The sequence below is a fragment of the Molothrus aeneus genome, chromosome 1, assembly GCF_037042795.1.
Source record: "Molothrus aeneus isolate 106 chromosome 1, BPBGC_Maene_1.0, whole genome shotgun sequence".
NCBI lineage: Eukaryota > Metazoa > Chordata > Aves > Passeriformes > Icteridae > Molothrus > Molothrus aeneus.
Genome location: NC_089646.1, coordinates 113,019,624 through 113,163,802, shown reverse-complemented (window position 1 = coordinate 113,163,802; position 144,179 = coordinate 113,019,624). Strand labels below are relative to the sequence as shown.

General features: G+C 36.7%; 2 protein-coding genes across 3 annotated transcripts; one reads left to right on the top strand and one right to left on the bottom strand.

Annotated features, from left to right (window-relative positions):
* Positions 1 to 425: 425 nt before the first annotated feature.
* Positions 426 to 2,963, bottom strand: NPBWR1 (neuropeptides B and W receptor 1). Its single transcript, XM_066546670.1, is given in 3 exon segments — positions 426 to 1,197; positions 1,199 to 1,871; positions 2,605 to 2,963. Coding segments are annotated over 2 exon segments (972 nt in total). The 5' UTR covers positions 1,828 to 1,871; positions 2,605 to 2,963; the 3' UTR covers positions 426 to 854.
* A 64,260-nt stretch (positions 2,964 to 67,223) lies between these two features.
* Positions 67,224 to 132,128, top strand: RB1CC1 (RB1 inducible coiled-coil 1). 2 transcript variants are annotated; one of them, XM_066563107.1, is made up of 24 exons: positions 67,224 to 67,241; positions 80,017 to 80,125; positions 82,127 to 82,254; positions 84,657 to 84,783; positions 85,049 to 85,219; positions 94,936 to 95,138; positions 96,203 to 96,638; positions 100,516 to 100,686; positions 102,486 to 102,670; positions 103,641 to 103,827; positions 103,909 to 103,990; positions 104,835 to 104,896; positions 105,907 to 106,010; positions 108,441 to 108,567; positions 113,626 to 115,541; positions 119,408 to 119,567; positions 121,827 to 121,935; positions 122,055 to 122,295; positions 123,877 to 123,928; positions 124,995 to 125,042; positions 128,041 to 128,099; positions 129,856 to 129,983; positions 131,528 to 131,598; positions 131,941 to 132,128. In XM_066563107.1, exons 3-24 carry the CDS (start codon positions 82,184 to 82,186, stop codon positions 132,016 to 132,018), a joined length of 4,788 nt encoding a protein of 1,595 aa, XP_066419204.1. In that variant the 5' UTR covers positions 67,224 to 67,241; positions 80,017 to 80,125; positions 82,127 to 82,183; the 3' UTR covers positions 132,019 to 132,128. The 2 variants fall into 2 exon arrangements, with proteins under 2 accessions (XP_066419204.1, XP_066419196.1); XM_066563099.1 differs by having other exon boundaries at positions 129,856 to 129,992.
* Positions 132,129 to 144,179: the final 12,051 nt, after the last annotated feature.

Sequence of the window (144,179 nt, the reverse complement as noted above, 5' to 3'; positions counted from 1 at the left end):
AAAAAGTTACTGGTTCTGAAGATAGCCTCTGATTCTGTTTTCTAGGACCACAAAATAAATATCTCTAAGTGCAACAGCCTATAAACACATGTCAAATTATAAAGTAATCACCACTTCTGATATAAACAAAAGCTGCATTTTTTGCAAACTACAATGACCAAGTGCACTGTTAAGCTATTTTCTGCAGCAAGTGGCTCCAAACCCATATCTGTGTCTTTTATTCACTAGGGAGGGGTTGCTCTTTTTTCTTTGAAGTTCAGACTGATATCTCTCTTACATGTTATCATGGATTTTGACTGCCTTATATTACTCTCCTTTAAAATGAAATGAGTTCAATTCCTTTGTTTATTCCTTATCCTTTGGAGTTGTTGCTAAGTTTGCAAGACTTTGGTAAGCAGGTCCCGTAGGTAGGAAAGAGGCTGTGGTATTATTAAGCAAGACACTTGATAACACACTTTTATTGAGCTTTACAAATCACTGATAGTTTAGACAGTCATGTGGCTTGAGTTCACAAAGCAATGCCTTTTAAAAGGGAAAAGGGAGCTGTGACAGCTCTGTGAGCTCCAAACCCAGGTCAGAAAGAGCATTAGAGAGAAGGAATGAAAAAAAACCAAAACAACCAAAACCCAAAAAACAAATAAACTAACAAAAAAACCAGGGCAGTGCTAAGGAAATGAGTGCAGGACAGGTGAGAGAGATCCACCCGGCCCCAGTTCATGTCTTGGGTAGTGCAACAACCTGAAGCCCAGTGGGCCATCACAAGGAGACTGGAGAGAAAGCACTCTCTGGGCTGGAATCACCCAGGAAAAGCAGGTGACTGAGAGAGGAACACAGGAGAGAGGGCTGGCCTGGCTTTATGAGGTGGCTCTGCAATCGATCAGTCTTCGAAAGCTCCTCCGGAAGCTTTCATCCAGAAAGGCGTACAGGAAAGGGTTGAAGCAGCTGTTGGCATAGCTTAGGCTGGTGATGAAATAGGAAATCCCAATGACCAGGGGAGTTTGTGGGATGTCCATGATTAGGGCCACCACTGTGCTAAGGTGAAAGGGCATCCAGCAGAGGAGGCACACACCCAGGATAGCAACCACCATCAGCGTCACCTTTTTTTTGGCTTTGTCCAGAGCTTTTGCATTGCAGTGGAGCTGCACGTGTCTCAGTCTGCACAGCATGGTGGTGTACAGGGTGCAGATGGTGGACACTGCCTAAAATAAGGGTGTAGATCCGACTGCCTTTCCACCACACGCTCTCGGGATGCGGGAACACGAAGACGCAGTGGGAACGCCCCTGCTCCTCGTGTATCTTGGCAAAGACAGCGAAGGGCAGGATGATGATGGTGACAAAGGACCAGACACAGAGGCTGACAATCTTGGCTGCTCGGTATGTACGGTAGGACACCTTCCTGGACTTGGTGGTGGCTGCCACAACGAGGTAGCGGTCGATGCTCATGACAGTGAGGAAGTAGATGCTGGAGAAAATGTTGTACTGGTCTATGGAGATGATGAGCTTGCACATGAACTCTCCAAAGGGCCACTGCAGGAGTAAGTAGTCAGCAATGTTGATGGGCAGCACCAAGGTAAAGAGCTCATCAGCAATGGCCAGGTTGAGGATGAAGATGTTGGTTACTGTTTTCATCTTTGGTGCTTTGAGAATGACATAGATGACAGCAGTGTTGCCTGTCAGCCCCACGGCACAGATGACAGAGTAGATGACAGGCACTGTGATGTAGTTCCTGGGGCTTACTGGAGTAGTGGACATATTCAGACTCCCATGTCCTCTTCCAGTGCAGTCTGCACATGAGGAATTGATTTCAGGGAGGGAGGAGTTCTCCATGGCTATAGGAGAGGATGGCTAGGCTCACTGGTGGTAAGGATGACCTGGAAGTGGGGAGAAATAAGTGAGACCTCTGCTCTTCAATTGGCTGTCACCTCTGGCACATCCAACCGCCAAAATCTCACATATGCTTCCACTGGCATCCTGATGGCAGCAAAGGAAGATCACCAAGGGCTTCGCCAGCAGCCAAGTGTCCCAGCGGCTGCCCCTTCCCTCCTCCCACATCGTGGGAGTGCTGCGCAGGGACAGTGCCCAGCCTGGTGCTCCCCCCAAAGCCATCCCAGGGGGACAGCTCTCACCCTCGGGCTCCCCCAAAGTGCCCAGCCATCCCAGGGGGACAGCGCTCAGCCTGGGGCTCCCCCAAAGTGCCCAGCCATCCCAGGGGGACAGCTCTCACCCTCGGGCTCCCCCAAAGTGCCCAGCCATCCCAGGGGGACAGCGCTCAGCCTGGGGCTCCCCCAAAGTGCCCAGCCATCCCAGGGTGACAGCGCTCAGCCTGGGGCTCCCCCAAAGTGCCCAGCCATCCCAGGGGGACAGCGCTCAGCCTGGGGCTCCCCCGAAGTGCCCAGCCATCCCAGGGGGACAGCGCTCTCCTGGGAGCCCAGAGGCGCTGCCTGGTCCCTTCCCCGCCGGCGCCTCTGGGTCGGCGCTGCGCGGACTGCGGGGCTCCTGCTCTCGAGGGGAGCCGGTACCCTCGGTGTGCTCCCCCAAAAGCAAAACGCACCCCCTTTCCCGACTGGAGAGAGCGCTGTGAAGGGGGAGCAAGGCTGCACTGACCTCTTCCAGCCCCGCCGCGGCGGTGCGGTTCCCGGAGCGGCGGGATGCGCTGCTGGCAGGAGGGATGTGCCGGCACCGCTCCTTTGCTGGATTCTGAGAGTTACAGCCGTGTCCGACTGATCTGGGCAGCAAGAAACAGGTGACGCGAACAGCAGAGAGGATGGTTTAAGAGTCGGAAGCTGGAGCATTGCAAAGGGGTTTGTGCGGTTACCTGGACTCACATCTCCTCCCGCGGTCCGGCAGCGCAGCAATGGGGACAGAGATCCCAGCTGGAGCATCTGGAGCATCTGCTGCTCCTGCTGGGGCTGAGAGCTCAGTACTCAGCGCCTGCCGGGCCCCGGGCGCGGGGCGGGGGCAGCGCGATGTTGTACATCAGGCTCCGAGCAACAGGATCCAGGGGAAGGTGCCCCTGCTTATTGCGGAGGGGTTGGACTAGGCGGCCTTTCAGTTCCCTTCCAGCCCAGACTAATTTATGATTCTGGGAGCTTGCCAGGGAAACCCGTTTTTCATGGGATGTGGGATTCAGAAGCAGGATGGATGCACAGTAGTTCTGGTTCTGCCTGATACTTTGATTCCTTCACACTGTGCTAGCAATAAATTGGAATATGATCCTGGGAAGGCAATCTTCAGAGCTCCTGATTATTGGTGTTTTTTTTCCAAAAGTACATGGTATAAAATCTATCTAACTTTAGTTTCATTTTTGTTGCCTTTTCAATGGGAGAATTTTATGGGCTTGTAATACATTTGACAAAACTTCTGCATGTCTAAAATTGGAAGTGTAAAGAACTTCTTTTTTTTTTTTTAATGCTGCAGTCAGGACTGACTGCATACATGTTCAATAATTATTAATAAATTGCTAATAGCATAATAAATTAATCTTTTGGCAAACTGACATTATTGTTTATTATCTGTAAGCTAGTACCATGGAGAGAGATAAACACAGCCTGGCTCTGACTCTCCCATATTATGATGTATAATTACCTAGATCAGCAGGATATCACAAACCTTAAAATCCAAGGAAATAAATTATTAAGTAAATACCTGAAAAAGGACCAGCAAAGTACCTTTGCTTCATTATGGCTATGATTTTGTAGCATTCTGTCTTACATTATTTCATATTTCTAGTTACATTATATAGCAAAGGATACTTCACCATACGGAGTATGGTGCTCCGTGATTCTTAACTTCCTTTACAGAAATATCTGAGATAAAAATGTGCTCACACACTTGTGTACTCCCATGAGAATAACATAAATACTATGCTGCAGGCTCATCATGGAGCTCTGCTTCCCTTTTTTTGCCTATAGTTTCACAATCCAAGTAATGAAAATACCCCATTTGCTATGGAGTTTATTAGAAGCTAGCATTTGAGCCAGGTTTTGTGACCTAGTTTTAAGTTTTAAGCACAATTGTCTTAAAGTGAATGTAGCTTTGGAAACTCAATGTGCTTATTCCCCATACTGTAGCAGCAGTATGACAGAGGTGCCCCCCTTCTGAGGTTCTTGGGGAGTTCTTCCACACTGGTGCTTTGTAGGCACTTAATTGCTTACATGCAAGTTCTGGGGGTGACAGAACCTAAATGTGTACAAAAATTTTATCACAATGCTTTTGCCATGGTGTTTGTACCTGCTCTCTTCCTTTCAGTTCATCATTGGTTCAATAGGGAACCTTCTTGTTCCCTTCTTGTTCCCAGAAAAAGATCCCCTAACTTTAGCAATAACTTCATTCTGTGGAGTGAATGTCTTGGGGTCTTTTGACTCTGTAGGGTTAAAATTTCAATTCTAATAGAATGCTGACCAGGAAGAATCTGCATTTTTCCTCTCTCCTGGTAGCTGAAGAGATAGATTTGTGGCCTATTAAATCTCTGATGTGTTTATGTGAACTGCTGTCATTACTGAGGCAATTGTAGCTGTCTGTACAGCACGTCTATAAACAACTTGCCTCTATTATCAGGTGTTCATTGCTGATACTGGTGTAGTGTTTGAAGGCATCAAAAGACATCAGGTCTCATATACTGTTGCAGTGTGATGCCATTTCCTGTTTCACCTATCCCAACCCCCCAGGTGTGCCAACCTCTCCTTTCCCCTCCCCCTGTCCCCGGGCTTAAAAGGAGACGGGACCATGCGGTCTGCATTCTGTTGGGAGTTGTTACAAGATTCAGAGGTCTGTCATCCTGGAATAAAACTCTGGATTAAAACTCTACGGCAGAATCCTCTCCTTTTTCTCTTCACCATCACCTGAACCTTTTCCACCAGAGGTAAATTGAGTTCCTACTATGCCTGGATTTGTTCCAAGTGCCTAGCTGCAGCAGCCAGCCAGCCAAAGGTATCTCTGAGGTGATAAACCACAGCTGCTGCCTTTGGTCCAGCAGCAAGGGCCAGACGAGCCCAGGCACGTCCCACCCGGAAATATTGGGATTAATATTCCATAATATACAGCAGTTAAAGTAATTATTTTCCCCTTTTTAAACATCAGTTTCCCAGAAAGGCAGTCAAAGGGCTTTATAAGTTTATAGCTGACTTCTGTAAACTTAGAAATTTTCTTTTTGTGTGGATAGTTCCCGGCCCCAGCATGTGTCTCAATGTCTCAGCAGGTGCAAAGACCATCTTCCTTTCAGCTGAAAGGAAACAGAAATAAGAAGTGTTAGGAATAACTTCTGCAAGGTGAGGCTGTCAGGATTGGCAAGTTTAGACCGACAAGCACAGCAGATTCTGTGGGAGCCATTAAAATCTGTAGGGCAAATCCAGCTCTTGGCCAGTGAAGTGTGATCCCATTACCTCTGGTGGAGCTGTGCCTGCTGACAAACAGTTGTACTGGATGGTCATTAGGCATGTTCACAGCTTTTGAGAAGATATTGATTTGTAATCATTCTCTTGCATACAGAATATCTCTGACTGTGTTTCCTTCTGGATCCTTTAAGCAGTTCGTGCTACCCAGGTTAGAAGAAGTCATACATCATTTTCTTTGAGCAGTTTAAGTCATAATTGGCTTTTTGCTATATTTCAGTATCATTATCTGGTGATCTAGATGAGCAACAAAGGAGAAAATTACTTCATGAATTGCCACTAACAGCTGAGATTTCACCATAATGAGCCTACAAGTCTTGTACCTTCTTTATGCAATTGATCCATGTCTGAATTTCAGAATATATCCTTTATTCCTGTGGGCTAAATCCATTTGAGAGAGATCCATTTTAGTGGAGGACTGGGTCAGTTTTGAAGAACTTCCATCATCTCAGGTGGGGAAAAAAGCACCACATATTCTGTTTGAAGGACTGCATCATCAATCAGTACAGAAAATAGCTCAGCAGTGGAGCATGGCTGCAGCTTCTGTGATGCACTAATTCTCTACCTTTGGCACTGACTTATTTACCAACATAATGTGCAAATGTGGAGGAATTAAAAAATATTCAGTTGAGAGGCTCCTTCTGTGATGTTGGGTTAATAGATCTATTTATTAGGTGGAAAGAAATAAAATTGCCAGGTGACATCCAGATCAGGCTTCTCTATTCTTCACGAATTCTGTCAATCTTTTCAGTCTTGCATGAGTTCTTTCAAAAAACATCCAGTGATGGCAGAACCACACCCTCTACAGACTATTTGCTCAATAAAATCTGCTCTTCAAACCCTGACCTTTTGTCACAATCAAAAACCCTTTGGTTATTTTCCTGCCCCAAATGTAACACAACATTTTCTGTCCTCTGTGGTGATCTTTTCCATGTGTGAACACTTCAATGCCTTTTCTCTAGAGCTGAAAACCACAGTTATTACTATTTCCTTTTGCCATATCTGTTTGAGATCAGAGGAGAAGTTATTTCCATTCAGTCCTTTTTTTTTGTGTGTTTTGGTTTTTTTTTTTGGTTTTTCGTGGTGTCTTCTATCAGGCTTTTTAGTATTTATTATCTGTCCTTTGTTTGTGATAGTATCAAAGCAGGGTTTCACATCAGTGAACAAGGCCTGTGGCAAAGCTTCAGATTGTTTTGATTTAGCCAGAGCTGGCAAGCTTCTGCAAACTCAGTATTTGGAGAAATAAAGAGTCCTGTGAGGTAGGATGGGAGCACTGGGAAGTTGTTATGAAAGAACATGTGCACAGTATCTTCTGCTCTGCATTACTCAGCAAGAAAACAACCTGTGTTTATCACATCTTACTGGTTTCAATTCAAAATCACCCCAGTAAAATGAGCTTGTGTCCCACAGAGCAAACTATCTCTCTGCCCTGTGTTCCCTGGGAGCAGCTGAGTTCTGGCACTGCATCAGTGTGAATAAGTGCTAGACCTCAGCGTGCTGGAAGGACAGCAGATCATGCAGGCCTTGGAAATCAATTCTAAGCCTTTTAAAAACATGATTGGTACCAGGAGCTTTTTTAAAACAAAAGATAAGACAGCTTGTTCTAAACCCAAGTTTAAATATATATGTGTGTGAAGTTAATTAGTGCATTATGAGTGAAGGGTAATTGAGAGCAAGGGTAATTGAGAAGCAAAAGCAGTAGCTGAATAATAAAAAATAAATAAACAAATCCAACAACAAGCCCTATGTGCATGTTTTTGCTGTCTTTGGGGTTTGGGGTTTTTGGTAATAGAAAATTCACTGAACTTTAATGGATTCATCACATTTCTTGGTCTATTTTTATTCCCATTTGTGAAAAAGACTGTCCAGCCTCATCAGTCTGATGAATGTAGAAATTAAGTCCATTAACTTCAGTAGGTACTTACAAATATTTTGGGCTTGTATTAGACTCTGTGCTTGCTGTGTTGGGAATTAGTTCCATAATTTCTTCATTTACCTTGCTATTCTAACATGAGAATTGGAAGGACATTTAAATTTTTAAGGAAAAGGAATCCATTTTCAAGACAAAAAAATTAGCAACAGAACAGAAGTAACTGCAATACAAAATGCAGCTGTCCAAACTTGATCAAAACTTCTGAAAGACTTGAGTGCTCTTCAGCTTACAAATGCTGAAATAGGAATATCTGCTTTTTATCTTCCCTGTTAAGATCTCTAACTTATGGAATTCTTTTTCTCTAAGGCAGATCTTTAATAAAAACACAACAAAACAGTAAGATAGTTAAGGTCTTCCTGGCAAGCTTCAAAAATTGGTGCAAATTTTTAGCTTTGCCATGGCAAGACATCATAGCAAACCTTAACTCTAAACTTTTTTCAACACACAGTGAAGGCTTCCTGGGCAAGCTCTCTGACATTTAAAGAACATTGTAAGGCATGGTGAGGTTTCTTCTTATACCCCTAGCCTAACATGGTGCATCACTCCTCCTCCTACCTGATGGAAATAGAGTCAAGTTATTTTGCTTTTCCCTCTGTCAGATTTGACATTGTAAGCAAGCTCACACCCTTAAATGGTTTCTCATCTGCTGCTGGTTTTCTTAGCTCACTATTAAAGCTCTAAGATTATAGGACTGAATTAGTGTGTAGCTGACACTTAAACTTTGCAATTCTCCTAAGAAAAATTTTGTGACTGAAATGTGGAAGCCATCTGGTAACACTACACCAAAAAGGTGATAAAATTGTTAAAAAGATTCATCAGCAATTGCTGAAGTGCAGTCCAATAATTGATTGCCTGCCAGATCTTGGGGGCTGAAGGCAAATAAAAGTTTCCTGCTGCACAAAACCTTGCTGAAATAAAAATCAGGGAGCTGAGCAGGGTAGCAAATACTGATTATTTGGCATAATGATGAAACTACATGCTGTGTTTTCTTTTCTTTACAATATTTATCAGGCCAAAGTTATCAGTCTCAGAGTCAGCCTTCATACCTTTTCCATCCCACTATTCTCCCTTTAGTTAAGTGTTCAAATAAAATGCTTCCAAGCTTTTTTTAGTCTGTGAACCACCAACACCTGGCACCTTGTTACTTGTTTTGTTCCCTTTCCAGAGGCAGTCATCTGTGCTGGGGCAAAGCCAGTTCTGGTCTTGAGGCTGCTGCTTAGCTTTCATCTCCCCTAACCATGATGTGTTTATCACCACATTCAGGCTACAAAAAGCTTCCCCAGAATGAGGAACATTGTCAGAAAGCCCATGCTATTCAAATCATCACAAAGCATGAAGAACAAATTTGTGTACTTCTAAGGCACAAATTCTGTCCCTGGCAATATGGTGTAGGGACAGAAGACAAAAAGCTCCTGTAGTCCTTTATCTAGAAAACCAGCCTGAGAGATGCTTAAAAGCAATCCCGAGATTTCTTTTGTGGACCACCCCCCAAAGTAAAATAAAATTAAAAAAAAAACCACCAAAAAATGCCCCCCAAAAAAACCAAACAATAAACCTCCCACAAAACCCCAATTCATAGGCAGAGAGGACTGGAAAAAAAAGAAGAAAAGAGGTCTATGAAAATAAGTTATCGCATACAGTCTTGATTTCTGTGGGTTGGGAAAGACAGAAAGTAGACTTTGTAAAAGACACCTACTAAGAAATCATTTAAAGAGTGAAATAAATGAAGAAGCAGCACCTACATCTTCCACAAATGTAAAATAGGAAAATAAACAATGAAGGAAGCCATGTTGCTTTTATACATATATAGGGGGATTTATATACAGATATAGTCCCCATTTCCTCCCTAGTTTATTGCTTAGATGCTGGCTAATGAATGTTTTCTGTATGTGAGCTGAAATACAAGGACTTAGCACTTCACTCAGAAAACTAAAATAATTTCTTCTAAACTCTTCATGTTACCTTTAAAATTGTGCCACACAAATAGCAAGCACAGTGCTTGTTGTTTCATGCTTTGCTTGTGCATGAGCTATTGATTACCTATGTTTCCAAGACACTGAAGTTTTGGAATACTATTACCTATTTTGTGATGAGTGCCCTTGACAGAAAATTTTTCATTGCTTCTTGACTACAATTGCTTCTGTTTTCTGTCTGTGGCTTCAGCAGGCAGCCATAAGTTTGATTGCTATGGTAAGTGATTTGTATTTGTGGCCTGAGGCCACTTTGCAGCAAGGCCTACAATACTTTTCACCTCTTTGACCAGCTCTAGATCTAAGCCAAGCCTAAACACTGAGTGTTCTTCTTCAGTTTGCTGTATATTCACAGGAGCATTGGCATTCTCAGCTGCTGGGGGCTAGGCCAGTGCAGCCTTGTGTGCATGACAATGATTTTGGGCAAACTGTGGTTTATATGGGATGCATTATTCCACCTTGCTGTTGTTCCCACCATGTGTAAACACAGAGCAATACACCTGCTGATGGACTGATATACCTAAATTTCCAAGTGGACTGCCCTGGCCTAGGAATCTTTCTGTCGCCTCTGTCCTGGGACATTATCTGTCCTGTCGTTTTCATGGAAGTCATCCCTGCCCATGACAAGGAGGCTGGAACTAGGTTATCTTTAAGGACCATTCCAATTTGAAGCATTCTAAAATTCTGTGTTTAATTTTAAGTTGTGTTTCTTCTTGTGTCATTTGTTTTAATGTTTAAATAAAACATAATCATTTCCGAGGTGGAGTGGAGAGGCTTGAAGCTGGCTGCAAAAGCTAAAATAATGTAGAGAGCCAGAGGAGTAGATCTGGACCATCAGCATTTCTCACAGACAGCTTGAAGAGGAGGACCTGCTCCAGTGCCCCAGTCAATCTCTTGATACAGAAAGAGGAGTATGTTCAACCTTTCTGCTGATAACTCTTTTTATAGGATGAGGAATGAGACAGTTCAAGCACTTCCATCTCTAATCATGGTAGCACTAACACAGATGGAGTTTCCCAAAATAGTTTGTTTCTTTCCTTCTCTCTTAGTAAAAGAAAAGAGAAATTCATGACATCCTCAACTCAATCTGGATAGCAGCAGGCAGCCAGCAACTCTCCTGTAAAGAATATAGCAGGCTAGCAAGCAAAGAATAGATTTAAATCTTTCCCTAGGACCCATAATGTTGCCAGTAAGTATAAAGAGGCAAAAAAGTCAGGCTTGTGGCCAAGACTGTGAAAAATGGGTACATCATTAACTATTCTGACTTGCAGTAAAACCCAGCATCCAGCCATTTTTGCCTCGTATTGAATACTCAGGTATTAAATACTCAATTTTTCCCCTACGTGCTAAAATATAGAACCTTAAATTGAAAAATGTTGTAATTGTCATGCAAGCAAAACTAATTTAAGATGTGCAGTGTGCAATTTCTTGTCTGCACAGGGACAATGAATTGTTATCTGGAGTTATTTATTACTTTTCAGATACTGAGGCCAGTAGGAAAAACCAGTACTAAAGTGCTAAATCTTATCTTAGGATCCCGTCCTTACTTCTAAATCTCCAAATCACTGGCTTGAGGGGCACTGCTCACTAAGAATGATCCTTAGCCTCTCCTGAGCAGTGCCAGGGAATTGCTTTGGAAAATTGGCTGGCCCAAGAGGACAACACATCAGGGAAAGTTCGGATTGAAAAAAAAAAGTTATTGGTGGAACTATTTAACCTTCTAAAAGGAGTAATTAATTTTGATGAGATTACTGCTCTCCTGGGTGCTGTTTATCCCACATGTGTGGGGAGCCATAGGCCTGGAGTCAATGTCTGTCAGCAATGAGAAATCTGCCAGTTCTGTCTCTTGGCCAGCAGAACTTTTTCCTTGCAAATACTGACTTGTCATTTATTTCAGCCACAGGAAGTAGGATCCTTGTATGCCTGAAGTATGTCCGTGTCATTTTTGAGCATTTTAAAGTAGGTAACAACTTTTCTTTCCTTTTCCTATAATGAACAGCATACTAATTATATTACTCTAGAGGCTATCAATGGTGCATTTTTTAGTCAACTGTAATAGCAGAAGTTTTTTTGAGGTTACTTGAGAATGCTTGTGTGAACAGCTTAAAAACAGCTTGAAAATTGTATAAGGAGTAGCTAATGGGAGCAGCTTGAACTCTGAAGACCCAGGCTGGTCACAGCGTGGGAAGTAGTTGGGATTGTGGAAGAGGTGGTCCGGAAAATTTCTCATGGCAAAAGCATCTGTTCTCAACTTTTTTTTTTTCTTGTTGCAAATGAAGCAATTTGGAGGCAGAAGAGGAGCCAGTGTCTCAGTGTGGGAGGTGGGGATACAGGCCAGGGAGGAATATGACTGAGCAGGAAGGAGTATTTTTTCCAGGTCCTTCTCTCCAACATGTCTGTGGCTGTTCTTGGTCTCACCTTCTTAACCTGCTGTATGAAACTTAGATCAAAAGTCAGTGGGAAGAGTAAGCTGAGTTTCTCTGTGAGTCTTAGAAATGTTCCCTTCACTCTGACAGGAAATCTGGAAATTGGAAATGTTCCCTTCACTCTGACAGGAAATCTCCACTCCTTCCTGAATCTTATTTTAGCACTTCCTTTTTTGTTTTTTTTTTCCCTCTATGTGTTTTCATCTATTCTGCGTTATTGAGTCTCAAGTTTTCACATAATTTCTAAAACTTGGCTTCAGCCCCCTCCAAGTGATCCTAAGGAGGCTATTCCCTACTCATGCCTTCAACATTGCCCTAAGAAACTGCCCATTTTCTCTGGCAGCTAATTTTGACCAGTAAGATATACTTACAGTCTTCTGAGGTTTGCAGACTTCTGAGATTTGTCTCAGCACAAGTGAAAGGATATAGTGTATCTTCATAAATATTTAAAAAATCACTACTTTCTTTCTGCCACTTTTCAGCCACATTTCCAATCAGCCAGAGTTTCACAGGCATGCTCAGCTTTCAGTTCTGATGGAATTTGATGTGAAAATTCATAAAGAAGCCCTTTGCTGCCGTGTAGCTTTGGAGCCATGGAAACAGTACCCTGCCCAGAAGGGAACTTGGGTTAAGGCGTGGAGGGAAAATTGGGGATGTGTTCCATTTTGCTGAAGCTGGGGATTTGTTTTCAGAATAAATTAGGTCTTAGAAGGCAGAAATTAGGCTAGGGTGGTAAATGCCAAGAGTTTTCTTCATTCCAAGATTATGTCTTTTTATCATGGTCAGGATGCCAGTTCTCAAGGAATCTTCAAAAAGTATCGTTACTTAACATGTCCACTGGGGCATCAAATGTATCACACAGAAGTAGATGAAAAATTCAGCATTTTTTAAAAATTTCAATATGAAAAGACATCTGTCCCATTAGTACCATTATCAGCCACTACACATTTCATATGTTCACGTTTGCCAGCCGCAGAATGAGAATACCAGTGAATAATCATTTTTGTTGCCTGAGTGTGTCCATTGCGTCTTAAATTTTAGCTCCTTTGGAGTGTGTGAGGGTAGGGAGAAAAAAAATTATGCTTTAATTTAGCCTAACAAAAAAAATCACTAAGGTCTGTGACTTCAGTTAGGGACAGATGAGCAGGTAAAAGTACTTTCTCTGAGCTTCAGCAACTGGGAAAATTCATTATTTGTTTAATTTATCAACCAAACCAGGGCTTCCAGCATAGGCTGGTAGTGACTTTAGGGCTAACATAGACTGTTCCAGAGGACTTCTTGATAATAAATTGTCAATAATGATAACAATGACAACCATAGCAACAACAATAACAATAACAAAAATATATCTGGTAAGAATAAAGCCTTAAACAGCTGAAAAAATATTAATGAGCACTGGCCAGTATGCCTTCACATAAAATGATTAATAATATGCCTTTTGAAGCTTAGTCCTAATAAACTGCTGTAGTTCAAAGCTGTTTAAAAAGCTTACCCTAAATCTATTCTTACCTTTCTCAAGAACCCATCCTTAAGTTGCCAATCTTTAGGAATAAATACTAGAATAGACTTATACAATCCTCAGGCAAGGGAAAAAAGGATGTACCTTTTAATACTTGTGGGATTATTGACTAGTGGTTAAACCTTGACATTGCGGTCTTATGATTTTGATTAAATAACGCTATGAAATGCAGCAAGACAGTGACTGAGAAATAAATCCACACAAATATATAATTCTTTGTTTATCATATAATGTCCTTTGAGATGGAACTATTAAAGCTGTGGAGGGTTCTACAGGTAGAAATATTAAACTGTGGGTCTATAATTGACTGTCAGTTTCAGATATCACATTAATTTCAGATAACAGTTAATTTTTCTTCTTCAGACAAAATGATTACAAACTGCTTATCCCAAGTCAGTTTTGTTGGCGTGCCAATTTCTGCATTCTGCGAGTCATAAATTTCAGTGCTTAGGGGGGGAAAAAAATTGAGGCAATAATGAATAAGATTCATGCAGTGAACCCCCACTTTCATCAGTACCATTTCATGCTTGGGGACAGGGGAATGAACTGCAGTGCTGAAAAGCCCCCAGATGCAGTTCTTGTTTCCTTTAAACAATTCCAGTTCCTAAGGTTAATGAAAATATTATTAATATCAATAACAATAATAATGATAAAATAACCCTAACTGCACTAGGTGGTGATCACATTTAATTTGGATTAGGAAATCCATGAAATTTCAGGAAATATGGGAACCTGTGCAGTTGAGCAAATATTTCTGCATCAGGAAACTAACATGCACCATACCACACTGGCTCCTTCAGTAAAATTGCGAAGGAAGACTTCAGAGCCCTTTAGCTTCATTAGCAAAACTACACCTTTTCTGAAGCTAGCCTTTCTGTTGACTAATTAGACATTTCTTACTACTTGTGAAGGTATTGATTTTCATTTCTTAACCAAATCAAACAAAAAAACCTCAACATCTTCAAAGGAGAAATGATTTTAAAAATACCCTGTGCAGTGACTGTGAGCACTCATTGTCCATCCTTATCACCTTGCATGTGGACTGATGGAGTGTTTCCACAGTTGCCTCCCAGTACACTATTAATCCAGGATGAGAACAGTCAGATGCAATGTCTCTCATGTCAAGTGATTGATAGTGACATTTGTTTACCACATTACCAAGCACTTTTTAATATTCTGCAATTTGATTTTCTGTGGGTTTTTTATTGTCCTTCACTCTGATTTATTAATTTGTATTTTTATTTATGCTCCTTGATGTCCATTTTCCACAGAGGGAAATAAACAATGATGGAGAGACTTCAAGGGTTTCTGTGAGTCTTGGAGAGGGTTAGCCTTAGATAGAGAGTATCAGAGTGCCATTTTTTTGGTGGATTTCAGACTTTGTCCTATTTATGTCTCATTCACCTTGCACAGAAGCTGCCCAAGTACAGTGTCTTTTCTACACCAGATGTGACGGAAATGAAGTTTGCCTGCCTTGGACTGCACTGTGATGTATACAGCTGGTAAAGCAGATAAGGTGGCCTGTGTAAATCTGTTTGAATGCCACAGTTATCCATGCCATGTGTGCTGGGATTCATATTTCCAGGATTGGAAACAGTAAAGACCTGGAATTAGCTAAGTCACTGTGTGTGAAAGCACATTGCAAAACTTGTCCTTGGCCCAAGGCAGCCTGAGACCAACATTTAAAAATTCACTTTACAGTGTATTTTACCTCCTCTTGTCTTTCATACATCTATTTTTCCATTTTATTAATAAAATAAGGAGGGAATCATGGCATTAATCATGCCCAAATACAGTGCTGTTTGCTCATCAATAACACATTCTACTTTTCCAGTTGGATAATTTATACTAGAAATAAATAATTCTCTTGTCCTGAAAAGATTGCAAAGGGAACTGTCAGGTGCTAAACCCAACATTATTCTTTAGCAAGAAACAAAGTAGTCCTTAACTACTTACTGTTGGATGGTATATGACCAGGTTTGCTTTTCTTCTTTTGGAGTTCATTTTTTACTGCTGAAAAATTTGCTATCTCTCATGTCCAACTATTTTAACATAAAATCACCTTTTTAAATATAAAATATTATAATCTAGAAAAATCCAGAGCTCTTCACAGGAAGTGTTTCTGTTTCTAGAACATCTATTTTGACTTTACCCAAAAGAAGCAACACTTAGCATGGTAATTGGATAGAGCCAGCAATGACTACAGGGATGAAAAAATGGATTCACAAATTTTAAAGTTAGCTTTTGATATGTATAGAATAATCTTTACAGAGGGATCAGCTTGTGAATGTATAGAGTGGCTACTAAAAAAGCAGTCAAATGTAACACTAACAGATTTACTAGAGGTAAAATTCTTTCTGAGAGTTATCTTCTTGGACTCAGGGAATGATATTCTGGTAGTCTAGATTATTAGGTTAAGACCGTCTAAAACAAAAACAAGCAAAAAAACCCAAACAAACAACAACAAAAACCACAACCAAAACCAAACCCAAACCAACCCAACAGAAAAACTACTCCAACACTGAACAACCCCCCGCCCCCAAATTAAACCAAAAGAAAAACCAACAAAAACAGGAAAAAAAAAAAGAAATTGCAGTTGGCATTAACAGAGACCAAAGATTCCTGTTCCCATGAGCGCCAAGACCTCATAAGTCAGGTTGTTCAGATGCCAGAAAAAGAGAAACATTAATTGAACAGAGTCAAAGGTTCTGCTGGCAGCAATGTTTCAGAATTGCTTTCTCACTTTAGGTCCGGCGGCTTCAAATACAGAGCCACTTTGTCATCTGGAACAGAGAGGTATCACTGGAGTGCAACCAGATCCCCTGTTAATGCCCCAGGCTTTTACTAGGGAGTCACCTGGGTTATGCTGAGATTTTGCAAATCACACTGCAAGAATGTGTATTTTTAGTAAACACCTGCAAACTAATAGCAATGATAATTTTGGCTAATGGAAATTTTTAATCTCAAAAAAAAGTCAAATGATTGAAAAACCTTGAATTTCTAGCCACTTACCCCAGGCATTTGAGAGTTTTGCCACTCACCATGTTGTGAAAAATAATTTATTCTTGTTTTTTTGAGGCTTAGGGAGATGTAAAAATTTTGGATTTTTTTCTTCCAAAGAACAGTATCTAATCAGATAATTTACACTTTTTCCTCAAAGTAAGTATCATAAAAATACCTGTATTATGAAAGGAGCAGGTATCCATGGTGATCAGCAATTTATCATCTTTTGTTCTCAGTTTTCACTTCAAAGAAAGTAAAATAGTGACTCACTATTTGGTCTAATGGCTAATTTTTTCATAAGATAATATAAACTGTAAAATGTCGGAACAGGATTATAAATTACTTGCTATATTAGAGAAACTCATTCTGTCAAGCCTACATCTTCAATAGAATCATGCTATCAATAATATATTTTCATTCTAAATGAAAACAAGATATTGCAAGACATTATACAAGGAGAGGTATACCAACATGTTTATTTGGGGTTTTTTTGGTTTGTTTTAAATTAAGAAATTAAAAATTGAAAATTAAGAGATCTGCCAAGACTGAATCTCACAATCTGCACAGAATTAAGGAATGAATATCTGTAGTTTCCTCCTGTTAGCTGCAGAGTGGTTGCAAATTCTGAAGATGACCGAGTTGAATCTTTCTTTCAAGTCCACATTAATGTTGTTGCTCTACTGGAATGATATTACTGAAAATATTACTTTAACATCTTTTTTTTCTTGTGTGAGAACCACAAGACCTCATTTTCTTACTATAACTTTTATTTATCATCTTAACTCTCACACACAGTATTAAAAGACAGAGAAGATGTTGAGCAGCTGAAACCTTGATGGCTTTCCTCCATGTCGTACTAGAACGTACAGAAAATTCTTTAGGCTTGATTAGTGAAATAAAGGGGGAAATAGGGAAAACCCTTTTTGCCGTAATGAATTGTGTGGGGCTGAAAGAACTTGCCACTTGGCACAAACACTGAAGCCTACTGAGTTAGATGGTTAGATTGAAGTAGATTGAGAAGGGACTCTGTGTCCTGAATGGTGAGGAGAGGATAACGTCAACAGGATGTGCTGAGTGGACTTGTGGGAGTTGTTCACTTGTCTGCCTCTCCTGCTAAAGAGGTTAGTCCTCTAATTTCTAGCTAGGAACTACAGCTAGACCTCATGGCTGACACAGGCTACTAGGTTGAAAAGGTCTCTGGCCACACCCAAACCCAGCCATTCCTACCTTGTTCTTAAATATTCAGATATGCATATGAATGGAAATGAGGTATGCTTCAGGATTATATAACCCTATTAATGTTCTATTCATTCATCATAAATTGATGCCTAACTATGGGTCTGTAGCATGAAGATCTAAAAAAGATGATGGTGGTTCTGAAGTTTATGTATTTTCAAGGAAAGCAAAACTTCTATCTTTTACATTTTCTCACTCTTTATTATGCAACCAGAAATAAGATAGAGATTAGATAGAAAATAAGATAGAGATTAGAATTTGAATAGAAGAAAGTATTTAATGCTGAAACTTTGAAGAATTCTAAAAAGGGGAATTTAGAAGAGGTATTATTATTAGCATTATTATTATTACTATTATTATTATTATTACTAAAAAGAGATCAGTATTGATACCATTTAATGAGAAATTGTCAGTTTTACATCAGTGGATGTAAAGAGAATAAAGACATGGTTATACTTTTTTGCTACTTTAGTCTTCCAAAGCTACAGAAGATGTTGCAAGTGAAATAGAGCAGATTTCAATAGCAATTAAAATGTCCTTTTATTTGATTTATTAATCCAGAATTTAAAGAAAATTTTCTGTAAACTAAAAATGAAAGTGTGAGGAACAAATACTGCTCTCCTTGATGAAGCCTAGACATAGGACTGTGGTTTTGAGTCCTATTAGTCTTGCAGACTAACCACTCCAAATTAGTCAGCCTCCTAAGTACAAAGGTAGATTGCTGGCAAGAAAAGGCTATTAAGTCCGTACTGTCTGGCTTGCAACTCTGAATTCAATATCTTCTTTTAGATAAATGGGGCTATGGAGCTTGACAAATGTGTTACTACCCAGAGACATATGTTTCTAGCAAAACCTATTGGCAAATAAAGGCCATTTAAATTGCTTCTCAAATCGAATGAATGCTTTTCTATCTCTAAAATAAAGATAAAAAGGGAAAGATTGGTAAAAGTCCAGACACCAGCCTTTTAGTGTACAATCTCTCTGTCTGCACTTAGATTACATTTTTTTCCAGCCTTTTTTTGTAGGACATTCTAGTGTGGTTTTGATTAAAAGTAATTTGCTTCCTAGCTCATTCTATCTGTGCAGCAAATAAATGGTCCTCTGAATCTTTTCATATGCTCTACAGCACAGTATTTTGCAGATGTTCTCGGATTCTTACAATAGCTCTCAAACAGCTTTTCATGGAGAAGTTGTGATGCTGGAGATGCCCAGATAGGCAGCTGAGGAACAACAGTTCTTCAGACTTTTTACTTTTTTCTCTCAAAGTGATATTCTCCAGTATCACTAGAAACTATTTTCCAAAATATCATTTGTCACAGTTGTGATTCCTGGCATTACTTACAGTTGGACTTCACTCAGAGCATGTGAAAAGCAAGGAAAGCAAAGCTTTGCTTGAATGTTCTTTATAGTGCCCATAGGGGTTCCACAGTTGTCAACACCACTGTGCAGCCACATGGGAAACCAAACCTCTCTCACCCATAAGCCACAGAGAACAATCGTCCAGCAATAAAATGTGGGTAGTAAATATTTAAAATGTAAACATGGTAAGTAAAAAGGAGTCTGCTCTATGGTTAAAAATGAAGGCTGCATTTTCCTTTCAGGCTGTTATGCTGTGATACAACTTAAGCCAAGAGCACTTTATACAAGGTGTCATCATTTCAGTTTTGCTTGCTCTTTTCCAGACATGCAAAATGTCCTGAATCCAACAGCAGCACCCTGAGTGGGGTTGTTGGAGGAAGTTTTTCTTCCATACCCTTACCTGCACACTGATGCAATGTCTAGGCATTCAAGTGATGCTGAGGCCCACTCTAGACTGCTTGCCCAGCACTTTAAACAGTGTGCTCATCCTTCCTCTCCCACTTCATGGCCTCAGAGGGAAATTAAAAAAAAAGGGTGATAATAAAATCACTAAAAGTACATTGACAAAGAAAATAAGACTTTTGTCTGGTTTGGTACTTCAGGGAAGAGTGTTAGGATGTTTATTGTGAATGAATGGCATATTTTTGTCCTCAGGCCTCAGAACCAAAATAACAAAACAGTTACTAATTTTTAGAACAACAGCTTGTCAGATCTAGCCTTCCTATTGTTGAAACAAAGTACTGTGTTGTTATAGGATTAAAAATTAAGAAAAGAGAATTAGTTTATCATACTAAATGACAGGTTGAGGAATTGTTTTGAGCCCTGTGAGGTGACTAGTGGCAGGTGTTTGCTAGCAGGAAGATGCTGAATTTTTCCTTCAGCTTTATCAGATTAGTTACCTGAGTGTTTTTTTCCTGGGCAGCTTCATATCTGTGATAGCTAGGTGAAACTAGTACCCAGGTACACATATGGGAGTAGAAGAGCCTGTCAGGTCAGTCTGGATTTTCTACAAGAAGTTATCTTTACTTGGGGGGTCTCCAGGCAGAGTTAGTAAGTCTGGCTGCCTTGGTATCCTCATACATGGAACCAGTCAATCAACCAGTGCTGCTCTTTTTAAGCTGGGAGAGTTCATTGACATCTTCCTGGATGTCCTGAATTCTCAGCCAGTATCCATCTCCAAAGCAGGAGTTCCTCTGAATGTTAACACAACTTTTCTCAAGGGATCACCTGAGCTTTTTGGGATAAAATACCTGCAGTATATTTGTGGCAAGAATATAACAACATAATTTACTGAGATACATATTGTTGTATTAGTGCATTTATCTATCTATTCTATTTATTGTTCAGCTATAAATCTTTGTGTTTACACTTTTTACTTGTATCAAAAATTAAATTTATAGGGACTTCCTGTGAAACAGAACACTTCACTGTAGCTGGGCCTTTCACAGACATTCTGCCCTTGCTGTGGAACTATTCCTATAAACAGATTTTTCAATACAACTTGCAGGAAAAGGTTGGACTATGTTGTTTGAGGAAAACATAAATTCTGTAATTAGAAACCAAAGTAGTTCATGGGATGAATTTAAAGGTTCTGGTGAAAACACCACTGGGTGCTGTGCTGAAATCTATTGCACCCCCCTCAGCTAACCTGGAAGTTATTGTGAAGTGCTCATCTCAGCACTCAGAGCTCAGGCACCAAACCATCATTTGGTTTTATTTCACCAGAGCCCCCATCCATCACAGCCCACTGTAAGGATGCACAGCACAGCCCCACCATTTATATGGGTCTATAAAGTTACTGCCTACAGGCAGTGATGTACCATGTTGTTATCCTTCAGTAATTCAAATGATTCGGTCATGTTTTCAAAGGCAAACAGATTTCTTGCCAGAGTTTGATATTGTTTTCTAAACCCTGTGCCCCTACAAAGTATAATCTCAGCTCAGCTTTAAATATTTATGCTTCAAACCTTTCTCCCTTCTGGGACTGGAGTGTCACTGGGGAGAGATTTGCACAGTTTTGAAATGGCAGTATGATATAAATTGCCATAAATTGAGCTGGTGAATTGAAGGAAGCGTTTGTGAATAATGTAGCATATTTTTCTCAGTATTTTGAAAGTTCTGGAATGTTTCTTATTCTGAAACAAGAAATAGAAGTAGATAAATAATTTTCATGAGCCTCAACTGATTTGGGAGCATTGTTGTGGATGTAGTGGCATTGGATAAACACATTGAGAAATAACTTCTGTTCATTATATGCCAATATTAAAATCAAAGAATAAGAATTACAAGGTACCTAATGGGACAAATGTTGGAAAAACTTACTCATTATTTCTATTTAATATTTTTTTCCAATTTAGTAAAAATTAAAATACAATAAATCTGTACAACCCACGCTAATATAATTTTCATTTTTTTTACAGTATTTTGTCTATCTTTGTATCTAATATAGTGATACATAACACAATAAATACTTTGAGACTGTATATTTCTGGTGATCTTTTGATATAGGCTGTAGATACAGTATCGCTTTATTGTCCATTCCCTTAAAATCAGAAATTTTGAATGTGTTAATTTGCATGTTTGCTAGGCATATATCCCAAATTTCTTGGGACTTGATTTCTATGGCTGGACATCAGGAGCCAAGGACTAATTCTCACTGACTTATGCTGCATCATTGGTTGTACACTAGTCTATGAAATTAGTGTCACAGCAAAAAGCTCTTTTGCTACGTGTCAAAGAATTACTTCTCCATGTTAAAACTTAGGGATGATAGAGGGGTATCTTGGGACCTTTGTCCACTTCTGGGCTCCACAATCTGCTGGAGTTGACAAAATGCCATGGTAAATAGATAACATAATCTCCCTGGAGTCAAACAGTGAACAATTGAAAAGCCTATTTCAACTCACATCTCTCTTGTTGGTAGCTACCCAATTGTGTTTGCATGATCCCACCAGGGAGCAGAAGAGGAAACATGCATTTATCATCTGTGCCCTCTAACCAGTTCTCTGGCTCTTTTCTCCCAATTTTTGTTAAAACCTTTCTCAGCTCTTATGAAAGGTTTGGCAGCAGTAGAGCAGAGTGCCATGAAGGATTTTTGAAGCTGGGATACCAGGAATTTCAGTCACCATTTTCAGCAATGAAAATTTCCGATGTGTGCAAGAAAAATATTTTGGCAATGAGAGAGGTAAATCACTGGAGCAGGTAATCAGAGAGATTGTATAACCTTCATCCATTGGGATGCTCAAAATTGGTTGGACATGGCCCTGAGCAACTTGATACAATTTGGAGGTTTGATTTTGTAATCCCTGTTTCGAATGGGGAGTTCTAATGAAATCCTCATTTTCCTTTAAAGAGGTGATCAACTTCTGCATTCAAACTCTCACAGTTCTGCAGCAAGTTTAGAAGAATAAATTATTGAGAAGCTTTGTAGAAAATGACATGGTCCTTTTAGGTGTCTTTTTATTTCTATGGTACGTTTAGAAACATTTTAAGATTTTGGTGCATCCCAGTTTTCATAGTTCCCACGTAGATGAGTAAACATGATAAATTGTCCTGTTATTCTCTTCAAAAAAACACAATATAAGGTCCAGCTTTTTCATGAGTGCAGTGTCTGGAAAATTCTGGGGGTCCACAAGTACAAAGTTAATTCCTGTATCTAATAACTGGGTCAGAGTTCTGTGGCACATCAGATAATTATGTCTGCCTGCTCTGAATTTCATGAAGTCTGGTTCACTTTCTGCTTTCCTCTGGGCTGATTTAATCACAGTGAAAATTCACTTACATATGTGGCAGCACAAGACCAAAACCAGAATTTAAAAAACTAACCTTGAATACTGATTCTTACTCCCACAACCCTATTCAAGCATATAACTCACCCTTCTTTTAGTAACACTTGAGAATCTTCACTATATTGGCAGCACTTGGTTTATAGAAAAATTATAGCATGAAGATAGAATCAGAAACATAACTGAAAATGGAAAATTTGCATAAATCATATATATATATATATATATATATATATATATATATATAGTATAGTATACTCTATGCATGGACAAAGTATACTATAAAAGATAAGGTTCTCACAAGTTCTCACAAGGTTTTTTTTTGGTTGGTTTTGTGGTTTTTTTCTGGGTCTTTTTTAAAATAATAAATATAATACTTGATAAATACAAGGCATTAATCTGGAGACTGTGAGAACTGCAGACACACTCAGACAAAATGATAATGGCAAATAGACTTGGCCATCCCTTGTGGCTCAAGTTGGAATATGTAAAGACCTAACCGATAATAAGAAGTTGCTAATAACTTTTCTTTAGTTTTGACTGTAACTTTGAAGCAAAGTACATCCCTAGAGTCTTTACAAGGTTCTTTAGCTTCCAAAAAGGCCAGTGGAGAGCACACAGGAAGAATTTTGTATCTACACTGTAATAAGCATTGATGAAGGCCTTGAATTGAGAACACTGACAGCAAAAATAGCATAATTGCCTTTGAATAACCTTTTTTGATAGAGGGTAATAACTTTGGTTTTTATCCAGTTTCCTTACAGATTGAAATTCCATAAACCAGAGAGAGCTCCATGGTAAAAATAAGCAGGACTGTAGCTCTCACCTACTATTTGAGGAACCACTGTAGAATGGAAAAAATAATTTGTTTCAATGCTTTGGCCCAGGGATAATAAGTATAAACAAAATTTTTTAAATGAAAAATATAGGAATGTATTGAGAAAAAAAGTACAGATCCTGTGACCTGTCATGTTTTTAAATATCTGGCCTTATAATTCAGCATCTTAAGCTGCAGGTGCCAGAGCAACAATGCCAGTGTACCAATAGCATTGAATTCATAGAGGCAGAATAATGAGGCCAAGCTTTATTATGCTGATTAAAAAAATGGTTTCTGAGTTCTGTTCCTGGTCCTGGGAGAGCAATTGTCTCCATCTGAATAAATTGCAAAACTATTCATTATTGATTTTGCCCCTCTCTTTTTTTCTTCCCCTACATAGGAGGAGGTACACAGTGCAGAATAAAATGTGAGCTTTTCATTTTCGTAAGCCAGCTGTTCAGGCAATCAGTCATGGGTCTGAGCCTCAGAGTAGGACCATCTCCAGGGAGAAGGATTATTTCCAGGAGAAGAAGGGATAATGGTACTTTTGAAGGCTAATCAAACACATTTGAAGGAACAGAGTTTGGAAGAAGGAGAAATGGAAAGAAAAATCTGGAATGCACAGAATACTGTCTAATCTTTATGAAGTGGGGTTTTGAGAGCTTCTCCTAAGAGTGTGAGAAGAAGAATTGGTTAAAAAAGAGACTCAGAGTAAAAGAAGCCATTAAATTTTGTGACTGCCACCCCACCACTCTGCCAATAAATAAAAAATTCCCCCAGAAAAATCCAGTTTTGCTTTGATTGTGGTTCTATTTTCTTTTCCAGCTTAATCCTGCTCAGTGGTGGCCTGAACTGTAACTGGAAGTTTTTCCTCAGAAGTGTTTCTGAAGTTTTTCTGGGAGTATGTATTAGAAATAGTACCTTCAATATATTAGCTCCTCACTCTACATTTGGCAGTTTTTATTTCTCATTATTTGGCCACAAAAATTATGAGAGTTTTTGTGGCTTTTAATAGCTGTCATTGTATTTTAAAATTTCAATTAATTCAATAATTTGAATTTATGTGATCTCATTGTATATAGCAATTTGAATGCACATGACATGTTGAACTTCATGAGTCTCTGACTCTTTGGAAGCAACAGGGAATAACTTCTGTGTTTTTTCACAGGCTGATCATAATACTGACTTTTGGTTGGAAATTGCCTGCCATATCCAGGTCATTCTCAGTTACCTCAGATTTGTGGGCATTTATAGCAGTGACAAAAAGACAAAAAAACCCAACAAAATCAACAGATGAAAATAGTCAGATCCATTTCCCAATTCCCACCCTTCAGGAATTCTGGTAGGGAAGTCTCTATGGGCAAATATTTTTCTTTCCATTGTTCTTCTTCATTATTGATTATCATCACCTTTAGTTACCTGCCATTACCAATCCATACTTTTGCTGGTTTCCGACAAATTTTACATTTCTGCCACATTTTATTATCTTTCTGTTTCTTTAGGAAATCCATCTTTCATTTAAAATATGTATTCTCCTCCAGAAAACAAATAAAACAAACATTTTCTATTGGAAAGGAGGACACGATTTTCTGTGACCGTGTTCACAGGGGTCCAAGGATGAGGGAAGAGACAAGGATCTGACTCCATGTTTCAGAAGGCTTGATTTATTATTTTATGATATATATTATATTAAAACTATACTAAAATAATAGAAGAAAAGATTTCATCAGAAAGCTAGCTAAGAATAGAAATAGAATGAATAACAAAGGCTTGTGTCTCGGACAGAGTCCAAGCCAGCTGACTGTGATTTGCCATTAATTAGAAACAACCACATGAGACCAATCACGGATCCACCTGTTGCATTCCACAGCAGCAGATAACCATTGTTTACATTTTGTTCCTGAGGCCTCTCAGCTTCTCAGGAGAAAAAATCCTAAAGAAAAGATTTTTCAGAAAATATCATAGCTACAGTTTTCCAGTGAGCTCTTGTTATTACTATTAAGTCACTAGACCTTTTGGGAACTCTGAAAATCCTAATAACCCTTTGAAATAAGCTTAAATGAGAGAAGTCTTGCATTCATTTTTACTCCAAAGGTAAATATTACTCTTTCATTTTTTTAGCGTATGTTTATTTTGATTAGTAAACTATGTCAAGGATTTTGAGCTAGTAAACATTCTGTCTCTGTTCCCACAAAAGTTAAGATCTTGAGTAAATACTGAAAAGCTTGAATGGTGTCACAGGTAAATATTGACAGAATAAAATAAATTACTTGTGAAAAGTGGCATAACACTGTAATCTGAAAAGTGAGAGGTGGCTAAGAGTCCTGCTTGATGGAAAACAAATGTTCAGAAATTCTAGTGGGAAGACTCAGCTGCTCATAGATGAACCTCCTTCTCAATAGCTGAATACAACATTTAATATCTTAAGGACAACATTTATTTTATACTTTGAAGCACAGAATCAAGTTTAAAGGTTTGAATTTAAGCAATGTGGTGAGTAGCCATCTTCATCTTGAAGGAAATAATTTTCAGATACAGCTGTGTGGGAGATATGGATGTCTACAGGACAGATGGCGAGGTATTGCAGTTTGTCATTCTTAGATGAAGGAATGTGTTCAAATATTTTATTCTAATTGTATTTTTATACTTGCTACAGTAGATCACTTATAAAGACACTATCTTTAATTTTTCAGTCTAGCACAGCTTGCTTTTACTGAGAAGAGTAGAGAAGGCATGAAGAAAGCTGTGATATCCTTTAATATTTGCTGAATAAAGTGCCAGAAGGAAGATTAACATTTTTCTATATGTCTGTTTAAAAAAGCAAAATCATTTTTCTAGGCATTGATTTCCAGAGGAATTAAGAAGCTTGATTAAAGAATAGGAAGTTATTTACTGAAAGTAAAATGAGATGTGAAAGTAAGAATGTAATAGGATAAAAATATATGTGATTTGAAGTTTTGACTGGAATGTCTGTGCCAAGCTGTCTCTGACTATGTGATAATAAAATTCTGGTTTATAGGCTAAAACTAGATCTGTTTTTTTACTTCAATCTCCTCTTTTCTGACCATTGGACTCTCAGCTGCCTATCTAATTTTTTTTTTTTTCTTCTAAGACTGTTGTGAAGTTGTCAAACGCCTATTGCAGCCATGGCACACTGGAGTGATTCCATATTGATTGCAAACTTTGAAAGGTGGATCAAGCTTTTGGATACACTTGGTTCCAAATATTGATCACTTGGCTTTCTTTGTTTTTTAAGAGGTGGTGAGATGACATCCATTACAACTGCCGTTAATGTGAGAACTGAATTTCAAGACTGGGTTTTGAAGGAAATTTAGAGAAATCTTTTTCTTTTATTTGCAGTATTTCTGTTAAACTTCATCTAGAACAGAATTGTCTTAGCAAGTTGTAAGACCTTCAGCTTCTCTGGTTTTTAAAAGTAAGTAAGCAATTCTTAAGCTTCCCTCCCTAAAATCTACAAGATGGATGGATTTCTTTATCAGAGGAGTGTATTTCAAGTGTAAAACTGTGTCATGTGCACATATTTCAGGTCATACTCATCAGATTTCTCACTTCCTTAAATAATGAGTACGCATTATTGGGACCCCCTGCTTGATAATTACCTCCATTTTGCTCTACTGCCTTGGTAGCATGGCTGCTCCTTAAATGCTGACCTGCTAGAAATGGTTTGCCTGGAAATCCATTTTGATTTTGGCTACAGGTCAGAAAAAAAATTCAGCACTCAATAAAGTTACTAATGGTAAAGTTTTGATTTTATAAATTTCTCAATACTGTCTTATTAGACAGATGTGCCATTTTTCTGGTGTAAAATAATTAATATAAACTTGTAGGTGATTTCAGCCTATAGGCTCACTGCTTTCTAGATAGATGAGATTTCTTACCCTGTGAGGCTTTTCTCTTCCCTCTGAGGAAACAGACAAAAAATAATTTATTGAGTTACCTTTTAGTGATGTTTTTTAAATGTGTTGGTAAATTTCTGCTTTCTCTTTGTATATGGCAAATCCTAGTACAATTTTTTCATAATTCTATCTGTAGGGTATAAAGGGTGCCTTTTTAAAAAATTATTTTTGTCTTTTTTTTCTTTTAAGTGATTTAACATTCTGTGATATTTGAAGGATTTCCTTTATCATTCTTAATGTGAATATTTCAACAAATAAAATGGTTATTGTTGTCTTTTATAACACTTCATACTGCAGTTTTTCGCTTCAGTTAGGGACATCAACTCAAAAGAACAAAGTTTTCATGAGTTTTAAGTAGCACCTGATATAAAAAATATCCATTAAATTCAGAATATAATTACAGATATGCACAATGCAAGTCTGAGGCCTGATTAAACTGATGTTGAATCTTCAATTGTTTAGATTTTAAGCATTTGGAATGTCAATTAAATTACAGTGATTACATTGCTTAAAATACTTTTTCCCCAGCTATTGAGAGTGTTAAAGTCATAAAACCTAACTGTTGGATAGCAACCAGATCAGGCTAATAGAGTATCAGTACCAGCATTTGACACAAAGCTTAAATCTGCTTCAGGACTCCAAGGTGGAAAACTGCTGTGTGCAGAAGCAGTTCATCAGGGACTCCAAACCTCATGCTGTTTACTGAGAAGCTGATAAATGTGTCACTTAAGCTCCCTCTTCTGCATGGTGTCCACCTTATTCTCCTCATCTCCCCTGCTTGGTTCAACTTCATTCAACTACAAGATAAAACTCCTACAGACTTGATCCCAAAATGAGCCACTCTGAATTAATTCCCATGATTTAAATGCAGTTCCTGAACATTTTGGTATTAAGAGTGAATGTCATGATGGAAGATTTGGTTCAATAATTACAGCCTGTTGAAGTCACTGGGATTTCTGATGGAGCAAAATCTTACTGAGCATTATGCAAATGACCCCAAATCATTATACAGTTATTAAATGACTGCGTGCACCAGGAAGGAAGAAAAAGAGTTGGTGGCCATAAATGCTTATAATTAAAACTGATGGAAAGTAATGGAGCAAAGGGAAATCTAGGCTGAATGCTAGAAAAAACACTTCATGTTAAGGTCTATCAAACTGTATAAAAGTTCACTGACTAATGGAAGGAATTTCCAGTTATTACACTGAACTGGACAAAGAACTGCAATGTATTCTAGAAATGTTTTCTGACATAGTGAGCTCAATAGTGACTCTTCAGAATATGTGAATAATTATTTTCTCTAAAAATCTTGTTAGCCAGGCTGTAGGTTTGATCAGAAGCTTCCTTTTCTGCTTAAAGGTTTTATATTCTGAGTTGCAGGTGTAGGGAAACATGTAATTTTCAAAATACAGTTCTGGTTGTGTAACAGGTAGAAATTTCCCATTTGCCTTTAGAAAACAAAAACAAGGGATGTTGAGGACTTTGAGGAGAAACATTTTGTGCAGAATTGAGAAATGGGAGAATGACCACAGGCTAGACAAAATTGTATTTAATTCTTTAATGGTTCCCACAATCATGGAATGGTTGAGGTTAGAAGGGACGTCTAGAAAGCATCTGGTTTAACCTTTGGCTCAAGCCACTCTAGGGTGACCTAGAACTAGAACTGTGTCCAATCAGCTCTTGATTCTCTCCAGGGATAGACTCTCCAAAACCTTCCCGATCAACTCTCCTTGGTCATCCTCACAGTCAAAAATTGTTTTTTGGGGCTCAGAAGGAATCTCCCAAGTTTCAGTTTGTGTCCATTGCCTGTAGACCCACCACTAGGAAAGCAAATTACCTGGTTACTAGCCAAGGTAACTTTTTGGCTTTTGGATACTGTTTACTAAAATGGCCAAAACCGACCCGCACCATTTTTTCCCCTTTATTAAAGTCCAATTCCATTTTCCAGCAGAGAACTCTACTTAAAAAGAGAAGTAACTCTGTAGCTGTGCTTTCAAACTGTAATTAATAATCTGATTTGTAAGAAGTGAGAAAATGTAAATTGTGCATGGATTTCATATCATCACTGTGAGGTGATGCAGTGAAGCTTGAGAAGGATTCTGAAAAAACTGAATTTGTAGACCTGGAGTCTGAATTGTTCAACCATGTGTTGTTCAGACCTTAAGAAACTGCAAAATGCAATTCACCCCGCCTTAAAAAATAGACTGGTAATACCTGTACCTTCTGCTTTTATGGTTAATACTTAAATTGGAAGCATCCAACATTCTTTTGGATGGTGATAAAAAGAACTAGAGGTTGGGATAAGAAATCTGCCACTACCCTAAGAAAATGCATCTTAGAAGAAGGTTTCACATGACCCTTTTATTAGTATAGACCTGGCAACAGCTTGTCTTAAGTTTTTACATCTACATAGACATGTTTGTGTGCAAGAGGCCTTACATACATACTTTATCTTTACCATAGTTTTCAAGAGAAAAATTAATCACCACAGAAATACCCTGAGAAATTCAGTGAGCAATAATTTCATAGCAAGCATTTTATACATATAGATTCACACTTATTGGTGAATAAATATGCAGAAACAATTCCATAGAAGCTGATTTATTATTCGTAACAAATAAAAGGACTTGGCAGTAATTCAAACACAGATCAATACGGAATAACTTTTTTTTCAATATCAGTGACAGATAATTTTTATCTTTAGGTGATATTGGAACATAACTTTGGTACCTGGCATATAACTGCTAAGATTTAATGTTGCTGAACAGCTTGCTTGGATGCCTTTCCAATGATTTGTAAACTTCTGATGATTTCACAGTGATTAACTCTACCATATGCTTTTTTTTCAAAGGCCAATTTTGCCAGGCCATAAGTTTATATGCAGATTAAACTGGCAAGTGTGATCAAACTTTTAGAATAAAGTAAAGTAAATGTTAATTGCTTGTAACTACTTTTAGTTTTCTTATTACAATTGGAAAGTTACAAAATAAAGAAGATAGGTAATAATGAAATTCCCATTTGAGATGACAGCTGGAGTAGCAGAAAATTCTCCTGTAGTCACGGGCTATAGCAACTAGTTACTTTACATATAAATCTTTTCACTCATCTGTGGTTGACAGGATTTCATGGCACCACCAATATTTACAGTGGCTGATTCCCTTAAAGAAGGCTGAGAAATATTTTCCTTCCTCACTGCTTATGAATTACTTCTATTTGGTACCAGAAAGAAGGTAGATTTCTAAGTAGACAATAGAGGTTTTGGGCCCTGGAAATGGACAGAAATCGGCAGGTATGAATAAATACACCATGAGATTAACTCAGTTGGTTAGAGCACAGAAATAACACTAGGATCATGGGTTTCATCCCTCTATGGGCCTATCACTTAAGAATAGGACATGATGATCCTTGCAGATCCCTTCCATCTCAAATATTCTGTGATTTAACCAGCAAGGAATGTAGTTAGAGAAACCCTCCTTCTGCAGCATCCCATTGTCCAATGAGAGGATAATAAGTGTTGCTTCTCTGGCCATAGACAATAAAGTGAAACTTCTTACAAACTGGTTTCTAAGAAAATGTGAAGTGTCTGCCATAGTAGGCTTAAAACTGGGGTCAGGAATTCAGTAATTAAAAAATGCACTTCATTACTATTGTCTATAGCTCAACTAAAAGTACACACATAATCTCATATATATATGTATATATGCATGTAACACAGATTTCCAATTTACAAATAGGTTGGTGGATAATCTTTTGTCTTGAGACCTCAATCTCTTTCTGCCAGGAGGGAAAGAACATTTTGCTCTCAGAAAACTGATTAACTGCTTATATATGGCTTCACTTAAACAATAATGTTTTCTAATTTATAAATATGTGAGGAAGTTTTCCCAAGGAAAAAGCTAAATTCAAAGTCTTGACTGATTTCTGCTCTCAGAAATATTGATGCCATGAAAAGTGACAAGTCTGAAAAAAAATGCAAGGAGAGATTAAGGTTTAGATTTCACCTGTGTCCTTGGATTGCAGAACCCTTCTAGTGTGTCAGTCCTAAGGTTTATGTAAGGGCAGACACACAGCTGAGCTTGTGGTTAGATGACAAGGGAGATAACTGCTAGGTGACAAGAAAGGAGAGATCTGACACTGATACTGATGAAAGCCTACAGCTTGTTTTACTTCTGTGAAATTCTAGACGTGGAAATGAATTACTAATATTTACTTATCCTATGTTCTTTGCAAACACTAAAGCATTTAGATAAATACTTAACAAAATTTCTACGGATCTTAAGGGAGAACAGGGGCATGTTCTTGTTTAGAGGAGCTAAAACATCCTGTATTTGTAACACAGCTTCTCTGTGGTGGGAATACTTCCATGGGAAAAGACTCCACAGTAACTCCCTGCTGTTGGGAGAAGCCACCAGAAATTCAAGGGTTTACAGTATGTTTGTAGATAGCTTCCTGCTCCTTTAGACTGGAGACACCTAGAAGAGATACTGAAAGCAATCCTGGTTTACATTAGTAGATCCTGGCACTAACTTTTCTGTTCTAGCAAAAGGTTTCTATGCTGAACAGGTAACACACATTCAAAATTAGGGGAAGAATAATTTTATTCCCCTCAACCAAATTAGTAGCTACCATGGTGAAAAAAGTTAGCAGGCACAACAGGTATTCAGAAGGTGAACTTTTTTCTGCAGAGGAGAGATGGGAAGTTCAAAGACTAAAATAGATATAGCTTAGAGGGGTCAAAAATTTAAATTAGGGGAGCAAATGAACACAGAATAAGAAAGAGGAAATGAAGACCACAATTTAATGGATTGCAAGGAAATGGAAATATTAGCTATAATTAAACACTTTTCAGGGGGAGACAGAAAATTAAGAAAGGATGAAGGATATAAATGATTTACTAATCAAATCATCTAGGAGAAATCAATAAATGCATCAAGGTGGTACATCCTAGAAAGAAGAAATTGCACCACCATGAATATAAATGACTCAGTAAGAAAGAAGACTGTGCATAAATATTGAGAGTCTAAATAAACAGGAGGTAAATTATACCTCATTAAAGGGCAGGTGTAGGAGTACATGGAAATATTGCCCATATTGATCATTTGAGACAATATACACTTCCCATGATACTGGTAAAAAAAATCCATTATGGAATGAAATTGGACATAAGGATGAATATTTCTCAAATTTCAAACTAGGTTAAATAATAAAATTAGAATAAGTTAAATGTCAGGCCACATTTAGAGGTACATATCTTAAAGAGGCAATTAATTTAGTTAAAAGCTGTAAACTTTGTTTTGTCTTAAGAAAATATGCTGTATATTGTAAGAATTTGCAATTCTCAACAACTTTTAGAGGACTGCCTTTTTTATTTTTAAAGGTTTTTTTTTTCTTTGAGACCAATTCTAGGAAAAAAAATAGGTTTAGTAGACTAAAATAGATTATGAGTAAATAATAAGAATAGAATTAAATGAATAAAATATGTCAGCAATTCTTTCTTTGTTGGACCACAGAAGCTTTCTTGAGGTGACCAGAGGGTAGCGGAGGAAGGTCACTAACTCTGAAGAAACCTTTATTGTATGAAGGAATTGACCAACAGAGAAGGAAAGTTTCCCAAAGCTCTTTTGTGGAGACAATCTAGAAGAAAATATGAGGGATGTGGGAAACTGAATTGCTGACCTCAAGATTTCCATTTTACTTGTGATATCTGTCAAGAAAAATGGAAAAGTTTGAAATCCTTTGGAAAGCTTTTCCTTCCCACTATGCGTACACAGGTACACAAAGAGAAGACATGACACTTGGAAATACAGCAGCAAGGAGTAAAGGAGGAAATAGAAACAAAATGGCAATAAAGAAGAAAAAATATATATAACAAAATGCCAAGGCTCATGGAGATAGTAAGGAAATAGTTGAATTGTATTTCATCAGTATCATAATGCTAGCCCTTGTGTTAGAAAAATATGTTTTAACAAAAATACCAAAATACTGCCTTTTATTTTTGGTTGTCATCTTCAGAATAAGGGTTAGAAAACCCTCTTTGTTCCCCCTCTCTCTCTCTGCCCTGCACAGGAGAGGCAACCCAAAAGCACAAGTTAATGCTTACTGTGTCCTTGTGGAGGGATACACAGGAGAAAATCTTCCATTCACACTGACATCCACTTTGGTGGAAAATGAGTCGTGAATATAGAGCCTAGTATAGCCCACACTAAATTTATCATCTGCATGGTGTTGCAAATTAATCTTAAACTAATCAGTCAGCATCTTGAAAAAGTGGATGTGTCTGAAACAAAATTCATTAAATACCTTGATTGTAGACTAAATAACAGGAAGTCATTTAGAGAGCCAAACACAAATGGTTAGATTAAAGGTACCTATTTTCATGCTAACCCTTTGAAGACAAGACAGGTGAGATTGCTACAAAAAAGAAGAAAAACTTTGATTCACTTTAACTTTGACCCTAAAAAGTTTGGTGATCTGGAGATATATTTAGGAACAAGCCTCCTTATGATTTCTGATACCGTGGCATGGCAGGTGGGTCTTGATGTAGAAGTTAAAACCATATCTTCCTATGGCAAAAGGAAGATATGGAGATAAGACATGGAGATAATCTTCAAACCAGAAGCATGAATCTTGGTCTTCTCTATTTTGCAAGCCCAAAATGGCTGAGGGTGGAAAGCAGTTCTGGAAACAACAGAACTGCCCCCAGCTGAAAGCCAAGCCAGCCAGGGTAGGATGCTCAGTGCTACAGGTGGATCTCTAAATCCAGAGGTTATAAAGAATGTTCAATTTCTTTCTTCAAAGCTTCAGAGCTGGAGAAAGAGTAGTGATGTGTTTTTAGGGAAACAACATATCATGTAACCACTTTGTTTATGTGAGTGCTGGGAATCCAGGAGGTGTACCAGTAATCAAGCAGAGGAGGCAAGTGGACATTTTTTGGATTAGTGCTCCAACAAATCTGTTACAGCTTGAGGCAGGCTATTCTAGACAGAACCCTTCTGGGAGAGAAAAGATCCCTTTGTGTCTCTCCAGCTTGTTTAAATATGCTAGTTACTTGTTCAGCAATGTTATTTGTGGGTAATTCTGCACATATAGCAGAGATGTATTTGCTGAAATTAGGAGGCAGACCCCCTCCCCCACTTCCATCCTGGGGAATCAACAATTCCATAAAAAGCTTGTTTTTATGGAATTGTTGATTCCCCAGGATGAGAGAGCAGCTGGATGGAGGTTTCTGGGGTTATTTTGGATTCAAGGGGAAAGTTAAGTCACTCCCTCTCACTTTCAGTGCATTTTTAATTTGAGCTGGTTGCTGAAACACAGTTAGGTAGATGGCAATATAATAATCTGTAAAGTTGTTTTTTTCTGCCCTTTATAAGGACATTGGCAATAGCAGATAAACTGAATTCATAAGTAATTAGAATGAGCTGTTAATTGCCCCAGTGCAGCTTGCCACTCCAGCTGATTGATTTGCTCAGAGACAATCTTCTGACATTTTCTAAGGGCCCTGGGGAATGTGTAGCTGAGCACCCAGCTGACCTCCCTGCTGCCCTGGGTAAACTGCACGTTTCCTGAGTGATTTGTGATTCCACATCTCACTGCACCTTTTAAATACCTGCTCAGTTAGATTGGCCACTGGTGAAGGTGAATTAAATGAAGCTGCTGAGCCATCATGAGGGAAGTAAGGCAGAAACATATGTTCCCATTTCTGGTCTCACTAGAAGAGCATTTCCTCAGGGGTGGGACAGAGTATTGTCATTTCTGAGTTGCTGAAGGATATGTTGAATCACATATAGGTGTGCAGAATAAGAACAAGTATCAACTAGTAAAAAATTTATCTGTCTCTCTTAGAAGTAAAGGGACTGAAGTAATGAAGAAAGGAATGGAGTCTTCCTGTTAGTGTATCAGGTCTGAAACAGAAAGATTCAGAAGTGTGAGTCCTTTCCTGCTGTTTTTGAGACAGGGTTGGGAGCCTTTGTTAGGCAAGAGGATGTGATGGCCTGCAGACTCCAGCAGACCAAAGTGATAGGTGACAATCACACTGAGGTCAAAGTAAGTGAAGGATAGGGTTAGGTTTGTTCAAATCCCTGGGTTCAAACCCCAGGGTGACTGTGGTAGCTCAGTAACAGTGCCTTTTGTTATGCACCATCCTATCAGGCAAATGGGCTGGAGGTGAGGTAAGATAAGATTGATCCAATTGTCCTAAAATCTCAGTGTGTGTGGGAGGAAATACATAAAATATTCCTCTTGTCAAGTATTCCTCTTTACTCAAAGTAAAGGCTAGGTAATATAAATGGAATAGATATCTTTTTCTACTTTGCTGCTGTTATAAGATGAAAAGAATGGAAACTCTAGAGCAACAGTCAAATAGAAAGTTTGGAAATAGGAAACAGCACAAGGATGGAATGGTTTTAACTGCAAAGAGGAGAGATTTAGATTAGATGTAAGGAAGACATTCTTTACTGTGAGGGTGGTGAAACAGTGGCACAGGTTGCTCAGGGAAGTTTTGGATGCCCCAGCCCTGGAAGTGTTCAAGGCCAGTTTGGATGGGCTTTAAGCAACCTGGTCTTGTGGCATCACTGCCCATAGCAGGGGAGGTGGATCTGGATGATACTTCAAGTCCCTTCCAACCCAAACCACTCATTACCACAATTTTATGAAACATCTTGATTCAGGCTGAAAAGAAGTTTCAACACAATTTGGGGGGAGGGGGGAAGGAAAAGAAAATCATTGATTTTGGATACATTTTGGTTTGGTTTACATATATTTGATAGAATCTGCTGTCCTTTTAAATTGATAATTTGAAATTGAATTTTGAAAAGATTTTTCAATTCGGAAAACAACTTCCAAACCCACTTTCAAATAGCCTTTTCAGAAAAGCAGAGTTCTGGTTTAATGAGAAAGTGATGTTCCAACTCTTGGTTTTCTTCCACAAGAAGAAGAGTAAAATCAAGAATAAACTTTATTCAAAAGCAGCCAAAAGACTTTTATTTAGACACAGGTTAAGATCCCTAGCCTCTCTTGCTCTCAAATACTGCATTTTGAACCAGAGAAAACATCTTTCACTGTTATTATTTAAATGATAGACTTCCATTAAAAGTCTTTTTAGAAATTTGATTTTTTCAATTACTCATACATCCATCAAATGAGTGCCACTGTAATATAGCATAAGTTTTAGTGGAAAATCCTGATTATACCAGATATTTATGGAAACTAAATTTCCTGTTTAATTGGTCTATTTCTTACACACATACATAACATATTTCAGAGCACAGTGGGACTGCATAAAATAAAAGGGATGGGTACTGGTTAATATGAAAGGCTATCATTATTGAAAATTAAATTTATTGTATTATGCCTCATGTGCTATTGGTTTTTAATGAAAATACTAGAACAAAACAGCAGGATTTCTTGAGAAGGGAAAATTCTGTAAACAAAGCATCAAATACCTCACCAGGAAGCATTACATATCTGAAAACTAGAAAGAAATCAACCATAATTTTTAACCTATTGGGGAAGTTAGAACCACAGTCTCTAAAATACTGTCTGTACTTTTAATTCACAGCAATGACTTTGCTTAATCTTTTTAGCCTATTGCTGGTAAATTCAGGTAGTGTTCAGAGTAACTTGTTTCATGCCACAAGAAGATTCTTCAAGCTATGCTCAATTGAATAGGACTGGATCATATTTAAAGATAATTTCCATATTTGTCATTTACTTCATTCTGCTTCAGAAATTCTTGGAATAAACTTTTAAAATTTTCCTTCTTGTCTCTGCGTGTGTAATTTTGTATTGATTACAGATATATTGAATTGATCCATGGACTGTTAGCAAGGTAATTGCTGTGATATCTAGAATGTCCATTAAATAAACAGAGGTTAGTAAAGCTTGCTGTTATCCACCAAAATATCCACGGACTTTGAATCATAGCCCAGTTGGGTTTTTCAGTGTAAGGGCATGGATTTTTTGGATTAAACTTGTACCGTGCCAAAATGGAGCTATTAAAAGTCTTTTTAATCATCACAAGACCTGTTCTAATCTGGAGCCTGAAAGCTGCATAAATCATAAATCTCACCTGAGTATTTAAAAAAACTCACCAGAAGGAAAATTACCCCATCTGAACACTTTTCCAAATAGAAGAGAGCCTGAAATATCTAATAAAATTCATAATTTTTTTGGTAAAACCTGGAATCCAATATTGATACATAATATTCACTAAAATGTGAAAGTGTAAATACCTAGGCTGTATACAATGAGATGTTTAAATCAAATGAATTTAAATCAAAGAAAATTATGGTACTGCATTACTGCAGTAATCTGTAACTGTTGTTTGCTTGCTTAGATAATTTTCTTTTTCTTTACAGGTGAAAATCTATGTAAACCATAAATGTTATTGTAGTAATTTTTTCTCAGCTATTTAATTTGGTGCTTCACTAAATTACCTCCTCAGCTACAAATTGCACTGCAGATCAGTATGACACAAAACAATATATTTACTGGAATAAGAAGATGGCCAAGGGTTGTTCAAGTGGAAAAACAAGAAATCAGTTGGAGCAGAAACAGAGAAGGATTCTGAGGAGTGGCAGTGATGCAGACAGAAAGCAGGAATCTGTAAGGCAAAGCTTTTGACTTGCATCTGTGGAGTGAACTTGGAGGAAGAGCCCTATCCAAGACACACTGCCTACCATGATGAAAAGTAGAACACCTGGCCAAGGGCTTAGTTTCATGTGGGGACTGATATTTCAAAGAAAGAAAAATAAAAAAGAAAAAAGAGCCTTTTATAGAAACAGCCAAATCACTGACAAAATGTAGTTAGAAAGCTTTAAATCCTACAGAATTTAGTGAAATAGTTTGATTTCTTTCTTTCTTTCTTTCTTTCTTTCTTTCTTTCTTTCTTTCTTTCTTTCTTTCTTTCTTTCTTTCTTTCTTTCTTTCTTTCTTTCTTTCTTTCTTTCTTTCTTTCTTTCTTTCTTTCTTTCTTTCTTTCTTTCTTTCTTTCTTTCTTTTCTTTCTTTCTTTTCTTTCTTTTCTTTCTTTTCTTTCTTTTCTTTCTTTCTTTCTCCTCCAAGTGATTCAACTGGATTGAGAAAAACAAAACTTCCAAAAGTAAAACGAAAAATTTTTCTTTACTGGAATCGATGATCACCAAAAGAGGTGTAACATAAAATACTTTTAAAAGTTTTTGAAGATTATTAGGTCTCTGGTGTTTGTGCGAATGCTTTTAAAACTGTTTTGAGGCTGATCTATCAGTGACTAACAGACTAACACAGAAAAGTGGAGATGGGATGCTGTGCCTCATGGTTTTCAGAGATATCACAGCTAAAAAAGGAAAAAAGTACAAAACCTTGACAAAGTCTCTGGTGTTGAGATGACCCCAAGGTGTTAGAAAGTCTCTTTTTTTCAGCTCTGAGACTGAAGAAGAAGGCAGAATTCTTTGGCTCTCATTCTCAAGGTTGTTTATTTGCTTTTATCTATAACATTCTTTCTCTGACCTGCTGAGCTCTGTCTAGCACGTTGGCTCATGCACACTGACTGCTTTGGGGCGGTATTATCTTTTTATACTAAAAACTATGTGTACATTATTTAGAATAATTTTCTTATACCTATCACTTATGTTAGACAGTTTGTCTCTACTCTAAACTAATCTAAAAGTGCTACTATCACAGCAGGAAGATGGAGGACAAGGAGAAAGACAGAACACACTCAGATTCTTCTATCTTGCCTCCTGAACCTCCATTCTAAAAACCCCAAAATTATACATTTTCACTTGGTGATAAATTCACTAACATTCTACTCAAACTCTTGTGGCTTGTAACTCCTTGCACAAAGCTGGTAATTGTTTCTAGGGGCTAAAATCAAAGGCACAGGTCTTTTTGACTCTGTGCCAAGGTCTCTGAGCCTCCTGTCAGGGACTTGAGTCCTCCAGGGCAGTCAGAGGAATTTCTTGGGTTCTGACAAACCTGACAAATCTTATATCTGTTTTTTATGGATCTTTCTAGGGAAAAAATATTCAAACTAAATAATTAAATTCCTGCACTATCTGTTTCCTTCTGTTTTCCTTAGATTTTGTTGCTCAGGATCAAGAGACTTGTTTTTTGCTTTCAGGACACTGTTAATAAAAACTTAAGAGGTAATTTGAGATATGTAGGTTTAAATCAGGCTTAAAAAGTTGCATTTATGCATTTACTATATTTCCTATAGTGTGCATCATACGGTAACAAACCTTTAAAAAATGTGGTAGGCAGTGCTATGCACAGATTAGCAGGATTGGTTTAAACAACATCCAAAGCATCAGACTTACCTGAAGATAAGTCAGAACTTCTGACTTTTTCTTTGACTTCAGTAGGTGCTAAAGAAGGGTTAGTTAAGAGGCTCCTCATATAATGACCCTTAATTTTAAAATTAAAGCAATGCTGTAATGTCTTAGGTCTATAAATGTGTATTTAAGAGGTGGCTGTGACATTCTCACTGGCAGGGAACACACAAAGTGTTGTGCCTAAATGCTTTTTGTAAATTACCAGCCAACCTGCCTAAAGGTGGCATCTGATTGAAGCAGATCAGTAATAAATATCCTTTTTAAGGATTAAAACTGGTCTGTGAGAAGGGAATGCTGGGGCATTTTCAACATTTTCATAGGAACAGTAGGATAGAAGAACACTACTTCAGTAATATCAATTCAGACCCCGTGGGACCATTCCTTGTGGCAGATGGTAGGACACTCCTGTGCACAGAAGCATGGACCCCTCAGACGTCTTTGGTATTTTTCACTCCATTTCTTACCATTGTAACTCTGATATTTTTTCAGTATCTCTTAGCCTATTTTGAATTTCTTTAAGCTTTTGTCTTCACTACCATTTGTGACAGTTAATGACAGCATCCAGGACATTTCCTTACTCTGTGAAAATTTCTGTTTCTGCTGTGAAATGTAGATTTGGTGCTTCTGGTTTCATGCACTGGCTAGGGACTCTCACCTTGGCATTTCAGGCTTATCTAGCTTTCTTTAGGTGTTTTCAAAAACTCTGTGTATATGGTTTTATAACTATCCCACGTACAGGCACAGTTTGTGTATCTATACTGCCTTTGACAACTAATTCGATGCGCATCCCTAATTTGCTCCCTCTAGAGGGATTTAGTTTACAAAGCCTTTGCAAGAAAGAGATAAGATTCAGTCCTGAAACACTGCATGTGCTTAGGTGCACTGGATCCATGCCTAAATCAAACTATAAAAAGCAGTGGCATTGTCTTGGAAAATGCTAATGGAAAAGGCAACAGTCACACAGAGGTGATTGTCACAGTACTCTTCCATTGCATTTTCATGCCTACAGAAAGGTAATTTTACAAAAAAATTCAGTTACATTGAAGCATAATTTCATTTTGAAGTTGCATCTTCATTTGATTTTAATTCATGAAAATACAAATGCATTTACATTCAGTTTCCTTTATTAATTTTTTGTAGATCAGAAAAGCTGACTTACCATTCCTTGTTTTTGAGGCTGACTCTCTCCTCATGCTCATGGTGATAGCACTACACTTTTTCACAGTTATAATAGTACTTAACCAGATGGATGAAAACAGATGGGCTGGTTTTATATCTTCTTTTTTTCCCACCCTTTTAGTCTCTAAATAAGGCTAAATTTCCTGCACCTAGTAAATTGCTCCTACTTTTGTATGGGAAAAAATAATTGGATCTTTAATAAATTAATTATTTAGCCATAATTAGCAATTCATGCGTGAAAATTTTAAAAAATTCAGAAATATGTTCATAAAAATTATGCAAAATCCACAAATCAATACAATTCCTCCACTGAACTGTAAGAAACTATTCAAATGCAAATTCTTTTATTATTAACCTTTTATTTAAAGTTATGGCTTATAGTATCACGGATGCATTTAAGAAATTCAATTGAGTACTTAATTTTATTAATTCCTCTTAACAATACTGTTAAAATGTATCTTTACATACCTTTTAAAAAGGTATGTTTAAAAGTACAAAACTGTGTGAAGCCTAGGACTTTTGTTGCCTTTAAATGAGGTTTGTGCCTATGAAATTCTTCCTTGGTCCACATTTTATTCTTCAGAGAGAAAACAAAATCACTAACTCCTTCATCAAAGAAATTTTATGCACTAGTGAAGAGCTGACCAGGTATGTATAATTTCAGAGATTTTTGCTGTCTGCTTCAAGGAAGCAGCATCTTCTAAAGAGAAATTTGATAAATTGTCTGCTCCAGCCAGCCCAGATGTGATGTGTTTGGCGCAGGGAAGATGTGGGCAGAGCTGCAGGGAAAGCAGTCACTGCCACAGGCTGCCTCTGCCATGGTCTCTCTGTGTGGAAATACAGTTCAGCTTCTTGTGGAACAAGACAGCTGAGCCTGAAAGAGCTGTGACCTCGGAGAAGATCTGCCTAAGGAAACTACACATGCAAAAAGAAGCTTTTAGTAAGGAGGCTGAAGGTAAACACAAATTGGTTTCTCTTGGTTTTGATTTGTTTCTGTTTCAGCAGCAGCATGTTTGCAACAAGCAGTAAAGTCTTGCAAAAGAATATGTAGAAAGTGTTTGTAGGTACAGAAAAATTCCACCCCCCACCCGACAGCAAGTAATAAAACACAAAGCCTTTTGGAAGATTTACAGAATCATAGAATCATAGAATGGTCTGGGATGGAAAGGACCTTTAGATATAATCTAGTCCAACCCCCCTGCAATGACTGAGGACATCAACTGGATCAGGCTGCTCAAAGCCTGTCCAACCTGACCTTGAAGTCTACATTTGTTATTTCTAATGTGCTCTCTTTGGGAGAAGCACAGGGAAAAAGGCTTGGACCTGGCAGGCTTTTGTCACAGTCCTTCACTGAGGCAGCTGGACACATCTGGACAGTCTCCACCTCCATCCTCTAGACTGAGGATCTTGTCCCTTTTTGGATGTCAGAAGGTACTGAGAGGAAGCAAAGGGTGCACATTTGCTGTGGTATGTAGTGTTCCTCTCCAGGGAGGTTTCAGATCATCTGAAGCTCTGACTGGAAGGTCATTTCTCCTGAAAAGCATTTTACAAAGGCTTGAAATGAAATTGAGCCTACTCATTTTTTGCTGGACAAGGTTTTTACATTTTAATGATAATAAAAATCCCCTCTACAACAAATCCTTTGCTAACATTTTATTATCTTTTTCCTTTTGGACAAAATCACAAGGCATCAAACGTGTCTTAATGATGGGACTTGGAGGATGACACTATGACTCAAATACATTTAAGAGTGTCCTGATTTCAGCCACGACAGAATTAATTTTTGCAGCAGCAAGGAGAGGACATGTCTGGGACAAAAATTTTATTCTGTACCACTTCATGTTATTTTCCAGGATGAGGGAAGGGCTCCCTTCTGGGTTGTGCAGTGTGGTGGAAGGGGTGGTTGGGTATTATGGAGGTTTCTGTGAGAATCATTTCCCTGTTTCTTGTACCCCGAGTCATTAGTATTGCTGTTACTGTTCTGTTTTCTTATCTCATTGTTGGTTTCAGTAAACTGTTCTTATCTCAACCCCTGAGCTTTGTGCCTCCAATTGCCCTCTCCAGCCCATTTCAGGGAGAGACGGAGGGGGAGTGGGGTGCAAGGGAGTGGCACATGGTTTGGAGAGTCTCAGTAGAAGCACTAAACTGGGGAGTACCAATCCTAAACCACAACAGCTTTATTTGAAAATTAACTCTGTCTTGGTTGGAACCAGGACAATGAGTATTCCAACCACCCTACATAAAACTCCTGCTTTCTGCAAATGCAGTTGTGATAGTGCCAACTCTATTGAACCTGTTGTTCAGTAGAGTTGGACTTTAGTGTTTTTAAAATACTAAAAAAATGCCATATTCTTAACCTTCCTGGGCATAATTTTAATGTATTCCTCTTTGTAACCATCAACTTTATTTGCATTTCATTGTTATAAATTTGAATTTCTTACCTCTATTTCCTGTGTGCTAGGTATTGGAGATTTATTTTCTCACAGTTTTCTTTCCAACTCAACAAGTATTGAGTTTTAATTAAAAGCACTTTCCTTCTCTGGAACATGCTGAAATATTTTAAAATAATTCCCCTTTTTTTTAGTAACATATATAAAATTTTCTTTTTCTCCTCTTCAGTCTTGTATATATACATTCCATGGAAAATTAAAAAAAAAAGTATTTACCTTGATTTGTGTCTTATCTTTCTAAATTAAAAATTAACCATCTTTTCACTTTTTACTGACCATATTAGAAATGAGTTTTCAGCTTCCAGACCCAGCAGCAGCATGTCAGCATTTGGGTATTGGACTAATAGCAAGTCGTCATAATTTTGTCATGAAAATATTCAGGACAATGTAAATAATTTTTTAGAAATGCAAAATATAAATCAGAGGGAAAACGAAAGGATTAACCCACCTGTCTACAACTGTTAATAAAATTGCTAATCTGCTGCTTGCTCAAAAAATGAAAATCATCAGCATTTTGATCCCCACAATTTTCAGTGACAGACAAAAAATTACAGGGAAGCAAAGCTTACAACAATTCTAACTTGGTTTAGTGCATATATTTATCTCTCTAGCCACACTCAATTAAACAGTGTGGTATGCGGCTCATCTAATTTCCTTGTTCCAGCACAAAGACGCCCACCACTGAAGTTAGTGGGGTTTATACTATTTTACAGAGGTATTCTAACTAAGTTGAATTAACAGGAAAATTTTACTCAGTGTTGCAGTGGAGAGTCTCTTGCCAATCTCAGGGGCATTACAGCTTGGTTCACACAGAGGGTGTGCCTGGTAAAACACTTCCAAACACTGATATGTGCTCAACTCATCTCATGAACACAGACAAACTGGCTGAATTGTATCACATGATCAGAGCTCCAAGAAGCTTGAGTTAATGTCAACATTACCTTTCTTGCTATTTTCAATCTGTAGAATGAAATCACAGGTGGAGTATTTGGAAAAACATGTCTATTATTATTAATCTTTTGAAACTAATGGATTGACCACTGGTAAGGCTAAGGTTGAAATCACGACAGTTTCTTCAGGATCTAGAAAACAACCCTTATAAGCAACAGCTCAGGGAACTGGGGTTCTTTAGTCTGGAGAAGCAATGGCTCAGGAGTGACCTCATTTCTCTCTACAATCACCTGCAAGGAGATTGCAGTGAGGTGGGGTCAGTCTACTCTGCCATGTCTCAAATGAAAGGATGACAGGAAATGGCATCAAATTGTCCCAGGGGAGGTTCAGATTACATATTAGAAAAAAAAAAATATCACTGAAAGAGTCATCAGGCATTGGAATAAATTGCCCAGGACAGTGGTGGAGTCAACATCACTGCAGGCATTTGTGTGTGGGAATATGGTCTTGGGGTGATTATGGTGATGCTGGGTTGACAGCTGGATTAGATGATCTTAAAGGTCTCTTTCAGCCTTGATGATTCTGTGATTCTGGGGTTCTTGCCTTGCTGTACTTTCTCCAGCATGGAGATGTAGTTTAATTCTCAATTGTACATTGTGAAACATTTGGTGTTTATTTTTTTTTGTAATTTTTAGGAATGGTACCTCAATAAAACATCTAATTTTAATGTTCACTTGTTCAGTAGGAGCATTCCTGTGAGACCTCTTGTATTTTCCTCTATCACCGCCCACCAAAGATGAAGTAGAAAAGATACAACAGCATCTTTTCCTGAAAATAAAATTGACTTAAGCGAGTCTTAAGTTATTAACAAATAGCACTATATAACTAACAGAAGGCAAGTCTATTTTGTCTTCTGAAAAGAATAGAATTACTATTTCCTATGTATTCCTAGTCTTTTTCAAAAATTGCATCAAAAATCACAGGAAATGTGATTGCATTAAATGTGTTCAAGGAGTATATTTTCACACTAGCCACATAGAAAAAAAAGTTCTTTATTTTCACACATAATACCCAAGATACCATCCCAAGAAGACAGAGACTGGTTCTTCATAATGGAGGAGGAGGAGTATGAGAGAGCACAAGTACAACATGAAAAAAGAGAGAGGCTGCCTGGATATGCAGAAGAACTTTTCCCCATGAAGACATTATCCATCACTTACTTGGATCTGGTAAAGCACATCCCATTCAGCTGCACCACGTGAAGTAACGAAGCCTTGCATATGGTTTATAGACATAAAATCAGGATAAGTAAAAATTCAACTCTCCTTTGGAGGGTTTCAGTTAGTCCTGAAGAATTCTGAAAGATTTATAAGAAAAGTATTTCAAACTCAAAAACACCTTAGTGATGCTTTAGATAGCTAAAGCAGATGGAAGAGCCTGTGAACATTTTACTTAGGCATTTGGAAAGGCATCAAAACCTCCCAAATTTATTGCTCTAAACTGATCATCTAAAAAGAAGAGAGACAATTCCACTTTTCTGTAAGATCTCAGGTAATTTCTTTACTTAATACTCTCTCCTCTTTATTAATAATAGCAATAGGGTTTCATAGGGAAAAAATCACGGGGAAGTATTTCAGTGTCATTTCTCTTAAGAAATGACACAAGTGTTGCATTGTACTGACCCAAAATGTAGTCTGAATTTTGTATTTTATCAATATTAATCAATATATCTAGATCACTTGCTGTTGTATTTCATGAAAATTATTGTTCATTCACACTTTCAGTCTCCAAGAGATCAACTTATCTTGCCAAGTATTTAATACAGCTCCTCAGTGTACCATAACCTTTTCCTTCTGGGTGAGCTAGGGGAGGATTTGATGTGGAATAAAAGTAAAAGTAATTAATTTTGGAATTTTCTGTAGGATAGGATTTCTGTTTTTCAGTTTCTTTTAAACCCAGTAATTGTGTGCTCCATAATTCTCCCTGATCATGTTCTGAGAGGGTAAATAATGTGATCAAGTTGCACAGGCAGATCTCAAAGGATGAAAAACACTAGTGGAGAAAATTAGCAACCTGAAAACATTGTAACCAAGTTCCCAAGCAGAAGAACTGAAGCTGTGTTTCAAACAGGAATTTCCATGTCTTGTACATTCCAGATGCCAAATTGTGCCAAACCTCGAAGTAGAGTTACCAGCATATGAAGCAATTTCTTACAATAAAAGAATGGGCTGCTTCCAGCCCCGAACCCTGCTTCTGTCCCACTGTCTTATTAATATACTGTGATCAACTGGAAGGGGAAATTCATGGCTGAAAATTAATCCAGTGGTGAAAACAGGCTATTTTTACCTTGTTCCGCTCCTTGCCTATCAAAAAGCTTCACAAACATAGTGATGGAAATGAAGCAATGAACTGGAGCAATAGCTGACATGACTGTTCAAAGAAATATAAATATAAATTCATGATTTTCCTTCATCATGATGAGCTGGGTATAAGTGCTTGTGAGTCTTCTTTCCCCTTATAAAATTATCCTTTGAGAGCTGTGAACTGTGAACTAATTTTAATGAAATACCAACTCTGAAATTTAAAGATGTTAAGGTTACTGCTGCACATTGCTTTGTCACAGCTCATCCTAGCAGAAGGAGCCAGTTAATGGGATCCTCTCCTGATTCTGCATTTCCATTTCAAATATTTGGAACTCAAATGTACATAAAACGTTCAACAAAATTACCAAGAAATTCTTAGTTTCCTGTTCCCTCACTCAATTTCTTTCCAGACTTTATGGATGCATCTGTTACTGACCAACTGGAACTATGACTTTCCTATGACACATACATGGTGAAATGGATATTAATATTGATTCATGCTGTCTTCTTCCCTGAGCATATTTTCGTAAAAAGATTAATATTGAGTAGATATTGTGCCATCTTTTCTTTTCAGAACTACTTAACTCCTAACAGCATTCTTCTCTCTTGCTTAAAGTTATTCTTTGATTTAGGCTCAGCTTTTCTGCACGTTTCATTTTTCCTGCTGTTTGATGTGATTATTGAATTGTCTTGAAGACCGAGTATCTCAAAATAGCAGCAATCTCCTGGCACCAAGCAAAAGACAGACAAACAATCTAAGATAGTTTCTTTGTGCTCACATTAACATGCAGCTCTAAGGTCCTCTCAAGCCAGTAATGAAACATTCACTGAACATATTCATCAGACACTGAGAAAGCATGTGAATAACTCTCTAAAATCATGTAGCATATCTTTCTGTTACAAAGACATATTTCTTATTAAATAATGTAAATGCTATTGCCTAAAGGAATCCTTAAGTACTTTCACTGTAAAAATTAGTTCTACTTGTAAATGGATAAAATAAATTATTCTTTGCAGTAGTCTTTTGTAAGTCAAATAGTCATTCAACTGACTTTTTCTTGTAAAATTTAAATTTAGGTAAATGGTCAGGTTTTTAACTCTTTTAGATCAAATGCACGCAGAAGTAGGACCACAGATTTTGAATTGATTTTGATTGACTAATTAGTTTAGAGGGAAAGAGGCCTGCTTTGCTCATACAAAATGAATGTGACCATAAATCTGCATTTGGTGATGACTTGTGAAAGTAGTGCATGCTCAGTTTATATTTCAGCCACAGCTGTACAAGAGTAGTGCTGTTTCTTCCACATTTGTCATTCCTGTTTTTGCTCCTTTCTGCAAACTCTATGTTGCTACAGTAGATTCCCCTTATTTCTCAAAAATTAACTTCAATTTAAGTGTTTGTTTTTAAAGAATGGATTCAAAAGTACTGTTTCAGAGCATTTCTTTAAGCCTGGAATTTCACTGAGTATAATTACAGTTTTCAGTCATTTATCTTTAAATAACTAGTGATATTTAAAGAAATATCTGTAAGTATATCTTCTAATAAATCCCTTAAGAAATTTGGAAGAAGAAGCTGTGCAAATAATTTTATATATTAGTTAGAATCATCAAATAAAGTTTTTTTAAAAATTAATTTTCCCCTTCCAATTTTTTGGTATGTATCCCGTCTGATTCACAGTATGTATGTGGGAAGACAGAATTTTTTAGACAACTATTTCTCAGATATCCCTTATTTTGACATCTCTAAATCAACTTGAGCATGACTTTCCAAACTAAGAAGTTATCTTTCCGAGTTGAACTTCATTCACCTTTACTAGCAGCAGGGTGAATTTCTGGAGGGGAGGAAAAACATGTTTTTAAATAGATTTTATACTCAGGGATGGAAAAATGAAGATAACAAGTTGTCACAGTTACAGTACAAATTTTTCATTCCTCATGATGTGGCTGCTTTTGAACCTGCAGATTAGCTTTAGGTGCTTCCATGCAGGCATCAATTTGGAAAGAATTAGCTATGGGCATGAGTGAATTTATTGGCCTGATACCACTAGGAAGAATTTCTAGTGAATTTGCTCTAGCACCAAAACTGTTGCTGTTCCTTGTCAAAATTTTAGGTGTTTCAGTAACTCAAGCAAATTTTTCAAATTTCACACATTTTGTTAAGTCAATACTATGGATTTAATCAGTGGAAGTGTCTTTCCTTTATATATGCACATTACATTACTTGGTTTTCCATTACCCCAGTCTCTCTCCTGCAGAAAAGCAGCTTTTTCTCACTGACACAGTTCCAAGGTGCTGCTGTTTGAAGGAAGATTATTCAGGTTCCCAAACACTTGTTGCTATACCAACCCAACTGATGGCACAGCCTTGTTGCTGAGCAGCTGGCTTGATACAAATTGAGGTTTTACAAGCTAAACCACAAACACATGGCTTTGTTCCAATAAATGTTTTACGAGACAATCTACAGCCCCTGAAATCTACCTTAACACATTTGCTGAACTAAAACTCGAAGTTTTCATTTAAATAATTCCATTTCTATTCTCAGGAAAAATAAGATGTATTTATGAAATTTAGTTAACAAAATATAACTGTTCTGTAACAAAACTTCCTACTGTCATTGATTTTCATGATCTGTCAAGACACTGAAATAAAAATTAGAGAATTTTCATATCTATAATCTGGAGAAAAATCTTATTTGCTCTTGCAAAATTCTCTGCTCTTTTATCACCCAGGAAATTATTTGATAAAGTCTCAGTACAAGAATGAGGTAGTATTTCAGAATCTCAATTAGAGCTAACTTACTTAAACAAATATAAGGGTTTTTTTATTATCTTATTTCTTACTTAACTAGTGTGCTTTATTACCTCTATGTTATAAAGGATGTGCAGTCCCAAATAAGTCAGGGTCAGGAGTAGAGGTTTGGTTCTGGCTGACTGAGGATTAGCCCTGCAGAAAATGGCCTGGGATGATGGAAGACTTTAGGTGATGGAAGAATTTAGGTGAGATTGCAGTGTTCCCCTGTAGTGGTGGTGTGGCTGCATTAGCAAGAATGCATCAAGAAGTTAAGGGAAGTGATTATTCCTTTCTCATTACTATTTGCAGGGGTCCTCCTCCTCCCCATCACAAAAGACAGTCTGAGGTACCAGAAAAAGTCCAGCAGAAAGGTTCTAACATGGCTGGGGTGATGTAGTTTAACATGAGACACTAAAGAGGGTGGCTTGTTTCAGGCTGGAGAAGACTAAACATGTAACTGGTCTTCAGCTACATAAATGCAGGCTATAGAAGATTCTGACTCGAGCTCCTCTACAGTGCATAGAATGACAGACAGTACCCTCAAGTAGTAGCATGGGAAATTCTGACAGGTACAAGGAAAAACAAAAATAAAAATGAGAGAGGTTAAGCACTGTAACATGCTAACCAAAGATGTGAATTCTCTATCCTTGCAGATATCTAAAAGATGACTGGACAAGGCAAGAAATCCCTCCTGGACAAAAATATTTTGTGATTCTAAGGTCAAGTTAAGCAGAGAGGATATCTGCTCTTTCCCAGGAAAGTAATAAATGGCTACATTTAATCACTCTGATAAGGTCAGCGAAAGCAATAAATGCCTCCCTATAACTGCTGAAAATGAATTAAACACTGCCTTCAGCTAACCCAACATTAGAGCCATCACAATCTGTCTACTCTTTCCAACTCATTGTCCAGTGACACATTTTGGCAGTGATGATTTCAGATAAATGTATCAATTGCAGAGGTGAAACTTCGTTTAGTGAAACTTCCCTGGACATCTCTATCATCTCATTGGCTCTCCATGTACTATGCTTAGAAATAGTCTGCCTCAGAGATGAAGGGGTTTGTGTATCTTCTATCTCTTTAAAACCATGACACAGGCACTACTGTACGGCATTACACTGATATTTATGAATATAGGTCTTCATAACAATGTAATCTTGACCTTATTGAAACGAGTGGTTAATCCCCACTAATTGCAGTAAGGAATGCACACCTCTCCATGGAAATGGTGTATGGGGAAGAGTCTGAAGAGAAACACCCACAATGATTTCCAACACTTGAAATAAGGAATGAGTAATGCTTTTCCCAGTCATTTATTCAACAGTAGTAGCTGCAGCAGTTTTATAAATCAGATTCAGAATGTATCTCTGAGAATATAGGTCATAAAAAATGCCACAGGAGACTGTGCTATTAACCCAAAATGTATAGAAATGAAAAGTTGTATGTCCATGTCATAATAAGTTTCCTGTTCTTTCAAAATATACTTTATGCTTTAAAAAGGTTGCATAAAAATTCTTGAGTTTAGCATTATTTTATGCATTATCTATGAACCATTTATTTTTCTGTGTCTAGCTTGCTTCTACACTTACGACAGCATTATGTCAGGAATGCCTTCAATTTGAATCTTTTCCAAATGATGACACAAACCAGATGGACTGTATTTTCATTTCCCAGGAATACTTCCTGACTCTGTTTAACAGTTTTATCTTTTTTAAGTCTGTGAAATAAAACTTGAGCAAAAGGTTAAAAAAAAATTATTCCCAGGCAAAAATCCCTGACACATATTATTTGCTATCCAGACAGTGACTATGGCTGTCTGTAGCACTGGAGCAACACCATTTCACCATTTTCAGGACACCTCTGAACACTGAAAGACTTTTGACATTCCTGAAGAGGACTTCTGTAAGGACCCCTCACTGACTTGCAAAATAGTATGTGGCTTGGAAAGATATCTCTGGGTTTAGTTTCACTTACTTTTCAGAGAGAAGAATATGGGGCAACACTGGTTTAGCATATTTCATTCTGCCTTAAAGTTTCTTTGACTGAAAATAACCAGTCCTCTCTTCAGTTTTTTACCTGCCTTTTTAAATCAGCATTTTTATCAGCATTTACCATTAACCTTACATGAGTGTGACAGTAATGAAACAATTCACCCATCACTTTTGGATTATTTGTTGTGCTACAGTAAGAACTGCTTGTTGGATATGAGGAGCTCTTTGTACTATCAAGACAAGACATACTGCTCTATTGTACTCAATATACTACTCCGCTATCCTGAAACCAATTAAATCATGTGGTATGTTAAAAAAAATATATACTTTCATTCACTTGTTGATTTAGACTCACTGAAGAAATCTAAGGTAATTCTGTTTGTCATTTGCTCTAGACCATGTTTCATAAAAACCTCAGTATTCTTGAGATACATCTTGGGTGTAAATTTGTCACTTTTTAATAAGACTGGAAATAGTATTTTCTAGTTTCCCCTCTACAGTCTAGATCTGCTCTCCAAAGGCAGTCTGGATCTCATATCAAAACATTCCAAACTCTTCTGAGACCTGGAAAAGGGGTTGTGATCCAACCTCTGGAGAAGGCTTCCTTATTCAGTGACAACTATATGTTTGAAACAAAGATTGTTAACTAGTATTTTCAATTTAACTTTCCAAAATATACTGTCTCCATTTACCAAAAGGCATTAGGATTTTTAAAATTAAGTTCTGGTAGTCTATCTCATCCATCTAAAATGCAGTGTCCTATTCTCATAGTTTTATATATCTTTTCCATTTTTATTGCAAACAGCATATTTCTTTTATGTCTGCCCTATTATTTTTCTTGTTTTCATTTGAAACAGAAATATGTTGCCAGTTTCTTGGCTCTGCTACATGTTTAACTATTCTGACTGGCTTTATTTCACTCCTTCCAAAGATGCTTATTAAAAATATGCTTTTATTCATCTATTATTACTCTGGATTTGTTATTGATAACAGGAATAGCTCAAGGCAAGAAAATTTGGATGAATGCTTTTTCAGACTGCAGAGTTTTGTTGCATTTAAATTCATAGATAAAGTAGCTGTTTTAATCTAGTTTTCCAAGTCCTTAATGATAAGACTGCCAGTGATGCAAAATTTTGTTTTCTTTCCTTTCATACACAATGGAACATTTTTTCTTTTGACCGAATAAAGAATTCAGAAGCAGACCTTTTACCAAAGTATACTTTACATTTATCTGGTTCTTTTAACTCTGGCTGTGAGCTGGATGCAGGAAAAAGAAAATTGGAAATGATGGAATTGTACCTTAACAACAGTTGATGTATACACTCAGCATCTAAGATTTCGGATACTGGATTAATTTCAGAGGTGGACATTGAGTTTTAAAATGACTGTGAGCCAAAGCACAAGCTTACTTCACCCAGAAGCTGTGATTTTCAGAAATAGTCATGGAGTAGAAGGAAAAAAATCTTTGGCCTTATCAACATATGGTAATTAGAAATAAAAAGAATGTTTCTTTATTGTCCATGCGATTACTTTTATTTTTTTCTTCTGTTATCAACCTCTTCTTTCAAGTCTAATATGAAATGAAAGTGCAGTATGGGTCCTGTCATTCTGTTGTACTAATTCAGCTCTTAGCTGTGTCACAGAACCAGTAATCCCATTTACCTTTGAATTAAACATGCCACAACTTTCTAAGAAAAGGAATAAAATTAGGTCATTAACATTCAAGATACTGAAATAAAAACATATTTAAGCAAAATTGACGACATTGATAATATTCCTTTTTATATGCAAAATATCTAACACCATAAATATGATCAGCGATCATAGTGGATAACCTTACAGGATGTGTTCCCAGTTATCAGTTATCAAAATCTTATTTGCATTTACTATCTTTCACTGTCATCTAGTGTACAAAAATACTTTTTGCAAGTGCTTGGTGAAGAAGAAGAATGCAAGAATGCACAGAAGAATGAAACACTAATTTTTCCCAACTTAATTTAAAAGCTTTTAATCACAAAGTAATTCCTAAGGTTTACTTCTGTCCATCTAGTTACTCAGTCTTGAAAAGTTTATATTGCTGAACATGCATGGCCAGCAAGGAAATATGGAGAGGATATACAGAGCTTTAAAGACCAATACCATTACATAACATAGTGGAGCAGAGATTTCAGTCTCAGTTGTATCAGGGCTTTAAGGGCTACAGGAAAGTACAGTCAAAATTTGTCTGTCAATTTGAACAGAAGAAATAAGTACCTAGTGAAGAAAACCATTTAGAATATATTGCTAAATAAAAACCCAAGCTCCCCCCCCCAACAACTAAAAATTTAATTGCCCAAACAAGAACATGCATTAAATATATTTCATATTTTCCCATGAATGGTTCATTTTTTCTACATAAATTAGCAAGGAAGCAAACATGGCAGGTTTGAGTCAAGCTCTCTTAGGGCATTTGTGAGGTATTTCAGTGAGGAGTGTCTCAGTTTCCACAGTGAAGAACAGAGCCATACTCATAGCTTATATGTTTGAGCCTTAACCCATCACAAACACCCATGTTTATAATTTTAATTAGCAATATTGCACTGAAAGTATCTGATCACCTTTTCAAGGAAATATATACAAATTTTCAAAATGAAAGATCATATGAAACTATTGCTTCTACATACATGCTCTTGCCACAGCCACATGATCAAATTCAGTTTTCACTTCACAACATTCAAAGACTGCACAAGTTATTCTGAGTAAAGGGAGGACTATATTCACACACCCAAAAGGAAACAGGATTAAAAAATAAATGGGAGTAACTTGAGATGATATTAATCTATTTAGTCCTGGTAAAATTGGCCTCAAGGAACCATGGCACCAGATACTTAAAATAACAAACTTAATGCAGAGCATTAATATCTGTTCTTAAGTGTAAGTTTGGTGCCAAATCTTCATTACCTGTTCACTTCATAAATGTTACTCAAAGGGCAAAAGGCAGTATAGTGAAGCTAAGTAACCCAAAATTACATAAGGGCAATTTATTAACATGAAAAACATTAATAAAAGGTTGTTTTTTAAAAATAATATCTAAAGAAATTGCCTTTGCAACAAAAATCTCGACCCAAATCCCACAAAACAATAAAATTCCACCAATTATTCTCTGAGTAATAATAATGATAATTGTAGAACAGATAAAAGTTGCACTGATTTACAGTTGTACAAAGAATGGATTCATATTCATCTTCTCATCCTAGCAAAGTGGCAGAAATATTATTGCAGGTTCAGCTGAATGAATCTGGATTGGTGTCCATACAATTTAAGATAAAAAAAAAAAAGTCCTCACAAAATTTAATTTTACAATAATAATTTTACAGTTAGTGGAAGAGAAATGTAAACCGAACATTCTTTATTAAGGTAGATATTGAACTTAAAACTTTAAGGAAGATAAAGTTTTCAGCCTACTTAATATTACTTTTCTTAATTAATTTTTTCCTGTGTTTACTATATTTAGAAATAACCAATGACATTGACCAGTTTTCAGTGAGCAAGAAAACACTGTTCCTATTTCTCCACTCTATAACTAAAAAAATTTCATTAGCTCAAGGTTCTGAAAGTATTTGAACTCATTTTCTGTAAAGAAAACAATTTCTTCTACAAATTTGTAGTAAAATTTCCTTGCATTTTTTTGTTGTGGTTATCTTTGAATTATGAACATGGCAATTTTCAATTGGAACATAACTTGAAATCCATTAAGCAGTTCAATCAACTTCAATCCTTTGTGAAATTAAGTACATATATCAAGTAAAATATCTCTGTATCAGTACTTGAACATTTGATGGCACACTGCATTGAACCTTCTGTTTGCTGTTTTTTAATGCATTAGAAATATTCAGGGATATAACTTTTGTAAATAATTAAAAGAAAAAAATCAGACAACTTTGCAATCATTTGACCATAAAAGAAATATAATAAAGTTAAAATAACTTTCTGAAAACTCTCCTAGGCTCACAAAGGAGTCTAAATATGATATTCTGCATTGGAATTCAGTAGATATTCCTAATATTGTCTTATTATGAAAAATATCAAAAACCAAATCCATCCTTGCTAAATGAGAGTTTAGAAAAATACTTAAGAACAAATTAGAGAGAAACAAATAAACTGCACAAGACTGGCATGCAGGTTGCTAAGACCATTATGCTTTTTAATGTATATATTTTCTTGTCTCTTCTGGGATGGCTGTCTTGCTCCTAAAAATCCTTAAAAAAATAAAAATACAGGAACTCTTTTAAAAATATTTCTCAAAAAATCCAAAAGGAAGTGTGAAAACTTATGAAACTATACATCAAGAATGGATATTGATACCAGACGTACTCCGCATTCATGCTTGTTTAGAGAATTTTAAAAAGCAATTCCTGTCACCAAACTGAGAGTTCCCAACACTTGCTTTCAGACAGATTAAAAATGTAAAGACTAGCAATGACCTCTAGTGTTGTGGTTTCAGTACTGCAAAATACTCTTGCTAGCAATAAACTACAGCATCCATGGAGCATCCAGGGAATTTTAGACTGTATTATTCAGTTACTAGTGCAGCACACAAGAAGCTTCTTTAAAAAAGAGAAAATGTTTTGTCTATTAGCTAAAGCTAACAGCAGCAGAAATACTTTGCTATTTCTCCAGTTTAAAAAAAAGTAGTTTACTGTTTGAGTTGAAAGTGTCTGCATCTGATGATACAGTGGGTAACTTTCTGTACTCTTCTTTGCACCAGTTTCAAGAACAAGGATTATGTACCAGGTGAAATGCCACTCTGGCTGGGCATTACAAGCCCAGGGCAAGTAGGACAAGGGGAGCAGGAGATAGTGAATGAAATTTCAAGAGGAAGAGTAAATAAGAAGGCATTATATTTCATACTCTTGTTGGACACACATATTTTGGACCATTTGCAGAGAAGGGACAAAGCAGTGTTGCTTTCTAAGATGACCTTCATGCCATTACTGTCCCCTCCACAAGCAAATGTCCATGCTGTTGTGTATTGGTTTTGTTAGCTGTGAGAGTAAACAGAAAAAGCTTCAATACACAAATGTTGTGATAAAATGACAAAATGACAGTACTGGGACCTAAACCAATTGCCCATTGAGGCTTGAGAGGAAATGCATTACTTGTCTTTGGTAATACCACAGAATTATTTGCCTTACTCCTACAGCTCAGACCTTGCTTTTGGATTTTTTTTTTGCACTTATTTAAGAAGCAGGATCTTTTTTTTTATCTACTACTTTTTTTATGTTGAACAAAAAATCTCTACAGCTTCAGTGAAATATGAAAATGGTCTTTAGGGACACATTGCCACAGCAGAATGGTTAAAAAGATCACATGAAATTTGCTGAGAAATCCTTGTGTGGGTCACCTGATGATTGAGGGGTACAGCTGAACTGAAAATACAAAGTGATCTTCTGAGGTTTTCCAGGGCTTCCTCTCATCACCAAGCACTGAAGAGAGTAATGTTTCTGTGTTTAATTCCACTTTTGGATCTTGCTTACTCTCACTTGTGCCTCATTTTTGTCCTTAATATTTCTTTCTTTTTTTCTCTCTAACAACAACATTAAACACACTGCTGAGTTGTTCCTTACAGTAAGAGTTTTTATGTGCTCTTTATCACTTTGGTTTTGTCTAAATGCCTCCATTTTACTGCTAATTTCTATATCAATGTGGATATGTTGTTTTTTTCAGAGTACACCTGTTCAGTACTCTAGCCAGTCTTTATCTGCGATTTGAGATTATTTTTATCACAGACTTTCAGAAATGTAATCCTGTAGTTAGACACCATAAAACCTCCTGCCACAGGTTTGACTCTGCTAGCTGTAAATTGATAGCAGAACTGTGGTGCCATAGCTGCAAGAACACGGAGCTCAGGCTGGGCTGGCCCTTTGTGGATTTCCCCTTGGCTGGCTCTGCAGCCTTGCCTGAGCCACACCATGTTTCCTACACTTGTGTGAAGCAAGTTCCCCTCTGCTTTGATGGTTTGAAATCCCATATAGAGCATTAGCAGTGTGTGCTCATCCTTGGACTAGCTGCCTGCAGTAAAATCACAAAACACCCCCCCTTCGTGTTAGAATATACATCACAAAAATGTTAATAAGCACAATGACCTTAAGGCTGTGTGGGGAAAAAAAAGGCTTTTTGAGATGGTAGTCTGGAGAATTTCTGAATTACAGATAATTGCATGAAATCCTTGAATTTCTATATGGCATTGGAGAGCACAATGCAAACCCAAATTTAGGCAGGCTCAGATTATAAGAAGTATTTGGGACAGACCAAGGTTTCTCCTCTTCTGCATCCTAAGCAAACTCATAAATTGAGTTAGCATGTAAAGAAATAATAAAAAAATTTTATGACAGTTTCTCCAGCACTGTCTTTAAAAAATAGCTTCATGACTAAGCTGGAAAAAAAACCCACCAACAATTTCTTCTTTAGATAAATCCAGATTAACTGAGTCTTTGTGACTGTTGAGCGACTACCAACAGTTTTTATGTTATATTCAAAACAGATATATTTTGTTAAGATTAAAGGACACATGTAAACTTAGCAATTACTTTTGACTAAGTTTCCAGAGATCAAAGTACTGAGAAAAATTAATTGAAAACACACATACAAATTAAAACATAGACAAAAACTGAGTATCTTAAAAGGGATTTAATAAGCAGATAAAACCCCCAAATTTTGCAATCTAGAGAGGGCTACTGCTAAAAGCTTTCTTTTCCAGATTCACCACTTATATGAAAATACAGTTTGAAATTAAACAACAGCAGTAACAAATCTAATCAGTATTATGTAACAAAATATAGAGGAAAACAGAGGAAAAGAGAAACTGATAGGAGTAATGTGAACTCAAAGCTATGAAACACAGTCCATAGCCAGCCAAGGCAGGGGTTGGTTGCTCTTTTTTTCCCCAGAGTCCTAGAACTAAACATTGAGCCTACAACAAATGGCTGAAACCATTAATAACATGAAAATTATCTGCTGCTAATTAAGAAAGTGACTGGAAAGAGATGAAATTTAAGGAAGTTGAGCTAATTTGGGGTTTTATGCTGTGGTCCACTAAAGTTAGTACTAATAAAAATGTGAAAATCAGGGAAACTTCAGAAAACTGCAAGTATTAATATTAGGGAAATGTTCAAGAAAGGCATATAGATAAAACCAATTAATTTATAGTCTGATGTCTACTTTTCTTTATGATGCCAATGGTGCAATTCAGTTACTACAGATAGAAGGATTAAGAACAGGAAGTGTTGCTCAGAAAGGTTTTGTGAAAATGGACTCCAACCAGTAAATTTTAATTGACTGTAATTATGTATTTGAATGGAACACATACTGCTCACTGAAGTTCATTTCTTCCTTTTTAAATAAGAAACAATTCTAAGCTTTATGTACAAATCCAATTTTGTACCTAGAGTGCTTAAAAAAAAAAAGAAAACCAAAACTCCAAAGCAGTCTTCAAGGAAGTAAGCAGGAGCAGGGATTTTGGGCATCTCCAGCTGAAACCTCAAGCCACAAGCCAGCCAATATTGCAGCAGTCAGCCTGGAAATCTACATCACCAGGCCCTCCAGTCAGCCAGACTTGGCTCTACAGTTTTGACACAATTCTTTCTTTCTTTCTTTTCTTTCTTTCTTTCTTTCTTTTCTTTCTTTCTTTCTTTCTTTCTTTCTTTCTTTCTTTCTTTCTTTCTTTCTTTCTTTCTTTCTTTCTTTCTTTCTTTCTTTCTTTCTTTCTTTCTTTCTTTCTTTCTTTCTTTCTTTCTTTCTTTCTTTCTTTCTTTCTTTCTTTCTTTCTTTCTTTCTTTCTTTCTTTCTTTCTTTCTTTCTTTCTTTCTTTCTTTCTTTCTTTCTTTCTTTCTTTCTTTCTTTCTTTTCTTTCTTTTCTTTCTTTTCTTTCTTTTCTTTCTTTTCTTTCTTTCCTGTGCTCAAATAATTAGGCAAGTATTGATCTCTATTACCTCTAACTTGCTTATTTCAGTAGAAGAGAGTAACTTGTAATTACTAGAGATTTGCATGTGTCAGTTTCTATTTGGTTGTCCTTCATACACTACCATAAAAATGTACTAAATGAGATAATTTTAGAAATTTATTTTAGAAAGACATTAATTTAAGAGCCTTGGTATTTCTAACTGCAAAAGAGCCTACCACAATCTCCATTTATCTAAAGAATTCCCTGTCTACACAGATTTGAACAATTTATACATGCTTTTAAAATGCATAGGAAACATAAATGATGCAATCAAAGCAGAAACCATCTGAGCTGCTGTGTTGGAAAGCTCAAGTGAAGAGCAGATTCCAAGGCTGCAAAGCTCTGAAAGAGGACTCCACCAGCACCCACGCCTGAGCTCATCAATGAATATAAAAAAGCTCCTAAGAATGAGTAATGAATGCAAGTGCACTCGGAATAGTCAGATTTCTTTTTTCTTTTTTTTTTTTTTGAAAATGATTTAAAACCTAGTTTAAATTAGTCTACTCCTACAGTATCTTTTAAAATAATGTAGCTAGGTATTTAGGAATATTTGAAAGGTATAGTCTCTTCTGGAAATGCAAAGAATCACCATTTCAGTATACTTAGTTCATCATTTCAGTTTACTCTGTAAATTGAGGTCAGTGACTAATTCTTTGAATTGAGACCCTGGGAGCTGCAAAAAAAGCAAGATGGTTTTGTTTCTATTCCATTCAGAAATAAAAGTGAAAGAAAAAGGACTGAATAGTACAAGTCAGCAGAACAAAGGACAAATATTATTCAATATGTTAACAGATTCTATTTTCAGTTAGCAATTCATCTTTATGTAAGTACAAAGTGGGTTTTATTTATTTGGTTTAAGGCTCTTTGTAGTTTATTTAAATATGCTAATAAAACATATTAAACAAAGAGTTTTGGTATCATAAATTTCTAGTTTGCATTACTAGAAAGGTTGGGAAGGAGAGGGGAATTTAGATGCTTATTTAAAAAAGGCAATTAGTACTTATTAACAAAATGTAAAAAACCCCAAATGTCTAAATTAGTGACTCAGATTAAATATAACCATACTTTTCTAACCTCTAAAAATAGACTGCACATTAAAAGCTAAATATAGAAGTAGTGGACATAGTCTAGAAGCATATGAGTTTGACTCTCTGGAGTGCTTGGTGAGGTACATTTCCAGGCCAGCTGCTGTGATGCTGGCTGGCTTGTGGCCTGTGGTTTCAGCTGGAGATGCCTAAAACCCCTGGTCCTGGCACAGCACTGCCATTTGGATCTGGATTCCCATACTGTTCCATGGGTTATAGTGAGAGACAGGTCCACTGGCATGCAGGGCTAAGGGAGAAGCTGAAGCTTCTATCCCTTGTTTACAGATTCTGTCTTTATGGTTACCAAACTAGGATAGTGAGTGATGTGAATGATGAAAGGATCAGAGTATTTCATTTGTGAACAGAAAGATCATTAAAATGCTATTTTGTAAATGGAGACAGTATATTTTTTTTCATGACTGTAAAAAGAAAAATACATCAAGTTTCTAGCAGTACAGGCCAAACAAATTCCTGATATATCTTCTTCAACTGAAATATCTGCATACGTAATAATTTTTTGTTAGCAGGAATTAAACTTAAATTTTAAAACCATGATTTTATATATAAACAAGGAGACCTGCAGAGATTAACAAGGAGCTCCTGGACAAAAGCAGAAAGGGGAAGCCAACAGAGGGTGGAAGTGAGGAACCTGAGAGGAATGCTGGCAAATTGTCCCAGCAACCGAGGATAAGGTTAGGACAACTAAAGGCCTGAAAGAATTGAGCCTAGGGGTCTCAAGGACAACAGTAAAAGCTTCTATAAGTACAAAAGTAGTAAAAGGAAGACTAAGGAAAATGTGTGTCCTCTCCAGAAGGGAATGGGGAAGCTGGTTACCCAGGAAATAGAGAAGGTTGAGGTACTCAGCCTTTTTTTTTTGCCTCAGTCTTCACTGGCAAGTGCTCCAGCCACACCACCTGAATTGCAGAAGGTAAAGGCAGGGACTGGAAAAATGAAGAACTACCAGCCGTAGCAGAGCAACAGGTTTGAGAACCATCTAAGGAACCTGAAGATACAAAAGTCCATGGGACCTGATAAGTTGCATGCATGAGTCTTGAGAGAACTCACAGAAAGTGGCTGAGGTACTTTCCATCATATTTGAGAAGTCTTGGCACTCCAGTGAAGTTCCCACTGACTGGGAAAGAGGGACCAAATCCCTTTAAAAGAGGAAAAATGGAATACCTATGACTAATAGCAATATGCCTATGACTAATAGCAATTTGCTCGCTAGTGTCTCCTCAACTCCAGTCCTTATTAAAACTCTAAGATATAAGAAAGAATTTTTTACAACAAAGGTTTTAAAATGATAGAATAGCCTTCCTGAGAGGTGGTGGATGCCCCATTTCTGGAAACATTCAAGGCCAGGTTGAATGGAGCTCTGAGCAACCTGGTCAGGTTGAAGGTGTCCCTACCCACAACAGGAGGGTTGGAAGTAGATGATCTTTAAGGTCCCTTCCAATCCAAACCATTCTAAGATTCTATGAACATGACTTCAGTGCTTTAATATAAAAAAACAAAGCTGACAGACAGTAAAGAATGGGAATTCTATTCTCAGTAACACTAAATATTCAGTAATGCTTACACATCTATAATTTTCTATAAATATTACTAACAATATTACTGTTCTACATAGTGTACACTGTAATGCTTGTTTGACCTTGTTGTACTCATCTGAGTGTTGAGAAGTGGTGGTATTGGAAGGTCCCTTATACAATGGAGCCTCTTAAATGAAAATGCACACCAAGGGATTTTCACAGGATGATTCAGGCTGCATGTTTCCCCTTGAGAGCTTTTGTCCTTAACCACTTCTGAGGGTATGTCCATTCTGACTTTTTAATCTGAGATTTAAATGCCCTTTGCATATTTCTGCACAGGACCAAGAACTGATCTCATGACCTATATGTTAAATTGAACCTAACTATTCCCTTCCTGCAAGAAGTTCTCACAGAAAACAAGAAAAATAACTTGTGAATTCAAAACTTGTGTAGTCAGAACTACTGAAACATTGGGAAGCCACACGATGTTAAAATCACTGGTTCGGAATGATCCATAATGAGGTCAGAGGGAGTGGCATGCTTTCAAAATGGCATCAGCTGTTCTTGAGTCACCAACCATTCAAAAACAAATTAGTGATTGCTTATGGACCAGTCAGTGCTCTCAAAAAGAAGCAAGAGATGAGACAGGATTTGGTGTTTGCCATGGACTGCCAGGCTACATTAAAGGATAATCTAAGTTCTTGAAGCCTCTCTCAAAACACGCAGGAGGACTGGTGTTGTTGGATACTGCTGTTCATTTTGCATATTCCAGGTCAGAACAGTACTTTGTCCTTTAAAAATATTGGTTTCTGAAGTGGTTGTTTAGCTGGAGGGAGTCTTAAATTGAAAACAAATACTTGTTGAAGCTCACTTTGCAAGATGCCACAAAGCATCAACAGAGAAGGAAGGAACTTGGGTTTAAAGCATTAGCCTGACCTAGCAGAGGAATGAATATAGCTGTTTTCAGTATTTGGAAAAGGGGAAAAAGAAAAAACAAACAAACAAAAAAACCCCCTAACAAAACAAAAATCAAGGGAAATTGATGAAGATAGCAATGTGTTTGGTTTTGACTGGGGCAGAGTTAATTTTCTTCTTAGTATCTGGTACAGTGCTGTGGTTTTTTAATTTAGCGTGAGAATAATGTTGATAACAAACTGATGGTTTAGTTGTTGCTAAGTAGGGCTTATCCCAAGTCAAGGACTTTCCAATTTCCCATGCTCTGGCAATACGCAGGTGCACAAGAAGCCAGGAAGGAGAATGGCTGGGACAGCCGACCTGAATATAAACTGGGGGGAGTTGAGGCTGGGAGGGGCTGATCACTGATCCAGGCAGGGCTGGGCATCTGTCGTTGGGTGGTGAGCAACTGATTTAGGCATCACTTGTCTGTTTCAGGTTTTATTCATCTCTCTTTTTGTTGTGTCTATAATTATTATTTCATTTATTTATTTAATTTTAATTATTAAACTATTTCTATCTCAACTCATGTGTTTTACAATTATTTCCTGCTTCTCCTCCACATCTCACCATAGAGGGGAACTCTGTGAGCAAGCAGCTTTGTGGTACTTGGTGGCTGGCTGGGGTTAAACCAAGAGACAGCAGTGCAGAAAGCAGAAGTACACTGGGCGAATTTCTGGCAAGCAGGGCTAAAGAAAATAGGAAGATGTGGGTTCTGAAGTACATTTGGAACTAAATAAATACTGACAGTACCAGTCCCTTACCAGCATGCAGATAACAATTGTACAGAAAAACAGTCACCAGAACTCACTGATACTGTGGGACTGTGCCCCTTGTCCATGACAGTGCCCCTTGCTGCCAGCCTTGGCTCCCAGTTTGCTTTCCCTTAAAGAGCAGCCTGCTCTTTTTGTTCTCTGACTACAGCTGCATAAATATGTAGTTTAAGAGACATATTCTTTGGTATGCCAAATTTAGCACCCAAAATTAAAAGCACACAGTGGAAAAACCCCTCCAACCTTCCTGGTTATTTTACAGAATGTTAAAAAAAATGTATAGGTGGATCCTAAACAGTATCTTGAAAGAATTCTGTACACTTTGTACAGAACCTTGAAAAAGTGAAGAATTCTCAGTAACCCTGATTCAATGCTTTCTTTTTGTATATCCTAGAGCAAAAACTTCTTCATAAAATGCTTTTTTTTTAGGATAGAAGATAATGCTACATTTTAGGTTTTGTTCAGACAGGCTCATGAAAAAACCCTGTAATTAGTTGTTTGGCATGAACTGGCTCTGGAACACTTTGAGAGGAAGCAACATAATGAAATGTTACAAGAACAAGCCAGAACAACCTGCTCTGCTAGCAGCACTTTGCTTACTCTCCAGAACTGAAGTTCCTGCTTCAGTCCTGCCTGAGCTGCCTCTCAAATCAATCAACAGTTGTCCAACACGTGCTGTAAAAACCAGAACCATGCTTAAGTGCCTGAAGCCTCACTTTATGCAATTGTTGAGAGCCTGACTGGCAGAGGTTCTTTGCCAGAAAACTACAAGCCCTGTCGGCACTGACACTTCAATGTTTGAAGAGATGCTGCTGCTTCTCTTGCCAGTGTCTCAGCTTCTCAAACTTCAGGAGGTCACTCTCAGTAGTTTCTCCTCAAGAGAATTTTAATGATACTTATTTGTGCTTCAGGCTTACCAAACATCACAATTTTGTTTTTTTTTTTTTTCTTGACTTCTGACAATAGCATGCATGCCACTTGTTCTGTATTATACTTCCCATTACATTACATCTGTTTGAGTACTGCTGTCTTCCCTCCTCCATTTATTGTACTCTGAAGTGTGAAAGGTGTCTTTCAGAATTTGGATGCATCTCCCAACAAGCTGCAGAGTTGGGGAGTACTTGTTTATGGGGTGCCACAAGGTGGCAATTGGGGGCTTTTTTTAAAAGGCCAAGAAATTCCTCTCTGGACAGGCTGTGACTATTCAACATAGTCTTTAATGTGTCAAACAGGCAGGAAGCTCTCCAACATAGCAGAGGTGGCTACTACAAGTTTAGTGTGAAAACCATAAGCTTGCTCCAGCTTGTGAGAAGTACCTTAAGGTATGGAAGGCCACAATTAGGTCACCCCAAAGCCTTTTATTTTCCAGGATGAACAAAGGAAATTCTCACAGCTTTTCCTCATAGGAAAGATCCTCCATTCCTCTACTCAACCTGGTGGCCTCCTCTGGACTCTTTCCAGCATGTTGATGTCCTTCCTGTGCTTGGGATCATGACATGCTTGCACTCTTTTTTGCAATTCTCCTCTTATGTGCAGAGTATATTCTATATCTGAATATACCCTGGCCACAACATTGCTTTGCCATGACTTGCTGTCTGTGGTGTATGTTATGGAAGGAGAGGTGAAGGTAGGCAGCAGAGAAAGTACAATCCAGCTGTATGGTGTTCTCAAGGGATCTTGGCTAGAGGATGTTCTTGATGCCAGCATTGGGATCCTCTCCTGGATCTCTGAGTCAAATAAGCCTCTTACATGTACTGCTCTCAAATTCACTCTTCTCTAATTTATGTGGAAATGTCCTTATCCCAAAGAAAAGTTCTGTGGGCTAAACCTCTAAAGAAACTTGTAATAAAACAGAAACTAAAAGTGATGTGTGTGAGGTTTACTTTTGTTTTCTCAACAGGAATAAGAGGTCAGTTCCCATCCCAAGCTTCTGGGCTGCTTTATGTCAAAAGCTCTCTGAGGGCCCATCCCTGGGGGATGGGAGTCCAGCCTGGACAGTGAGTGCACCTGGGGCCACCCTCACTTGCTGGCACAGGGATGAATTGAACATTTGGTAAATTCTGCCTAACAACAGGAAATGCAAACAGCCATCATCTTAAATGCTGAAATAATAGTCAATGCCTATAGCAGGAAAAAGAATATAGTGACAGAGAGTCCCCAATTCCCATCCTATGAATCCTTCTCTTTTTATTTCTTTCCAGTTTATCCTTGCTAGCACGTGTCAACTTCTAGTCTTTAAAAAATTCCTGTGTGTTTGGGAAATAGACACATCCTTTGGTTGGACTGGCCGTGGTGATCTCACTTTCTTCAAGTGACAGGTCATACCTAGAAGTTTGGTAGGAACTGGTAGCCCTGTAGTTGCAAGTTACATTTATAGCAAAAGTGTTTGATAAGTTTCTCTAGTAGAAGCTGACATTTTTCTATTTGTGCAGAGCATAAGAAAGTGTCATCTAAAACCATCTCTTTTTTAAGACTTCTTTTTATAATTCCAAATGTCAGTGAAGCATGGAAGTTATTTCAGTATATCTCTTTACAATAAAACTCAAAACACACAGGACATATATTTTAACCTCTCTGTAGATTTCCTAAACTTTTGACCTCTTGTCATCCCAGATTAAAATGAAATTGAATACACCCCCCACTCGGGTAAGGCCACGGGCCTGACTTCCAAATGCCAAACATGTCCTGGGTTGGATCAAAAGCAGAGCAGCCAGCAGGACAAGGGAGAGGATTCTGCTCCTCTGCTCTGGTGAGACCCCACCTGCAGTGCTGCATCCAGCTCCGGGGTCCCACCAAAGGAAGGACTTTGACCTGTTGGGAGTCCAGAGGAGGCTATCAAATTGATCAGAGGGACGGAGCACTGTGAGGAAAGGCTGAAAGAACTGGGGTTGTTCAGCCTGGAAAAGAGAAGGCTTCGGGGCGACCTGATTGTGGCCTCCCAGTATCTCAAGGGAAGGAAGGAGGGAGGAAACACGGGTCAAGACTGTTTACAAGGGCATGCGGGGACAGGGTGAATGTGTTTAAATTGAAAAAGAGTAGGTTTAGATTAGACACTAGCAGAAAATTCTTTAGTGTGACGCTGATGAAGAAACAGGTAAGGTGGCAAGATCTTGAACACATCCCTGGAAATATTCGGGGCTGGGGTGGATCGAGCTCTGAGCAGCCTGGTCTAGCGGACGGTGATCCTGCCGTGGGCAGAGGGGCTGGAACAGGAGCCCTCCCGGGCCCCTCCACCCCAACCACTCCCGCTTGCGTCCGCCGGGGCCCGCGCGCCGCCGCCGCTTCCGCCGCGCGGTCCCTCCCGCGCGCCGCCCCCTCCCGGCAGCCCTCGCGCCGGAAGCGGCTGACGACAACAACAAACACCGGCGGCGGCGGCGGCCGCCCCAGGCAGGGCTCCCCCGCTCCCCGCGGCCCCCAGCCCGCCCCGCCGAGCCGCCTCTCCCCGCTCGCCGCCTCTCCCCGCTTGGCCGCGGGTCCCGCTGAGGCGCTGCGCGCCCCCGCGGAGCCGCCGGGCCCGGCCGCGCGGCGCGGGGGGGGGACGCGCCGCCACCGGCGCAGGATGAGCGGCGCTGCCCGCGCGGGACCCGGGGGTGAGTGCCGAGCGCTGCCGGGGACGTGCGGGCTCCCCCCGCCGCCCCGCTCAGCCCCTCCCAGCCGCGGGGAAGGCGGGGACTCCGGTACCGGGAGGGCGGCCTTGGCGAGGGGCGGCGGTCCCGGCGCTGGGCGCGGGGCTGTACCCGTGGGGCGGGCGACAAAGAACTGGGAGGCGGCGGAGCGGGGGTCGAGGAGGACCGGGATCATCCCGCGGCCGGAGCCGGTGCCGGGGCGGCGGAGTGACCCCAGCGCAGCTGCTGGGGGGGGTGGGGCGGCGGCTGCCCGGCGTCAGAGGGGAGCAGCGCCGGGCGGGCCGGGGTGCTCCTGCCTGCCCAGGGCTCCGCTGCCAGGGCGAGGGATTCGCGGTGAAGTTACTACAAGGAATGACTCAGCCTGGCAGCGCCTCCGTGCTCGCCGTCGGCGGCGGTCGGGCGAGCACGGTGCAGAAGCGTTGAGTGTTTACAAACGTTGTTCTGCCTCTCCCTCGGTTGTTTACTTGGTCCTGCTCCCGAGGAAGCATGTGTCCTGTAATGAATTGTCCCTTCGGTTTTTTCTTACGGCTCTGTAGTAGGCTTGCAGGATGTTCTTTGGATCAGTGCTCGCTTTTCTTTCTCACTGACCCCCAAAAGTACTGGCTGCCAGTGATCCAGAGTAGAAATACTAATATGAATGCTGTGAGAATTAAATGAGTTGACCTTTGTAATGTTCGTGTTTCATACTTAACATCATCTAGACATGAAATAAAAAGTCATGTCTGCTCCCAAGAAATGCAGAAATGTTAGTTTAGACCTCATATGACCATAGCTTTTTTTTCTCCTGTGTCATATGTTTTTATCTGAAGTAATTACATGGTATGTCCTGGCCATGAGCCACTTCTTGTGGTTCATATTTTAAGCTTTCACCTTTAATTCTTTGTGGGGAAGAATGAGGAGGTTGAGGTTTGGTTCTTTTTCCTTGTATTCACATATATGTGTGTCAGAAGTAGTTTGTGCTGTTGGGTTTATGGAAGGACTTACACTTCTGGAGGTGTGTGTTTAACTGTATGGTAAAAGGTACGTCAGCAATGCTGGAGAAATGGCAAGGATGGAAAAACATGTTTCAGACAGCTGAATTTTATACAGCTGAGAAGTATTGTGAGGAATAACACTATAAATAGAATCAGAATTATAGAATGGCCTGGGTTGGAAGGCACCTTAAAGATCATCTAGTTCCAACCTGCCTGCCAGGGGCAGGGACACCCTCCACTAGACCTGGTTGCTCAAAACCCCATCCAACCTGTCCCTGAAGACTTCCAGGCATGGGACATCCACAGCTTCTCTGGACAACCCGTTCTAGTGTCTCACCATCTTCACAGTAAGGAATTTCTTCCTTATATCCAATCTAAAATTATACTCTAAGTTTAAAGCTATTGCTCCTTGTCTTCTATACATACCCTTCTAAAAAGTTCATCTCCATACATCATGGAAGTACTATGTAATAATAGTGATAATGAAAACGTGCACTATTATGGTATATTTCCATTGTGAATTTTAAGACTATTTAGTATGTAGTACCTTGGGAAATTTTTAAAAGATGAAGCACATAAAGAAATGACTTTACTCTTATCCTGTGGTCTAAGACAAACTTTTGTGCCAAGAAGCAAATATTAACAAGAAAGGATTTAGACATTCTAGCATTGTTTAGATTAAAGTATGCAGAGGATGTATTTGTACTTACTCTAAATGCTGCCTGGAACTTGAAATGGCTTTATTTTATTATGTTGAAACTAGTAAAGAAAATTACTTGCTGAAGAACATGTAGTAAGGGACTTCAGCTATGCCAGTTTTAGAGCAGGAAATGCAAACGGGTTCTATTGGGATAGTGGATTATTGTAAGGTAGACCTAATTGTGCTTTGGAAGTCCATTATTGTTGTCCACTCTGTACAAGTAGCTGTTTCTTTTGTAGATTGTAAAATAGTAATCTATCTTGGCCACAATAGTGTTGCTCTAGGCTTGTGCTCAGCACAGATTTGGGTTAGTAGTTTCTGAGATCGTGTCCAAGGGGCTGTCTCTCTCCCCTTGTCAGGTTACTATATTTATAATTAGAAGTGTATGCAGCAGACTTGTGCTCTGACTGGAGAAGAGGGCAAGGGTTATTTTGAGGTCTTTTGTGGTGTCTGTTTAAAAAACGGTGTGTCCCTGCATGTTGTCTGAACACAGCTGTTACATGGCCTTGCAGAAACTAAGGCAGAAAACAATTTCTAAACTGAAATTCAGTTATTTTGTTTAAATAGGGGACTGAGTGTATGTTGGGGATAAGGCAGTAGCACAAGTTGATTTGTTTTTGATAAGAGTGGCAGTTACAGTGGAATCACTGGAAAGAATTTTTCTTTGTTATCAGTGTGTCCTTAAGTCTTTATTTGCTTTTAAACTAGCAGTTACTTTCTGTGAAAGAGTGGTGTGAGAGTCTTGAGACTTAAATTGCCCAGGATGGGTTCATTAGCATGTTGAGATAAAGGGGAAACAAGTTAAAATGAAAAACTACAGTGTGTGAACCCAGTTGTTACATGAGCTACTTCAGTCTTTTGGATGGTGCCCAAGCAGTCATGTGTCTCCTTCTGCATTTGCAATATTGCTCAAGAAAGTTGTGCTCCTGATTTTTGGTCCACATCTCAATGACATTATATGAATGGTTTCTGAAGATGAGGAGGGGTAAAAACAATTAATAACCTTACTACTTTCAAGGAGCCTATTAATAGGTAGCATTCTGGTGCAGAGTTGCTAATCAGTATTACTGAGTAGCAAACACTTGATTACAAGATGCCAGCTTACATAATAATATTGTATTATACTGCAGGATGTGATTGAGTGCAGTGATACCAAACACACCAAAAAAAAAATCATTAATATGTAAATTACTAATCCAATTGCAAAAATTAGAGTTTTTCAAATCAGCCTGTTTTCTAGCTGATTTGCCAGACTAATGTTTTTGGTGTACAAGTTGAAAGATCTTCACATGAATTGCGTGTTGTAAAAGCCTATAGCACAATTAATGGTGATAAAGAAATTGCTAGCAATTATTTTTGTGAGCTAATTAACATTCTGTGGTTACTGAGACAGTCACTTGTTTATTTATGAGTTAATTCATCGTGCAGATCCACTCTTTATTTTGTTTTAATTTAAATTTTAGTATATTTAATGTAGTTCAGTTGAAAGACAAGTTGGAAGACATCATGGCCACAAAGCAACTCTAAAATTTTTTCGATTTGTGAGCAGGGTTGGAAGTGGATATGCTTTGTGTTTTCTAATAGGATTCAAGCATAACTGTATTGTTAATAATACATGAATAATTTTTCAATACTAGTTATTGGAAGTTGTCAATAGAAGTATCTAAACAAATTTATTGTTACCACATTTATGTTCATAGGTTGAGACAGGGCTGGTCAGGAGAAAAACCAAGGCTGTCAGGGCAGTTCTTGCTACTCTTGTGTCCATCTCCAAGTGTATATTTTCCTTTAGTTGTTCAGGTTTGCTGTCCATGGTTCAGAAGGGTTCTGAGCTCAAGCAACAGCTTAGTGTAGCTTTTTATGTCCATCCAAGATGTTGACAGTTTCTTTTGGAAAGAGATTTTGCAGCTGGGCCTGCTGTCTTTATCGCATCAAGGTGAAACGCTTCTGGTGTGCTATATATAAAGCTCTGGTAGTTTGTGCATCTAGAAAATAAACTGTGGTAGAATGTGGTGGACTGTTTGCTATGAGTTAGTACAAATAAGTAAAAAAAAAAAGGCTTGTTTGAGTGCTGTATGAATTTCTTTCTGACCTGCGTAAATTACTTGTTAATGGAAAGTAAAATGTGAAACTGCTTTGTTGAGTAGTTGGGTTCCAAGTGTCCTGCATCTGTCTTGTTGTGTAATGCTATAGGATCAATGAGAAGAGTGGTGAGTGAATATTTCAGAGCAGCTCTGCCTAAGTCATGTTCTAAGGATATTTTAACTGACTTCAGAATGTGGACGTATTTTCTCTTTATGAAATAACTCATGTTTTCTTACCTCTTAAGACTTTCTTTTGAAACAGAATTTTTGCTGTTTCAGGAGAGTAGGAAAGCTGTGGTGGCAATAGTGAAATAGCGTGTTCAGTGTTTTGATTGCATGTTGCTTTTATTTGGAGGGGTTAGGTGGAATTAGTATCTGTATGATACATCAATCTTCATTATTTTTTTTAAGATGTATTTGACAGGCCAGTATGCTGTTTTCTTTTTGAACAGATTGAAAACTGTATTTTAGAGGTAGAATGCAGTATTGGAGAACTAATTATAGGGAGAGTTTTACTTACATCATAGATTCAAAAAGTCATACCACCCTCAGCAAAGCAAAAATATAAATTCTGTAAGAATTGCACTTTGCTGAGGTCTGATTTTTGAATGTTTGAGGTAGCTGTTTTTAAGTTCCCAACTTCTATTTTGATTTAGTTCTATGATTGAACATGTTATGCTCTTTTTGTGTTATAGATATTGCTGCAGTACTTTTTGCTCTTTATAATTTGAATAGTGTTGTTTCTGATATTGCAGGGACTTTCAATGTCGGTGGTTTATCTTGAACTTTATTTTGAGTTTGTTGAGGCCAAGTAGCTGTGCTGGTACATCAAAAGTGTGAAAATTTGACCCTTATTTATTGTAGTTGGTTTAGGATAAACAGGTGATACTGACAAAATGGTGCTTTTGTTTATACAGTTATTCTTCCATCCTCCAGAGTGTGTATTTTTATTAAATTCAGATGAAGGGAAGATTCTTACATAAGAATATATTGTGTAACAGGACTAGAAGCTGTCTTCTAATACATTCTGCTTATGTTATGTTGTAAGTGTTCTACTAGTAAATTCAAGATGACTTCTCTATTTAAAAATATTCTTCACAAGTACTTGTGTAGTCTACTGATTGAAAGAAACTTGATTCTCACCCAGTGAATGGTTTGAAAATATGACTCAAAATTCTCAGTTCTTTCTGAATGAAGGGGGGGAGGGGTAGTGTGTAAACTTTCCTTTTTAAATGAAAGGCTTGGTGGTAAAATACCTGTACATTTCAAAAAGCAAATGTATTGTGACAGCATTTTCACATGCATGTTATGGCTCTAAACAGCACAACCAGGGTTCAATAAGGCAGGAATATAGTTGTAATACCTCAGTCATTGTAAGTTGTGGTTTTCTCTGGAGTTTCTTTGGTGATTGTATAGTTCTTATATTGGTAAAACTGCCTAAAAGAATTTATTGTTGCACATTGTTAGCTGTTAGAAGCTACCAATGATTTATATTCCAGGAAGGTAAAGAAGGGCAGATGAAGATTAGAAAACACCTTCTTGAGATTAGAGGCAATTTAATATTCTGCAAACTATCCTGCAGTTTTTCTCATTTCTCAGGACATTGCTGTTATCTTCTTTCGCACTGTTGCCAGTAGAGATATGAAGGTGATTTGTAAATGTGTGATATCCAAAAAGAGTTGATAAATTGATCTGAGAAGAATCTCGACATTTCTGAATATATATACCTAGGGAGACTGGGGCTTATATCAGCTCTGCATCTTGCTGATGGTCCTTTACTTTCATATACCACTGGAAATAAAAGAAGGTTGATGAATATGAGGAGGTTGGTAGGTGACATATGAGTTATAAGTAACTTAAGAAAAATTTGATAAATTCTATCTTTAGATCTTGAAAGTTCAAATAATGATTTTATAATTAATGTAGGATAAGAAAAGTTTGAAACAAGTTGTAAAGTTGCAAAGCAATTAAACAGTTTACCAAGATGGTAGAGGATTTCCTTATTACTAGAAAACTTTAATCGTTCTTTTAAAATCTGATTGCTTATGAATAGCAATTAAGGAAGAACCTGTGACTTTTCTGTAGGCAGTCAGACTAAATCACAAGAATCTTTACTTGCCTTACATTTCATTATTGTCAGTCTTTGACTTTCTTTTCCATCTGTAGTGTTTTCATTCCTGTGAAGTAAATACCTTTTAATCAGTCCTATGTTCTGTATTTTCATATTTTAAAAGGTTCTGGCTAAGATTTTTCTCTTTTCCATATAAAAGAAAGCAAGAAATAAAAAAAAAAAAGTTGCAGCATTAGGATGTTGTATCTGAAGAGGGAAGAACAGGGGAAATGGCCTCTTGGACTAAATTTTGAGAAACTCTGTCCTTGGTTGCATCTGTAGTAATTGCAAATTTTTAAGTTATCTTAGCCTGCTTTTTAGGAGGGTACTGATTTGGGCTTTTTTACTAGGTTTCTAAGAAGTGATCTGTTAGTGGATGGCAAGGGAGTTAGAAATATGAATGATGCCTTCTGAAAATTTTCACTTGTCTTCTTAAATGATGGTTCTGATGTTGAGTAACCTCTGTATTCATTGGCTTTTCTCTAGCCTTGGTTGATTGTAGTTTGTGGAGTTATGTAATGAACCAGATCATGGAACCAATTTGAGCAATCAGTATCCTGGAGAAGTATGATGTTTCTAACTTACTACAGCAAAGTCATCCAGTTTATTCCACAGATATACAGGTAGTTGCACCATTGAAAGTTGATGCAGGGAAAGGAGCAGAAGAAGAACTGTCTGAAGAAAGGGAATGAGTCTGGTGCGCTTTTAGTTTGTGTTCCAGAGTTTGTGTTCTTGTTTGATCAGAGAGAGTGTTAGTGGAAGAAGTGTTGGTGACTTGTCTGAGTTGGGTATAAGAAAGAATGAATTTTTTGTTGTCTGTTTCTTGCAGAATTGTTTGCCAGCACTGGAAGATTTTACATGCTAATTATTTTAAAGAGTATGTACCTACAGGAAGAAGCTTCCCACCACTATGGAGTCAAGTCAGTAACTTGAATAAAACCACCTGAAGCTCCATGTACCTGAGAGTACCAATCTTTGCAAAGAGAATGTATTAGTCTCTGTAATTCAAGGGAGGCTTGTACTCCACAAATGCTCTGAAATGGCAAAATTATACATTTAAAAAAGAAAAATCTGACAAAACCTTCATTAACTTTGTCAAAAGTAAGGCGCAGACAGCTGTGGAAAGACTTGTTTCCATCAATTAAAAAGAAAAGAAAGAGAAGGGATACTTCTGCAGGCTGTGGGCTGTTTCCTAGCAATAAGATTGTCAGAAATCCTAGATTTGTTTTCTGACTTGTACCTGTTAACTGAGGCACATAAGTTTCACTTTTTATCACGTAAGAAATGTGAGGTTTTGAAAAATAGGGTAAAATTGTATTTACTGTTGGAAGAGGAGAGCTTTTGTCTGGTCTTTTATATGGGCTGTGTTTTGGCAGCTCCTCAAATCAGTGAAAACAGCGATGTGAATAGATGCTAACCATCAGATTTGAAGCTTTATAAATCACATCCATATGTATTCATGACCCAGTGCCTGATCATGTGCTTGTTGTCTTATGAACATGTTTGAAACTATCGCGTTCCTAAAATTCAGGGTAAGTTTTGTCTGAACTTGTGAGAAGCTGCATTGTTTTGGCCCACACCGATTTCAAAGCACTCTTCAATGCACAGTGTTTTCTTACCTGCCCAGATTTGCTTTTGGTCTGCTCTTTCACCCTTGATGTTGCTGAGGACTCCTGAAGGCATTGCAGCACCTACTTGGCTGAATGAGGAGCTTCCATGTAATTCAGAGTTGTAGGAGCAACTCTGAATATGATGGCCCATATGTAACTGAAGTATTAGGTTAGTAATATATAAAATGATTCATCTTAAAGGAGGGGAAGGAAGGAAGAAGCCTCTTAGACTATGAAATACTGAATTATTGACTTTTGAAATTCCTCTTTAGTGAATTGGGAAGTAGGGGTTTGGGAATGTGTCTTGGCTGCTCTGCAGGATTGCAGCTTGGCTCTTGGGTTGAGTGGAAAAGGCTTGCTGTGCTGACCGGCAGCTGAGTGTGAGAGCTGTTAAGAACACAGTGACTGTTGGAGATGCTGTAATTAAGTAACCGCCTCTGTGCCTGATGCACATCTCAACATATAAATAGAGCTCCAGATGGCTGCAACCTTACAGATGTCAGGGATTGACAGCCTTTCTTTAAGACTACAGTGTGGCTTGAACATGAGGTTTATAGGCTTTGATACAAGGTGGCGGTGGGAGATAGGATCTCCGCCTTCAGTAATATGTATCTTATGATTAAATGTGGTCTTCTCATTAAATTTATTTTGAAGGAGAGTCAGGAGGAGCCCTACTACTTATTCATCACACAGTTTAGGGGTGGGGTTTTTTTTATTTTTTAATTTTTCTTTTAAGTTTTTTTAGTGCCTTTTAAAGCATATTTCCTTTCAACAGTTGGCTATCCAGAAAATTATATGCATTTGCACTGTATTTTAGAAACATATCCATTTCTGTTGCATAAAGCATTACTAAAGAATGTGTGCCCTCACAATGAGGTCATACTTTCTATTCTTTCTATTTCTTCTTCGTGGTGGTAGTAGTAATGTTCTGCAAAATTAAGATATTTCTGGTTAGATACATTAGGTTGCAGTATTGAAGAAAGGTTCTTGAAGCCTACTTTTAGAGAGGATCTTACAACTGACATTAAGAAAGGTGTTAGTTGCATTAAATTTAGCTTCAGTTTCTTTTTTAATTTTCCTTTGATTTATGTGCTATAAAATACTGTGCTTCTGGGGTCTGCAAGTTGAAGCAAGAAAGCATTTTTGAGAAGGGCACTTGGAAAAAACAAAGAAAGTGGAGGTAGAAGGCAGGTTTATAGAAGAAAACAAAATGAATTGTAAGGAATATTCTGCACTGGTCTTGTACCTTTGTCTATTATAGAGTTTATTACTAAGTCGAGGTGAAGCAGGAAATCCTGCTCTGAAAGGTGAAATCACAGAAACTGTAGCATCTGAGAGGCAAACCTTAAGATTTGTGGTATGGAAATGAAGCACAATTTAATAACATGGTAATGTGCTCCAAAGTTGACTCCATCTTGAGAGGTAATAATGGTATATTTGCCTTGAGGGGAGATGTTACCCTGATAAGATATTTACTGAATGATGAACAGCACTTGAGTCTTTTTAAGCATGTCACAGACTTGTCAGCCTTTACCTCAGATGAATTGCCCTTTCAACAGTCAGAAATTCTGTGGTGGTGTCCTGTGAGACTCCTGACGCTGGTAATTGGGGGTAAGGAGACACTGTTAACCTGTAGTGTAGCCTCAGTGCTTCTGCAGTAAAGGAAGTGAAACTTCTTTATCAGCCACACACAGATGGTGATCACACAGAAATATGTGAATGCCTAGTAGCAGTGTGAAAATGCAGGCACTGAGTAACCAGTCTTGCCTTGATCAGTTCTGTCTGCTTTAAGGCTTGAGCCCATTTTGACCTGGAGATACACACAAGGGGAAAAGAATTTGGGCCTCTTGGTTCTGTCTGGCCTGGCAGATGAAGCATTGATGAGTACAACACTTAGCATACAGATGTGGAGCCAACACTTCCCTGCTCTTCCCTGGGAGCAAAAAGCAAGATACCATATACTGCTCGTGTGTTGCTGTTGTGGATGGAATTTCACACCACTGGGTTTAAAGGAAAACCATTACTTTGGCATAGTTCAGTTTAAATTTTATGGTGTTAAAGAAAAATTTATCAGTATCTCTGTTTGCTCAAGTTTAATTTGTAATCCAGATTATAAAGGAAGTATGGAAAGTGAGATGTCGGAAGTATGAGCGTGAACAATTAAGATAATACAAGGAAATTAATGACCAAAGTGAAGTTGATTAATGTCCCATTAAACCCAAACAGCATAAATGTTGATTTCTGTCTTTGTCCTGCTCTGAATGCCATGATTCAGTGTTTTGAGTTTGTGAAGTTGGAAAGAATTGTACCATGAAACAATGGAACAGTCAACATTAGGTAATTAGAAGTAGGGATTCTGCATTTAAGGGCAGAAATAGATGGTTAATGTAGCCATAGGATTATATGTAGGGTGGTGTGAAACCTGTGATGCCTCTGCTGTAATTGCAATAAGAGTCTGTAAGCAGACATTAATTTCCTTTTAGAGATGTAACAATGAGCAAATTCTGAACCAAGATACATCTGAATGCTTGTAAACAGCACGTGTTGAAAGTATTGATCAACACTGACTTCAAAAGCAGTTGGTTGTTGAAGAGTTTATATTATAGAAGAAAAGATTGCAGTAATTGCATTGCAGTGTAGAGTGTAGAGCAGTGAAATATGTTGGAACCAGCACAATGTATTTGTGGCTGCTTTTGGTGTTTTATTACCTATATGTGACACTATACATATTTTCAATTAATTGTGGAAGCTTTTTATACTTTGTGCCATTCTTACATTCTTGTAATCTCATTTATTTTCTTTTATTTATGCCTACCATATTCTGTCTGATCTGGCAGCTGTTAAAGAAAATTTCAAATGTTCAGCTATTTTTTTTTTGTATTACTGATAATTCATGACAGTTGGTCATACAGACTTCTATCCCATAGTGTGAAGGATCTAGTTTATATGATAGCATGAATTTAATGCTGCAAGTCACACAGTTTAAACAAATAATCTGAGTAGATTAGTTGTTTGTGGTTTTGTTTGATTACATAGGAAGCAGCTCTGTTTTCAGTAGCTGTCAAATTGTGTAGTTGTTGAACCTCTATTAAAACAAATGAAAATAATTTCAGCTACGTAACATTATAAAAGCCTTGAAACTTGTAACACTACCTAAGAGTTTAAAGCTAAAAATAAATCAATGGCCTGTTGTGGTAATACAAAGAGAAGAACAAAATGTGTATGGATATATTCTGTTGTAACTTGGTGTGACTTTCACTCCATGATTATGTTAAGAACTTGTGTTACTGCTGGATGATTCTGGAATATTGGGAACAAACTTAAAGGCTAATTTGTGATATGTAGCTGATCTTGCCTGTAACAATCAGCAATAACCTGACCATTGAAAGAAAAGAAACTTAGGCAACTGTGATAGGTTTTCATGCATACCCCCTGTAACTTTGAACACAGTCAGGCAGATGTTGTCCAGAGATGCAAGACTAGGGAGAGCTCTCAAAATTAGTTTTCTTCCAAAGCTGTGAAGACAGGCAGCTGGAGAGAGGCAGTTGACATAGTTCCTGCTGAAGGGAGGAAGGACATGCTGCAGCATGTGTTTGTTGGACATCAGTGAATCTGCAGGAAAGGTTGCTGCTTAAGGCATATATTCTCTGGAACTTTGCTTTACATCATTCCCCTCTTCCCTGAAATGTTCACTGAAGTTTGTAACAGCCTTGAGAGTAGGTAAATTTAGTGGAATTATGTGAATTCTATCTTCTTTTTTTTTTTTTTAAGAGTAATTTAATACAAGTTTGTCCTACCTGCGTTAGTGGAGTTCTTTTCCCCCAGCATGATTTGATGAGATGTTGGGTAAAGAAACAGCACCTGTTTTTTCTGTCTTAGTGGTTGCAAAGCAATTACAAGGCAAGAGATTATTGTGTTGTATTCCTGGTTTGTGGCAGAAGTATTTCAGCAGTTTTGTGTTAATGTGCATTACTTTGACCTAAGGCAAGTATTCATAAATTCATTTTGCTCAAGTACAGCTACTGACTGCTGATAGCTAAACAGGAGGAGGACAGTTCAATTACAGTTTTTTTTAATGGTAGCACTTAAGCACACTGGTTATTTCCCTTTTATTGTATCTTTGCTTCTGATAAAATATCATGTATGCATTTTGCATGGGTTTGATGAGGGAGTGGACAAAAGGGAGGAAGATAATTCTTCTGTTCCGTGACAATAAAATAATTTTTTCATTTATTAAGGTTTTAGAATGTAGGGTGGAGTGTTTTTGATTTATCTGTAGTAGCACAGGTTGTGTAAAATCGTTTACATGTTCTAATGGTTTTCAGGCTTCCGCAAGCCTATTTTTAGTAATGGATTATCACCCTTTATAGTGCCTGATCATCTTCTCAGAAAGCTTGCTAGGGCATTAACATGATAGAAATAATGTTTGTTTGCAGTCTGGAATTTGTGCACTTGCTTCACTGCCCTGAGCCCAACAGGTTGTCCACATGTTCTTTGCCAAGGCTCCTTCTCCTTTGGCACTGCTACTTAACTGAACACAGTTAAAATGAACTAGGGTAGCTTAAAAAAGGTCACCTTTGCTGATCTGGCTCATTTTGTAGTTTAGGAAGCAGTAGTTGAAGAAGCAGTTCTGGGAGAGGAAGCCCCTGGCCAAGATGTAGTGACAGTCTGGGAGTGGTAACATCTTCAGTTTATTTAAAAAAATAGAATCAATAAATCTAACACATGCTTTGAAAGTAGGTGAATGGCTTAGCAAAATAGGTAATGTGTCAGGTAAGGAAGGTGATACTGATTCCTGAAGGAATCTGTGGGAGGCAGCTGCTGGATAAGACTGTTCATTCAACAGCAGTAGCATGTATACCTTATAATGCTGGGTTTTCTTAGATAAATTGCATTGTTAAGACTTTCTCTATTGCTCTCAGCATCACTGTACCAGCATTCTGCATGAGTGCTGAAAATAATTTCAGTTAATGAAAAAGGAAACAGTTCTTTATAGTGAACTAAATTTCTCTCCTTGTAAACACTCAAAATTATGATTAACAATTATTTTAAGCAAAAATGATGAGCAGAAGTATTGAGACATATAGCAGATCTGGGCAGACTTGGAAGTGGAGAGCATTGTTAATTAACAAAACTCCAAACAACTACCACATAATTATTCTTCTGGCATTAACGTACACTGATTTCTGTATTAAATGCAATTATGATCATAAAATACTGACATTTTAGTAATAATTGCATTCTGAATCTTTTCTTTGCAGATCTTCTTCTCTGGCTTTGAACAGCCATGCTACTCTGTTGCCAAAAATCAAGTAAAGTGAATGTGTGCTTGAATTTGAAGAAGGCAGTAGCTCTGTATAATGCCTGAAGGTAATTCTTTCTTTGTCAGAAGTTAAAAAGTTAGAGACTTCTGATGTATGGCAGATGCTGTCATAAATAGTGTTGATCTTAATAATGTTTCTTCTTTCTATGTTTTAGTGAGGTTTAGTGTTACGGTATGGATGCGTAAATGCTTGATTAAAATTCTGCTTTGTGTGTGTCTTGGACACATTCTCTCTTGAATATTGTTTTAGCTTGGGTAGTAATGTTCATATGAAAACTAGGTACTGTACAAGCCTTTACATTTTACTATGCTTAGATGGAAAAGAGTTTCTTTTTTTTTTTTTTGTCATGTGGTCTGTGCGTGGAACATTGTATTATTTAACCCCTGTTTCTAATTCTACCTGGATCACAGTCACGAATACCCTTTGGGAAAAGAAGAGTGTGCATGAGACTGATAATTCTGAAACAGGGTCCAAAGAATTTATTAATAAAATCAAAAACTTTTACTTTATTCTTGGTGTTCAGCAGTTTTTACCTGTCTAGTAGCTTAGTTTATAGAGTATGTTCTTTTTCTGATTCAAAATTAAGTTGGTGCCACTAAGTACAGTAGAGTTCAGGTGTAAGGACAACAAAACTCTCTTCAGATCAAATTATTTAACTGGTCCTTTTTTATTTGATGTACTTCTGTTTCTGAAACCTTTTTGTAAAAATACGTATTTTAACTAGGTCTATAGTTAAAGCTTGAAAAGCATGAGGATAGCTGTTCTTTTGTAAGCAAACTCTTATGACTTTCTGGAATAAATTTCTCATAAAACTTCTCCCCCCTCCTCATCTTAATGGCATGTTTGTTATTTTTCTCTGTGTTTGTCAATTTTTCTATGTCTAGACAAAGAGATAAATGCACATTCAGACTAATTTTCAAGTAATATGATTGGACATGGCATGGACACGGCATGTGTGTCCTATTAATATTTCAAGGAAAAAGGGATGATTTATATTACCTGTGTAGAAATTTAATCCAAAAAGTAATTTTTATAATTATATAAAAATATTGCTTAGTGACTAAAACTTACAGCTTAACTTTCTGTAATTCCTTCCACATAAAAATCTCAGGTCATTAGTGACTGCAGTGCTTGTATTTCTGCAGCTGCTTTGGTAGTGTGGTGGAAATTACTCATAAGCTTCCTAGCTCCTAAGGAGAAGAGCAAAAGGCTCAGGAGTGTGAAGTACTTCAGTAATAGAATCTCAAATTAAAGCCCAGTGCTTTATGAGGCAGTTTTTCATTGTCACACACATGATAAAGTTTTTCATTTGTCACATACGCTGGAAAAACACATGCGTAGAGTTACTCATCCAGGTTCTTGTAGGGCACAGGACTGAAAATATGTGTTGACTTTCTTGCTTGAATACTTCATGTTTGCTATCAGTAACAAAGAAAGAAGCTACAGATTTAGCTAATGCTGATAATAGAAGAAAAGATTTTTAAAGCTGTTACTTATTGTAGAGAAATACAAAAAGGAATTTCGCCCTTTTTCTTTCCTTTTTTTTTTTGCCTATGCTTCAATTTCTGTGGGAATAGTATGGATAGGGATAGCAGTTAGCAGATAGACTTAGTAGCTGTAAGTTGAGGAGTTACTAGATTGTATTGCTGTTTGTAAAATCTAAAAAAGATGTCTGGAAATTACTATCTGGGGTTTTAAAAGGTATTTCATAATCGAGAAAAGCCAGGAGATTATCTGGGATGATGGCTTCTGCATTTGGAAGTAATATTTTCTTATATTTTTCTAATTTAGTTTCTTTTATTCTTCTCAGTGTATATTCTCATGTATTCTCCTAACTGTCTGTGTATGTATATGTATGTGTATATGTTACCTTGCCCATGTTTCTGGCAAGAGGAACAACATCTCTGTCTTGGGTAATGAATAAAGAGCTGTGGAATGTGAGCACTGATGTATTCACACACTATATATCTGAAAGAGTGTTTTTGAAAACATATGTCTGTCTTTTTCATAACTCCTGTGAAACTAACTCTTGACATTTTTGTTTCAGTTTCTAAATGATTTTAGCAGTGGAAGTTACAAACTTCAGAGACCTAAAGAAATCATCATGAAGCTATATGTATTTTTGGTCAACACTGGAACTACCCTTACATTTGATACTGAACTTGCTGTACAAAAGTAAGACAGTAAATTAATTGTGTATTGTTTGTTTTAAATTAAAAAGTGTGTATACTTTTATATAGTAAGTATTTAAGTATTTGACAGATGAAGATTAGGGTTTTTTTTAGTATGTCATTGTAGTTTTCCTCTAGGTTTTCTGGTATTTTCTGGAGTGAATTTTGGTGTGTTTTTTCCTTAATTTTTTTTATGATTTTCATTAAAAAAAATTAATTTCAAATGATTTTCATTTTCATTGCCTTGCCAGGTGATTGTGTGTGTGGAAGAGTAGAGAAGTTACTTTCTGGGATAGTGGCAGAGGCTGACCTGCTCCTCACTGAGTGTGGTGTGTTTGGTGATTTTTGAAAAAACTGTCAGAATGGCTTCTGATCTTTTTTTCCCTTTTGTTTTTGAATAATATTTTTATGTGGGATTTCTCTAGTAAAGGCTTATTTTTTACTGTCTGGCATCATAGAGGGAGTTCTGGAGGTTGTTCTTTCTCTTGTCAGTACATTCATCCTGAAGAAAATATGTGCTCTGGAATGTTTCTGGATGCTAAAGAATTGGCCTGAAGGTTTTTGTCTCATGGCTAGATGGGTAAAAGTTGGTTTTGTGCTAAGTTGTAAGGCTCCAGACTATTTTACATGATTTTATATGTAAACCATGAACTTCTGAATGCCCATCTGCCTGGAGCATGATCAGTATTAGAGGATCATGGTTAAGTCCCAAGAAATTTACTGTTCCTATTTTTTTTCCCTGCATTCTAAAAGCATCTTGTAAATGTATAGATACTTTTCAGAGAGGTTTGTATTGTATCCTTTTTCATTGTTCTCATGTGCAAGACCTTGGGGGTAGCAAGGGCCAAGCTCACCTGCTGTTTTCATAGTTTGTTGGTGATGAATGTGTTGCAAGTAATTGAGTAAGAAAGTTTTCTACCATGGATTTTTTTAATAATTAATTGTTTCCTTTCTCCTGGATTCCTGTTTGTAATTTTCATGACTGAAAAAAGACTGTCCAGACTGTTTTTGTGTGCTCTTCTCTAAAGCCAACTGACAGTCAGGCTATTACTGAGCATGAAATAGTGTTTCAGCCATTCTGTTTCTGCTGGGTCATTTACAGATGTGCCCACCCCCCTGTAAGCTGTCTGGTACATTTAGACATTACATTTTTAAAACATGATAAGTCAGGTGCAGCATCTAAGCTGCCATGCCAGGCTCTTAAAAGTTTGCTATGGGCCCACTTTTTGCTCAGTTGAATTGTTCTTTGAGAAAGCTTTCCAACAACTGAACCATGCAAAATCAGACTCTTCAGTTGAACAGTGTAACTGCTTATTCTGTATATCTGCATGTATAGACTTGCATTTTCTAGTAAGACTGACTTTATTGGGTTCTTTGCCTGTCTCCTTGTACATGGACTGGCCAGGTTATCTTCCTGAAACCCAGGGAGGTGCTAGGTGAATGGTTACTGTAACACAGCAAGCAAGTACAAGCTTGCACTCATGAGAGGTTTGTAATGCATTTGTGATGTCATGCTGAATCGTGGTTGTTTTAAATAACAGATGTTTATGATCTTTTTCAAGTAACAGTAACACTTATTCTTCCTGCTAGTTACATAAAAACTGTTGCTGCTTATATTATTCACTTTGTACGCTGAAGCTTTTTTATACCTTTGCACAGATGCTGCCACAGTGTGTTTTGTTAGGTGGGGTCAGTGACTGTATCAGATTAGTGAATTCTTGTTTACTGTGTTTACAGGTGTCTTAATGACAAAGTCTAGAACTGTCTAAAATATGCAGTAATGTTAAGATGTCATCAGCTAGAATTAAATGTGTAAGGCTGGTGAATGAAGACCAGAAATGGTCTATTGATCCACTGTTTCTCTGTTAAAATCTGTGATATTTATGTTAATTTGTTGTATACATATTGATTGTTGAGTTTCCTGTTATTGTTAAGTGCTTTATGTACAGTAAATCAGTCAGTTTATTAGGTGGAATTGTGGTTGTGTTATGAATAATGAAGTGTTGATAGTCTTGACTTCTAGGGCCTTATCAAGTCAGCTCTTTGGTCATACAATAAAAATTCAAGGAACACAATATGACTTTTACTGTTGCTATCCTAAATGCTTGGTGTGACTTAATCCAGAATTTCAGCATGCTAACAGATCTGGGAAAAAATATTGCTGGTGATATATCAGCAATGCAGAGACTGTTTTCTTTTATCTGATAGTGTATTAATTGGATATCCAGAATGCAACACATCACAGCACTTATAAAATTTATAAATATGTCATTGTGCAGAATGAAAATACTTCTTTTAAAAATGTTATGCTTAGACGCAGGCAAGTCACCTGTGTCTGTTACAGAAATACGTAAAATTTGAGACATAAGTAATCTGATAGCATCAACTTCTCATTTTTTTTTTCAGTGTGGCTGATCTGAAATATGCAATTCAAACAAAATATAAGATTGCCATTCAGCACCAAGTACTGGTTGTCAGTGGAGGAGAGTGTATGGCACCAGACAGAAGAGTGTGTAGTTACAGTGCTGGAACAGTAAGTGCATGCTGCATTCTTAGCCTAAACTTTCATTTATAGGGGAAGAAAAAGACATAATTAAGGACCATGCCTTAATTTTTAATTTTTCTTCCATAGTTTGCTGGATTTCTTTCATTTGAGAAACAGGTGTTTATATATTCAGCTTCTAAGTGTAGATTTTAACTTGTTCTCAAGACACATTACTGACATGAGGAAATAATTGATAATTAAACAGGAAGTTACCTTTACTCAGTGTTTGGTTTTGTTTCCTTTTTGAGTGTAGGACACCAACCCAATTTTTTTATTCAACAAAGAAATGATCTTGTGTGAACGTCCACCAGCTATCCCCAAAACCACATTTTCAGCAGAGAATGAGATGGAATTGAAAGTAGAAGAATCTCTTATGATGCCTGCAGTGTTTCATACAGTAGCATCACGAACACAGCTTGCTGTGGTAAGTAGATTGTTACTGGATTTGCACACCAAAGGAAAATGTCAGAGGGAAGGCTTGTTGTAAAATATGAAATAGTTTCTTCAAAAGGCAGTAAAAATGCTGTATTAGTGATGATGTACTCTTCAGAGCCTTTGTCTGAGTTTCAAGGTAAGTTTTGAGAGATGTGCTTGCTTCTTCAGCATGTTCAGAGCTGCTTTCAGAACTGTAGTGTAAGGCACCTTTTGGATGTGTACATTTGCAGTATTTACAAAACAAAAACGATCAGATTGCTTTGGACCATGCCTTAATGCACTGCCTTAATTTCAGTGTCCTTAGTCTGCCTCAGCCTGAAATGAGAAAAGTAACTTTGGAAGTGATGTTAACTCAAGTAGAAAATTAACACTATAATTTTTAAAAGCATCTTGCCACTCTTCTGTTTTATGCTTATATTTTATGTCTAAACTGGTGAGGAATTAATAAAACAAAGCTTTTTCCCACAGTTCAGGTTGCTTATTATTGAGTACTGCCTCTTATTTGCATATTGCATATATTTACTTGCAAGTTGGTCAGAAGTGCAATTTGATTATTTCTGTGTTGTTTTGATAGGGAAAAGTTGCTCACTGCAACATGGTCAGTAAGATACCAAGTGTGCATGCAGTAAAAACCAGCTGCATGCTCAAGACACCGACACAATGCCTTCAGTAGCTATGTTTTATTTTTACAGATTGTATTTCTGTACTAAAAACTGATCTCATTTTCTTTACAAATTTTAATTTAATTTTAAATTTATTAAGCATTTTTCATATTTCTAAAGATTATTCCAGTGGTTGGCAGCAGGAGAATAGTTATGTGGAGCACCTCACACAAAATGAATAGTGATATATTTTTTGTCTTGGTAAAAAGTTTCTTTGTTTCAGTGACAACTTTAATGCAGTTGAGAAAAACATGTAGCACTTGAAGTGGCTGGGATTTAATACTACAAAGCAGAATTTAGAAAAGTGTGTTAACTGTTGTATAGAGAACAGGGATTTTGGCATCCTGGCCTGTCAGGAGGGGGAGGGTTCTCCTGAATAATGTGAAATAATGTGACCTTGACATACTGTCTGATTTAAGGCAAGGATTGAGTCCCGTAGACTCCCTTTCTCTCTCCCCCACCTGTTGACAGTTAGAGCTGACTTTGTAAATAGGACCTTGAGTTATTAGGTGTCTGTGAGTCATATGACTGTCATAGGCAAGAGTAGATATCAATGTGAGTTCAGCTAAGGAGCAGGAGGTTTTCAGTTGTGCTCTGGTTTTACCAGCTGAAACTGAAAGTGCTTTAAAACCATTCTTTGTGAAGTATTAAGAGGAGGTTATAAAAGTAAGGAAGACTGATAGCTTCTAAATACTTAACATTGATTTGATGTGAAGGTGGGGCTGTAGTAATTGCTACAGTCTTTGTGTTTTGTTGAGGATAATGGGAGTGAATGGTGATGATACTCAGTTTCATGTTTCTCACTGTTCATTTATCTGGTTTCTCTGTTCTGTACCCTGTTTTTTGCTCTTAGATTCTTAATTTGGCTTTCAGTTTGGTAAAATTACTATACAACAGTGGAACATATTTAGTCCCTCTGGAGTAAGCTTTTTTTTTTATTCCAAGGTTTTATAAAAAATACTCCTATTTAAACTTGAAAAGAATTGTTGGTGCTGCCTAATATTCCCCTTTTGAGTCTGAAGACTATTAATACACAGTGCATGCAAGTTTATTTCAGTATTTATGCCTTTTAAATATGTTACTTAGAAGATCTTTCTAAAGATCTAAGTAACATTTATAGTTGTTTCTACATTCTGGGTGCAGGTCGATAATAATATTTAGCTAGAGACTGGAAACTTTATATAGAGAGACTGATCATGAGTTGATTTGCAAGGAGAAAATAAATCTTTCCATACTTACTGTCACCTATTAGTAGTATTGCAGAACTGGAGGAAGCGGGGACAGGAATTGTCTTTGAACATGGATCCAGGTAGAATGCAGGTGTTATTTTTAGCTTGCAGATTTATTTTCCGGAAGATTATTATTTGTTCCCTACTTTTGACAGTTCTTCCCTGCTTATAAAATTATTATAGTGATGGTATTTGTTTTCTTATTAAAAACTTGGAAATTTATTTAAAGATTAAATTTATTTAAAGATTAAATAGGTAGTAATATTTTTAATCTGATTCACCTTTACATTGACATTTAATTTTGTCCAAGATTTTTAATGTTCTAAAGCCACAGGTTGTGTGTTAGGCTGTGAAAATGAATTGAGTACTTCTCTGGGATGTCAGGGGACTGATAAATCCATCATATGTAATAGAAGATTAGTAAATAGTCTGTTGTGATTTTTAGATGTACCAAGGTGTGAAACCTGTATAAAGAAGTATTGCAGTGTTGTACTAAAGTAGTTTTTCATGCTGCCTGCTTGAAGAATATTGAACAGTAATTCAGAAGAAGCTGAGGGAGGACTGCGAATGTGGTTAGAGCATTAATCTTCTCCAAGGTTCACCATAAGCCTCTTGCTTATGAAGGAACATGGGATATTAATCCTTCTCAAAATTGATTGAGATCTGGGGAGAGCTAGAAAGGCTCTGAACCTCTGTGGTTGTGTGATTGATGCACCCAAAGTCACACTGAGAGTACTGTATGGGAGAGTTCCTACAAAATAATCCAAGCTTTGTCTTTTTATTAACTCTAGAGAAATGGTAAACCTGCTTTACCAGAAAAGCAGAACGGCAGTACTTGATGATGGAGAAGTTTTTGCCTGTTGTAATTATTTAGAGCATTTTGATTAATTAAATTTGACTAATTAATATTTACTGCTAATACATGTGCTATTATATGGTAATGTAGTAGGAAAATCAAGGTTACATTCTAAATTATTGCTTATGAAAAAGTCTTACCTGTTCTTGTCAACAACAAGGAGCAGTGATGTGTAAATATTAAGGGAATAATATTTGATAGCTACTTGTTTCTATTTAATCTGGTATCTGCTCTGCCCAGAGACTATAGGATATGATCTTTAAAAGCAGACTTGATAGGAAGTTGCAAACATAGAGTGATATATGGCCTCTAATTTTTTTTCTCTCAGTAAAAGTAGTTCTAGGGTCTCCTTTAACAAGTATTTTTATGAATCTATGCATTGTGGCCTCTTCATCATTTTTTCTATGTCTGTTATTGAATTAAATTATGTTTTTGCTTTCTGCCTTTTTTTCCCATAATCTGTTGTTGCTACTCAGGTATGGAAGTCATATTTTAGTTCATAGTGGAGGTCTTGGCATTCTTATGGCCTGTTGCATATATATATTTGTAGGATATAAGTATATGTAAAAGCAGCCATTCCCCCCCCCCACCCCCCACTCAATTAACACTAATTTGAGTTACATAAAAAGTAAAAAAAGCTGCATCAAAAAAAGTTACAATCTTTTTTTAGGTTTCATAACTCCTAACCAAAAATTATTCCTGTGTAGAATGTATCTTGCATTTGGTTTTCCATGGTACTGTGTTTGTCATACATCCATTTTCTGTTTCTTTCTGTTTTCCTGATTTTAACATCTATTATGGATTTTCTTAAGTTCCTGTTCACCACCTATGATCTCATTATGTAGAATTCAAAGCATAAAGATTAGGTAGCTTTAAAGAAGCTACATCTGTTCCCTTAACTCATTCCTTTACTATTTAAACTGAAATTCTTTTCACAGGTTTTGTCATTTGCAATATGATGTCTTTGTTCATATGTTTTTTTAAAAAGCTCAGTTAATTCAACTCTCTAAGCCTGTTTTCATTTTATGTCTTGGCATTCTGGTTTCTCCTGGGCTAAAAACTTACATTTGAGATGTCTCTGCCTGAAGGGTTCCAGGTTGCCTTTTTTGCAACTAGCCTGGTCTCCCACCTTTCTTGCAGTTGAGCAGTTCTTGCAGTGAGCTGCAGTATGTGGACAGTGAGGTGCTCACAGAAGTTTGCAAGAAGTTACGTGCACACCAGCTGAGAAAACAAGCTGTTCTCTATGCAGTATGTTGTGCAATAGGTTGTATTGTGTCAATCTCATGGTCTTTTAACACCACTACTTAAAATAATTTCTGGTAGCTTAGCCTTTAGGAAAGGATTTTTTTTTTTCCAAGTGATCCAACTGAAGTTCCCATGTCATTTTTCTGGGAGGGATATTGAACTTTTTGGGAGCGGGTATCTTTCACACTTCATGGGATACTGCTACTGTCATGATCAAACTGTCAATTCCTGTCAGTTTTTCTTTGAGAAGTGGAAATGAGGATGCGAAACTGTGTGGCCATTTCATTTGGTTGCGTAAAACCGCGACTGTAGTCATAGTACATAGTCATAGATCATTCTCAGTTTAGTTTCAAACACTTCAGATATTTAAGCCAAGAAGTATAGTCATGCTTCCTGAAAACTGTGGATCTACTATTTAGAGAAATGTTTTTTTCTACTAGAAAGTTGCTTTGAGACTCTCTGGAAAGAATTGTTTTAAAATATTAATGTTGTTCATGGTGTGTAGTGTTTGAAATAATTGTGCGGCCAAATCAATTTTGACTGAATTATTTGTCTAATAGTCAGGCACACTTCTGGCTCCTCCTAAAAAGTCCAGATTTCTCTGTAACTCAGATCAGTCTCAATCTTTTAAAGTAATTGAGCAGGGTGAGGTAAAATGGGTTTTAGTTTATCCCAAGGTATAATGAAAGATTTACTCCAAGGTAGATCTTTCTAAATGCTACTATAGCAGTTTTTTTGACCTTTGTAACCAAAACTTTAGATCAAGCTTTTAAAAAATTGATCAGAATGAAAAAAGTTGGGTGACTTGGAATCAAGCTAGTGGAAGCTGTCTACTGAAAGGAGAGAAGTTGCCATGAAATATCAGTCTCCCTCACAGTGAAATTAACTGCTCCAATTACAGGTTTTGGAAACTTAAATGTTGAAGTGTACCTTAATTTAGTAGTTTCATGTTATAGCTGTGTATGTATTAGAGATAATTGTCTTGGTTACTAGTTTTGGTAAACAAGGTAACAGTTCCTTGTTGTGAAAGCATTTATCTGCTGTTGCAGTGTGTAAGTCTGTGGAATTTTACTTTCAAGGATCATTTCTATTGGTCTGAGGTTGATTGAAACCTGTAAGGAGTCCCTTTTACAGGATTCAGACACATGGCAATAGAGGACTTTGACTTATTTCCTTCTATCACAGGGTTTTAGAAAATGGAAAGAACCCTGCATTTCCTGAGAACTTTTGTTCTTTAGAGGTAAGTCCAAAGACCACTTAAGACAAACATACTGTTGTCAGATTTTGCTCATTCAGATGAGCAGAATTATGACAGTAGGATGCAGAGACAATCTTGAAATTAATACTAAACTCTTCACCAGTTAATTTCTGCTTTAAATAAAACATACTTTGTTGATTCTACTGATTTTTGGTTGAAACCTAAAAAAAGAATTCATTATAATAAGATTGTTCATCAGAAGAATCACCTACATTTAATTTGTGATTCTCAAAGGAAATAATTCAGCTACACACTCTGTTACAACACCTAGCCAAAGATTAAATGCATTGTGGTGGCCCTGTGGATTTCGTGAAAAATTGGGTCATGAAGATGTCATTATTTACTCTTCAACATAGCAGCATGTGGGGATTAGTCTGGGTCTTGGTATTCATGTTCTGCTAGTAGTACTCTTTTAGATTCTCATTCCAGTGGTGCAGTGAGGCAATTGCTTTTCTAGATATGCTGCTGTACCTCTGTAGGATGATTGTAGCCCTACAAGGCAACTGAAGTTAACTTTTGTGCTCTGTGAAGCGTTGGGTGTCTGCCAGTAAGACTTGAGTGTGTCTGTGAATAGTCAATGACAAAAGCAAGCCTGTTGTTAGGCAGGCTTCCTTTTCTGTGCTGGAGCTGGCAACCTTACTGAGAAGCATTAAAACATATGTTGGATTGCAGGCCTTTATTTCTGTGCTTGATATAATTCAGTTTTTAGACTTCATTTAGCAGAGAGCTGCTTAATTCTTTCTTGTATAGAGCTATACAGTTATATAAAATTGGTCTAGTGCCTTCTAAAGTAGCTTGAGATCTCTCACAAAAATGTTGTCTATGGAAGTAGACTGTGTAGGAAGAACAAGCCACATCACCTGAAGGTTTATTTCAGAACGATGGCAAGATAAGAAAGGTACATTTGTGTAGCTTTTATTTCATAACTTCAAAGAAAATAGTTAAAGTTAAATTACATAGAAACTCCAAATGATGCAAAACAACTTCTCTGCTGTGTTTTCTTGCTGTGTGCTTTCACATTTTGAAAGCAGGATGACTAAAACAAAACAAATGAAAAATATGATTTAACATAGTGTTCTTCTTGTATGCACTAGTATCTGCTTAGTGTAGAAGAAGTCTGAAACAGTTCTGGCATGTGCACAAATAGTTACTCCATGTGGTTTGACCTTCATTAGAACCATCTGCTTCGAACCTCCTGAATTCAGAGTAATATTCTTTACTATTTAATGTAATAAGCTTATTTCATGATATAGCTTAAGAAACCAGCATCAAAAGCACTGCTGTGCTGTGTTTCTGTGGACTCTAATTCCATGCCATGCTGACATAATTCTCCTGTTTGCCTCCTGCCACCTAGACAGAATTTCTGTGGCACATGTAAAAGTAACTTTGAGAGGATGATACAGGATGTTGTTGTAATACCGTGCATATGTGCCCTGAAACATGTCTGGTCATTTGTACAATCTGATTTGCAGTCTATTAGCATATGGATAACTTTGAATACATGTTACTTGAAAGAAACTTTGCTAATGAATTTTGATCTCAGAGTTAGCTCAGAAAAAAAATCTTTTGCCTCTGAGAGACTTAGTATGTCTCAATGCTTATGATTGACATGATTTATGAACAATATTCATGATGGCTTTCATAAGAGGATTTTAATGTCCATGTCTCCTGTGTATACATTAAGAAGCTGCAGCGTATCTGAAAATGAATACCTGGTTGCATACTTAGATGGCCTTGGAGTATTTTTATATAATAGTTCCTTTGGGCATGTATCTGTTTATATGAGAGATTCTGACACTTAGTAGAATGTCTTCCTGTTACAAAGTGTCTGAAAAATTAAATAGTATTAATTTGCTACTCTGGGAAATACTGTTCACTGTTGCATTTCTAGGAACCAGACTGCTGGGATAGGAGCTCCTGTTCGGGTTAACTTTGAGTAAGTTTCCATAGGTTAGACTCTTAGATACAAAGTGTCAGTGCTGGTTTTCAGTTGTGTACCAAATGGTTTCAATTGTGAGGATTTTTTTTTCTACTTGTAACTTCTGTTTTGTGTTTGAAAGTGTTTTGCTGGGGAAACAAGCTTGTTAAAACGAAAATCTTAAATTGGCAACACTTAGGTTCTGAAACGAGTATTAAAAATGACATAAAATAAAGCTTCATAGGGCAGCTCTGACTTGTTACTTTTGACTTCTATTGTGAACACAATGAATGGATCTAGCTGAAAAAGCAAACCTTGCCCACTAGTTAAGAATACGTCTCAGGGTGGAAAGTGGGGTCATATGAAGCCTTGTGCATACTTTAATGTGTTAAACACATGAGCTGCGCTGTGAGCTGTGCTAAGTGAGCTTGTCCAAAAGAAAATAGAACTGGCAAAAACATCTACTCGGGGCATTTAAAGAAACAGCTGAGTCCAGTCTTTCCTTTGGTTGATACTCATTTGGAGGAACTGCATAAAAAGACTTTATTATTAGTTTTGATTTTGTAGGTGGCTTATATTGTTTTAAACTATTTGAAACTAATGTATGTTTTTGTATATTCTCTCACTTCTGGAACTGTGGCTTATAGTGATTTTGAGTGGTGTGGCTTCTCATTTGGCAGAAGGTTGACTTTGAAAGAGAACAATTTTTGTGAAAGTAAAATGTTTGTGTACATTTCCAGGATGTACGTTAGAATGCAGCAGAGACATTCAGTTACCTTTTCAGCTTCATATTATTGGTATAATTTTTTTTGTATATCTTAGGGTAAAACAGCCTGTTCTTTTGGTTCCTAATATGATAACTGAGAAAGCAGTAATTTAGCTTTTTTTTATATACTGTGCAATTTGCCTTTGTTCTTGTATACAAAGTCAATTTAAGACAGTAAAAAAATGTTCAAATGTTTAAGTCAATATTGCATTGGTCAGATTATGTACATTTAAATTGTACAACCAAACGTGGGATAGTCTGGAGAAAATGACTTGCAGATTTCAGCATTGTCTGGATACCATCCCAGTTGTGTTATTGGTTGATTTTTGACTTAGGAAGCAGGAGTTCCCGGAGCAATTAAAATAACCATTCTCTTCAAACTGGAAATCATCATTCTCACATGCACAGAAACCTGCCAAAGTTCAGAAAACAAGAAGAGAAATACCACCTTTACTACAAAGTGATAGGAATTTTTATTAACAACCTAGGATTTCATTGGAGTTGCATATATGGCTATTTTGAATATTCATCATTCATCTGCTGATAGCTTAGCTATCAGTGATTTGAAGGACAGTAGAACTTTGTCATGCTGCTTGAAACAAGACTTGGACTTCTGAAACAGGGAGGATGATCATAACTTTCAGTATGAATTGTGAAATGTTTGTTTAAAATGCCATGCAGTTTTGTGGTTTATTTCAGAATGTAAGTGTTGTTGGTCCCTAAATTTTTTTGAGTGTGCATATGTGCTGCTAACCATGTGTTAGGCAGCAAATGCATTCTGAAATACATGGATGTGTTAGGTTTTTAACACTGCTTTCTCACTGTATTTTGTATAACTTGTTTTTCCATGCATGGTTTTCTCACATGTATGATGGCACAGGGGAGTTGTGTTCAGTCCTGATTTAACAGCGTGCTCAACCTGCAAAAAGTGAAAATACCTTTTTCTTGTAGGTTAGATAGATACTAAAACCTAAAGTACAGGTGTGTGCCGGAAAGTATTTTCCAAGGAGTTTGTAACTGGTAATGTTCTGAGCTGAAGGATTTATTCTATGCCTTTTTTGTTACTTTTTACTGTTTTGATAGGCTCTTTGAGGGGAACAGCCTTTTTCTTAAATTGCTGAATTTAAAGTAGTTTCTCTTCCTACTAGTTGAAACTTTGGAATTGATTATAACGGGCATTGCTGTTAGTACACTTTTATTAAGATCTGGTAATTGCCATATGTAGACCTGTTTTAATTTTGCCAAGTGGGGCAGTAAATTCTCACCCTATTATGGCAGTAAAATGCTTCTCTGTCACCCAGTGCTTTAACAGAAAACTTAACTTCTATATTGGTTTGCAGATGCCAAGTTTCAGGATATGTTTTAGAGCTTTGTGAACACTGTACTGCTTCTTGTCATGTTGCATCTGGATATTAATCAATGAAAGACTTAAATTATTTGCCCTTCTGTTTCCTCTTGCATCTGTTCTTGCACCTGACCCACCTGTGCTTTTTGCTGACTGATTGTGCATTTTATTGTCTTGTTCTGAGCTTCTGCTTAGCTCATCAAAAATGTACTCCTTATTGGACCTTGATTGCCAGTTTTTTTCTATCATATAATAATATGATAAATAAAATGAGGTTATTATTCATGTGTGTGTACCCTGAATATTTCATATTATCAGCATTTGATTCATTTTATAAGGTGGTTTTGGAGCTACAGTTTCCACCTCTCTGTTTTGAAGAGTTCTACAACAAGAGCCTGATTATTATTTTGTTGATTGTTTTTTCAGGAAATGTATGAGGTTGCCAAGAAGCTTTGCTCCTTTTGTGAGGGTCTTGTACATGATGAACATCTTCAGCATCAAGGCTGGGCTGCTATAATGGCCAACTTGGAAGATTGTACAAACTCTTACCAAAAGCTGCTTTACAAGTTTGAAAATGTGTATTCAAGCTATTTGCAGTCCATAGATGATATCAAATTGAAACTTACACAGTAGGTTTGCTGTTAAATTCATTCTCAGTCTCCAAATTGACTCAATTTTAAACTTAGTTTCTTCAAGTGTTTTATGTCTGGTGCTTATTCTGATTAATCAAGAATGTCTTTGTTTGCTTATGTGTCATGGAGAACATTCTTTTTGTTCTATGCTAGTGCCTTTTTTAAACTGACATTTTTCCTTGTATTTGTCAGCACAAAGAAACCTGTATTGAATTATGTGGAAGATGATAAGCTCGTTAATGAACAGCTGCTTAAGAGCTGGAGTCATTCCAAATGTGCACAACAAAAAGCTGGATAACAAATTTAGACATTAACATCTTTAAATACCTATTTACACTTTTGAATTAATTGGTTTTTAACAGCTTGAACTGATATTTAGACTTACAATCTGTGTTGAAAGTATGAAGTCATAGCATAAACTTCGAGTGGATTTGTATACTTTTGAAAGGGATAGGGGGCATGTATGTAGATATATATCTATTGTTTGTGTGTGTGTGTCTGTACTTGTGTCCTGCAAACTCTGGGTGTTACTTCAAAGAAAATCTTTTATATATTTGTAGCCACTGTAGTATTGTGGTATTTCTATGAGTGCTTTGCTTAATAGAATATAAATGGATATTGGATCCTTAAAGAAAATATGTTTTAAAATATGTTTTGTCTTAAAAAAAAAAATCTGCTTCATAGATTTTACCAAATAGAAACTATTCAAACTTTGCAGAAGTAGTCAGACAGAGGACACTCAAAGCTCTGATAAGAAGTGTTGATATCCATGCAGATAGGACACATAAGCCCCAGTTGTGCATTTAAACAAAGAAGTGAATGTCTCTGTTTATCACTTTTTTTCATTCAGTATAAGCAGAACTTTGACTTCTTTGGCTGTCCTTCTATGATGTTGATATTAAGCACAGAAGTTTTAAAGGGCAGTAGCAAAATCATCATGATATCTGCTTCAATTCTAAAATGAATATCAATTCATATTGTGGGTGATTTTTAACTAAGATTTCATATCATGTTGGCTTCTAGATACTGATAGGTTTTTTCTTTTCACTTTTTCAAAAAAGCTTGGGTTCTGCTGTTTCTATCATGGCCAAGATACCACTGCTGGAGTGCCTAACAAGACATAGTTACAGAGAGTGTTTAGGAAGACTGGAGTCTTCACCTGAACATGGAGGAGCAGAAAGTGAAGAAACTGAGGATGGGAAATCTCCTGAATTGGTGCTTTATCCTGATATACCTAAAGTGAACAGTAAATCAATGTTAGCATCATTTTGCAAGTCAGTTGAACATTCAGCTTTGGAAGGCACAGATCCTGAAAATGTAAAAGATGATAAAGAATCTGGTCAAAATGCTACTGTCCAGGACAATGAAATGTCAGTAGAATTGAAAGATGATGATCAGCCTTCCTTCAATGTGTCTTTGTTAGACTGGATAAATGTTCAAGATAGACCTAATGATGTTGAATCCCTGGTCAGAAAATGTTTTGATTCCATGAGCAGGGTAAGTTAATGATTTTTTTTTTTTAATCAAATTGCATTGCATTGAAGGCTACAGCTTTTTTCTTCCACATGCAGGTGCTTTTGAAGTGACTGACTCATCTCTTTTGTGGCTTGTTTCTCGGATGACTTTCTAAATGAAAGCCAAAGCAGAGACTGGGGGGGATAAGTGTGGGGAAAGTGTTTTATAAGTTTGAATGTTAAGAATTCGATCTTTAGGAAGATGTATAATTTTATGAATGCTTGTTGTCTTGCATTTTCAAATAGCCATTTCTTTTGGAAAGCCAAAAGCTTCTTGTAGTGTATAAGCAAAGGGACACTATTATTATTTCTTTGCCATTTTCATAGAAGCTACATTTATAATAAAAAGATTTTCCTGGACCAAATTAATGTTGAGTTCAAAATAGTTAAGTCTTTATTAAAATATTAAAAATTATATGGTTAATTGTGATAAATTTATAATTTATATCTCAACCTTCTTTATTAGCTGATACAGAGGTGCTCAGAAGGGCCCAGTCAGCCAGTTTGTATTTCTGCTGCTGGAAGAATACAATAGTGCTCACTTTATTTTCAAAATTAATATTTTAATCAGTGAGCATTATAACCGTTTAAATTTCTTTTGCCTATAATTTTTCTTCTCTCTTTGCTTTCACTGTAGCTGATGTTTCTTACATTGTCTAGCCTTGTTTGCATCGGTATAATATACTATTACAACACAACATAGCTTGAACAAAGAAAACATTTTGTCTTGTCTTTGACACTTTTATTTCCTCTGTAAGGTAGGACTGGAAGACTGAATCAGTGATTTCTAAAATCCATCTGTTGTAGGGAACATCATGGTATGGTCAGTTCTGTGCATTGATATTTTGATTCTGTCTTAAAATTAATTGGAGAATTTGGCTTAATTTTAAGGGCTAAGATTTTAGTAGTGCAGAAAAGGCTAAGGAAAAGATTGGACATTATAAGTTTGGTTTTTTCTTCAACAAAAACAAGAATTAATTTTGTGTGCTAAAGACTTCCTATTGGCTGAAGCCTGAGACAGTTCTCCATCCTGTTTGTTCAGTAAGGCTATAAGGTGCTTTCTACTATTATAAAGCAAGAGTAACAGAACCCACTAGAGGGGTTGTGAAACAATAAATTCCATTTCTACTTAATATAAACGGAACACAGATGTGTTCTAAAAGTTTTAAAAACCAGTATTGATGAGATGGATATTAAACAATTGCTTCCAAATAAATTCTAGCATTCCAAAAGACACAAAAATGCTAAGAACACTTTGGTTAAGTACATACTCTACCTTTTTTGATCAGCTTGTAGTCTTATCTGACATATACCATGTGTTTTAGAGGCTTTGTCTTGTACTTGGCTTTTCTGTCCTTGTCTTATCGAAGATTAGGCAGAAATCCTTTATTTTGACTATTGTAATTGTTTTTTAACTGTAGTCAATTTTTATGGGAAAAAGTTGTGATTGAACCTGCAAAAAAATGCAGTTTCTTTTTGTATTTGTGGCATAAGCAGAATTGGCAGGTAAGGAAAGTACTTCAGTCAGAGTATTCTGGCCGTCACCAGAGCAGTTGTGATTGATCAGTCCCAATCCATTTTGGTTCATGAAAAACTCCCAGAGCTTTGAAGTAATGCATTCCTGATTCTCCATAGGAAAACATTGATTTACTCTGTTTTGATAGCAGCAAAAGCAGACAAAGCATTGAATCTTTGCTTACCACTGGTTTAGAATTAGTTGAAAACAGAAGTGGCTTGCAGCTGAAAAGGAAAAGAAAATCCTAAATAAATATCTTGCAACACAATTTTTCTTTGAATATTCATTTGAGGTGACACTTTAATATAAAAAAATAGAATAATAGAATAAAATGGCACTAGTTTTTTAAAATTGTTTTGCCTGCATTCTCCCTGTGCCCTTTCCTCCTTAGAAATATGAGCCATACAAATGGTTTGTGATTGCAATTCTTATTTCAAAAACTGAATTCAGGTAAGATTTTCCTGAAAGCTTAAAGCACAAGAGTAAGAGGTAGTCTTGACATAATTGGTGTGTTGCACAGAGTGCTGCTAAGTTTCTGATGGTTCTAGCCTCTAGATGTTTCTACAAAATGGCACTTCTACTTCTTTTGGCTGCAGTAAAAGCACTGGGTAAGTAGGAGCTAACCAGATGTTTTTGTTAAGTGCTGTTATAGCCTCTTAAGTAAGAGGCTAGATTATCTGCCAGTGAAAGTAGAGATGGATCCTACAGATGCAGTTAGGGTAAAGATGGGATAAAAAGAGTGGATGGAGGAAATAGGTAAGAAAAGAATGAGAGGAATAGCCACTCTCTGTAAAAAGACATAAAACAACATTAGTTTAAGAAGGTAAAAAGAAAAAAAAAAACAACAGTATATTGTTCTTTAGTATTTTGTTTTTAAAGAAACTCTTCTGGATGCTGCAGTGGACTAATTCAGGATGTCTTAGGGATGGCAGTGAAGATGATCCTGTAAAATCAGTCTGGTTAAATACTTCTGTTACTGTTTCTTGAAGATGGACTTGAGAAAACACCAAGATTCAGAAGACATCACATATGAGAAATTAACCTTTGTTTTCAGAGAGTTTGGATGTATTTTGTCACATTAATAACAGCACTATTGTTTATTCTAAGGAGTTCTGGGCTATTACTAGGTTTTGGTACTTTCCCATTAAGTTCTTGGTTGGCTGGTTTTGTTTGTTTTTTTTTTTTTGTTTATTTGTTTGAAGTCAATGGAAGACCTGTTCTTTATAGTTGCTCCTTAATTTTTAATGTTTCTCCTCTCCAGATTCCTCTCTAGCCCCCCCCAGAAGGTTGTTTACAGGATGAAGTGCTGTTGTGTGTGAAAACTTAGTTAAATAGTAGATTGAGGGGGAAAGAACACTTTTTCTTATGCTACTATTGAGTCAAATAATTGCTTTTTTTTGAGGATAGGGGTTGATTAGTATGCTCTGTAAGTGGCATAAACTCTGCATGTTGATGAAAGAAGCCAGTGCTGTGACAGCTCACAAATAGCATCTTTTTCACTTGTTAATTCTCTTGTAAGAGATAGCATACCATAACCATTTTGGATAAATTTGGGCAAATTTGTTCATCTTCTGCTATCACCTAATGGTTTTAACTATGTCCTTCACTAATGTATTTCAGGTTTACACTAAACTCTGACCTTCATAAGAAGCAGCAATTGCCTATGTTGTTTCTAGAACTGTTATTTTAATTCACTACTCCTACAGTGAAGTGTGAAGAGTCACCCTTAATATCTGTGGATATTGGTAGACTCTTAATGTTTACAATACTTCTTTTTTTTCTCAGATATTATGAAACAACTTCAAAAACATGTTTCTGTTGGGGAAAAAAACCCTCTAGCTAAAAGTATGACAAATATGCTATTTTTCCATGAGGTCTTTTCCAGTTGCTTAGAAATTATCTGCTTTAAGTAGTCAATTAAAACACTTATTTAGTGGGAAAAGATTTGCAGTTCTTGCAGCTTTTTCTGACTACCCTCCCTTCTGCATTTTCCATTGAGCCACATTCATGATGGGTTTTGACTGTAGCTGTATAGACTCTGTCACAGGTCAGACTGTCCATTAGCTACTAAGTGCCTCTTCCTCCTGCACCCCACCTTGTCCCAGTGTCCCTTCTCTTTATAAGATTGCTCTGATGGTCTGGTTGGAATACTTCAGAAATATTCATGCTGTGGTATAGAATCCACATACTCATTTACTCAGAATTCTGAAACAGATGATAGATGTATTCATACATTAGATTAAAAAAAAATTTAAAAAGGAAAATATTTGAGGTTAAAAAACCTCATTTGGCTAACTTAAATCACCTTTCAGTGTGTCAAATACTAATAAATTTCCTTTTTTAGCTTGATCCAAGGATCATCCAGCCCTTTCTGGCAGAATGTCGCCAAACTATCGCCAAACTTGATAATCAGAACATGAAGGCTATTAAAGGTCTTGAGGATAGACTCTATGCATTGGACCAGATGATAGCAAGCTGCAGCAGACTGGTGAATGAACAAAAAGAACTTGCTCAGGTAATACACAGTTGTGTGTGCAGCATGGCAAGATGGTAGGCTTTTGATATGTGTATGCTGTTAAAGTTACAATGAACCAATTGCGTGTCTTTATGCAAGATAGTTTTCAACATACCACACGGGGTTAGTCAGTATGGTGCTATTTCATAACAATTTGACATTTAATATTAGCAGTTTTTACATCTTGTCATGTTTTCATGTGGTTTAAAGGTACAGCTAGAAAATCAGAACTTTAGTTAGAGATAGGTAATAAATGTTAAGTAGATCAATTTTACTTTTGAAGGGAGATACTGAATCCTTGATCATTTATTACTCAGTTATACAGGATCAGGGAATAAGTTAATGGTTGATCATCAGTATTGTAGTAAGGAGAAAAAGTAGTATGCCTTCACTGGACAGTGTGATTTTAAGTGATTAGAAATTTAGTTAAAGACTATTTTAAATATAAAATATGTAGCTCCTATTTTTAACAAACACTTCAGTATCATGTGAAAGTTATTTTATTAAATACAGTTTCTGTAAAAAGCTTCAGTTAACTTGATAATTAGTATTGTTCTTTAATGTCTTGTTTGCTACTGAAAGTAAATAAAAGTCTATTTGGCAAAACATTATAATGTTCAGATTTTCACCATGACCTTGGAGTTGCAACTCTGAAAAAGGCATGAGTTTCTTACTCCTGCTTACACACTGATATATTATTGGTAGGAATAAATGAACAATCTTGACTCCCTATTTTGAGGAAGCTTAGAGAGGCCCTTTTTGAGAAGGGCAGCACTGAGTTGAAAGTTGTGTAGGACCATGCTCCCTGTTGCCTCTTTGGTCTGGTATGTGAAGGTGGATACAACCAGTACTTCTGGCAGCATTATTGAAAAGTGGAGCCTGTCTCCAGATAAATTCAATGAGTAAGTTTAGAAGCGAATGCTAAATCTCAGTCTCGTGGTCTTTATATTGTAGGCCAGTGCTAAACACAAGTGAAGTTAGCATGATGGCTAAGCTAGTCTTCCCATCCCTATGCTTGGTTGCCCTTTATTGTGAGTGGTGCTTTTAGCTATTTTTACATTCTTCACCTGGGTGAAGAGCCTACCTCAAGTTTATGAATCCCAGTTTGGAGTAAGAAGTGTTACAGTCAGCTGGAAAGAGACTTTGTCACCTTGTTTAAATGCTACTGTAAATTTAGAATTTGTATCTTTTCAAGACTTGGCAGAGACTTCAGCTTTCAAACCTTCTTCCTTGACATTTCCTTTTATAAATCATCTATTCCTTTACTTATGATGTAAGTGTACAGTTTGCATGCAAATAAGATGTGTGGCTCTTGATCTTGGCTCTTGAGAAGAATTAGTTTCATGTGGGAATTTCTTTATGCAAGAAATAGAAATTCTTTAGCCCACGGTAGTATTGAACATGCTCCAAGTTGATGTTTAATCTTTCAAATGCCTCAAGTGGGAGGAGGGTGGTTAGCAGAAGTTAGAATGATGGTTGATCCTCTCCATCCTAGTAGCTATGTTTCTGCTGATTTAAGTTTTGTAGTCTTTCACTGGTGTTGGTTAGTTGTGTGAAGTTCTGTTAGGGTTGTGTTGGTAGCTGTTTGGTAGGGAAATATGGAACAAAATTGATTTGAACTGGATTATAGAACTGAAAGAAAGCAGCTCTGACACTTGCTTTCTCCATGGATCATTCTTTTATACTTCACAATGGTTACAGTAAGTTTGTTAAAATTCTTGCATTCTTTGAGAAGATGTATCACTTTCACACTTCTTGATTGTTAGAAAGCTTGTGTAACAATTTCTCTCTTCCTCTAGGGTTTTTTGGCTAATCAGAAGAGAGCTGAGAACTTGAAGGATCCTTCTGTGCTGCCTGATTTGTGTTTGAGTCATGCAAATCAGCTGATGATTATGTTAACTAATCACAGAAAACTGTTAGATATTAAACAGAAATGTACCACTGCCAAACAGGAGCTTGCAAATAATCTGCAAGTCAGACTGAAGTAAGTTAAAACTTCACAACTTTATAGTACTTCTACTTGCAGCAAGTCAGTTTAAGGAATGTGTGTCTGAAGGAAATCATTACTATGAAAAGGTCAAGAGTGCAAATCTTGTAGTGTCTCTGTTAGTATATATTCCTAATTGCTTTCTGTTAGTATATATTCCTGATTCTTGATGTTGACTTGTTTGTGTTTGTTGTTTCATTTTTGCTCCAGTTCTGTCAGTTAAAGCAATTTCATGTTTTTTGTTACTTGTGGGATATACCTCCACCTTAAGTATTTTCTGGTGGTAAAGTTGCTGTAATATTTCTCCTCAAGCACACCAGTAGATCACCTTCCGAATAGTTATCCTGTGGTTTAGTTATATTGGTGTCTGTGCTTGGAATTTTTCTATTTATTATATGATTAAGGGAATTGAAGATGTGGTTACAAGATGTGAGAATTCGTTACAGTGGCTGTTGCTTGTAGTGTGTGAGTACATTGTGTGTGTACATTCCCAAACAGTGTTGTGTTCCTATTTCTTTAATAGCATTCTAATCTTTAATACCGTCTGCTAAAGCTTTTCAATAAGTATTTTTAAGATCTATACACAAGAAGTGGTCTTTTTTTTTTTTGCCCAGGATGTATCAGCTTTTTTTTAATTCTACTGGAGAAAGTTGCATTAATATTACTCCTAAAGTTATTTATGCTAATAACTTGAATGTCTTACCAAGACATTCAAAACCAATGACTTAACTCAAATGGTGTAGATATCTGTTTTTGATCACTGATATGGATATTCTGTGTGAGAAATTAATAGGAAACTGCAAGGTGACTACTGAATTCTGTACAGCTTGGTACTGTTGTTAGCCTCTTGTCATCCCATGTGAAATGATGTCATTGTTCATTTCATCCAGACGTGTTGCTGGATCTAATATAAATGAAAAACAAATTGCCAAGATGTGATCTTCTAAAGTGTAGTCTACTTTTGTAGGTGGTGTTGTTTTGTAATGCTTCATGCTGACCAAGATGGAGAGAAACTACAAGCACTGCTTCGTCTTGTAACAGAGCTCCTAGAAAGGGTCAAAGTTGTAGAGGCTCTCAGCACTGTTCCTCAGATGTACTGTTTAGCTGTTGTTGAAGTTGTGAGGAGAAAAATGTTCATAAAACACTACAGGGAGGTAAGTAAATAAAACTTTGAGACCAAACCTTTGTATCAGCATATAAATTAACAAGTAACAATGTATTTTCCCCTTTCACAGTGGGCAGGTGCTTTAATAAAAGACGGCAAACATCTATATGAAGCTGAAAAGGCAAAAAGGGAATCTTTTGGTAAACTCTTTAGTAAGTACTTTCTCTTCTGTGAAGTCAAATTGTGTTGAAGTATGTCTCTTGTCTTTGTAGTTAAAATAATTTTCATCATATTCTTACTTAAAGACTTAAACATTTTCTTTTATTTAAATAGGAAGTACATGCTGGTCCTATTACAAAGAAAATATTTTTCCATTGATCAAATCAATTAACTTTTTCATATAGATTATCCAAAATAATGTGAAAGCTGTGAAATGATTATAAAAGATCCAGATTCTCATTATCACACTTTAATGCAGTTTGTGCTTAAACATGCATTGTGAGCTTTTATGAGCTTTATTGTTCTTTTAAATAACACTTCTAAAACCATTACTGAATATTTGGATGCTGCTGTGACTTTCTCTGTACTACTCCAGGAAAATCCAAAAACTAAGGCCCACGTCTAAAGACCTTCACTAGAAGTTTTAAGCACATAATTAAAAATAAAGATTCTACTAAAAGAATTTTGATTACTTTTTTCTGCAAAGTCTGGCACTTGTGTTCTGAATAAACAGCTAAAATAAGAAAATTGAGTGAAAGTTTATCAATTTTTTTTGGAAAGGAAATGAGGAAGATTACAGTGAAAATTTCAAAAATAACTTGAGGCTTTTGCCTGTGTGTACATTAAGCAAAAAGAGACTTCTGTGAAGGGAGTTCTGCTTGAATGGTGGGTTGTGTGATGTTCTGTGGTCATTTACGGTTTTATGTGGACATCAATATAAGTAGTAATGCTTCCAAATGTAGTTCAGCTATTAAACTGCAATAACTTCAGTTGATTTCTCTTGAGACGTTGCATTTCTTCCTTTAAATAAGTTGTTTGTTTGGGTTTTTTCTTCAGGGAAGTCGTTTCTAAGGAATCGTTTGTTTAGAGGACTTGACTCCTGGCCTCCATCCTTTTGTGTATGTATTCATATTTTTGGGTTTATTTAATTTCTAAATAGTTTTACAAATTAAAAACCTGGGCTTTTCATTGAAGCTATATGCCCTGTGACACATGAAGAAGCTGGGAGCTAGTGTTCTCTGCCATTTGAAGTGACCTATATTAACATTGGCTTGTAACTTGCAGTGCAGTGGGAGAGGAAATGTCAGCTCTCCTTTTTAGTAGTGCAGTCCTTTTTTAGTCTGTGGTATTGAAAAAAAATTAATCGTAATGATCAGAAAAAAGAAGCCAGGAGGAATAATTTGATCATCTAATTGTCTTGTGAATAATAGAGCAATAAAATTAATTGGATGGTAAAAGCAAGTAAAAGTTTTCCATGTCATCAGTGGATGAGTGGAAAAGCATTTTTGCCTCTTAATTAGCTGATAACGTGAGGGCATTGTAATTAAGTATTGCCTGTTAGCTTTGATTTCATACAGCTTGGTTAATTGAAGTAAGCTAACTCCTTGATTCTAATGTTGCCATCTCACTTTGCCTTTTTAACGTTTTCAGCTTCTCATTTTCAGCCTTTTTTTTTAATTTAAAGGATACTTGGAAAATAAGAATGGTACTCACTTCAATGTCTCAAATACTGAACTGAATTAATATTTGTATGTGTAGCAGCACAATAAATAAAGCTTCAGTGCCCTTTTATATCCCTTAACTTCTAAACTCATCTATAATGTTTATGAAGCTTGGTAATAGGGAGGAATTTGGACTAGATGTTCATTGTAGTTCCCTTCCAACTGGAATACTCTATTTTACTGCTGCCCAAGTACTATGGATAATTAATCATTACAAATGTAAGGAGTGTTTTTTAGGGGTAAAGGACCAGACATGGTTTCTTAAAAATTAAAATATTTTTAAGATTTTTAAGAGCAAGAGATCAGTTTACTGCTGACTTTTCCATGTTGTTTATTAAGCTCTTCTTGATCCTTCTTTAGTCATCTGATACTTTACAGCAATGTGTAAATTAATATCTTCTTTACAGACACGAAAACCTCGCAGATTTGACAGTGAGCTTCCAGATATCTCATTGAGTGACTTGCAGTTTTTGCAGTCTTTCTGTCCTTCAGAAGTACAGCCATTACTCAGGTAAGGCACCTCTTTACAATTTGTGTGTTACAGAAATAGGTCTCCTGGGGGTCCCATCCTCATCAGTTTTCCACCCCCTTAGGTCATTTTCCATAAAAAACAAACAAGGATTTTCTGATCTTATTACCATTCTTAAGCAATGATCTTCACTGACTTAATGCAGATACATATGTATTCAAGTTCTGATGGTTTGAACATACCTATTCTGTATTGAGATGTAAAGGATTTTGGGTGTTTCTTTGATCTACCTCAGAGATAAAAAGCAAAAAAATTGCTATCAGTTTTAAACTGAAATAAACTCATAACTATGCTTTGTCAGATCAGAATGAGATTTGATACTTGTTTCTTTTGCTCTTTGTTGTGTGGTATTCTGTAGGAAATAAAATAAATGTCTTTAGCTCAGCATGAGATCATAGAGATCTCCTATATTCAATTACTACTTTTTCTCCAATTTTATTAGCCTGAATTTGCTAAAAAGTGCATTTTCTTAAGTGCCTCTGCTGTCAATGGAAATCCATCATTTTGAGTAGAAGCTCTATTTCTATGTTTCTTACTTCCCAATAGTGAGGCAGACATGCATATGTAGACAGGAAAGCTACTGGTTTGTCTTAAAAGCAATTTATGGGATTAGTTCCTTATCTAGAACTTGGAGCTATCTAGTGAAAAAAGATGACTGCTAGTGTGAGCTTCCAAACTCAGAGCAGTCAAGGTGGAGAAATGCCAACCAAGATAATGGGCCAGAAATGGGTAGTAGCAAGTTGTGTGTAAGGTCCTGCCTAGGAGGAGATCTGTCAGTATGACCACATTCAGATCATCATCATCCTCCTCCTGAAAGAGATCTGCAGCTAGAGATTTGAGATTTGCTGTGATTCCTCTTTTTTGGTTTTTTGTTTATTTGTTTGTTTTGGGTTTTTTTTTTTAGCCCCAGGCCCACAGTCCCACAAAACTGGGATTGCATTTACAAAGGTAAATGCAAGAGGAGGATGCTTCACTGTCATCTGTCAGGTCCACCAACAGTGTCAACCTAATACCTGTTATTGGTGCATAAGGCAGGAGCTGGATTCACTGCTTTTGTTCACCTGTCTTTTGGACTGGCATTCTTTTTGATTCAGAATTCCTGGCTATCTTTATGATAGTGTTGGTGGAGTTAACAAGTGTAGTGAGCTTAGTCACCATCACAGTGGATTTGCCATAGGTAATTTTATAGCTGATGTACCCTTTTAATTTCTCTTGTTCTGCTCCTTGGGTTGCTCCTCATCTATTTTGTGGGGAAAAAAGTGCAAATATAGGATCTTATTCCTAATGCTTACCTGATTTTTTTAATCTGCGAGAATTTTACAATCTTCCTGGATGTTTATACTGAGATCAGGAAGAATTTTGCCCTGCTATAGTCAGAAAACCAATCACTGACTTAAGACGTTTCATTTGGTTTGAATTGTAGTGACATAGCTTTCCACTTGATGGCAATAGAGGTGGGATTATGTCATTCCTCCTGGTTTCTGGGCTCAGGGTTGCCTTTGGTGAAAAATATAGAGGATAGTGTTGAACTTGTAACTCGTGTGGGTAAAAGCTGTCACACACCTTGGTTCGATGCTGATCTTCAGGAGAAAATTGAGAGCAGTACTTTCTTTGGTGTTTTCATTTAACATGTAAGGAGTAAGCAATAAGCAAAACTGAGACCCACCCAAAGTCCTTTTCTATCAGCACTGAACCTCTCAGCAGCATAATTAAAATGATGTTTTCATTTACTTACAGTGCTTCTGTCTTCTGAAATTGTGTTTGAGCAATGATTGAAATCTTAATTCTTCAAAAATACACTTAATGCCACTTGCCCTATATATTGAGTAGAGAATGCAGAATACATTGAAGTGTCATCTGCTTTTACTATATTGTTAGTCTAGATGAACTCTTGCTTCATGTTTTCAACTTATCTTGCCACACTTGAAATGTGATCAGGATGCATTAATCAGTTGTTTAATTTTAGGTTACCTGTCATGAAAATAAAACAGTAGAGAATTAATTGCTTCTTCAGAGGAAGAGCTGGATTGGAGAGAATCCAACTGGAGACAAAATGTAGTCATTTGCAAACACAAGTGCTTCAATTAGAAATCTAATTACTTCTGTTACTGTCATTGGAACTCTAGGTACTACTGGCAAATGCTTTCCTTGGGAGGAAAGACTGGAATTACTTGCTCATTACTGTGTTTATTGTTACAGACTCCTTAAAAGTGCCCAAGTTTTTAATTTTAAACAAAAATACCAGGGAGTCTTCATAGACTTTTTTTTTTCCATATAAAATAGATGAAATTAAGAAGTACAGACCTTACACAGAGGCAAGCTTAGTATTGTTGAAATATACACATAATAATTTAGTAGATTGGAGTATTAAATTAACAGCGTGGAAAAAAGTAATCCTGTACTGTTTTTAAGGGTTCCCATACTTTGTGACTTTGAACCTCTTCACCAGCATGTACGTGCTCTACATAACCTGGTCAAGGCAGCACAGAGTTTGGATGAAATGTCACAAACTATTACAGACCTGCTGAATGAGCAAAAGGTATTTTTGCTTTTCTTTATCAATAAAAAAGATAATATTATATTTAAAACAGTAGAATATTTTCATAACATTGTTTTATCAAACACTTTAGAATGCATCTTTTTTTTTTCCTGATATGAAGAGTACCTGCGTAAGTTTTCTTTCTAATCATAAACTAGTAAATATTCTGAGAATATTTACAGATGTTTGTATTCCACAGAAGTTGTAGAGGTAGAGTTGCTCTGTTTACGTTTTTGTTTTCTGTCACTTTCAAATCTTCTGTCTGCAGAATGCATTGCTTCAGTTTGTATTCAGGGAATTTTTTACTTCTCTGGATTTCTGTGTTTCTTAGGCCCTTTTGGCACAAGCAGTTAAGGAGATTTTGGGGCTTTGGTTGGCTGTTGTGCAGTCTTTCTCTTTGAGTACAGAAGGAACAGATGGTAAAAAGATCCCTTCCCTAGTTTCACTCTGCCTGTCAAGCAGATTCCTTCCCCTAGAAACTGTGTTTCTGCCAATCACTTCTGCTTCTGTGCATGCAGCCTCTAAATTCCATAGTATACCCAATAGGTTCCTTTTAGCTTCTGACTGTGGCCTTTCTCAGGGAAACACTGGGTGAATTTAGCAATGCTTAAGATTTTTTTTGTGAAGTTGACTGCTTCAAACTGAGTTTCTTTTGCTGTAGAAAATCGATAGGTTTTTTCAGGGGCTGTGTTATTGTCTGCAGTGTAAATTCTTGGATGCACTTGGCTGACTGGGAAGCATCTTATATAACAGATAAAGCTATGGTCATGTTTAATTTTGAATAGCAATTTCCTGCTTAAAACAAGTGACATGAAGTTCTCTATCTTTTGATTTCTCTGGGATTTGAACAGGAGATTTACTGAAAATCTTTTACTTATGTAAAATATGAAATCTGGGCTGCTCTTTGTTCTGTAATATAGAAAAGGTATATTACTTAAGTATTATTTCCCAGCTATTTTCTCTTTTTATGAAGATTGTTTTTCAAATGAACAGCCATTAAGAATAAGAATATTAGGGCCTGAACACTGTAACAGCCATTGAAATTGCTGGAAGTGAAAATCTGTGAAATTTTGGTGTTTTCTGAACATGCCCTTAGAACAGACCTTGCTCTAAAATATAGACATTCACTCCCAATATGGAGTCCCAAATCCTGAAATTTATCTTGTAAGAAATTAGGATAGTGACAGTTGTTCTAATAAATTAATTTTTTCACAAAGGCTTGCAGTGTCAGAAGAATGTGAAATTTAGGTTTTATTTCAAAATAGGCACAAAAACATTTAGAAAGATAAGCAGGAAATATATCTGAATTTGTGAAGTTTGTAATTTCCCCTTCTTTCTTCAGACATACTTATCTGAAAAAAATGTATAAGTATCTGGCTGTACTGAAAAAGATGTTTGCCAAATCAGGAAAATACACTCTTTTATTTTGCTTTTGTTTGACTAATTTGGATTCTTCACTCACACAGAAATGTCAGGTGCTCAGACAGATTTGGATAATTGTCTCTTTCCTTGGAACAAATTTCATTGCACAATCAGAGCTGGGCCATTCATGATGTCATCTTGAGAATGCCCATCTCTGTGTGTCATTTCAGTGATTCATTTGAACTCTTTTTGGAATTGAAGCAAACAGATTTGTCAGAGATTTTTTACTTTTCAAAGGCAATGTTGTTTTTACTACTTGATGAAAGACACAAGGTCTTTCTCTGTGTTGTTTTACTCTGCAGCTAATATAGAAGTGTTTTTTTAAATTGTATTACTTTTGCCTGTGTAGAATTACTGAAGTAATTTTTAAAATGCTCCTTTTTATATCTTCAATATTGCTGAGAATTCACAATAAATAATTAGAAGAATAAATAAACATTTAATAATTGTCATGAAGATACCTACATCTTCATGCATCCACTTTTTCTGGTGGTGAACTGTCACTCAGCTTGGTGCAGAGTTGGCTGTGCAGGTGTTGAGTGCTGCCCATATTATTATTCTCATACTCTACAAAAGAGACACATTTGACCCTGGCATTTCCCTTTCCATACTAGTGGCAGCAGAAGCTTGGTTCTTCAGATTTGACTGGGATAGTTTCCCTGGATTGTTGGTAGTGCAGCAGTTTAATTCTGTCTGGGTCAAGTGAAAGTTCATCCTACTGCATCAGCCACAGCAAGTGTCCTTTGATAGTTGCTTTAGGCAGGAGGGAAAAGTTGTGGCTGCAGACAAGGGAGTAAAGAGCAAGTCAGAGGAGATTGAATTACTTACTGGGGGTGTTGAGAGTATTTCTTTTCAAGTGTCTCCATAGGTCTTATTATTTCAGTTTTCAAGTTCATAGAACATTAATGATATTTTTTTACTTTAGTACTACATTGGAGTAGTTAAATGACATTTTTTGTGGATGTTTGTTTAATTTGTTAATACTTTGAAATCTATTTTCATTTTTAAGACTTTCTGCTTATTCTTTGTAATTTAATAGCCTCAAAGATGTTGCTGTGCCCTCTTATTTCCATAATACAAAGTTTAAGCAGTTCAGCAATTGGCTTAAAGATGTCCAGGAAAAGCTAAGGTGCCCATGGGTAAGATGATTAAGGTGTCTTCTCAGTGATTAGTAGGTAATTAACATATGCAATCCTTTGGTATTAAAAGTTTTTGTTATAAGGGAAGCTGGCTTTTCAAAACAGATCATAAATCTACCATTTCTTCTAGTTGAGTTGGAATTGAAACACTGCTTGTAATCTTCCTGAGAATTGCAGTATTCCTGATTATTGTTTTTTGTAGTAACATAATTAGAGCAAGGCACGTAGTCTTGCAACACCTGAGAACTTGGAAATTAATTCTGGTTTTCTGTCTCTATTTTTTTGTTGTTTGCTCTTGACTTCCTTTGTCATGACAAAAATTAGTGTATGACATGTGGATACATTGCTGCCTGTAGATTGTGAACAGACTAGATGGCAGGCACAGGCTTCTCAGTAAACAGTCTTTGTATAGTTTCAGACACTCAAAATGTGAAGTTTAACTCTTCTCTAAGCAGTAATCTTGTGCTCTCATTAGACTCCCAACTCACAGAAGCCACTGCTGAGGGCATGTAGTGTTCTACAGCCCCAGGTCATGAGGAAACAGAGTTCCTTATTGTTCCACAGAGTGACTATTTTTTTTTTCTTCTTTATGCTAAATCCTTACTCTTTATCTTCTAGGATGATTCTGCAGGGTTGCCAAAAGTAGATACTATCATTCTTTTGCATGTGAGTTTCTGTAGGACTTTCCCATATTCAAAGTCTTTGAATTGCTTTTTTTAGTGTGTGGTTGACATCTGTGATGATAGTTTTTGTAACTGTTTCTGGTATATTAATGGTAGATGTTTGTCACTTAAAGCATGCTTTGAACCTAGGCATGTATCAGCATACACAGTATCCTTCAGCATCTATTTTTGTAAGTTTTCTTAGATAAACAACAAGCTGAAATTAGGTCCAAGGGAAATGCTTAAACCTGGGCTAATAGGATCATTTAGAAATGAGCATTTCCTTTTCATTTTTTTGTTTCATGTCCTCTTCACTTTTCGTAAATACAATATTCTGTATGCAATGATCACAAGGGTTTTTTACAATGTATTTAAAAACCATTGTATGATTTAGATTCATAAAGATACAAAAGCTAAGAGAGCTGAGGTGAAAATGCAACTTTGCTAAATAGATGAGTGTTGAAACTGGAGATAGATTCTTCTTAAATCACAGCTGAGAATTGTTAAACATGCTATATCTCCTTTAAGGAATATTTCCTTGGTGCAGAGGAGGGCAAGATACCTCTTTGAGTAACAATCATTTGTACAAGATGGAGACAGCAAAAAATGGCTATTTATACAACAGCTGATCAATGTCTGTCACTTCTGGGATTTTTGCTGTTGCTGAACATTTATTGCCGAGCTCCACTAACTGTTGCCAGTCAAGTAGCTGAATTCAATGGATGGCAGAGGTCTTTCAATAATAGCAAACATAGTAAATAACACCAGACGTGCATTCTAGTTGCATTGAGGCAGTGTGGATGGTTTGGGAAAGAGGCATGAGCAAGATCACAGAATTTATTAGCTGGAGGCAGTGTTGGATTGTTGAAGAGCACCCCCAGATTTCCAGCACTTTGAGACTGAACATTTTATGGGAGTTTTCTGCTAGAAAAATTCCCATGAGTTTTTCTTCAGGAACTATTTCTTTTCAAGATTGTCACATTTCTTATATGAATAAAATCAAACAAGTTCTTAGTGATGAAGGATGGAAGAGCAAGGTAATAGTTGAGCTATGATGTTACAGAGAATGCATCTGGGATCTTTCAGAGCACTGATATGTTCAGAAAACTTTGCATCTCTTCCAGTTTGTGATCCTGATGATCCTGTGCATACCCCTTAATTGTGTGTCACAGCTACTTGCCTTATGTATTTTAACTGTGTGTGTTTCACTATAATTTTCCTAGGAAAAATTGGCTTCTCTATCCATCCTATTACAAACTTTTTCAGGAATGCGTCTTTGTTGGATACTGAGGCTGTACATTGCTTTTTGGCTTACACTGGAAAGTGTTCTGCACTTGCTGAAGCTTAAGGTTTATTTTTTTATCTTAAGAATCTATAGATGTATCGTTGGCAATAGGGCTTCCATATTCTATGTTGTGTATAATGGTTAATAGCTTAAGGTACTAAAGGAGTTTTTAATTACAATATTGGCAATAACAGAATAAAAATATTTTAGTAATGAAATTTTTAGGAAAACTGAAATAAGTAGGCTGTAAAGAACCAGTGCTATTTCTGACTGGTAAGATACAGTTGACTATGCTCTACGTAGGACTTTGGGCTAGGTGAACATTTAATATTTATGTGTTTACAAATGATGTTTTTCTGAAACTTAATGGAAGATCTCCTTGATTTTCTGCAATTTTTGCTTAAGTTTTAGTAGTACATATTTTTGATTGTTACAAATAATAAGGCTGATTTTTTAAAATTCTTGTTTTGCCTGGTGGTTTTGAATTAATTTTTAATATTAACAGTTCTGCTTATTACTTTGTGTTCATTTCTTGTTTTATAACTTGTAGGCCTCCAATAGTCAAGCATCGCCACAATCTGCTACCACGCCAAGGACGGAAAGTACTACAGGAACCGCAATTGCTACCTCTTCAAGAACTCCTCCATCACTCAGTCTTCAGGGTCCCCTGTGTCCTCCTGTGTGTCCCCCAGCTCCTTTGGAAGAATTGTCTCCAGACAGCATTGATGCTCACACGTTCGATTTTGAAACTATTGCCCATCCGAACTTGGAGCAAGCTCTTAAGCAAGGATCATTAGACTTGGATTCATTGGCAGAGAGTCCAGAATCTGACTTTATGTCAGCAGTAAATGAATTTGTAATAGAAGAAAATCCAGTGTCTCCTAATGTCATAAGTGACCCACAAAGCCCAGAAATGATGGTGGAATCTCTTTATTCTTCAGTTATCAATGCAATAGACAGTAGGCGTATGCAAGATACAAGTTCTTGTGTAAAGGATGTTTCAGTAGAAAATGCTTCTCTCAGTGTTTGTGTGGAGAAGTGTAGGGTTATTGCTCAAGACTCAAAGGTACATTTAAGAGGTATAAAAGAAGATCTTTGCCATTTCAAAACACTTGTACAAAGAGAACAGTGTGACTTTTCTAATTCTTTAAAATGTACTTCCTTAGAAATAGTAAATACAATTGAAAAGGTAAAGCTTTCACTTGAAAAAACGCTAAATGATAAACATCAAAATGAATTACAGTCTTTGAAAAGTGAGTATGAAACTAAAATTAATAAATTACTGGAGGATGGTGAAGAAAGTAAAAAGAAAATCAAAAAGTTAAAAGGTGACCTGTTAGGTCTTGAGGAAGTTCTTCAGAATAAGAATGATGAATTTGCAATAGTAAAGAATGAGAAAGAAGCTGTGGTTTGCCTTCAGAATGAAAAAGACCAGAAATTACTTGAATTGGAATGCCAAATGGAGACACAAAATTCTGAAATCAAGGAACTGAGACAGTCACGTGAAATTGTACTTGAAGACTTGAAAAAACTTCATGTTGAAAACAACGAGAAACTACAACTCCTGAGGGCAGAACTTGAGAGTTTAGAGCAAAGCCATTTAAAAGAACTGGAAAGCAACCTACAAGCCAGGCATTTACAGGAATTTGAGAAGGTCCTAGCTGAGCACAAGGACTGTTTGGATAAGTTAAAAAAAGAGAACGAGCATAGACTTGAACAAATGCAGGAATCTCATGAGGTAGTTATGAAAGAGAAACAACAACAAGTAGAAGAGTTACAACTGAAGGTTTCAGATCTGTCTGATTTGAGGTGCAAACTAGAAGTTGAACTTGCCCTGAAAGAGGCAGAAACTGATGAAATGAAGCTTCTTTTGGAAGAAAGCAGAAACCAGCAACAAGAGACCTTAAGATCTCAGGTTGACAAGGAAACGGAAAGCTTAAGAAAGGAGATAGATAAATTAAACAATAAAATACAAGTCAGCAGTGATGAACATCAAGTGGGCTTATCAGAACTAAGGACTCTGATGACAATTGAGAAAGATCAGTGTATTTCTGAGCTAGTAAATAGGTATGAAGAAGAATCAAATTTGCTTAGAACTGAATTAAATAAAGTAACGCTTCTTCATCAAAAAGCTGCTGAGGCAGAAAAAAGACTTTCAGAGCAAATAACAGAACTGAAAAGTAAGTTAGAGTTGGAAATGACTGCCCTAGAGAAGGAAAAAACAGAAAAATTGTCTCTCAGTGAGAAGCAGGAAAAATATGAAGCTATTATCCGTAAGCTAAAGGAAGAGAAAGAACTGTTAATATCTAACCAAGAACAAGACAGGCAGTTGCTCATTCAGAAGCTCAATTGTGAAAAAGAGGATGCAGTACAAACTGCTTGTAAAGAGTTGGAATTACAGAGGGAAGCTGCTGAAAAAGGGCTTTTGGAAAAAATACTGCAACTTGAGATGCAAGTGAATCAGAGGTACTGTAAGAATTAAGTTACTGTGTTTTCCTAGTACTTTAATCAGTATGGTATATTCATGACATGCTGTGCAGTAACTAAGATTGTTGTATTTGTAATAGTGCTTATCTGTAATGGTTTCTATATTCACATTTTAAAATGTTTATAGGTAGTGGTGTTCCCATATCTGTGGTTAGTCTCAAGGATGGTAAAATATCTTATACAGGATTATTTCAAGACAGCAATGAAGGTTTTATATTTCAGTCATGTTGAAGGAGTGTTTTCACAGTAGCAAATTGCAATTTTGGTGGTCTCAGCTCCTCTCTCTTTTCCCATCCTTGCTCTGCTAGCACTGTGGGAGCATGTAGTGGCTGGCTTTTTGGTAGCCTGATAACTTTCTTTATTGGCTAACTGTACACCAGCTTGGTGATAATGGGGCATGAAAACTTGTGTGGGAGTTGATACAGGATTGACTGAGAGCTGTCCCATGGCCACATGGACTTCCAATGACCTTTGCTGCCCCACTTACCTATTTCAGTTTGTCTTCAGTTTGTCTTCAGTTTGAACTTCATAATGAAACACCAAGGTGCAATATAATCTTAAAGAACATCCTAACATCACAGTTTTTCGTTGTTAATTTCTGCAGAGATTTTTCCATTTTAAAAATACATTTTTTCCCTAGCCAAGAATGTGTAGAATTATTCTTTCTATTGTATCTTACGTACTTAGCAGTTTGCCAGCAGCCAACTTATGTTGTTATAGAATGGAAATAGTAGAATTTTTCCATGTGGCTAAGGCTTAGCAACAGTATTTTTTTTAAATGTTAGCATTTATCATTTATGTACTTTTGGTGTGAATCAATGCAGCAGATAGATCTTGTTTGTAAAATATCTTAATAGAGAAATTTTTTTCCCAGGTATTAGGCTATACCAAGTATGTGAAATGGGAAAAGATCAATAAAATGGACAGAATTGACATAAAAGCAAGAATACTGCAAAAAATGAGTACAGACTTAAGTTAGCTTTTAAATTTTTAGTATCAAGGTACTGTTAAAAGAAAAAAAGGTAGGAGAGGGGAGGTCATGCAGAGTCCAACAGCATAGTCATAGTCCAAGGGAAATGAGAGTATCTGTTTCACTGGAATTGTCTGCTACCTCAGGATTTTCACATGCGAGCAAGTCCATGATTATGTGATGTTGTGTTAGTGCCTATGTTTGCTTGTCAGTGTATAAAGAAATGCATCAAGATAATATTGCTTCTTTGAATTAAGATTGGGATAATGAAATCTAAGAACAGCCCTTCTTAATTGAAGAAAATATTCTCTTAATGAAATATGGTGTGATGAGAAGAAAAAAGATAAATTCTGCATTCTTTTCCTTTTCTGTGTATTTATGCATTGTAGAAATTTGAAGAACTTGACTCAACAGGAAAAAGATGTAGCTGTGTCATCAGACTTTTTAAAAATCCACCTACACTTAACTTTCAACTTGTGATTACAGCTTTGTGTATTCTTATCCAAACTGGATAAAACAGATAATGTATTTCAAAGAAATATTATCTGCTTCCATCCAAAGAAGTGCTGTTAGTTTGTTACAAAGTTCTGTAAAGTAATTTAATTTTTAGTGTGACATTGAAATATATTTTGCCTCCTCAGAAATATATTTTGCCTTCTTTTTATGCCTTTGTTCTGCTATTTTTTTTTTTCTCTAGGAATCAAGATATATACTATGTTTTTATCTCCAAAGTGCTCATATGTTGAGTAAATCTGTCCTAAGATTTCAAAGTCACTATTTACTTGTTTGATTTTTGAATTCTTAAAACCCCAAGCTATGTCAATAACTCAGGTTGATTTGTTATTCTCCCTCATTGTTTAATAGTTGTAATGGTAGAAAACAACTTTTATTTGGCATGTGACTATATGTTTGTTGTTTTCTGCAAGACTAATGTTACATAAGCCATTCAGAAGAGTAATATTACATAAGCCATTCAGAAGAGTAATATTACATAAGCCATTCAGAAGGTACAGACGGAGAGACAGATTGTTAAATTTTACCTGAGTATTGCACTGGTGTCAGGAATTTAGTTTTTTCCATGAAAACTAACATAAATATTAAGAGGCAACAAAGGAATATTTGCTATCCATGCATTACCACAGTATAAAAATTAACATAGTTTGGTGTGTCTGAAAATCAAGTCATTTTGATTAAGAAAGATAATAAAACTGCAAGGCATTTGTAGTTTCATTTACTCTTTCTGCACTACGTAGTAGTGTAAAACAGTAGAGAAAATCACAATATCTTTAATGACTTGTTGCTAAGCATTTTGAAACAGTATTCTGGTTAGTTAAAATATCTGTAATACTCTAAAGAATGTTAAAAGTAGAATAGGAATCCCAACTGCTTTAAAGATGGAATTACTGTTTTGGTATCTTGCAGTCTTAGTATTGCCCAGCCACTTCTGTCAGACCACCATATGTAGTGGAGCTTCACAGAGTGCATGTCCTCTCTCTCTCCTAGCTAGGCTTCATTTAGAAATAAATTGAAATTTAATCAAGCATGAAAATGTTTACTTGGTGGCACAAAAAATATTTGCCTGAGTGTTTAATGACTTTGTTTTCTCTGCTTATTTTACTTCTGACTTCTATAATGTCAGAGGCTGTTTAGCCACTCTGAGAACTTCGGTTGGCTTTTAGAGCTCTTTTATTTAGAGGTTCTTATGGGCTTTTTGAGTGCTTAGCTGCTGCATAATAGTTTGTATATTCAGTATATGCCCATGTGGTAGAACAAGTAGAAGTGTTACTAAGTACATTCTTTGTCATCTTAAAGCAATGCAAGTGTTTGCTTGCAAAGAAACCCCAATCTGAAGATATGTGCTTTTGGTATCTTGAAAATAATGAAGCCATTAGCCATTGTCACTGTTGCTGTAGTTGACAAGAGCTTTTCAGATTAAATATATAAACTTACTGCCTGGTACAGTGATGAGGTATAAAAACTAGTAATGTGCTAGCATCCTTTGCAGAACAACAATATCATTTACTTGGCTGTCATTTGCAAGCAGTACTCCAGGCAATCCATCTGAGAGGCAGACAATTTCTGCTTTGGTTTAGTTCAGCTAAGAGCTTTGGGTTTAAATATGATTAGTTGTAATATCAATATGGTTTAAATATGATTCTGGTGCAGATGAATAATAGAAACTTAAAATAATACAATTTTTCACAATTGTTGCCCAACAGCAGAGTTTCTCTATTCTAAAGTTCTTCAGAGGTGTTCTTGATAACTCTAGCCAAAGCACAGAAGAGTGTAGTTAGTTTTTGCATCAGTGGTGCAAAAATACTTGGCTTATGTAACATTGTTTTAAAAGCCATTTAAGGTCATTATCCCGTCTTTGTGACTGTTGATGGTTTCCTTCCTATATGATCATCACTGCTGTCCTCCAGATTCTGCAATCCAGAGTTTTGAGTTTCACATCTGGATTCCTTAGCATCAGATTTCTGCTGAATTATTTTCCTTATGTGATATTTCTGAAGGCTTTGCATTTTGACATACTTAGTATCTTTGTGAAGTTGATAGTTTCTTTTTACTACTTTCCTGACTTTCTGTTGCATTACTAAAAGTATAAACAAAAGTCCTCTCCCACCACAAAACTTCAAAATTAAAGCCAGCATGCTATGCTAAAAACAGAGAAAGCCCAAGTAAGAATTGGTGAGATGCTCATGATTAAAAAGTAGAACTTGAAGTTAGTAATGGTTTAATTGTAATATAGTATTTTGTAAATATTTCAGAAATAATGTCTCAAAATGAACGTCTGACTTCTTGTGTGTATGTTTATTTCATGTATTGTGGGGCTTGGTATATGCTGCACATTTAAAGCCTAAAATTTTCTTTTAAGTCCTCCTGCTGAATCATCTGCTGAATCAAACTTAGTCGCTGAACTTCAGGAGAAGCTTCAGGAAGAAAAAATGAAGTTCTTAGAGCAACTTGAAGAACAAGAGAAAAGAAAAAATGAAGAAATGCAGAACATCAGAACATCACTCACTGCAGAGCAGCAGGTAAAGCTGATTTTTTTAAAAATTATTTTTGCTTCCAGGACAGTTGTGTTCTTTTGCTGCTTTGAAGTTAGAGTACGGTTTTCTCTTTTGCTCTGTAACACTTCCACATTCTAAACTTGTGTGATTATCTGAAGCCAGGATATGATGTGTTAATGTAGTCAAACATTTAAGCATTAAGGAAAAAAAAAATACAACAAAGAAACAAACAAAAAAATTCCACTGGGAAAAAAAAAAAACCAGAAGGCGAAACCAATTACCAAACAACTGGCAATCCAGAATCAATTTTTGTGACTTCTTTTGCTTAAGTGCTTGGAATCTATATTCATTCATTTCTTCAACTGCAGAAAGAGACCAGGTATTAAAAAATTTGTGGACAACACTAAATTAATTATTTGAAATACTAATTGATCTGGAATCAATTAGTATTTCACTAGCTTTTAAAGTTTATTATCATGGACAGGTGGTGTTTTGAGGTTCAAAGCATAAATATATTGTATTTTGAGGTTCAAACAATGTATGTTGCATTTTAAGTAATAAACTTAAAGCCACTGTGTAGTCCTTATCTTGATGAAAAATCACATTGCACTGGATTATTATTTTACATCTGTATCCACACATTTTTTCCTTTCAAAACATCTTGAGCCTCTTAGTTTCTGTAGAGGAGTCTCAAGTTCTTAAATTAAATCTGTTAGTAACAGCTATTATCTGCAGCTTTGTTGCATTTAAACACTGAGAAAGGATTTTCTGTTTTAAGCACTTCTCCTTACTGTAGCTGTGGTAGGATCAAATAAGGACAAAGAGACAAGGGTGGTGATCAGCCAGCTTGGTGAATGAATGCAATGAATCACTTGATGCAGGGAGTAGGGAACACAAAATTGCAGATGGCTGTAAAGAAAGGGGTCTTACTGCAGTTGGGCTGCAAGCATTAATGCTGAAGTTAGCCTTACATAGTAAATCTAATAGGAAATTTTTTCCTAGATTGATAATAATTCGATTTATTTTTCCAATATTTCTTAGTATTCCATTTTCCTCATTATCTAATAGTATTCTTCATTTCTGGAGCAGAGCATGGAAGGGAGGGTTCTGAGGCATTGACAGCAAATTCCAAGGAAAGCTGGAACCTTTTAAAAAAACAACAAACAATGATAAACCCCAAAAAAGACCCCAACCAAAGCAAACAAATACCCCAAACCCAGAAAAAGGGTGTAACAGTCAGTGCTGACAGTTTACTTCACTGCCTCTGCTGATTACTGAATATTTTGGCTATTTAGTCTTGCCTTTGTCTTTTTTGGGTTTTGTTTTTTTTTTTTTCCTCTGGGAAGTTTCCTTAGAGGTGTCACTTATGCTTTTGTTATGTAGACATATAACAAAGTTATATATATGTATATTTGTTATATACGTGTATTTAACAGTTTTGTTATGCAGACATATAACAAAGGCTGCTGTGCCCTATGTAAGTTGTGTAGCCCACCAAATAGTTTGCATTTTAAGAGTTGATAGGCATATATCAAGAGAATCTTCAAAGTCACAGAAGAATTAAAAGTAATTTGAAATATCCTTTTAATAGATGGTTGTTAGTAGGTTTTGTCTGTCTCTTCAGCAGCACCCTAAGAGTTAAAGGGCACAGTGATCAGTAGAAGGACTGAAGAACTGGAAAGATTTGTTAGACTGGTACTGAAGGCTATGCTGGCCACTTCTTATGTTCACCTATTCAAGCTATTAACCAGGATTCCTGTGTGTCTTTTGCAATAATTAATTGTTCACTGAAGAATTAATGCATGACTTGAAATGTATTTTTAATTCAGTTTATAGTGTATTGGTAATGGTATTTTTTTTCATTTGATGTAACATATCTGGATGCAGTTCAGCTTTATCTTAATAATATGAACCCTTCAAGTAACTGTTTTAAATATAGAATGCTCAAGTAATTTACATTAACTGGAATAAAAAGTATTTGTATTAAAGAAAAATCAACAACTTATGGTTTCTTAAAATTATTTCTTACTATACTACTTGTATGTATCAGGCTTGAGGGAATGAGAGGGTTAAAAATGAAATTAATTACAAAAAAATTTTAAAGAAAAACATAAAAATAAAATGTACTGGCATTTTATTTCTTCATCAAAGCAATAAGTAAAAAAGTTTTGATTTCTTCTTTTATTGTAGAAAACTGAAATGCATGCTGTCTTTTTGTACTATTTTGCATTACGTTTTTACAGTACGTTCCTTATTTCAGTAATACTTCCTTTCTGTTTTCAGACCAACTTTAACACTGTTCTGGCAAGAGAGAAAATGAAAAAAGAAAACATAATTAATGATCTTAGTGACAAATTAAAAGTGCTTACACAACAGCAAGAAAAAGATAAGGGTAAGCAAGATTCTGAAGAAGTTTCATCTTTTCTAATAGGACTGTTCTATTCTTTGCAGATTGATTTTGATCCTTAGTGCTGCTGTAATTAAAAGAAATTCCGTTTATTTCTGTCCTAGATTTGATTGAAACACTTTCTGAAGATAGAGCTCGCTTACTTGAAGAGAAGAAGAAACTTGAAGAAGAAGTTAATAAACTGAGAAGTAGTAATTTTTCTCCATCAACCTACTTGGCAGTAGCATCAGAAGCTTGTGGAGCCTGTGCAGCTGATGTGCCCACAGACACAGAGAGATTGGTTGCTGACTTTGGGGCTGAGGGGAGAATGGATTCCACGATGGAAACCAGTATGATGGCTGTGCAGTAAGTATGGGGCATTAGAGTAGAAATAAAGCATGCTCTTGTTCTGGAAATGTGTGCTCTTGGGGAGTGTGAAGTACAGGTGAGTGTGTTTAACTCTCCTGCCTTTGATGCTCTTCCTGTAAATATTCTTTTAAACATACATGTACATACAGTTGTGGTGTCACAATCATTAGGAATGTGTGGGTTTGGTGACTTTCAAGTGTGCAGCTTCAAGGTGAAACTTGGCCCTACAATCATCATGTAAAAGAATATACCTAAGTATTCAAAACTTAAGTCAAACAGAAGGAAAATTGTAATGGTGAATGAGCTGGGAGGCTGCATTTTACTAACACATCTTTTGAATAGTGTCTCACTTTCATGCTACCAGCATTTTAAAGAACCCCAGGCTTCTCCTCCATACCATTCACAGAAGTAAGAAACCTGACAGGCAAACACACAAGAGGAGCAAGGTTTTTATCAGAGGACAAGAGCAAAATAGTTAGATGTACTTACATTGACTTTAGTCAGTGTGCATCACAACCAATGCTGCCTAACCCAGAATCACACACCCAGAGCACTTAATTGCTTTGTAGAAATAAAGATGAAAACTTGTCCTTGCCAAGTTAAACTTGCACTGATAATAAAACCAGGAAGTACCCCATCTTTAAAAAAAGAGCTGTTTCTTATAGTAATCATTCTAGCCCTGCACTCTCAAAACAGATGTACAAAAAAAAATTTAAGGTGAGATTGTGAACAAAAAAATTATGACCCAAGGTATGATTAGACAGAAACTTTCACAGGTTTCTGTTGACTGCTTCCTATTACATGAGAGCTAAACAGCCTTTTAACTGAAATGAAGTAATGATTAGTATGGTTTATTTATAATCTGTTAGTTTTCTGATAATTTTGATTGGATTTATAGCATGTTTCATCCCAAAACTTGTCTGTTTTCTCAACCAAGTCAGTTGGACTAGAAAATCATTGTTTCTTCCCTATTTAAACTGCTTTTAAAGTACATTATAACTGTTTTAGGAATTACTGTTTATGTTCTTAAGCAATTACTTGGGATGTTAGCATTTATTTTATCATGCTCCGGTACTCAGTTTATCCCACAGATGAAAGGCAACAAGTAGCAAGTTCACATTAGTGTCTCTACCAGAGAGTACCAGGGCACTTAAGAATACTCCCCAGTAGCTTTTGAGCTACATACCAGGAAAATAGGACATGATAGAGCTGAATTGCAATATCAGGGGTTAACTGTCAAAGCATGTGGGGCTGTATCTTTCATCCTGGTGTCTTAAAAACAATGCAAAATACCAAGAAATGCCCTGATATAGCTTGATAAACTAATCAATGGCTGAAAATTCACTGGCTTGTTGCAACAAAGAACCTCTTTGGTTTAAAGAAAAGGAAAAAAAACTCCAAAACCCCATCCAGAAATACCGATGCTGATTCCTAAATGTCTTTCTATGCGGTTTCTTCTGTGCTAGCAAATGTATAACACTCCTCACTAAGTGAAGATAACAGGTGAGTGTGGAAAAGACAATTTTTGATTACTAAAAAAGGTTAGTTTTTGATCTCTCCATTTTCTTTCTTTTTTAGTGAAAATGTTCATATGTCTGAAGAAAAGCAGAGGATAATGTTGCTAGAAAGAGTGAGTAGATTGTTTGTTTGTCAGGTTATGTACTTATGACTAAGTACTTACAAGTATGTACATGTGAAGTGCTGTGGTCAGTTATATGCTCTGATGCATCATAGTGTCTGCAAGGATTATAAATATGATTTCAGGGAATCGTTTTTATTGTACTTTTGGATCACTGTAATTCACTGAAGTAATTCAAGATAACTATTAAAACTACTCTTGGCCTATCCTTGTTAGGTTCATCTGGGCTTTAGTACAAGTAACTGATCTGTCACTCTTTTTACTGATCTGTCACTCTTTTTAGGAGTGACAGATCATTGATACAGAGAATTTATATAGGGGAAAAAAGTTACAAATTCTTTTTCTAATTAAAAAACACAAAACAGCTGAACAGGATTTAAGGTTGATTTGCTACTTTCTCATAAAAATGGGTAATTTTTTCTCATAGACTGTATTCTTGGTAAAATGTGAGATTGACCTCTAGTAGTTACGCTGGAGTATTTCAGATTCTAGTAATTTTTAATTGGCCAGTCATATCTAACTTCATCTCAGTTGTCTTTGAAGTTGACCTTTTTTTTTTTAAAAAAAGGTATCATTAGCTTCCAGCTTTTTAGGATCACTTGGACTGAAATCTGGGACCAAATAAAGAACAGGAATGCTTTCTGTTAATGGATTGTGACACTGTATGAAGCAACTGCTTGGATGTTTCTGACTATGAGCACATACATGCTTTTTTATGTCATTTGATTGCAAAGGTTTTTTCATGGGTAGAAGCTATAACATAATAATGTATTAGATTTCTTTTGCTATTCTATTTACGTGTTTTTCTAACTGAAAGAGAAATATGACTATGCAGGTACAATCTTAGCATGGGGGTTTGTATCACTAGGATACTTTCTAGACTTGAAGGGGTTTTTTGCATGTCTTTGTTCAAAGGATGCTTTGATAATTGTTTTAGAACTGAAGGATGTAGTATTGTACAAGTAGTTGGGCTCTAGTCATATTAGAACTTTAAAAAAAAAAGTTTGTACTCTATGAAGTATAATATCCAGTTAATCAGATTAAGGTTTTCTTTTAGACTTTGCAGTTGAAAGAAGAGGAAAATAAGAGATTAAATCAAAGATTGGTAAGTATTTGTGCAATCCATTTTTAAGTCTCATAAAAAAGTAAGAAAAGCTTAAAAATGTTAAGTTTGTTAATATCTAAGATTTTTTTTATTTATTTAAAAAATATTTAAAGTGTTAAGGCTAGAGGTGAATAGGGAACGTGATAACCTTCCAGAGGTTACATGAGCTTAGTCTTCTCATGGAAAAAGATTCACAGGATTGAAAAGTGACTTCTTCCCAAAGAACACAGACCATCCAGAGCTGGGGTAATGGGGTGGTAATTTCCGGGGCACCCTGATTCAGTTTTCAGCAGCAGTAGATTGAAGGCCAGTTTACATGAGTACAAATATGCCTACACTTTAAGCATAATTGGGAGTGTTAACAATAACTTACAGATTGTTTTGGGAAAACTGCACCTGCCACCTTAGTAAGGTGTGAAACTGTAATTCTGCCTATTAGCTGGTGGCAGGCAGCCACCATATGAAATGCTACAGTAAATGCCTATGGAAGGAAAAATAATTTAGTGACAGAGTGCCCTTGATTCCTGTAGTATAAATTCTTCTCCTTTTATTTATTCCCACTTTATCTGTGCTAGCAGGTCTCAATTTTAAGTCTTAAAAAATTCCTATGTGTATAGGAAACAGGCACATCCTTTGGTTGGACTGGCCATGGAGATCACACTTTCTTTAACTGACAGGTGATACCTAAAAGTTTGGTAGGAACTGGTACCTCTGTAGTGAGAAGTTAGACTTCATACCAGGTGTAGGGAAAGATTGCAAGGCATCTAAAAGTATAATTTTTCAAGGATGATTTTTAATTCAGAATGTCAGTGAAATACACAGAATTTATTTAAGTGTAATTTTTACAATAAAAACTCAAAGTACACCCAGACAGTTTTGTAAACCTCTCTGTAGATTTCCTGAATCAAACCCTTGATCTCTTGTCATATTAGAGTAAAATAAAATGGAAGAAACAGTGTGTATGAGACAAATAGAGGATTATTCTTGTTATGATTAATACAAAGCCATGTAGGAGAAATTGTTGGTTCTTTGGTCTCTAAAGCAATTCAAATTTGATTTCTAAATGGAACTCTATAGCTTTTCAATTCCTTACTTATAAAGTGAATTTTTACATAGTGAGTTTTTATCATTTATCTCTTCATCCTTCTTTCCCTCTCCCCCTCCTTTTAAATGCCCTTCTAAAATTGAGGTATACATCAACACTTCAATACCCGTGTTTATTTCTATTGAGGTACTTCAGATAAGGAGCTCAGAAGGCATTATGTGTGAAAAAGAAAATCTTCATGGGTCATTGGCTTTTGCAGAAGAACTTGTGGGTTACTTCTACAAGGACCAAAAAGGAGCTCATTTTAATACATGGAATGTTATTACAGGATTTTTGTTATAGTAAATGAGTTATTGAGAAACGAAACAATTTTTTCTGTATAAAGGCTATTACAATTGTATTAATAAAATATTCCTTACTAGGTTTTAATGTAATTATTCTCAGCATTCTAGTTTGTTCTGGTTTTCTTGAAGTTAGAAGTTAAGGAAAACTACAGAAATCAAGCTATTTTGTGTTTTTATTTAACACTTATTCCAGTTTGAAAATATAACAAGAAAATATCTGGTCTGTATATCTGAGGAGAACTCTCAAACTCTTCTGTAAACAGTCTAAACAAATTTGACAAATTTCATGCTAGCTGTGACTTTTTCAAGAAAGAAAGGTAGCCTCTAAAATTTTTTTTTAAATAATAAAAAATAAAAATTAAAAACAAAATTCTGAAGTTGGATCCTGTAAAGAAAACTGCTGAAAGTGTCATCAAAATTTGAGAGCATTCTGTCATGCACTGCATTCAATTTGGACCCATTCTTTGAAGAAATGAAGAAAATGAGCTGTGGATAGGCTTCAGGCTCATACAAAAACAGGCTGGTACTGCCTCTGGGGAAGGCAGGGGGCAAGATTGACAATAGGAAGGAAATTCTCTGTAGGGAACAATATCTGAGTTACAGCTGAAAAATCACATGCTGAACTTCAAGTGTGAGCAATCTAGATTTGAATAGCATGTATAAATGGTCCAGGAAGTAGGAATGGATGGAAAAACTGCAGGACCTCTAGTCAGAGTTTCTGTGGAGCAATTATGAATTGTATGTTGTAAGGAGGTTACCAGAGGGTACTGGAACTGATACATTTATGTCTGAACAGCTTCCCCAGCTACTTGCCTGCCCAGGGGATAGGTGTTCCTTCAGAGATAGAAGTAGCATTAATTACCCATTGTCATTTCTTATCACAGTCCTTGTAAAAACTTTGTGTGCACTTCTGTTTATTTTTAGGTCTAGCTTGTCCTATTGAAGTTGTTACATGTGCCAGTGTTTTATTAATTTAAACAGAAAAAAAAAAGCAAATATACATATAGGAGCTATTTCTTATGCCCAAGACCTTAGAGAATTGAACTTTTGTTTGGTCTTAGTAAATCTGACTTCAGTTTTGTTCCAGGGAGTGCTGCCCTGTTGATTACAATAAACTTGAGATTTTGTGACTGTAGAAAAACTGTGAGACTCTCTTGAGCTCAACATGTAGAGTTTAATTGCAATAAACATGTTTAATCTCTGGTGTTCTGCCATCAGCCTTTTCTGGTGCCCGTGACTTCTCTGTTAGAATGGACAGTTTTATCATAAGTCTTGTGTATGCTCAGAGTAAATCTTCACTGGCACTGATATGAAAAGCTCTTCCAAGTTTTAAATAATGAGGGAGAAGTTAGTTATGCAGGAACATTTATAATCAAAGGCAGCCATTAAAAAAAAAAGTACAATAATAGAAACCAAAACTGAACCAGAAACAACCAAACCCACTATAGAACAGGATCACAAAAGTATGGTGGGTTTTCTGAGTGAGTATAAAATCTGCAAGACTAGGCACTGTTTGAAATCAATGAAAAATCATCTTGCCATACTCTTACCTGCAATGTACATTTCATCATAGCTTGCCAGTACTTTACAGCTTTTTCTCTTTTTATAGATGTCCCAAAGCATGTCATCAGTATCCTCAAGACATTCTGAAAAAATAGCAATTAGAGAGTAAGTACATGTTAATTTTCATATAAACAGATGGATATGCTTGCAATAAATTAAGTGTACAGTTAATGCTATAATTCTGCTGTTCTTGCTCTGTGGTGAAAGGTTGCATAGATCACTATAATTTAGCCATCAGCTCTTGAACAGTCCCAGTTGAGCATAAATCAAATTTTATAAAACCTTTTTATAAACAATGAAATGCCTTTTTGAATTCTCTGTCAGTGACTTTCTTCAATTCTGTACTTCGTAGGATTTCTAGAATTCTCTGAGGCTTTTTTTAGATTACTTTTTTGTTTACTTGTAACCTTGAAGTCTAAGAAAAAGGAAATCTGTTCATCCTGAATATGCATAGTGCTGTGTTAAATTTCAAGAGAAGTCTTACCTTCCTGAAGTCTTCCAAGTTCTTGTCTTACTCTAACTGAATGGAATAAAATAACTGAAACATTTTGTTAAGTATTATCGATCTGTTAGCAGCCGCATTTAGAATTGTTGCTGGAAAAAGAAGTGTTCTTGAAAAATGTAAAAGCTACAGACAACTTTCAATTAATATTAGGCTAATATATTACTAGAATAGTAAAAAAAAAAATCTTTGGAGAAAGAGAAAACCTGCACAGATTTTTCTATTCATGTTTTCTGAATTACACCAGTTTTAATTTTTGCTGTAACAAGATCAGGATGTGAAGAATAATTTTGTTTTCTCTGTAGCATCTGAAAATTGTCCCAAGTGTCTTGGTAGTTTTTGAGGAGGAAAATGGTATGAAAGAAGAATTCATCTGTCCAGTAGAGATGTTTTTAAGTCAATATAGCCTGTCTTCATAGTAAGTCTAGGCAGAAAAGTTTGGAGTATTGTTTATTTAATCCAAAAATGAATTTTAAAGATGATGACCTAAATTTCTCTAGATTTACTCGATTGTCTGTGTATCTGTAGTCTCCTTCTATGGAGAAGTTTTTCACTTTTTTTTGCACTTCCTCCCTCATCCCCAGTGGAGTACTAATATTTATTCCTAGAGCTCCCTTGTGATCTAATGCTTAATTTGTCACTAATTTAGATTTCATTTCATTAATGGGTAAATAATTTATTCGCAGTACTTTACACTGTGGAACAAGAAGTTTGGAGACAGAAGTTGCTCTCTGAATTCTGTAATTGAAACTTCACATGAGAACTTGGTTTTTTGTATTACCCTGGTATCAGAAAAGCAGAATTATAAAATGTTTTATATACAGTTGTCACAGTGTTTCTTTGGCTTTTTATCATTTGATCAAAGATAAACACTTCATCCCTTACTTGTCTTGTGTGCTTAAAATTTTAAGATTGGAAGCTGCATAAATGTTCTTGCTGTATTTTTCTGTGTTCAATTTTGTTTCAGTTTAAAACAACAAAAAAATGTTTTTAAACACCACTACAGTGATGGCTACCTTAAGTACCAGTGAATAAAAATAATAGAAAATTGAAACACTAGCATTTAGTTAGCTATTTCTGATTGTGTTAAAGAAAAAATGAAAGTTCTTTTGAGAAAAAGAATCTGACCTGATGGGTGTAGAACATTTCAAAAACATTTTTTAAAGGTAGCCTGCTTTTGTTGTCCTCAGAAAATAGGAAATGTATATGAGTTGGCATAGCACATGGAAATGCCTGCTGCTCTTCAACCTAGTCTGTCTCATGCAATACATGGGGGAAAAAATGTAGTGTAATTAATGTAGCTTTAAGCTTCTGTGCTTTTTGTTTAGTTAAGTTCTGTGATTTTCTTTTTTCCCCTAGTTTTCAGGTTGGCGATTTGGTACTCATAATCTTGGATGAAAGGCATGACAACTACGTGTTGTTTACTGTTAGTCCAACCTTGTATTTCTTGCACTCAGAGTCCCTTGCTGCACTGGATCTCAAACCAGGTGAGTGTGGTAAGTGTCAGATTTTTTTCTAATTATCTCCTCTTACAACTGACAATCTTAACTTTCTAACACTAAGTGATTTTTATGTGTATATGATAAATACAAGAATAATGTAAGAGTTGTCAGCTATCTTTGTAGCTTTTGCTACTTGTTCTGGTGCAAAATATTTTTCAAAGCAGAACGTTTTTAATTAAAAATTTATATAGATGTTAATATCTTGGAAAACTGGGAAAAAATGTCTGCATCTTCAAAGTAAGCTGTGGGAAAAAAAAAAGAGGGAGAATATGCCTATTTGGTATACACACAGAGTATGTTAACATTCCCATCGGGCTGCTTTAACTACTCAGCATAAATAATAAATAAAAAAATGTAGACAATAGTATATGGGAGTTTGCAAGCAATATTTTTGCTCATATTACCAAATTAAAATGGTATTTATTATAATATTTTCAGAGAAGACTTCCAGTATTTCTTTATGTTCAAGTTGATGACACATTTACTTTTTTTATCCCATAATTTTCAAGGCTTTTTGTTGGCTTTTTTTGGCAGCTATCTAAACTTAGCATTGAAATCTTTTTAAATTGAAATCTTTTTAAATGAGGAAAAATAACAATGCTTTGCACTAAACCATGGGCTCTACATGAAGTGGATTGAAGGAAATGTCTTTAAACAATCGTGGTTTTTTGCAAACCCACCTGTGCTGCCAGCTTTGTAAAAACATCTTAGAATATGCGTCAAAAGAAAATTTGTATTAATTCTAACTTATCAGTGAAAGTTTCTGTGTTATTGCATGTCAGGTGTCAAATAATTTCCCTGAGCAGACTCTCTGTAGATGCAGTTATGATGAAAGATGATAGATCTTGAATAACTGTGTATTCTCCAGAAGACCACTAAGCCCTAACTGGATTGTGAGTCTGCTGAAGGATCTGTGCCATATGTCATCTGTGAAACCTGAGGGGAAAATGCCTGTCTTACTTCCAGATGTAAAATATTCTGACCTATGGCATTAGTAGTGCATATACATAGCTTTGTGAAATATGGTAGACGTTTCTTACTGTTTTTTGACATACATAAGATAAAAGCCATGTCAGTTTGTATGTTACTGTGAGTACTTAATTCACTGTTTTTAAATGGATTTGGCTTGCTCTGGTCCTTACCAATTGCTGAATAGAGTTAATCACAAATCTAAGAAAACTGCAGATAAAACAAATATCAAGAATTAACAACTGCCTGAGGAACTCATTTGTCTCTGTCTCACTGCTTCAGGAAACTATGTCTTGATTCTATCCCTGCATCAGGGAAGTGGGGAAAGTGAAATTCAGAACACTAGTTGTATTTGTGATAGGTTAAAATTGGTGTTGGCCTAGGTACTGCAAGTTATTCTTCTAAGGGCCACCAAAATGTTGCATTTAAATCTGATCTTACTTAATGTTTGTTTGTTTATTTAAGCTGTTTAAAAAAAATCTGCTATTAATGAAAATAAAATCTAATATCCTGGTACCTGTAGTTGCTTATCCAAAATATTAAATACATTTTCTCTTTAGCATCGGGTGCATCTAGGAGACCATGGGTGCTAGGAAAAGTGATGGAAAAGGAGTATTGCCAGGCAAAAAAGGTAAGAAAATAGTAATGAGAAGTCATCTGTGATTAATAGAGAAAAAAGTATATTTTAGTATTTTTAACAGTCATGACAAATGCTCTCTGCATAAGAAGTTAGATGAAAATTGTCCTAAGTTCTGCTATTCCTGCTTTTCTTTTGAGTCAGTGAATAGCAAGAGTAGGGGAACCAGAAGAGTTGAGCAAGCAGTGGGTTGGGTATTTGCATCCACACTGTCCAGAGCCCTGCCAGACTCCTAAGGGTCTCCTGAATACTGAGTAGTGGGAATCAGTTTCAGCTTAAAAGTACAAAAATCAGTAGAATAATTCCACATTTAATTTTTTTATTCTTTTTTTGTAGGCACAAAACAGATTCAAAGTTCCTTTGGGTACAAAATTCTACAGAGTGAAAGCAGTACCATGGAACAAGAAAGTATAACACAACCAAGTTTTAGTTCATTCTGTCTCCATTCTTTTTTGACTTGTCCTTCAGTGCTCATTCATCGCTCCAAATACCAGGCCATGTTTTTTATACTGAGGTCATGTGACAAGATACGTCATTGATGTACTGCTTTTACTTTTTAACAGGTGACATTTTAGAAATTCATCAAAAACTCTGGCCCTAACTGCTTCAATTTTTTTACCCAGATAACTTTAAGAGTGTGGACCAAATGAGTTCATTTTCTCTAAGGGCAACCACATGAAACATGGTTTGTTTGCCATGTTAATTGCCTGTTAAATATACATTAGCTTGTATTTAGATGTTAAATGTTAGTTACCATTATTACCAGCATATGTCCTTTTGTGAAATCATTATCAAAGTACTTGCACTCTTTAACAGATTCTTTATATGTGTAAAATTCATCAACTATTTAAAGAGGGTGTTCATTGCATGCAGATAATCATATAATTTTTCTTCAACATGAGTTTGCCTCAGTAGATGAATAAAAATAACTACTGCAGCTTGTTTCATTACATGAAAATGCTCTTTAATGTTAAAAAACCCTTGTAATTTGATGGACTGATTTTGAAAATCAGTCACAGTTAGATCTGCAATCTTCAAAAGCACTTTCGATGGATTGATCACACAGATTCTGAAGGGAAGACACCTGTGCTATTTATTCAAGGTGAAGCACTTGTTCTTCCCAACAAAACAGAAGTCTTGTATTAATCTATTTAGAAAAATCATATTGATGAAATTGTATTTCATGGTTGAGTTTCAGGAAAAAACTCATTGTACATTAACCATACAAGAGTCATTTAAGTAACAAATTATTGTAATTGTAAAAGACATGTAGAATTTTAAAACAATAAAGATTTGAAACTGTATGTGTTTGAAGTATTTGTGTGCCTTTTAAATACTATCTCTAATATTTATTTCATGCTAATCTCTTGCATCTTCTCTATGATTTCTCCAGCTGTTTCATTACATAGAAATACCCAAATTTTCTATGAGAGGTAGCAATTTTCAAAAGCATTTGGGAATTACAAGAATTACCTTGTAATCATAAAAATGAATTTAAGTAGACAGAAATTTTAATTTTGTCAGCATATTAAATGCATAAATGACATTTTTTAGTAGTTATACTGCCTACATTTTTAAAATGTAGTCTTATTTATTTTATTTTTAATAACAGTCTAAAAGGGATGTACCATAAATATGTAACCAATGGGAAGTGAATTTATGAGTTCACCTATGAGCTTATGCCTAGGATTCAATCCATAGGGTTATTCAGCTGTGATTTATCTTCAGGTGTGGAGTGGAAGAGGAAGAGAAAACGAAACGATCACATGAAAATCTCAATGCTTCTGCTCATATGTTTCAAATAGTATTTCTCTAGACTAACCAGTCCAGTTGAATACCCAGAAACATCTGTATATGCTTTATTTAAAATTTTGTTCCATAAAAATTTTAAGTTCAGATTTTTATGAAATGCATGGGCTTGTAACTGTATCATATCTTTGATTAAATAAATCTAAGATAATTGATTTGTGGAAAACAGAATGTCATTTCGTCAAGTTGCCTTCTTACCTGGTTGTTAAATTTACTAGTTGATGTACTGACTTTTTAAAATTAGTTTTCTAATGTACCTTGTTCTTTAAGAATAGTATTACCCTAGTTGAGTACTGCCCAGTGTCAAACATGTAAATAATATAGATCTATAGGACAGGTCTAATGCAGAGAAACAACCCATGATGCAATGTTTTTTTTTAATCATTGAATTTTTCACCTCCAGCTAAATGGGAATACAGTTCTGTCTGCAATTTGGTGCAGTCTTGTTCCTTAAGTCAACTTAGTCACAAGTGGTTTAAGAAGTTGCACACATAGTAGAACTCATTTCTTTTAATATGACAAATGTTTAGAAGCCTTGATGTCTTTTACCCATTGAAAAAACTTTCCAAGCCTCAGATACTACTGCTGTGAATATTATAACTCTTGCAGGGATTAGTTGGAAGCCATCAGGCTTTGCTAAGAGGCACTGAATCTCCTTCCATTTCTGGGAGGGCAGTTATTGAGTAGCAGCAATGAATCTGTGTAGCAAGGGGCAATCCAGTGCTGTAACATAAGACCCCACTCTTGTTATTGAATAATCTACTTCAAAGATACATGAAATGTTGCCTGGAATTTTCTCCATGGAGGAAAGGATGTGTTGTCAAGTTCTTCCAAGATGGATAAAACTGCTAATTTGATGATGGCCCTACATGACAGAGTACCTACAAGGGGCACTCCTCCTTTTAGGGCATACAAAAATACACTTTTTTTCTTACACTGTGAATCATTAATCACTAAGGTTTGTGTGTTTTTCTGCTTTGTGTTGATGACATACCATGAAGTTTATTTGTTGTAGGCTCTGAGATGGTGCCCTGAGTGCTGAAGTGAGGTGAGTACAGAATTCATGCTGAGAATTGACTTCCTCACCAAAAAATAAAAAAAACACCCTCAAATTCCTTATCTTTGTCTATGAAAACATCTAAACTTTCAACTCTTGTTTTACTGTTGCCTAGATTAAAAATACATACTTTTAAGCTTATATATGGACAGTAGCAGCAATGATTTATGATACTGTGAAACTTGGCTTGATTTCTAGTTTAAGATAAAAAGACATGACTGAGGTTTATATAACTCAGAAACACATGAACAATATATGAAAGTGAACTTGGGAAGCACCTAAATAAATTGATTAAAATAAATTGCTGTAATGCAAACTATGAGGGAAGAAAAACTTCTTCCCTGCTGATATCTGCCACTTAATAGAATGCCAGGATGTATCTGTTATTGTTACATGACATAATATTTTAAAAATATAAATAAACAGCAGTGCCTTTGGGTTTTAGGAATATTTGTCATGTGTTTCATTTTATAATCTTTATGTATATTCAAAATGGAAATTCTGTCAAACAAACTCCCAACTTATTCAGTAATGATTCTGAACAGTCATTGAGAAAAATGTAGTTTACATATTTTTGTATGTCACAGCCTTACTAGTTCTTGAAAGTATGTTTGTTATGTACCACCTATGTGCTTCATCTTGCACCATAATAAAAATTTGTATTTAGCTATATGATTTGGATGAGGAGCATGGTCAGAAGGGGGGGTGGGGGAGGAGTTGGAGGATAAATTTGATGATCTCAAATTTCCCTAATTCTTTTGTGGAGCAGCATGTTGGAAACATAGCAAATACCAAAAATAAAAGCCTCTTGTGCTACTGCTAATACATGTTTATTCCAAAGTCTGGCTTTAGAGAGAGGAAATTTATTTCTCTGAACTGCAGAAGGGAAAATGAATGGTAGAAAAAGTTGATTGAAAGCAAATGCTGTCCTGCAGACTTAACACAGAAGGGATGTGATAATTTAAAAGGGATTTTTTCCAGTGTTCTTGGAAAGCTATATCCATTTGAATACTCTGAGAAGCATATTAGTTTTTGCACTGCTCTGCAGTCAGTCTCCTGTCAGGAGCTTGTGCTGTTTAGAATTCAGCTGTGTTGCATTTGAATCTTAAGATGGTCTGAGTAGGACCATTTTTACACTGAAGTACACACTTTTCCCTAAGTTACCTATGTTGTATAGTAGAACTGGGAAGTCTACCCTCTGCAAAATTATTCTGTGCCTTTTTGCAGCACTAGTTTTCTTTGTGACCTATATTGCTGCCTTATTTTGTGGAGTTTAGCTAGAAGGCAGATTGGCTGTGAGCAGCTACGGCAAAAATTGATTAGTACTTTGGAGTGCTGTTTCATTCCTATATTTTTTAATTAAAAAATTTTCATTTAATTATTATTTTAATTATAGTATTGTTTATTATTATAGTTAATATTATAGTGCAGGCAATTACTGCTTAGTGCCAAATTAATAATTCAGAAATAGACCATTCTCCATATAAGAGCTCCTTTTCCTTCTCAAGCCTTTTAAACTTCAGTGATCTATCTCAGTGCTGCATTTTAAGGTCGCTGATTTCTTTATCTCACTTTACAGCCATTCTGCAGTCCTGAAGCAGTGATGATAAATGGGAAAGGCTAAACAGTTACTTCCTTTAGCACTCACTCTATTAACACTCTCTCATATTAACAACATCCACATAAAATACTGAGGAGCATGGGAAAGTCTAGTCCCCAGACTTCAAATACTCCAAATACTGGCTAAGAACTGAGTTCAATGTTGGTGCTCTCAAGCAGCGTCAGATTTAGAGAACAGTTGAGGTTGTAAGGAACCTCCTGAGGTTGTCTTGCCCAACTCTCTGCTGGGGCTGGAATCCTGTGATGTTTTTAATAAGGGTCTTCAGTTTGCAACTGATGTGGCAATTTAATGTTTTCAACATTCAATTTAGTCCTTTGTTTTGAAGCCTGGATTGAAACTGCTATTGTAATTTGAGTAATTTTTAAATTCTCCCTTATTTCTGGCTCAATTTTCTGAAATTAATCATGGCTGGCATCCTTGCTTTCCTTTTCCTGACTTTTGCTTCTTTGGACTTAAATTCACTGTGGGTTTGACTTTTTAGGCAAAATCATTTAGTAAGTAGATTTTTTTCTGCACTAAGAGCTGTTTTCTTATCTCCTAGTCAAAAATTGGTACTGTTTGCAAAAGAGTGTTAATGAAGACCTTTTTTTTCCCCATGCTCAGATCAATAAGTTCTTTTTCTGCCCCAGATCTCTACATGAGCTCTACCTGTTCTGAATACAGGGATGCATGCTTGTGCACACAACCCAAGCTCCTGTGCTGGGAGCATTAGAAGTGCAGAAAAAATTGATAAGTAATGCTTCATTTTTATTATTTAATGAAGATTAGGTACAGAGCTATGAGTTACATATAACCAAAACATTCGGCTGTGTTGGAATTTTACAGTTATGAGTTTACACATTGTATAGTCATTATCAAGGACATAATAATGTTTATATATCAGTTATCAAGGAGGGACCAAAAAAATGGCCTGAAGATCCTGGATCCTTAAGGGGTAGCAGTCAGTTTTAAGTACCAGTCCATCTCTGCGCCAGTTAATTTAGGCAGTTGAAATATCAGCTCTTAATGTCTAATGTAATCGAAGTGCTCACGAGGAGACTGCTAAGCTATGCTTCTTGTGGGGTGCTGGTCAGCATTAATTGTCTACCATGTCTCTTGTGAATGGTGGGGAGTATTTTTAGCAATGACTTAACAATGATTGAAATGGTAGAAAAAGGGTATACTTATATTAAATACAGTACAGAATACTGCAAATAACAAATGATAATTTTGTAGACAATTGATAGCATTTTAAGCCTCAGAAGAGACATTTATTTTATGTAACTATACAGAAAAAAACCCAGGTATTTATTTTCAGTTAAAATCAGCTGACTAAAACCAACTGTCTGCTTTTAAAAGACTGTAAAATAGAAATAGCCTTTTTCAGTATATACTAAGATTTCTTGAATTAGGCTGAAGTAATTTTTCAGAGATTGTATTTTTTAAAATCAACAAAACAGTTAAGTAAAATATTTTATTTTAATTTTAGACCATGTAATACTAATAATATTTCTATTCCTTATGTTTGTAGCTCTTACTTATAAGTGAATTTTTGGAAGCTCAAATAATTTGCCCCAGATATGATACATGCAGTTAAATATGCTTCTGTTGACCTTCTAACAGTGCATTGTAGAGCTTGAAAAAAATTTCCAAATTACCAGTAGAATGTAAGCATATATTCAGTGTTGTTGCTACTCTGGAACACAGGAGTTCCAGTAGATCTTTTTGTCTCGGTCCCTTGGCCAGTCCCGAGTCGGCAGACACCGGGGGGCAGCCCCGACCTGGCTGACAGCGGGGAGACACTGTCTGTGTGTGCCCCGAGGGTGCTGAGGGCACCTGGGCTGACAGCAGGGAGACACTCTCTGTGTGTGCCCCGAGGGTGCTGAGGGCACCTGGGCTGACAGCAGGGAGACACTCTCTGTGTGTGCCCCGAGGGTACTGAGGGCACCTGGGCTGGGGGGAGACACTCTCTGTGTGTGCCCCGAGGGTACTGAGGGCACCTGGGCTGGCAGGGAGACACTCTCTGTGTGTGCCCTGAGGGTGCTGAGGGCACCTGGGCTGGCCGCCTGTGCAGCACAAGAGACACCAGAGACATCGGTAGAAGAGAAAGGGCTGACTCTTAGCAGGGGTCAATCCAAGGCTTTATTAGGAGTCCCAAAGGAGCTCCTGCACCTCAGGGGGCCTCCTGCCGAGAGCCCCGGGAGATGTGCCAAGGTCACATTTAAAGGGAGGTGGAAACCCAAAGTAGAGAACATTTTACCAACCAATATTAGTGACCCTAAGGGATGGATGCTGGGGGATAGACATATAGGACAGCGTATGGGGCAAGGCTTGGGGGGCTGACCCCTGGCCTCTGGCTGATCACTCGACAACCTGGACCAAAACTTCTGGATGGAGGGATGGGAGGCTGAGTGATTGCCAGAGAGCCAGGGTGGGGGTTTGGGGATGATCTCATCCCGGGAGAGGGATAACACAGGTAAAGGGAGGGGGATACAGTCTGGGATAAACCATTTGGGAAAAATATGGGAATACAAAATAAAACTTCTTCAAAGTATTACAAAATATAAAAACACACTACAACATCGTTTGAACATAGGTATAGGATAGAGTGATTGGTAATAGTTTTAAATGAAAAGAGCGTAGATTCAAACCAGATAAAACCAATTTTTTATGATGAGGGTGGTGGAACACTGGGACAGGTTGCCCAGGGAGGTGGTGTGTGCCTAATCCCTGGAAACATTGAGTGTCAGACTGGATGAGGCTCTGAGCAACTTGCTCTAGTTGAAGATGTCCATTCACATTAGTGGGAGTTGGACTAGACATTCTTTAGAAAGCCCCTGTCAATCCAGAATATTCTACAATTCTATGTATGATTACAGAATGTGTTTGTATACTGTAATGGCATATGCTTCTATTTTGGCAGTTTTAAAGCACTGAAATATTGAGAAATGTCAGCTTATGACTGCTTGTCAAACTTGGATTTTATATGCCTGAGGATGCGCTTTTCAATTAGCTAATTAGGTGCTCTTTTCCTGTGCTTGTGCTTCCACATCTTTTCCCAGTTATGCATAAAAACCTTGCCTTGAACATATGATTACATTCTTGTCCTTTTTATGGTGGCAATTTCTGAGCAGAATGCTTGCTATGTATCTCTTACGTAAGACCTGAGTTTCTCCAGATAATTTACTTATTTTTGGTACCTGACAGAGTGACCAATTTGAGATACTTGGGCTGCTCTTTCATACCACAGCAGTTTTATATCTTCAAATCCTGTGCTCTCACCATTTTATTCTCTCCATTATGTAAGCAAGAAGGTAAAGCAGTGTGCTCAAAGGCATTTGACGCTTCAAGTAAAACTTACAGCCTTGCTTCTCTTCCCTGTTTGATTCTCAGGCACCTTTGGGAACTGTTGGTATCTGTGTGGGTCAGTTCTGACTCTGTAAACCAGTTTTCCATATTAATGCAAGACGCACTCTTGTAGTGTAGCATGTGTGTTAAATCACATACTTACTGTTTTTCTTTGACTGAGACCTAATACGCCAAAAATCAATTTTTTACAATTTTTTACCTGAAAATGTTAATTTATTTTCAATGGACTTCTATAGGTTTCGGTATCTGTCTAGAGATCTTCTGCATTTTTCAGCTTTATATTAGACTTCCTTAATGTATTCAAAAAAAGGGAGAAAAAAAATCAATCTTTGCGCTTCTCCATCTGCCAAATTATTTCTTTGCCAAGCTACAAGTGTCATCTTAAACTTTCAGACTTTTGTTCCTATAGTCACCTAGAAATCATCTTGAGAAATTTTGTTTAAGTTATGACCCAGTACTGCACAGGAAACAGGATGAGCCATGACTCTTACATGGTGCCTTTGGACTGTCTATTTTTATCTTTCTTCCTATACCTTTTTAGTGTCACATGTCCTCTTCCCAGCTCTTCAGTGAGTTCAGAATGAGGAACTTAACATTCACAACTCAACTCCATTCCCTGTATGGTTAAATGAAGCAAATGTGTTTGTCTCATTGTGTAGATGAATCACATTTTCCATTGCACACAGGTAATTTGACCTACTCACTGGTGGCAAAAAAAAGTTGGGCAGAAGCTTTGATGTGCTGGAACTGGTTGGTTAGGGTGTAGTGCAAAGTTCTTTTTTGGAAAATCTCAACTCTTAGAATCTTGAAAAGTTCCATGGATGTACATGGAAGCTGCTGTGAGCAGAGATGCCACAGTGTGGTCTGGCATGAAAGGGGCCATGTGGCTCTTGAGGGAAGACACCTCACTTCTAACTCCTGGGCCACTGATTAAATAGCTTTCTCCAAGGAGGCTTGGCGTTTGGGGCTTGGTTGGGTTTTTTTGGTTTTTTGCTCCTTAACTGCAAGAGTTAAGCATCAAAATTGCAATGCTTTCTGTAAAGAGGAATAGCTGTTTAGTAGGCATTGGTAGCATCAGTCTCTTGACTGCAAAACATTCTTATAATCAAATATTTTAATTGATATGTTAAGAAACTATGAGAAGGGGAGATGTTAAAATGCTTTTATTTTCTGTAACTATTAAAAAAAGTGTGTTTTCAACATTTTACCAACTTATTTTGTTATGTTGTGTTCCTTTATCCATCACATAGTGACTTATTTATTGGTTTTGTGTTTCTTAAGCAACTGAAATCAATACATCTGTTATCTCATCTTTTGTTTTAAACAGCAGGCCACAGCAGTTTATTCTGCAGGAACATCTTGGGATGCCACAGACTCTCAGCCTAGCTTAGATAATTCTGTAATTTCACTGGCAATCAAATTTTGAGACAAAAACCAACAGTTTAGAGATGGCAATGTTTATTCCTTCTTGCTTCCTATGACAGCGATAGAGGATGAAGTCATAAACCTATTCAGGTATTCAGTGCATAATTTGATTTTTTTCCTAAATATAGAATTTTTTGTTCAAGCATCCTCAATATTGATATAGAGAACCAAAATTATACTAGGAATTATTATTTTTATTGTAAGGAAAATCAATCTGTAAAGTATGTCTTGTACTTCTAAGCATAAATTAATATAAATAAGAAGGAAATGTAGTGAAGGGTTATTTAGTCGTTGCTCAGTAGATTTCTTGGACACTTGATTTAAGTGAAGAAATCAATTGTGATTTCTTCACAATTGGTGAGAAAAATGACAAATCTGTTGTGCTGATGGCTACATTTCTCATTTGCTGAACTTTGCATGTTGGCCATTGAGAGAAGAATATCCTTAAGAGTTTATGATAACCATCTTCACTGGTGACATTTTGCCTTCTTCTCGCACAGATTTTAGATCATCTTCCGTAAATACTCCTCACCTGCCCTTCATGTTTTCAGTTGCTCCAAATTTGTTATGTTTAACTTGCTAAATTGTTTCCCTGGGTTGGTGGGATTTTAATCTCTTTTTCTCTTGTGAGGTTTCTGCAGAAACTTGAGTTGCTTTGCAATGGGCTGGATGTTGTTTTGCTTTATGGCTGTACTTTGCATGTTCAGGAAATGTGGCACAAGGGAGGGAGTGGATGTTGGATGCGTGCTCAGGAGCAGTGGACCCCAGTGGGATCAGAGCTCTGATGCTGGCAGTGGCCTGTGGTCATACTCACAGCACAGGGTCACAGGCAGGTTCTTTAGGATGCTGATTTGCTGCAGCTCTCTTCTTGCCTTGATCCAGGCTTCTGTGGCTGTTCTGACCCTGGATGTAGGGGTGAGGAAGATGACATCAGGAAGAGGAGGGGGTTGAAATAGCTGTGCCAGAGGCTCCCTGTGATTCCTCTTAACATTAATCCCAGAAATTGGTACCAAGATAGAAAAGCCATTTTAGCACAGGTTTTAGAGCCTTGGCCAGGGGAACTAAAAGTAATTTCTAAAGCTGTTCTTGAAGTTTCTTCAACCCTGAAGCATGTCCTCTGCAGGATCACTGGTAAAGTAATTCTGCACATGTTGTTCTGAAAGAAAGTAAACCCAGGACACTTTAAAGCTCACCCCATTTATACAGTGTGATGCTGCAAGAGGTAGAGATTTATGAGCCCCCTCAAAAATGCAGTTGGCTGCTCTGCAAGCTCTGATGTTTCCCAATTACAAATATTCAGTTCCAATGACTTGTGGCTGTGGCATTTCCATCCTTAACACACCTCCAGAAGGTACAGTCTCCACATTTTTACCTTCCTGAAATAGATGGATAGTTTCAACAGGATGATGACTGTCACTGTTGCATAACCTCTGTTGAGTTCTTTCCGAGAGAATATTTTTTTAAGTCTATGAGCACAGTTATTAGATAAATGACAGAGCAATAGTAGCACTTCCATTTCTGCATGCTTAGTTACTCCTTTTTAAACAAGCATGTGACTACGCTTCCACATGAAAGTGGAAGGAGTTGATTTAGTAGCTATTTTCATTTGAAAGCCTTTCTAGATGTGGAAAAAAAAATAAAAATTCCAACTCAGGGATGGACTATTGTTAAATTTTTGAATGCATAAAATGAATTGTTGTAAGTTACTATTTTAAATGTGTCCCAAGAATCCAGAAGTCTTTATAACACGAAATCTGTGGGTTACTTCAATGAAAAGCAAAAAAAAACATACTTTTATCCTCATGCAATTCTCTGACTTAAGTAATGTTTAAATTTATTTTAAAATATATAGAATTAGGTGCTTTCTTATTTTTGTTTTAAACAGCAGATATAAGAAAATAAAATTCCCTTTTATTGGACTGCATCCGATTATGTATGCAGGGTGGTTAAACATTTATTTTGTGGGTTTGAGACAATTTCTGGTTGTTTTTGGTGATCAGTAAAAGTAGAGAACAAATGTGGAAACCCCTTCAATGGAATTCCCTGCTTTCTTCCTTCTGTGCTTCATTCTTTGACTGAGGCAATATGCCTGAGCTGTGACTTCAACATATATTTCTGTATAGGTTGTGTAGCATGGAAACAGCATTGCTGTTACTCTGTGATACTCATGAACAGATGTGTAACTCTGTGATATTTTGGATGTGCTTAATGTAAAGCTGATAATTCTCTTTGTCTGTTTCTGTCTGACTTGAGATTAGTCCTTTCTTTAGACCAACTTCCTCTAGGCCTGCTTTTAAAAGTTGCATGTGTTGAAGATGGACATGAAAAAAGGGTAATTTTCTGCAAGAAATTAGTTTAGCCTCTGTTTCCTCTCTTTCCACCAAGTTCTAATTTTGACTTGTGAGTGAAAATCTACTTAAAAAGTTATATGAAAAGAATTGTAAGGGAAGAATGGGTCTACACAATCTTTGTGCTATGTAAGAAGCAAAACCCACAGCTTTTTGAGAAATATGAGTTTTGGAGCAAATCCCATGAGGAGAACGACAGATAATGGATAAAGTAATGTGCTGACTAGCCACAAGAAAATACTTTCCTAAGAATAAGTAACAATATTTTACTATAGAGGATACTTTCTTTAGGATAGGTAACACTGTTTTGCTATACTGTAGTTTCATTTCTTAAGAGCTGTTACTTATAATTCCAGTCAATTCTCTGTATCACTTTTTGGTAGGTGGAAATAAGTGTCTCAATTGAGTTGTTTCTCCAGGTCCCTGTTTCGTATAAACCAGGCCTTACAAGTCTGCAACTGCTCAGCATATTTTTCCTATTCCCCAGTTTGAGATTTTCTTCACCTTCTTAGCCTTCATTTTTTTCCTTGTCTCCTGATTTCTAATCTCTATTATTTGATTCTGTGAGAGAATATATATTGATTTTTTTTACCTTGAAGAATTATATCCCTTGCTACCCTGAAGTGCTGAACTGTGAAAGAAGAAAAGCAAGCAGTGCCCTGGCAGGCAGCTAAGGTCATCTTGCTGATGGTTTGCTTCTGACCTGAAGACTACACACTTTGAGTGACTCTTTGATGGCAAATTAAAGGAGAAAATGCTTGCTTCCTGCTTGCTTTTCAGGAAGGTTTTGAAGCTATGAAGAGGCAAGAAAAAAAATTTGTTTTCTTCAGAGTAAAAGTGAAAATTCATTATTTGTGGCATTTGCTACTTGGAAAAACTGCAGTATTTTTCAGGAATACCAGAAGGGAAATGATGCTGTTCAGGTTTGAGGTGAACATTAGCAATGTGGTACAGATTCTAGAATGGT

What these genes read in the sequence shown, in the direction of transcription:
- RB1CC1 (XM_066563099.1), top strand. Translation starts at nt 82,184, where the DNA reads ATGAAGCTATATGTATTTTTGGTCAACACTGGAACTACCCTTACATTT. An exon ending in GTTTTGATTCCATGAGCAGG is followed by an intron (nt 96,639 to 100,515) that starts GTAAGTTAATGA and finishes TTCCTTTTTTAG; the next exon opens with CTTGATCCAAGGATCATCCA. An exon ending in ACCAGTATGATGGCTGTGCA is followed by an intron (nt 122,296 to 123,876) that starts GTAAGTATGGGG and finishes TTTCTTTTTTAG; the next exon opens with TGAAAATGTTCATATGTCTG.